Source organism: Acomys minous (genome assembly GCF_964271855.1).
Source record: "Acomys minous genome assembly, chromosome: 12".
In the NCBI taxonomy this organism is placed as follows: Eukaryota; Metazoa; Chordata; class Mammalia; order Rodentia; family Muridae; genus Acomys; species Acomys minous.
In genome coordinates this window covers 1,738,902-1,852,369 of record NC_140493.1, presented here as the reverse complement: position 1 = coordinate 1,852,369, position 113,468 = coordinate 1,738,902, and the positions used below count along the sequence as shown (strand labels likewise).

The 113,468-nt window shown below is 53.4% G+C and overlaps 5 protein-coding genes and 3 long non-coding RNA genes across 8 annotated transcripts in view; 1 reads left to right on the top strand and 7 right to left on the bottom strand.

Moving 5' to 3' along the window:
* Positions 1–16,001: 16,001 nt before the first annotated feature.
* KRT71 (keratin 71) lies at positions 16,002–24,705 on the bottom strand. Its single transcript, XM_084749629.1, has 9 exons — positions 24,186–24,705; positions 21,580–21,794; positions 20,547–20,607; positions 20,030–20,125; positions 19,553–19,717; positions 19,270–19,395; positions 18,556–18,776; positions 17,578–17,612; positions 16,002–16,714 (listed from the first exon to the last, which is right to left on the bottom strand). Exons 1-9 carry the CDS (start codon positions 24,627–24,629, stop codon positions 16,503–16,505), a joined length of 1,575 nt encoding a protein of 524 aa, XP_084605755.1. The 5' UTR covers positions 24,630–24,705; the 3' UTR covers positions 16,002–16,502.
* Positions 24,706–33,061: 8,356 nt separating this feature from the next.
* LOC311579764 (keratin, type II cytoskeletal 74-like) lies at positions 33,062–37,810 on the bottom strand (the record flags this gene model as incomplete). The annotated part of the gene is made up of 4 exons (XM_084750610.1): positions 33,062–33,759; positions 34,390–34,609; positions 36,813–36,992; positions 37,619–37,810. The coding sequence occupies 4 exons, from the start codon at positions 37,808–37,810 to the stop codon at positions 33,515–33,517; spliced, it is 837 nt and encodes a 278-aa protein (XP_084606736.1). The 3' UTR covers positions 33,062–33,514.
* Positions 37,811–40,198: 2,388 nt separating this feature from the next.
* LOC311579299 lies at positions 40,199–45,683 on the bottom strand. The gene is made up of 3 exons (XR_014773111.1): positions 44,588–45,683; positions 41,965–42,092; positions 40,199–41,249 (listed from the first exon to the last, which is right to left on the bottom strand). It is a non-coding gene; the product is annotated as an uncharacterized lncRNA (long non-coding RNA).
* Positions 45,684–61,760: 16,077 nt separating this feature from the next.
* LOC311579259 (keratin, type II cytoskeletal 72) lies at positions 61,761–72,211 on the bottom strand. Its single transcript, XM_084749630.1, has 9 exons — positions 71,681–72,211; positions 70,302–70,516; positions 66,992–67,052; positions 66,520–66,615; positions 65,838–66,002; positions 65,197–65,322; positions 63,522–63,742; positions 62,985–63,019; positions 61,761–62,301 (listed from the first exon to the last, which is right to left on the bottom strand). Exons 1-9 carry the CDS (start codon positions 72,140–72,142, stop codon positions 62,111–62,113), a joined length of 1,572 nt encoding a protein of 523 aa, XP_084605756.1. The 5' UTR covers positions 72,143–72,211; the 3' UTR covers positions 61,761–62,110.
* A 5,493-nt stretch (positions 72,212–77,704) lies between these two features.
* Positions 77,705–87,222, bottom strand: LOC311579255 (keratin, type II cytoskeletal 73). Its single transcript, XM_084749626.1, has 9 exons — positions 86,691–87,222; positions 85,360–85,574; positions 84,520–84,580; positions 83,979–84,074; positions 83,402–83,566; positions 81,299–81,424; positions 80,781–81,001; positions 79,596–79,630; positions 77,705–78,907 (listed from the first exon to the last, which is right to left on the bottom strand). Exons 1-9 carry the CDS (start codon positions 87,135–87,137, stop codon positions 78,648–78,650), a joined length of 1,626 nt encoding a protein of 541 aa, XP_084605752.1. The 5' UTR covers positions 87,138–87,222; the 3' UTR covers positions 77,705–78,647.
* Positions 87,223–89,831: 2,609 nt separating this feature from the next.
* On the top strand, positions 89,832–94,579 carry LOC311579296. The gene is made up of 3 exons (XR_014773109.1): positions 89,832–89,866; positions 90,422–90,594; positions 94,245–94,579. It is a non-coding gene; the product is annotated as an uncharacterized lncRNA (long non-coding RNA).
* Positions 94,580–98,043: 3,464 nt separating this feature from the next.
* On the bottom strand, positions 98,044–105,464 carry LOC311579292 (keratin, type II cytoskeletal 2 epidermal-like). Its single transcript, XM_084749726.1, has 9 exons — positions 104,756–105,464; positions 103,599–103,813; positions 103,242–103,302; positions 102,386–102,481; positions 101,597–101,761; positions 101,236–101,361; positions 100,255–100,475; positions 99,060–99,094; positions 98,044–98,971 (listed from the first exon to the last, which is right to left on the bottom strand). Exons 1-9 carry the CDS (start codon positions 105,377–105,379, stop codon positions 98,466–98,468), a joined length of 2,049 nt encoding a protein of 682 aa, XP_084605852.1. The 5' UTR covers positions 105,380–105,464; the 3' UTR covers positions 98,044–98,465.
* Positions 105,465–109,910: 4,446 nt separating this feature from the next.
* The window catches only part of LOC311579300, a 16,779-nt gene continuing 13,221 nt past the window's right edge, over positions 109,911–113,468 (bottom strand). The window contains exon 3 of the long non-coding RNA XR_014773112.1: positions 109,911–110,103. This is a non-coding gene — a long non-coding RNA (uncharacterized lncRNA). The remainder of the gene's footprint in view (positions 110,104–113,468) is intronic.

Below are 113,468 nucleotides of genomic sequence, written 5' to 3'. Positions count from 1 at the left end.
AATCCAAAGTCTTTTGCAATCCAAAGTCTCTCAACTGTGGGCTCCAGTAAAATGCTTTCTTACTTCAAGAGGGGAAAATCAGGGCATAGTCACAGTCAAAGCAAAGCAAAATCAAACTCCAACTGTCCAATGTGTAGGATCTTCTGGGCTCCTCCAGAGGGCGGGGTCACTTGTCCAGCTCCGCCCTCTGCAGTGCACACAGCTTGTCTTCAGGCTCTGGCTGGTTCCACTCCTTGGCTGCTGCGGTCCTTGCAGTCATCTCAGAGTTACTGGCATCTCCAAAACTGCTGGGACTTCTTTCTGCGGCAACTGGGCTGGCTTTCAACTGCAGCCTCTCATAGATTCTCTCCCTGGTGCCAAGCCTCAAGCATGACCCCTTCAGTCCTGGGCCTTCAACTGTCACTGAGGCTGCACCTTCACCAGCGGCCTCCCCTGGCCTCTCACACTGCCCAGCCTCAGCTGATCTCCATGACCCCTTCATGCCTTCAAACCCCAGCACCGTCTGGGTGACTCTGACACAGTACCAAGTCCGGCTGCCAACACAAGAGACCTACCACCTTTGCCGCCTCTGAAACACAGCGTCTCTGTGCTCTCAGGAAACACTTCCAGAAGATCTTACCTCAGTGATACTGGTCTACCTCCTCTTCCTCCTCCCCTGCCTCTTCCTCCTCCTCCTCCTTCTCCTCCTCCTCTTCTTCCTCCTCTTTTCCTCTTCTTCCTCTTCTTCCTCCTCCTCCTTCTCCTCCTCTTCTTCCTCCTCCTCCTTTTGCTCCTCTTCCTCCTCCTCCTTTTGCTCCTCCTCCTCCCCCTCCTCTTCCTCCTTTGCTGTTTTTCAACACAGGGTTTCTCTGCTCATAGCCTTGGCTGTCCTGGACTCTCTTTGCAGACCAGTCTGGCTGGTCTCTTCTCAATCACTGCTAACTTCTTAGCGCCGTCCAACCCACATCAATTGTCCTAGTCACGTTACGGTTTCACTTCTGTGCTGCTGGTCTTCTGTTCCTCATAGCTGCTGTTCAGATCCAGCTGACCAGAAGGACAGAATCTCAATTCAAAACAGCAAATGGCCGTGACGGAGTCTTTAAATTTCCCTCTGAAGCCTCACAAACCAGGCCTCCATCTTCTGCACTGTTCTTATCTCCCAAGCTCCACGCTCCCCCCCCTCAAAAAAAAAACCCATGATGGTCCAAGACTTAATGGCTTTTCTAGACCTGAGTTCCAAAGACCTTCTGCAATCCTCCCAAAACATGATCAGGCTTGTTACAGCAACACCCCACTCCTGGTACCAACTCGTCTCAGTTAGGGTTTCTATTGCTGCGACAAAACACCAGGACCAAAGAGTAGGTTGGGGAGGAAAGGATTTGTTTGACTCATACCTCCATATTGCTATTCATCACTGAAAAAAGTCAGGGTAGTAACTCAAACACGGCAGGAACCTAAAGGCAGGAGCTGATGCCGAGGCCATGAAGGAGCGCTGCTAACTGGCTTGCTCTTCGTGGCTTGCTCAGACTGCTTTCTTTTAGAGCCCAGGACCACCAGCCCAGGGACGACATTGCCCACAGTGGGCGGGGCCCTCCCTCATTGATCACTAATAGAGAAAATGTCTTACAGCTGCATCTCATGGAGGCATTTTCTCAACTGAGGCTCCTTCCTCTCTGATGACTCTAGTTTGTGTCAAGTGGACACAAAACCAGCCAGCACAGCTGGGGACCAGGCTGAATGAAAAGATGGAAGAGGAGGCAGCACATCCTCTGTGAACTCGACCCTTGACTCCTCTTTTTGGTGTTATTGATGTTTGTGGGTACCAGATGCTCTGGATACAGACTTGGCCTGTGTCTGTCCAGAGAGGCCTGCAGGCCTTCAGTCTGGAGCCAGGCCACATCGTTGCCTTCTCTTCCTTGCCGGAGGCTCCCTGCTTCTTGGACTGAGAAGCTGTTTCTTGCCCTGGATTGTCCCACTTGCAGATAGCCATTGTAGGACTGTGCAGTCACTGATTACACAAGCCATTCAATTAAGCCTTCTAATAATTTCATGTGTGTGCCTGTGCACATGTCTGCCTGTGCATGTAGATGCCTATACATATGTGTGCATACATGTGTATGTATGCCTGTGTGTGTGCATGCATGTGCATGCCTGTGCGTGTGTGTGGGGGGGCATGTCATCGTTGTGGTCCTCTGGAGAAGGAATACAGCCAGTGGCATGGATATCCATGCAAAGAATAGGTCAGAGAATCTTGATTGATTTGATTTCAGGGGAGAAAATGCACCCTGGTGATCGACTGACGTCAGCAGGGGGACACTGATGCCCAGCACTGAGGCCATGGGTATTGGTTCCCTTCGGAGAATCACTTCCTGCCCATGTGGGTGGAAGGGCTGCCTGGTAATGACTGCAGGTGACAACCACTTTACTGCTGCCATTTTCCCTACTGTCTAGACCTCACGGACCCTCTGACACTAGGGAAGAGCAGCTAAATTCAGCTCCCAGGAATCACCACACCAGACACCATGTCCCCCCCCAGTGCCAGGGCAGCGCAGATCATAGAAGACAAGACAAGGTGGGTGGCCACCACTCACAAATGTCTGGGTCCCCTGGGCCCTGAAGACCCAGTCACACCCCCACCCTAGGGCTACAACCCCTCTGTATTAATGTTAGAAATGCAGTCTATGCTGAGGGGAAGATGTCATCCCGCCTTTCCCCTCCCCCATGTCTCCTTCCACATCCCCCTAACCCCAGCTCTCCCGGATCAAAACATGAGAAGTCCCAGATACCTTCTCTGGCAGGCGGGTGACATATAATGTGATGATTATGAGACAGGCGCCTCTCTGTAACCCTGACTTCCCATGATCCTCCAGTAGCTCGGGTCATTGGAAAGCGCTATGCCTCTGTTGTGCTTTGCGGTGCATTGGAGGAAAAACAACAGCCACATTTATGTAACGCTGGCTGCCAGGCGGGGTGCTGGGTCCATGAGCCCCTCAAGCTCAGGAGGCGGGCCTCTTGCTATTGCTATTCCACAAATCGAAAACTGAGGTTCAGCGACGGCAAATAGCTGGCAAGTGACGCCCCCTCTCTGTGGGCTCATGCGAGCCCTCATCATCGTCACCATGGACATGACCGCGGTATGGTTGTGAAGACAGTGGCTTGGCAGAGACTCGGCCAGCCTATGAGGGCAGTAAGCACCGAGGGCCATCCATGTCCCTAAGCAGTTACTGTACCCCAGCCTTGACGGCAACCTCTGAGTGAAATAAGGGGGCGGCTCTGAGGAGCCCTCTCCTCTTTTTGACTTCCAGAGACTAGGGAGGGGCATCTGGGATGCTGGGTCAGGATTCCAGGAGGTAGACATAGTCTTTCACTGCCTCCCTCGGGGCTAAGCTTAAGGTCAGCTGCGGCCTCAGATGGGCCAGACTACACGTGGCCTCAGAGAGATTGGCTTCTTCCCCGCGTGAGGAAACAACAGCCACATTTATGCAGCCCTGACAGCCATTCTCCTCACAGAGAAATCAGTGCTGGTTCGTCCAGGGATGTCCAGAGGTCCTGGCTTCCTTCAGGCCCTTTGACAATAATGGCTGTTGAGTCATGACTAGGTACCTGGCACTGTGCTAAGACTCACACACTTTCCTTGTTCTCTCAGATTTATTGTCCAGAGCTAATAGCACGTCTTGATTTATCATCTCTTACGCCTCGGCCACGGGAAGGGTTAGACTTATGTAAGCTCGTGCTGCTGTGTGATGTCAAGATAAGAACAGAAATTCACCAAGAAGAGACTTGATACCCTATGAGCATATACAGGGGGAGGAGGTCCCCCTCAGTCACAGCCATAGGGGAGGGGAGTAAGGGGAAAATGGGAGGGAGGGAAGAGTGGGAGGATACAAGGGATTGGATAGCAATTGAGATGTAATATGAATAAATTAATAAAATATATTTGAAAATAAAAAGAACAGAAATTGAGGCAGAGCTGACGCTGGGGGAGGCTTGAATAGCCCCACGCCACCGACGCAGCGGCAGCAGCAGCAGCGTAACATCAAAGCCCCCTGGGATACACATTCCACCTGAGGAAAAGCAGTGTGTTCCTCTGAGGACCGGTTTAGAGGCACAGCTAGCTGCCTTGCAGACACCTGTTCCTGAGCAGATGGCCTCTTCTAAGGCCAACTCATAACCCAGGAAAAGATCCTGAGGGGAACCACGGGGGGGGGGGGGGCAACAACACTGTTGCGATGCCCCCTGCAAGATGGCGTGCCCCAGCTTTTTAATCTATGAGGCCTCAGTGCTAGCCTCTGACCTGTCAGGATTCCCAGGCCGGTGTGTGCCAAGGAGGGAACAGATGCTCCATTCACATGACCTTCCCCACCCCCACCTTGCCCTGTGTCTCTGACACTCTACCCGCCTGGGAATACCAACCGGTTTCAGAGTTGCTCAGGAAGGGGGCTCACCCCACCCATGGCGCCCTCGCCCTCCAGTCTGCCCCGAAAGGATAGGACTAGAAAGACAGGGCCTCAAAGAGATTGGCTTCTTCCCCGGGTGAGGAAACAACGGGCACATTTACATAGCACTGACCGGTGCCTTGCAGACAGAAGCCAGCCTTGCCAGCCCTCTTGGGGAGTCTTCCACCTCCAGCTGACCTGGGCATCCCAAGGGCTGGGCCCCCTCGCTTTGGCATCAGCCGTAACCTTGCAGATTGGCACAGTGCCCTCAGCAGACAACAGTAACACGTTGTGGTCTGCAAGGGGAGTGCTCAGACACAACATGGATCCATTGTTATCTGTCTGTAGAGTGATCTCACACTGGCCCTCTTCTCTTCTCAGCCCCTGGGGCAAAGGCGCTCTGCTCTGCTTTGCTCGGGAGCTTGTGGTAGCTACTTCATCTTATTTTCAACTGGGCACCCCTTCCTCACTGTCTTTTTTGCTCCCTTTGGGTAGCTATTGGGGGCTATTGTCACCCGCCAGGCTCCCCGTCCCCCGCCTAGAAATGGCTGGCACCCAACCCCTTAAGCCTGAGAATACATTAGCTTCCATGGCAAAAATGCTGAGTGGAATTAAGGCTGATACTCCATTGGCCTTTAAGGAGAGAGACTTCCTCTAACTTATCTGGGTGGGCGTTGTCATCCTTTGGGTCCCCGAATGTGGAGAGGGGAAACAGAAGAGGTTAGAGCGATGGTCTGTGGGAAGAGCACAGTGTGCTGGCGCTGGTTCTAGAGAAGACAGACAGGACGGAGACTCCCCGCTGACACACGTGTGCAGCCAACAGAAGCTGGAAGGGCCAGAGAGCAAGTGTCAACCTTGCCGCTGCTTTGATTTTAGCCCAGCAACACTGACTCCAAACTCAGGCCTCTAGATCTGTGGTATAATAGAATTATGAAGCCTTATCACTGAGGCTGTGGCAAACTGTTAAAACAACAGCAACAACAGCAGCAGGGCCTTCTCTAGCCTGATTTAGTATCAGCCCTGAGAGTCAAGTCTAACCCCTCCTCCCTAGGGCTGTTTCCACCCAGCTCAGAGGTCTCCTCCCTGCCTCTAACTACCAGCCCCTCCTCATCCTGAAGTCTGACCCTCACTTCTCCCCTCCAGAAAGATGCCCTCTTTACCTCCAGAGTCCCCACTTTGCCCCTCTATGTCTCCTGGGACTCCCAGGCTGCCTGGCATCTCAGTGCATTGAGGCTGGGCCGATGGTTTCAGATTAAGAGCTCCCGAGTCAACCAGTCTCCTGCCAACTTTCCCTCCAGACGCCTCCATTTCCATAAGATGAGAGTCGGGGTGAACACTCAGAAAAAGGGCTACCCTTTGCTACCAGCTGATGGGAGTGAGCTAACCAGCCCAGGCCTCTCCATCCTGGGCTCTTGCCTTTTGTGGAGGGTCCAGCCTGATCTCACCTTGTTTGCTTCTCTCTTATGTTTCCAGGAGATTGGTCCCTTAGCACCACAGCGGCCATGTGCCCTAGCCAACCGAATTTGCCCTTCACTGTCTGCTTGCTTCCGGTTCTCCTTCGTCACCTTTTCTACAGATTCTCAGGCTCGTGAGGGCAAGCAAGGCAAGAGTTCTGTTTGCAGGGAAGAGCCTCATGAGGGCAACTGTCCACCCTGGAGTGCAACGTGACCAGTATCTCTCACCCTAAAGACTGGGCTGATAGAGGAGCCCTGATTCCTGTGGAGAGCGCTAGGAACCACACTAGTCACCAGGGCTCACCATGAAAAGGGCGGGCCCTATCCGTCCACCAAGGCCCCTGTGGCTTTCCCCACTGGCAGGGCACAGGGAGCACTCTGTGTGTTCATGGCTGCTGGAGGAGAGAAGCAAGCTCCACCCAGCCCGCATCCTCGGGGGGTGGGGGGGTGGGGGGGGTGGGGGGGGGGCGGGGTGTTTCCATGTCTCTGTCCTCTCCAGAGCCCCAGGAAAATAAGTACGGCTAGTCAGAGGTCTGCCATGGGGGACAGTGAACGACACCTCAAAGACACGAGTGCTAACATCAGGATCGGGTTCAGATCACTTGTTTCCCCAGGGATGAGAAGCCTGACATGGCTGGGGTGAGCCCTACACCCCCAAGTCTCCGATGAGCTAAGGGAAGGAAGAGCTGCTACCTGACCTCATGCATCCTGCTTGCAGACTGGTGAGCTCTCCCCTCAGGCGCATAGCTGTCGCCCCATGAGGCCTCGACTACCAAGCTCAGACCTGAGCGTGCATCTGAGGGTCACCACTTTCCAAGCTCAGACCTGAGCATGCATCTGAAGGTCACCACTTTCCAAGCTCAGACCTGAGCGTGCATCTGAAGGTCACCGCTTTCCAAGCTCAGACCTGAGCGTGCATCTGAAGGTCACCACCTTCCCTGTGCCTGTGCTGGGCAGTGGCATCCACCTTACAGGGAACCTGCTCCCTACCCATCTACACAACTACTTGGGTGCCTCATTTTGAGTGAGACCGGTCCTCTTCTAAGACCCACTGCCAGGCCATGCATGTTCTGTGGAAGCTACAAGGAGGAAAAGCACGTCTGTCCTTCTCCCTGTGACAAATATTTCCCACATTAGGGGACAGGTCTTAGCCATCTCCATCTTTGAGGACATGGCTCTGCTCCTAAGAATCCCGAACTGGCTCCAAGCTATGGCTGCCTTCTCACAGCCCTCAGAGCTAGCTGTGACTTGGCAGCCACCCACATCTGCGCTGGGTTCGCTGACCCCTCTGGCCTGTGCCCCTGTGGCCCCTCTCCTTAAAGTAATATGGCTCTTTAAGTAATTCCCAAACTGCCGGGCACAGTGGTATAACACCTGTAATCCAAGCACTGGGAGAGGCAGAGGCAGGCAGACCTCTGTGAGTTCGAAGCCAACCTGGTCTACAATGTGAGTGCAGGGCATCCAGGGATACACAGAGGAACCCTGTCTCTAAAACAAAACAAAACAAAACAAAACAAAAGTCCCCAAACTGTAATCACTTGAGGGCCTCTCTCTACCAAGAGTTGGCCCATGTCTGCAAACCACCTTTACAATCACTGTCTTAACTGTCTTTTATAATGGCTTGTCTGTTTATTCGGTGTCACTGTTTTATAATGTATCTTTGTTATCTAATAAATTACATTTTTCCCTCTAATGGATGTGAAAATACTGCATGCAAAGCAGGCTGTGACATATGGCCAGAAATAATCATAGGGTGCACAGTGATGCACCAGCCCACACAGGAAATGCTGCCTTACCAGGCCCTCACTCTCCTCTTCCATCCCCGTCTCCTTTTGAGCTCAGTCTGGACGGGGCCTGGGAGCAAAAGGATGTTCCCACCCTTTGTCTGCCTGGTGAAGCTGAGCCCCGCTCCTCACTGTCAGGTCTTAGGCTTCTTCTCCCACCAAATCGGGAGTGCCCCCTCTCTAGCACTCTGGAGAGGGTGACCAGGCTGACTTAGGAACGTCAGCTGAGATGGGCAGGTACACCTGCCTCACCGTCAGGGAGGTGGCTGCCGGGCCTCTGTAATTACACAACCGAGTGTCTGAAAACCACAAATGAGCACTTAGCAAGGTGAATAACAGTCCTTGGAGGTGAGAGGGCGAGTGTGGAGAATGCCAGCCTCTGACCTGTCCAAACAGCCGGCTGCAGAAGGTTCAGCAGAGGCCCCAGTCAGGGAGGAGGAAGGAGGGAGCTACAGAACCCAGGCAGCACCTACTTAGAGACGGAACCACTCTTACGAGGCACCAGGCGTCTGCTTCTCCTGAGTCCTGGGGCCTTGCGTGGCCTCGACTGTCTCCAGCATCTCCTGACGCCCCCACCACAGGACCGTATCCAGCCTCACTCCAGCCCTCCCCTCTTTGCTGGCTCAGGGCAAAGTCCTCGGTTTCTCTGGTTACTCCTAGGGCCCTCACAGCCCCAGCCTTGGTTCTGTATTCTCAGGTGCCAGACATGAGACCCAAGACAGAGGCAAGGTGACCTCTGGCCTGTCTTCCCAGCATGCACCACAGTGAGTGGGGGGAGGGTACAGGGAAGAACAGCTGCTGGCCACCGCTGTGGCTGGCCACACTAAGCATGTGTCAGGGCGTCTCTAGACCTAAATTCTTTAATTATACAAGATGAGATGTCAATAAGGTTGTGAAGTTCAAGCAGGAAATCGCTCCAGGAACCTAGCTCACCGTCGGACACAGGGGAATTCCTCGTAAGGCATAGAAGCTGGCACTATTCTCCTTCAGCATTCATTGCCCCCTCAGCTCTCCCAGCACCTCTCCCGTGCCCCCCCCTTTGCCTGAGCAATTCTGCTGTTCTCTGATGCCCAGTACTTGGTCCAAGTGCTTGGGAGTCCCGAGCCTGTCCTGAGGCAGCAGACTCTCACTCTGGAGATCACCTAAGCCATATCCTTCACACACACACACACACACACACACACACACACACACACACACACACACCCGCCACCTTTCTAGAGCAGCTCAATTAACTACATCCCCCTCCCATCACAGAAGATCCCCCAGCCTGTGCTTAGGCCCGTGAAGACCTCTTGCACAAGTCCCCACTGAGCAGCTCCAGGTGAAGGTTAGCGCTATGTGAGTGTGTTGAAGACAAAGCGGGGGGGGGGGGGGGGGGGGGAGGGGAGGGCCAGATGAGAAGAGGGCAGACTAGGCCCTGGGGCGTGGTGGGGGGTGGGGGCATGGGGTGAGGGGTGCCTCTGCACTGCTGCATGCAGATCTGCAACTTCAAGCCTGGGTCTAGGGGACTCAGGGCCCCTCCTCGGCCACTAACCTGGAGGTCTTTAAGAGGCAGAACTTTTGTCTCAAGTCAAGAGGAGCCCAGAGCAGCAAGTGGATTCATGGTTTTAGGGGTTTCAGCCTGTGACTTTTGGAGCCATGACAAGACAGTGAAGCATCCAAAATAGCGGAGAAAAAGGAGCAAGGTCCCCAGAGGCACACCCCAGTGACCTTAAATCTCCCCAATAGCTCGGGCTAACAGCCACATCTCTAATCTGTGGGTCTTTGAGAGGCACCGAGACCTAAACTCTAACTACAACATGAAGTATTTCTCTAAGACATGAAAGAATCGAAATTTAAAATATGAAGTAGAGTCTCCACAGAACGTCCATCCGTCCATCAATAGAATGTTCACTGTAAGATCAAGGCACCCTATGCCGGGACTCTGCCTGCATCACGGGTCACTGTCGGCAAGGTGCTAAGCTCACCAGCATCCTTCACTAACCAGCACACTTGTCTCTAGCCCCCTGCTCCCTGCTCAGGCCATTCCCCAGGCCCTCCTCTCTGTGGCTGTGGGAAATGGTCCCTCCTCAGCCTTCCCTTCCCAGGCCTGGGAAACCTCAAAGCCCCTGGAAGCACCTCCCATCCCCTCCTGACTTTGTTCCACCCGGCTCAGCACATGTGCAATTCACCTGCCCTGGCTCCAATCCCAGTTTCTAGACGCCTGTCCCCCACAGGCAATCACGGTGGCTATGTTGTTCCACGGGCCCTAGCTCTGGCGGCCTGCTTTTGCCCTTTGCTGGTGACTGCTGGCATACCTGCTCCTGGGACTGTCAGACAATGGCTTGGCTTCCAGCTTGCCTGCCTGCCATTCCTGAGAGCATCAAAGATAGAAAAAAAAATCAGGCTAGAGGGGAGCTAAGCCACAGAGAGAGAAATCTGTTAAAGACACAACTATGTAGGTTTCTCAGACCCTGCATTCATCCGGCGACAGCTCTGCCCTAGACACCACCAGGCTGTGTCCCTCTGGACAAACAGGTCTCAATGACCAAGAATACAGCCAGCATTCCTGCCAGCCCTGCTTTGGGAGCAAGCTGGTTTAGGTGGTGATTCTGGGGGTGTTGGGATGAGGGCAGAGTCAGGGAGGAAGGAGGGTGTGTTTCTCTGTGGAGGCAGAAGGAAGATGGAGGAGGAAGAGATGGTCTCTGAGCTCCAAGCCGGCCCCTGGAGTCAAATATACAAGTCTGGGGTGTAAGATCAAGAAGAGAGGAAGCAAGCCCCCCCACCCCCAAATTGCAGCTTTCTTGAATAGCTTTCCTTGTATCTAATGACGACAATGATGAGTGATGTTTACCGCGCTCTTACTGTGGGCCTGGCTTTCTGTGTCTCCATCACAGCAGCAACCGATAAAAGGCAGCCGTGGCTGTTATTGCCGCTACTTTTGTTAACCTTGTCCTTCATACTATGGCAGAGGAGGAAGCGGACACAGTAGATAGTGCCAACGGGCTTGGTGAGGGTCCAGAGCCGCGGCCCTCCCACGCTGCCTCTTCCCCTACCCTACCTTCCCTCTTTACAACTTCCCAGCCGTTGCGCAGTTGACAACACAGCCCTGTCACCAGCGTATAGGGGACCCCGAGGCACGGGCCTGGTGCCGCACATGCTAAGGCAGCGCACACACTTGGCCATTTTACACCTGAGGAAGTCAAGTGTCGGGGCTGTGGCGTGCCGATAACGTTAGCTCCCTTTAACGCACATGAGAGAAAGCGAAGCAACATTCTTCCCGGAGTAGCTCTCATGTGTCCCTTTTTTAAAAGTGATTGCAGTTTGGGTCCCATTTTAGCAGTGTAAAAGGCCAGCTGCCTCTGGACAGGACATCTGTCTGCATTGCCTGGAGCCCCCTGGGACGTCCCACCCCCGACACTCCCTGCACACCTGGTCAGCCTGGGGAAGTGGCTCAGGTGCATCTGTGCTACCCAGAGGCAGTGAAGGATGCGATGTTCAAAGGATGTTGACCCAGGTGCCTTCCAGTCAACTGGGAAGAGCCCCTTTGTTACCCTTGATCTGGGATTAAGGAGCTCTTAGGACCTCTTGACTTATCTGGGTGTGCACAAGGGACAGCTTGGTCTTTGTGGCTTCAGAGGGTGTGATGCCCCAACTAACCCTTTCATAAACCTGCCTCAGCCAGTGTGGGGCTGGGGGGGGGGCTCTTCCCATCTTCCCCGCCCCCCACTGTGTGCTCAGGTAAAGGATGAAACAGACCCTCCTAACACCCACCCTCTCTCCCCCCCCCAAATCCAGCATCAGGGAAGCCCCAGGCATGATTCATCCACCTTTTAATTGTTTGGGGGATTTTCTATGACAACCCAGAGGCCCTCTCTGTGGATTTGGCTGGCTCCCAAGACCTTCAAAGTCTTCAAGGGGAAAAAAAAAGGTCTTGGCCCAGTAAGAGCAGCACTTTCTTCCATCTCAAGGATGGGATTGCACTCGGATCATTGTTCTCACGGAGTGGAACAATCCATGCTTCAGCGTGGCTATGACGGCCTCTCTCGCTGTCGTCCACTGGTGCAGACTGGAGGACACAGAAACAGCTCAGGCAGGAACCTGGCCTTGAGTAAGTCATCTCTCCTTGAGCTCTGGCTAGGAGAATGTGATGCCGAACAACAAATCCCAGAGGAAGGGCTAAAGCCGAGAGCTCCTGGGGAGAGGCGGGCTTCTATTGGCATTGTGAATAAGCATAGATACCGTGTGCGCTCTGTGTGGCCGGAGAGTGGAGGCCAGACACAATGTAGAGCGAAGTCAAGCATCTGAAACATAAGAATTCTGGACCTCAAGGAGAGGGGAAATGTCCTTCTTGAAGAGGCAGTCACTGAGGTGGTAGCTGGACGTTGGTGGGACAGACTGGCCTCTGCACTTCAGTCTTGAAGCATCCGTTCACACACTAGGAAATTTCCTCCTTCCTGGATCCTTGCTTTTTGGTCTTGGTGCTTCTCCCCTGGGAATTCATGGCAAACTGCCACCGTTGCTCCTCCAAGTCACCACACACACTCACAAACACTCACACACACACATACACAGACACACTCTCGCACACACTCACACACACATACACAGACACAGACACACACTCACTCACACTCATACATACATACACACACTCTCACACACACTCACACACACAGACACAGACACACACTCACGCATACTCACACTCACACACACATACACAGACACAGACACACACCTACTCACATTCATACATACATACACACACTCACACACACTCACACACATACACACTCACACACACATACATACACAGACACACACACACATACACACACATACATACACACACACACACACACACACACACACACACACACACACACCAGCCACACTCGCCAGCCCCCCTCCTATACTCTACCCACCCCTCCCTTCATTTCCTTAGCTTTGCTTAGGCCAATACTGCCTCTGCTGCCCTGGCCACTCCTGACCAAGGTAACAGAAGAATTGACATCAGATTTTGGCCTAAGAACCTTACCACTGTAGCAGGGTGTGGGAGAGGGTGACCTAGAGTGGCCATGTCCTCAGCTTATGGCTTCAGTAGGAAAGCCCAGGGAAAGGGGCCCCAAGCTCAGGGTCTGGTACCCAGAGGCATCAGAACTCCACTCATGGAAAACACCAGAAGTTCTCACAGAGAATGGGCAGGGGAGCCCATGGGGCATCGGGAAGGAGTGGGAAAGAGTGGCATCTGGGTGGGCAGAGCGCTGGCTCCCGTCCTGGGTGGCAGGGTGGTGTCTGGAAAAGAGTGTGGGCTGTGAAGACAGAGCTCACTGTGTCTCGACTCTGTCATCCTGGCTTTAGGACATCTGCACCTCAGGACACCCACCTGGAGGGATGACACAGGTGCTGTCGCCAGTCTACAGAGAGTGGCCCATGGGAGTCGCAGGCACTAGCTTCTATGCCAGGCTGGCACTTCTGGGCCTGGCCCACAGGGAGTGGCTGTGGGAAAAAGGCTTCACGAATGGAATAGGGCAGCAGTGGCCATGGCAGGTGTGTGCTATGGGGACCCGTCTCTTTACCCTTCAGAGATGGCCTGACTATGTCCCAGCCATCGTGACCAGAGTAGCTCTTGGTAACATGAGCTGGGATGCTGTGCCTGGCCTGCCCGGCTATGGGGTGCCCTCCACTTGGGCACCTCCAGGCTGGCTAGCTACCAGTTATCACAGTGACAGCTTGGAGTTGGAGCTCTGTGGGGAGGGAATTGGGCCCACCGCTGTGGTGGGTGCACAGGGTATGCCAAGCACATGCTGTGAGGACAAAGGGGAAGACAGTTGAGCCTCTGGTCGACGAGGCTGGAAAGGAGACTGCAAAGGGCCAGCAAGGTGGGGTAAGGAGAAGGCCAGGGTTCCCTGAAGCAAGCTTGATGAGCTGTTACCATTTGCCCTTGAAGATAGGGCTCTGCAGTGAACCAAGTAGTGCTCCTGTAGTCATGGCAACCACAGCCCTCTACTTCTTAGTCTCCTTAGCGTTGACCAAGCCCACTGACCCCCCTTTGTCTCTGTTTGTACAAGCCACCACAGTAGAGATCTCCAGCTGCAAACAAGGCTGTCTCTGTCCCTCAGCATCTCTGTCACCCCTGGTGGTTGGCCTGAGTGGTATCTCAGGTCCTCTGGGTGGCGTCTGAGGTGACTGTTTTGCCACCAAGGCAACTGGTTATGCATCAGGAGAGGTCTACGGCATCATCTCTCACATCCTGCCTCCCTCTCACCCCCACCCCGACCCCATCCCAAGAGCAGTCTAAGCCTGGCTCTTCTGAGTGTGTGCACACCGCCTCGCCTCCCGCAGGACCCCTGCCTCTGCTGTCAATTCCTCTACCTCCCTCCATCCTGAGGCCAGTGTGAGATCAAGCTGCTCGCCATCTTCTGCCCAATTTTCTTTCTCTTGTTTCCCTCTCCCTTTCTTTGTCTTCCTTCCTTCTTTTTGTTCATTTTTCTTTTTCTTTTTCATGCTATGTAGCTTAGGCTGGTCTCAAGCTCCTGGTCCTTTTCCACTTCAGCCTTCCCAGATCTTTGATTAGCTGTTCTGTGCGTGTGCGTGTGCGTGTGCGTGTGCGTGTGTGTGTGTGTGTGTGTGTGTGTGTGGTGTTGGGGTGTGTGTGTATATGTGGACACCAGAAGTCAACATCAGGTGTCTTCCTAAATCTCCACTAATTTTTAAAGTCTCTAACTCAGTGGTTCTCAACCTTCCTCACGCTGCAGCCCTTTGATACAGTTCCTCATGTGGCACTGACCTCCAACCAAAAACTTATTTTGTTGCTATTTCATAACTGTGATTTTGCTACTGTTGTGAATGATACTATAAATACCTGATGTAATCTGACCTCCAAGGGGGGTCACAACCCACCACAGCTGCCAACAGAGCCTGAAGCTGCTATACAGACACTGCATAGACATCTTCACCTCAAATTGTCCACCAAGTCCCAGCGGGGCTGGTACCCAGCCAAGCAGTCCCTCCCGTGCTGGGGCTTGCTGCCGGCCTCCCCGCTGTATCCTGCTCAGTCTCAGTGGCTCTAAAAGCAGAAACCAGGATAACTCTGTTCACTCAGAAAGCTCCCATGAGCCCTGGGGCACAAAGAGAGAAAGGGGGGGAGGCTCTTTACTCTCCTCAGATCCAAGTGGTAAATTAACCATGCCCAGAGAAGCTCTTCCCACTCTAAATCTGAGGCGTGTTAGAGGCTCTGGACTGGAAACCTCTTATACTATCTCATTTTGTTCCTTAATGTGGTAGAGAAACAAAAACAGCAGAGAATGGCAGGGTGTGTTACACACACACACACACACACACACACACACACACACACACACACACACACCACTCGTCTTGCCAGCCAAGAAATCTGGCTTGAAGGCTGCCTCTTATACCAAGGGACTTTTAAGACTGGCTTCGCTGCCTTGCCCCAAGCCATAGTAGCTACTTTGAACATTGTACCAGCTGCCCAACCCACTCAGCCCTTCCCCCAACCCCCAGCTCTCTCCTCCCACCTGCCACGCCCCCTTCTCCATCCCAGCCCCATTCCTTTAATCTTCTGTACAACCAACTCCCTGCCTGGCCCCAAACAGCACCATTAGTGTTGTTATCTCACAATCAAATGTTACCTGCTGACTTCACAGACTCTGGCTTTCCACGGCCCACAAGCATCCTGCCCCTCATCGGCCTCCATGCCTTCTCTAGCCAGACAGTTGGCCTAGAGAGTCTGTCTGTCCACCCTCCGTGCTCCATACAAGGCGAGACAGAGAGTCATGACATCAGGAGTGTGTCCTAGCAGGTGGCAACTACCCAGCCTCACCACAGTTTACTCCGCTCAGTCTAGCCCCCAGTCCAGGGACTTGCTGCCTGCTCTGTCTTGGCACAACAGTGGCCCAGGGTGTGGGCTTCTCACCAGCTCCGCTCTCCCAGGAGGCTTAGTGCCGTGAGGAGCAGGGCAGCCCCAGATACCTGCCTGCCTGCCAAGAAAGACCCCAGAGGAGGGTCAGAGTTCCTGCCAGGACACAGCCGAGATGCCTGTTAACAGCCACAGACTGGCAGCCACAGAGACATCCTTACCACGCTTCTGCCCCCAGTCCTCCTCCTCCTTCCAGCCTGCTCTCTCTATTCCCACCCCGGCAGCCTCAGGCAGAAGCCCTCCTACTGCAGAGCACACTGATACTTTGTTTCTGCTCCACAGAGAAAACTGTTACCTACTTGACCCACAATGACAGCACACAGTGGCGCACTTGTGTGTGACTAATTGTGCCGTGTGTGTGGTGTACACCGGTGAGCGTTTGCCTTCTGCTCACTCTGAACACTCGGAGGCTCAGCCATCGTTGGATTGCACTGTTTATTGAGGATGCAACGGGGAGAGTTTTAAAGAAGACAGAGAAGCCAAGGGGGTCCCCTTTTCTCCGGTTCTGGGTGCAAGAAAGTGAAGTCGGGGGGGTCCCTTTATTTTGGGGGGTCCCACTCCAAATGAGGCTGTGTCAGGGCATGGGGTGTTATTCTTCCTCTGGGGTACCACCAGCTCCTGTCATAGGCAGGAGCTGGGACAAAAAAATTCAGGTTGAGACTCGAGGAGCCAGGCAGTACGGTGAGGATGAAAGCGAAGGCTATGGAGGGACAGGCTGAGCCTGCGCTGGAGCTGGGAACCCCCTGGAGTCTATTAGAAGTGCACCCCACACTGTAGCCCACTAGGCTCAGAACACTGGAGGGAGAAGGAGGTTGGCAGAGCACAAATCCAGGGGCCCAGGAGTGGAACAAGAGAGTAGTAGGAGGGGGGACAGTAGGTTGGGGGCAGGGTTCCTGAGGGAGGGAGGCACAGAGAGCCCTCTCTACCGGCCACCTTTCTTGGAGGGGGTGCTCAGGCTGGAGCCCTTCGTTAGGGCATCTTTGTAGTCGCTGGCACTGCCTCGGCTCCTGCTCTCCCCGCCGCGGACGCTGCACACTCCGGAAATGCAGCTAGTGCTATTGGCCACGTAGCCGCCACTGACCGTGCTGGGCCGGAAGCCGTAGCCTCCGCTGCCACTGGTGCTGCTGATAATGGCTGCGGAGAAAGAGCTAGACTCAGACCAGACCAACTCAGGCAGAGCTAGGGAGAGGCCTCTCCTTCCCCTGCCCCCCACCCCAAAAAAATAAGACAGGGCTCTGTGAGAACCTGACCAGAGTCACTTCCTCACCCTGGAGAGAATGTCCCAAAGACACCTTCTCCGTGCTCCCCACATATAAACTTACTCGGTTTACACCCACTGTGGCTGAATCTTGCTGCACTGATGCTCAATCTGTCTCCCTCAACCAGGTACCTGTGAGCCTACGTGCCTACCACTGGCACCTACCACTGTCCCTCCTTTTTGTGGCTCCACTAAATCTTCTGCCTCCAACCGCTTCCTCCTGCTGGCTCCCCATGGATGACAATCCAAGACTCCAGATCCAATCCTGCCAGCTCAAAGTGCTCCTCCTGGAGTCTCTTCACCCCACCTCCACCCCCAGTCCAAATCCCCAGTCCAGACCTGACTGTCACTTGCCAACCCAGTCTCAAAAGCCTGAGATAGACTCCCACACACATCATTTTTTTATAAGTCACCTCTTATTTCCTCATCTCCTGTGGCAGAGGCTATCCCTCACACCTACCCCCCCATCTCCCGTGGCAGAGGCTATCCCTTGCTGCCATCCCCCATCTCCTGTGGCAGAGGCTATCCCTTGCTGCCATTCCCCTAGGAGGCAGAAGGATGAATCGAAAAGCTCCTGGGGTAACTGGAAGTTGGGAGACCTGCTCTGTATCCACTCTCCAGCTTTGTGACCTCAGCTTTTTCCTTCCTGTTTCCCAGAGCCCTCATCTACATGCACAGGGTGTGACTGGGGCCCTTCCAGTATGCAACGCCTATGACTCGGGTGCCCACAGGTACTTACAGATGCTGACTGGAGATGGGTACTCCCCTGACATCCTGTCAAAGAGAAAAGTAAAGTTAGAAGGCGTGTCCCACAGCTTCTTCCGAGCCACTGCCCCCACCAGCCTGAGTTGGGCACCTGTGGAAACACCAGGGCTGCTTCAGCTCAGAGCCTGAGACACTTTGGAGGCCACCCCTGAGCATTTGGTGGGGGGTGGGGGTGTAGCAGGCAACACACTGCACCAAACAATAGTTTTGAAAAGGTGCATGTGTGAGGACTGTATTGTCCACTCCAGTGCCCCGCCATGGTGAGCTTTCTCCCTGGTACAGCGGGATGCTGGATTGGCTAGCCTAGCACACCTCCAGTGCACCTGGGCAGTAAGGAGGCAGGAACGGGGAAGTCTAATAGAGGAATGGGGTTCAGGAAAGAAGGGAAATGTGAGGCTCCCAGACACTTTGGGGAGGTTGTAAGGGCTGAACGTATTGATTCTTGTAGCTCGCCACAGCAGCACCTAGGATGGAGTGAGCATTCGGCATCCATGGGTATGAGGCTGCCATATATATATATATGTGTGCTATATATATATATATATATATATATATATATATATATATATATATATATATCTTTTTGAGACAGTTTTATGTAGCCTTGAACTCAGTCCAGGGTGACCTTGAACCTCTTATCCCACTGAGATCCCACCGCACAAAAGCTGGGACATCAGGAATGCACTGCCATGTCCAGTTGTACATGATTCTGATAGTTAAACCCAGGGCTTCGGACATGCTAAGCAAGCACCCTATTGACTGAGCCGCATCTCCAGCCCAGCTGATACTCTCTGTTTGTTCCAAGACAGGGTCTCTCTGTGTAGCTCTGACTGCCTTGGACTCACTTTGTAGACCAGGCTGGCCTCGAACTCACTGAGATCCTCCTGCCTCTGCCTCCCGAGTGCTGGGATTACAGCTGACACTCTTACTTGCCCAAGCTCACTCCGCTCACCTGCACTCCTCGCTCTCCAGCAGCTTCCTGTAGGTGGCGATCTCCATGTCCAGGGCCAGCTTCAGGCTCATGAGCTCCTGGTACTCGCGCAGCATCCTGGCCAGCTCCTCCTTGGCCTGGTGCAGGGCGCCCTCCAGCTCATCCAGCTTGGCCCGGGCATCCTTGAGGGCACTGTCTCCTCGCTGCTCAGCGTCAGCGATGGCTGTTTCCAGGTTGGAAGCCTAAGCACAGAACTCAAGAAGTTAGGAAACTGCAGGAGGCCTGCCTGGGCACTAGCTGCAGCCGAGTCCCTCAGGTTCAGAAGATCCAGAAGCAAACACCCACTTCACTGGAGTACAGTCTGGGGGAGGACAACCTGGGGGACCATAGCCTGGGGGAGGGCAGCCTGGGAGAACATGACCTGGGAGAGGACGACCTGGAGGAGCACAGCCTGGGGGAGGACAGCCTGGGGGAGCACAACCTAGGGGAGGACAACCTGGGGAGGAGGTCTAGCCTCTAAGCCCGGGCAGGCTTCTTGAGAGAGAAGAGTATACCCAAGGGAAGGCACTTGGAGTGAGTAGTAAAGGAAGTGCCCCAGAGACGTCCAAGTGCTGTAGACAGTGACATCACTGCTATCTTCTCTTGTTGGAGACATCTGGGAAGCTAAGGCCCTCAACAAACTCACGTGCCCTCCACCGGGCTCGCTGCCCTTGGCCACGAGCCAGGGCCCCTCACCTGCTTCTTGGCATTCTCAATCTCTGAGCGGAGCCTCTGGATGAACCGGGTGAGCTCGGTGATCTCATTTTTGGTGTTTTTGAGGTCATCCCCGTGTCGGCCAGCTGCCAGCTGCAGCTCCTGGAACTGGAAAGCCAGAAGCACAGAGATGGGTAAGTGTGACAGGATGGCGTCTGTGAGGTGCCTGCATCCCCGAAGGAAGGGTTGTGGCAGAGGGACAGGCCAACCTTCACATCACTGTGTCACCCCTCCTGACACCCCTGGCCCGGTCTCAGCTTCTCACCTTGGTCTGGTACAGAGCCTCAGCCTCGGCCTTGCTCTTCAGGGCGATCTCCTCGTACTGGGCGCGCACCTCATCGATGATGCCGTCCAGGTCCAGGTTCCTGTTGTTGTCCATGGACAGGATGACGGACATGTCGCTGATGTGGGACTGGATCTGAGCCATCTCCTGCAGGGACCATGGACAAGGGAGCATATCAACTTGGACCACTGTCAAGTTCTAGTGATACTACCTAGGGCCCGGAACACAAGATTGCTAGCTCCGTGTGCAAAGGAAATACTACCTTGCTGGGCCCTAGGCGGATTCTGATGGCGTGGAACAAGGCTTCGGGGATGGAGAGGGGCTCTCGGGAATAGCGGGTGAGGTGCATGGCCGACCTAGGGACCTTCCAGATAGCTGGGGCGTCTGTGACTCTCCTAGGCCCTAGACTAGAGTTTTAGCCACCGGCCACCCTGAAGAGTTAAGTGCCAAGAGACTTACGGCCTCGAAGAGACACTTGAAGAACTTGATGTCCTGGTCCATGGAGTCCACCTTGGCCTGCAGCTCCACCTTGTTGGCATAAGCCGCATCCACATCCTGAAAGAAGACCCCAGGGACCCACAGTCACCTCAGGTGCCATCCAGAAGGTGACACTAGGCCCAGCCCAGCTTGCCTGGCTGGAGGAAGGAGACATTGTCTTCTCCTGTGTGGCTCATGAGGAAGGCAGTGGAGGCAGCTGACGGCACAGCCGCCACCGCCCATCAGGAGAACCTATTCTGTGAGGAGGAAACGCAGTGGCCCCTCAAAGAGAGATTCCCAGCCAGGCTGCTGTGACAGCCACCTCTACCGCATCTGTGCCAAGTCCCACGGCTGCAGGGAGCCCCTCACCACTCTCTGTTCGTTCCTCCCCCTGGACATCGTGGTCCCCCCAGTCTTCCCACTGTTATTTCTGTATCGTCTCACTCAGGGACTAAGGCCAAGCACACGGACCCTGGCCTCAGAGCTGCCCTCCCCTCACCTTCTTTAGCAGCACGAATTCATTCTCTGCAGCCGTTCGCCGGTTGATCTCCTCCTCGTACCTGTGGAAAGGTCAGGGGTCACCGCTTACATCCTTCACCGTGAGCCCTGACGTACCCAGGGGAGACCCTGAGTGCACAGAAGAATGCCAGCCCGTGGGGGCACAGACAGCTAACTGAGGGGCCCCGCCAAGCAAGGAAAGCTTCCTGGGGGAGAGGGTGGTGGCCCAGCCTGGGAGAAGATCCGTCTTGGGGGACGAGGAGGGAGTGTGTGGAGTGAATGGCTCCTGGGGAGCCTAGAGGGATGCAGGAAGCAAGCTGCTTTGCCCTAAATGTGGGCAGTGCCGCCGGTTACCAGGCAGCCCACGCACTTCCCAGCATAGATTGTCTGAGAATGTGACCCACACCAGAGCTGCCCAGCTACTCGGACACTTGTCCCCGGTGTCACTCTACGGGTGGTGGATCAGGAAGCCTATTTGTACTGGCTGGTTGACACAAGCTAGAGTCACCAGAAAGGAAGGAGCCTCCATTGACAAAATGTCTCCATGGGATCCAGCTGTAAGACATTGTCTCAATTAGTGACCAATGAAGGAGGGCCCAGCCCACTGTGGGTGGTGCCATCCCTGGGCTGGTGGTCCTGGGTTCTATAAGAAAGCAGGCTGAGCAAGCCAGTGAAGGCAAGGCAGAAAACAGCAACCCTCCAGGGCCTCTGCATCAGCTCCTGCCTCCAGGTTCCTGCCCTGCATGAGTTCCTGTCCCGACTTCCTCCAGTGATGACCATCGATTTGGAAGTGTACACCAAATAAGCCCCTTCCTCCCTAACTTGCTTTTTGGTCATAGTGTTTTGTCTCAGGAATAGAAACCCTAAGACGGATTAACTAACAACTAAGACAATAGTCCAGGTTTTTGTCGTGGTGAGTCTACTTGGTATGGCCTAGAATATCACTCTCCACCTCCAAAACTTTGAAGTCAAAATGTTAAGGCCTTCAGAGGGACAGGGCTCTCTGTCCTGTGACCGGCTCGCTCCTCACTTACTTCTTCTTGTAGTCCTCCACCACATCCCGCACGTTCCTCAGCTCGGAATCCAGCCTCACTCTGTCCCCAGACAGCGTCTCCAGCTGCTTCCGCATGTTGCTGATGTAGCCCTCCAGGATGGGCTCCAGGTTGTTCTTGCAGTTGTTCAGGTCCAGCTGCTGCAGCAGCTCCCACTTGGTCTCCAGCACCTGGTTCTGCTGCTCCAGGAAGCGGACCTGGAACCCAAAACCACAGCCACCTGGAACCCAGACCCACAGCCACCTGGAACCCAGACCCACAGCCACCTGGAACCTGAGCCCACAACCACCTGAACCCAAACCGACAGCCACCTGGAACCCAAACCCACAACCACCTGGAACCTGAGCCAACAGCCACCTGGAACCCAAAACCACAGCCACCTGGAACCCAGACCCACAGCCACCTGGAACCTGAGCCCACAGCCACCTGGAACCTGAGCCCACAGCCACCTGGGACCCAACCCAGCTGCTGTTGAGCCCATGGAATTCATCATACTTGTCATGAAAGGCCGTTTTGCTCAGCACTGGGCTCCATCTTTCCCTTTACCCCTCTACAGCTATAACAGGCAGTGGCAAATGCTTAACCATGGTCAGCAGAGCAGAAGCTGAGGCTTGAGGGAGCTTCGCTCCTTTCTAAGGTCTAAACGTTTAGCCAAGGGCAAAGCTCAGAACTAAACCCAGACAATCGTCCCTCCACTGAGGGAATCCAATCAGCCAGGGCCCGCTGTGGCGGACTGAGTATGGTAGGAGCACACCAGGGCCAGGCTGGGCGCATCTGTCTGGAAGGCCGCCTGCTCTGAAGATGTCAGAGTGCAGTAACACTAGAGCCAAGAGCGTGTTTCCAGGTTCCCACACTGCCCCCTCTTCCCAGTCTCCCTTCTGCACGCAGCTCTCAGAGCCACCCACTCACAAAGCCAGATGCACACAGACAGAGCCGGACCCGCAACAGCCCATCAGAGGTCACTGGCCACTCCCCTTCTCCCATCTGGCTATGGGGAGCACAGTTTTTAAAATTTTGGCTTCTTTCTCCATGTCTGTGAGCGAGCACAGGCACATTTAGGCAAGGCTGTGTTCACAGGACGCAGGAATACCGTGGGGCATTCTGCATTGAGATGAGACTATGCACTGAACTGCTGGTCTCTAACATGGCAGCCAGCACTTGGCTTGGCTTAACCAATCCAGGCTTCTTCCTGAGCTGAGCGTTAACCACACAACAGACACTACAGTACCCAGCATGCCATGAAAAATAGCCAGGTCACCGATAGGACTGGACATCTCCTCCCCACCAGAGATTGAGAGGTCACGATGCTCCTTGGGACCAAAGCTCCTCAGAGGCTGACCAGGCTCTGGGTCTCTTTCCTGGTCCCCAAGAAGACCACCCTCATCCTGCTTGTTTTTCTCTGGACTTGCCCCTCTGGAAAGCTGGCCAGCCCACCAAGGGGGTAGGACACTCCCACGCCCAGACCCAAATCCTCAGAGCACCTCAATGGCCTAGAAGTGACCAGCTTTGAGGACAGGAAACTGCAGCCCCAGCCTTGGCCCCTGAGACTGGGCAGAGGGTGGGTGCCCCACCACCACCAGGGGAAGACAAGCCCTATGGGGCAGGGTCTGCTCTTGTGACCACAAGGCCCAGGGCTGTGGCGCTTGACTGTCATGGAGCCAACATATCCTTCCCATGTCTGGCCCTAGGCCTGGAGACAGGAGATTGGGGCTGAGCCGTCACCATGCCTGTCCTGCAAATGGCTGTAGGAGTGGCACCCGTGGCCATTGTGGTTTTGATGACCCATAAGCTGGGGGAAGCTGTCTCTCACAGACCGCAGGCAGCACCCTGACTGAGCAGGAGGTTCCCACGAGGTCTGAGGCCCCTCAGCTTCCCAGAACCGTTCCCCAGCAACAACAGCTACCATTTCGGAGAGGACTTAAGTCTGAGCCAGGCATCTCGCATGAGTTTCCTTTTCTAAACTAACTTAAGCCGCAGAGGAAGGTCTTGCCTTCCACGCTGGAGGGAAGGACATAACCTCCCAGATGAAACTGTGATTTCCCCGCAAAGCTTGCCAGGTCTGACTCCAGCATACCTCTACCCCTACCTAGCAAGAGAGCCCTTGCCCACTAAGCAATCACCCACAGTGGAGACATCCTTTAGCCCAAGGGGCCTGGGGTAACTGAGCAGCCATTCATGCTCTGATCCACAGGTCAGGTGAGACTGGGGTACAAGGTCAGCATGCCTGAGAGGGCGACAGGCTTTCTGTACCCTGGGGCTGAGGTTCTTCCCAGCCTTCACTGTGCACAGCCTGTGTGACCACAAGGCTTAACAAAGGTACCAGGTCTCCATGGCAAGGCCTGTATCCCTTACCCAGAGTTCCCCGTGAGTAGCCCTGAAAGCCTGCTCCTGCAGAAGCTACCACTACCTTGCCGGTGTTTTCCCTCCGCACAACAGAGAATCTTTTACAAGATGTTGAAGAGACAGAGTGTGTACCAGTCATGAGTGCAGTAGGTGTACCCAACTTCAATGCCTCTTGAGGGATTGAAGAAAACCTACCCCAAAAAGAGAAGAACTGTTCCCAGGTTCCCCTGTCCTGGCAGACCCACCTTGTCGATGAAGGAGGCGAACTTGTTGTTCAGAGCCTTGATCTGCTCCCGCTCCTGTGCGCGCACTTTCTGGATCTCGGGGTCCAGCTCCACATTGAGAGGAGCCAGGAGGCTCTCATTGACTGTGACCTGGTGGATACCTCCAGGTGGGCACACAGTAGGGCACACGGGCCCCAGGGCGACACTGCCAAAGATGCTGCCGGCAAAGCCACTGGCCCGGTTCCGGCCAAATCCAAAACCTCCGTTCTTTCCGCTGCCACTGGCCATGTTCAGAGTGATGCTTCGGGCGCCTCCCAAGCTGTAGAGACTCCGACTGCTGAAGCCTCCACCGAGCCCTTTGCCACCTGCCCGGTAGGAGGAGGAACTGCCTCCCGCTAGCACGGCTGAGCAGCCGCTGAAGCCCCTGTTGCCAGCTCCGGACTTGCAGGTGAATTGGCGGCTCATGTTGCTGGTGGAGTTGGAGTACAGGTACCAGAGGAAAGGCAAATCCCACGAAGGTTGTACTGGCTGTGGCTAGGACCAGCAGGTGCCTTTATATACGCTTGGCATTGGGCTTGCAGATGGGCAGTGGAGAGGTTAATTCGTGGGTTTGGCTTGCCTAGGAGCAAGAAGTCATTTTCTCTGTGCTGAGCCAGAGATCGGCCCTCCCCACCTCTGAAACAACATGAAACTGTCAAATTGCTGGGCTTGCAAACTTTGCTCAGGTAATTTGGGTCTTATCTAATTAACCCGCTGTTATAAGGTAATTTGCCCCGGGCCACAGCCTTCCCCAGGGGATATCACTGGCACTGTACTCTCTCTCAGATTCGTCTCTGCGGTTGGCTCTCTGGCAGGGGCTCAGAAGGTAGGGATGGTGTAGACATTTTGGACAGAGCAGGCCACTGAGTAGTATCCAAGGACTCCACCACCTCTGTCCTGTGGCAGACATAAGCCATAGAGAGAAGTGGTCCTCTCTGTTGGGGGACGAGGGTGACAGGGACCCTATCTTTAGCATGAGACCTGAGCAGCCCTGACCACAGTAGCAATGGGCTCATGACAACCATGTGCTTGTTACACTTTCTGGAGAGCTGGAAAGTGCCCCCATTGTACCCTTCGAGCCCCATAGTAAAAGCCTCATGACCATTGCAGAAAACACAAAGGCAAGAAGAGCATGGAGTTTGGTGGGGACTCCAGTGGCAGTGGGTAGAGAGGACAGACAGGGCTGACATGGTCTGGGGAGTTCAAAGGCACCACAGGCACTCGGTTTCGTCGCGTCCCTCCCTCCTACTGTGTGCATCTGCTAGCGAGGCCGGGAATCAGTAGACAGCCATGAGCCCTAACTACAGCTACTACTGCCCAGGACTGAGAATTGAGGAGTCGAGCCTAGCTGGGGCGATTCCTCGAAGTCCAGACTTCACAATGCTAAGGTCAGAAAGCCCTCAGCGGAGTACAGCTGTGCACCGTTCCGGTTGTTTTGCTCTGTGCCCCTAGAGGCTCTGTCCACGGTCCCCTCTATCCTGGGTCAGTGGCTCCCATGATGAGCCTGTCCCCTCGATGGCTCACTCTGCTCAGCCCGTGTCACCTCAGCCTTGGAGACTGGCCTCCCTCAAAAGTCCCTGCCGAGGCCTCTTCCCCTGTTTTCCTTTTCATTCCCTCCTGCCATCTTGTCATCATTGCTGACATCAAAACAGCATCATAGCTCACTTCCTTCCACTACCATCTTTTCTCCCTGTGTTGCCTCCATCCTCCACCCACCTCCCACCGTGGCAGCCCCCTGCCCCACCCCAGCCATCTTTTATTCTCTCATGGGTCTTCCTGGACCACTGCAGCTGGGGTACGAGCTCTGCTCTCTTCCCTCAGTCTTGGGCATGCTCTTGGATCACGGTACGACACTGACTATGGAAGGAACTTCCTCAGTGTCCCTGTGAAGGATACACCATGAATCATCTTAGCATCCTTCTGTGAGGATAAAACCCCCTCTCCCTTCCTGCCTCCTCTGTCCTCTTCCTTAGCCTCCACTGAGTCCCCACAAGTATGTCTGTGTGATGCTAAAGGTCTTCCCAGTCCCCATCAATGGCTTTGCCGGCTACACGGTGCCCTGAACATACATGGCGGCACCCCTGCTCAGCCAGCAGAATCCTTCATCCTCTGTTCCTACCCTCTCACTGTTCCTCGCTTCTCCCTGTCTGTCCATCTCATCCTCTGGCCTCGTGCCTAGGGTCCATGAGCTAGTGATGCCTCCTTCTCTGGGCCCCTTGCAGCCCAGGACCAGGCCCCTCCTAAAAGGTGGCCCCTTGCTGGTAAACATGGTCAACAGCAGAGACCCTGGGAAGCCCAGTACTCCCTTTGGCCTTTCTGGTCTCAGCTTCTCCCAGGGGGAATGGAACAATAGACATTAACGCAGGCGTGGCAAGGAGTGCACGTGCTGTTCCACAGGAAGTGCTCCCTAAGGCCTGAAACGCTCTCAATGTCCAATAACTAGTGTGTCGGTGGCCGAAGAGCCAGAGGCTCAGCCTGCCTTCCCTCCTTCCTCTCCAGGGTTGTGTCTTCATCAGCACATTCCCACACAGTGGCATCAGCTGCTGAGGACAGACAGGGAAGGGATGGTGACCTACAAGCCCGAGGCTCTCCCAGACCACTGCCGATCCCAGAAAATTGACCATTACAAATAGCACTAATAATAAAACTCAGTGGGGAGCACTTTCTGGGTATTATGTCGCATTTGGTGTTGGTTGCACTTGTCAAATATTTGTTGGGCGCACAGCCAACTTCTGATGGGACTGCTCCAAAGCATCCCTCATGGTCCAAAGCATCCCACATCTGAAGAGCTTATTCTCAGTGTCCCTGCAAAGGCAAGGGTCCCTGAAAGAGCTCACTGGATTATTACTAAGCCATTTACACAGTGGCGACGGCGTGAATCAGTTAATCAGATACTGGCCATTAGGAGTGAAACGCCCAGTGTTGTTGATGAGGATGATAACAGAGGAGGAAGCAGCAGAGTTCTGGACCACCCACAGGAAGGGTGGGCCCCGCATCAGGCACCTGGATGCTTGCAGTTTGCTGGAGGGCAAAGGGAGGGAGTAAAGAAAACCAGAACGGAGCCCCAGTTCACCAAGGGTACAAAGGATCTGGAGAGTTGATATATAGAGAACTGGGAGTGGCAAAAGGCAGACCCCTGCCTTTGGGAACCACACAGCCTGACGGTGGAAACCTTTCCCCGCTTGCGCCCGTGCAAGTGGAGGCTGTCTGTGAGAGAACTGCCTCATGGGTGATGCTCAGGCATCCATGCATGTCTTAGGGCCACAGCATTGCTCACCCATAATATGGCGAGAACTGTGAGGTCATAAAATGAAACCCTGAAGATACTGGGAAGGTCCTGATCTGGAGACGGCGAAGGAAAAGGCTTCAACCGACCAACTTCATCTGTGTAGCTCTGGGTTTTACTGTTCAGTTCTTTAGCTTTGTTTACATGAGTAAATTGTGGCAAAGACCGTGGTGACGCATTTGTTTGCGTCCCGTGGCTTGGGTTGGTGTGTCGGCTGTCCCTTTCCGGAAGTCTTGGGCCAATAAGCATCTTGAGAGGCAATCGCTGAGGGAGACTTGAGTCTGTGAGTTAGAGAGTCTCGGGGTTAGAAGAGGAATGAACAAAGAGGCAACACTTGGGAGACTAAATCACACAGGCTGCCTGCAGGACAGGCTTGGAGTCCAATCCTTTAAGGGAGGGAGGAAGGGCTGAGCTGATGGCTCTAAGAAGTCTTGAGAGCAGCCCAGCATGGTGAGACATGGGTCACTTGAGGAAAAGGCCCACTAGGCTAAAGTGGCCATAGGAAGAGGGTGACCTTGGGTAGAGGAGCTCCAGTTCAGGGAGCCACTGAAGGCCACTGAGGCCCGAGGGAGCCTAAACAGCACACGCCTGTGGAGCAGAATCTCTTCCTGTGTGGGTAGGATTGGGAATGGGAGAGGCTAGAGGCACCAGGAGAGGGGCAGGTGGATCTCCGAGCAAAGTAATTATCTCCAAAATTAGAGAAAATGAGCTGGGCTATTTGGATGACATCAGCTGAGGTCCTTCCAGCCCTCCTCGGGGGTGAGTGTGTGTTGTCAGTGGATCCCTAAAAGTGGTCTCCTTGCATGCTTGCATGTGCTCAGGTATTCAGGGCCCTCAGCCTGATTCAGCCGGACTGACTGTAGTCCCCTGGGGACTTGGCCACAATCAGACCACTCGAGGGTGGGAGAGGTGTTCAGCAGGTTTGCTACATAAATGCCAAAAGGTGAGCTCACCCCAGGGAGAGGGGTGTAAAGGGCAGCTCTGCCCCCACCCAGCCTCATTGTGAGAGGTGTCATTTGGGCCAGCGCTGTCCCCTGCTGCCTCCATTAACTCTCTGGCCAGGACACTTCCTTTGAGAACAGTTGGCCACCTCCTCTTTTACCCTACTCCACGTCTCTGACATAGTGCGTGGACGTGGGGCTCTGAGGAACCATGTCATAGTCTCACCTGGGCCGCTCATCACCTGCATAACAGTGGGTAGGGCCTCTCTCTGCCTTCCTATGTCCCCGAGGACAAGGACACCAACACCTGGTCCACCCATTCCCCAAGGTGGAATGGAAGATGCCTTGTAAATAATAATAATGTAGGTGACCATGACTGTGCTGGCTAGCACTTAGTCAGGGTTCAGCCAGCCAGCCGGGGTTCCAAGCTCCTCACTTATGTTAATTCGTCTCATCCTCACAACAGCCCTGAAGGCCGCCACTATTATTATCCCCACTTGTTAAGTGAGAGATTAATACCCAAGGAAATTGGGCAACCTCCTCGAGGCTGCACGGCAGATGAGCTGCTGCACCCTGCCTTGGCTGCTGGTAGAGTGGCTGCAGCCTTGTGACCTGGGCCTCTCATAGCCTGGCTTTCTGTACCATGGACTCCTGGAGCGGATGCTTGGCCTCCAGGCACATGGACCCAGCTCTCACCTCCCAGAGCCTCCTGTTCAATCTCTTCTGTCTTTCTAACTCGTGAGCCACAGTGGTAAACACCATGCTGTTTGGATCCTGCCCATCCCGTGTCTCGGTGTTCCTATCTGTAACCCCAATTGCCTCATTTTGTGTGTTTTCAATGGATTCTTGCTCAATAATAGCCCTAGGAGAGGAGGCAGCAACTGCAGCTGGTGACAGGGCGAGGTGATCATTCTTTCATCCAACATCCCTGAGACCGTGAAAGCAGGAGCGTGCCTGAGAGGATGTCCCTTCCCAAGTGACTCACTCAGCACCCATCAGGCTACCTCTCCTTGCCAGGCATGTGCCACACACGGGGACAAAGGAAGGCAGCCTGCCTCAGAGGACGGCCCAGCCCAGTAAGGCTGCTCTCTTCCGCTGAGTCCTGAACAGAGAGAAGGTTCCAGTAGTGGATGGATTTTGTGCTCCGATTGGTTAGTTGCTGCGAGGGTTGAGAATTTCAGGAAGACTGGACCTTGAGTACCTGCTCTCGGAGGCTGGGAAGGTAGCTCAGTGGACAAGGTGCTCGCCGTGCAACTGATCCTGAGCACCTGTGTAAAAACCAGGCCCGGTGGGACGTGCCTGCAACCCGAGCACTGGGAGGTAGATACAGGATGATCCTAGGGGCTTGCTGGCCAGTCCAACCAAATCTAACTGACAAACTCCAGGTTCAAGGAGAGGCCATAGACAGATGATACATAGATGGAGGGAGAGAGAGAGACAGAGAGAGAGAGAGAGAGAGAGAGAGAGAGAGAGAGAGACAGACAGACAGACAGACAGACAGACAGACAGACAGATAGAGTGGAGAGCAATAGACAGATACCTGAAGTTGAACTGTGGCCTACCTATACACACAATCACACAGACACACCTGTGAACTTGGACACAATCACACACACACAAAGTCTGGTCCAAGCTCCAGGGCAGAGGCCACAGTTCCTGCTAATGAGAGGAATCTTGTGGTTTGTCAGCTTCCACCAATTGATCAGGGCGAACACGGGTAGTTCACCATTCGTCAGGGCGAACGTGGGCAGTTCACCATTCGTCAGGGCGAACGCGGGTAGCCAGTTAGATAAACAGGCACTCAGGTGAGAAAACCTAAAAGTCACCCCATCTACCTGTAGCCAGTGTGTCCCGGGTATTAGCCTCTTGGCCGCGCGTGACTAGCTTGCCCTGCCCTGGGCCAGTTGAATAGAGGGCATGTTGTCCCTGAGTCCTGCTAGCCCTGGGCAGTCTCCCTGTCCACGACAGACTGCCATTTGGTGAATTGTGGAAGGACAGTTTCTCTGTCTCTTTAACACTCCCGCGTTCATTTGGAAGTTTTATTGAAATGAAAATTTTAGAACATAAAACCAGCCATTTCGGTGAGCAATTAAGTGACATTTCTATGTCCCCAATGATATAGATAACTATCTCTGTCTAGTTTTAGAACATTTCATCACCCCCAAAGAGAGCCCTGCATCGATCGCCAGCCACCTGCCATTCCCCCTGTTTCTGCCTATTTGAATTTCCTGATCTGGACACTTACTATGAACGGATCATGCAATAGGGCAATCAATTCTTCTTTTTATTTTTCTTTTCTTTTTTTCTTCTTTTATTTAGCATGATTTTTTCCAGGAGTGGATCACTGTGTAACGGACAGTGCTAGAGTGTTTCTTTTCATGGATTAAAAAAAAAAAAAAAGAAAAGTACATACTGTGCCTCAGTCTTAGCCATTCATTCCCGGCTGGATGTTTGGATGTTTTGGATAGTCCTGCTCTGAGCTTCTGCTGTTGGAATACCTGATTTCAGTTCCCACTCTCTGGGAGTGGACTTACTGGCACATGACCATCCTTGTATTTATTTTATTATTTAGTATGTATGAATGTTTGCCCTGTGTGTATGAATGCATGCCACACGCATGCCTGGTGCCTACTGAGGTCACAAGAGGATATGGGGTCCCCTGGAACAGGAGTACAGATGGCTGTGGGCCACCGTGTGGGGGGCTAGGAATCGAACCTGGGTCTTCTGCAAGAGTCACAAGGGCTCTTCTCTGCTGAGCCAACTCTGCAATCCCACCAGGACCACACAAAGATTCTACGTACCCTCTGTGCCAGGCCTCGTGTCACACGCCCTTAAACCCAGTTCTTAGGGGGCAGAAGCAGCTGGATCTCTAAGAGCTTGAGGCCAGCCTGGTCTACATAAAGAGTTCCAGGCTAGCCAGGGCTGCGTACTGAGACCCTGTCTCAAAACAAAAACCAAAAGCACGAAAAGTTTCAGCTTCTCTGCATCCTCACCAGTATGCTATTTCCTCATAGATTAATACGTTTTAATATTATAATTGCCTTATAAAGTGTAAGTTGTGGGTTTGTCCCTGCCCTCTTCTCATAAACTCTAATTATGCTGAGCATGTTTTCATGTGCTCGTGGGCTGTATGAAAATCCATTAAAGTCCTTTGCACGCTTCTCTTTGTTTTTAATCACTTTTAATTGTGAGGAGGGTTGTGCATGTGACTGCAGATGCACAAAGAGGCCAGAGGTGTTGGGCCCCCAGAGCTGGAATCACAGGCAGCTGTGAACCACCTGATGTGGGTGCTGGAAATCAGATTTGGAAGAGACATGTGTGCTCTTAACTGCTGAGCCATCTCTCTAGCCCCTTTGCACCTTTCTTTGCTAGGCTGACCTTGTCCTGTTGAGTCGTAAGAGTTCCTTTCGTAATCTGAATGCTAGGCCCTCACTAGAGAAATGATTTGCAAATATCTTTTCTCCTTCTGCAGGTTGCCTTTCCCCTTAATTTCTTGCCCCCTCCTCGGGTTTTTGTTGCTTGAGAGAGGGCCTTACTGTGCACTGTAAGGTGGCCTCGAACTCACAGTCCCCCTGCATCAGCCTCTCAGATGCACAGGTAGTGGCACACACCATATGCCTGCTCTCCCCCGCTTTCTTGCTAGTGTGAATTGTGTAGCAGCGTCCTGTGCCTTCAAGTGCTCCCTCCTGAAGGGAGGATGGAGACTTGGACTCTTGAAATATACCAGACTCAGAAAGCACAGAAAATTCCAGCAGCCACCCCACCCCCACCCACTGCCAAAGTTATATAACAGTAGTAAGCAATCGCTGATCCTGTGGGGCTGACTGCAGCTGGGCAGGCAGCTGCAGAGACACGCCTTTCCTGGTTCGTCACCTCAGCTGGCATGGGCTTCTGGTGACACAGCTGCCTTTGGGTTAGCCATGCTCCTGGATGTAACTCCACCTCTGTACTCCTGTTGGTAGCCCCTGTAAACCCACGGGTTCACTAAACCAGACCTGGAGGGAATGGCCTCTGTGGTCTGTCATCAGTGCCCTGTGTGGAGTGAGACGTTTGTTTACACCTCCCCAGGAAAAGACCTTTAACTAGCCTTAAAGCCTTACCACAGTGCTGGCCACAGTGGTTCACACCTGCAATGCCTATGCTGGAAGAAGGAAGAGCGCCATGAGTTCAAGGCCAGCCTGAGCTACAGAGGCCAGCCTGGGCTACAGAGGCCAGCCTGGGCTACAGAGGCCAGTCTGGGCTACAGAGGCTAACCTGGGCTACAGAGGCCAGCCTGGGCTACAGAGGCCAGCCTGGGCTGCAGAGGCCAGCCTGGGCTACAGAGGCTAACCTGGGCTACAGAGGCCAGTCTGGGCTACAGAGGCCAGCCTGGGCTACAGAGGCTAGTCTGGGCTACAGAGGCCAACCTGGGCTACAGAGGCCAGCCTGAGCTACAGAGGCTAACCTGGGCTACAGAGGCCATCCTGGGCTACAGAGGTCTTATCTCAAACAAGACAACACAAAATAAAACAAAGCATCCTCTTTTAATTCTTTCTAAAGTTTCGTGAATCCCAACCGCTTATCTCTTTTGTCTCATCCACTCCTGATCGCGGAGTTATACAGACGTGCCCTTTTGTTTTCCTCTAGGAGTTATACAGACGTGCCCTTTTGTTTTCCTCTAGGAGTTCTGGGGCTTTAAACTGTTCTGTGTGTGCGCTGCACACATCTGACTCGTTTCTGCAGACACTCGAGACACAAGGGCGCTGCTTTGAGTGTTTTACTCCTCCCAGCAGACTGAAGTGACTTCCTGAGCAGTCCCCTGGGTTGGCCTCCAGCCACCCAACAGGGCCGTGCACGTGGGCAGGTGGGTCACGCTGTCTTTAGACAGTGGGACACTTGGCGAGATCGACAGGCTGACAGATGTGCGCCTCTGACGTTGCTCAAAGGCACTTTACTGCACAGACAGCAGACATTTGGAGTCCTTCAGTCTCCTGCTCTTGAGCCTCCACTCTTGGTCTGGCTGTCTCGGGGCGGGGGGGGGGGCGGGGGAGGATGCCAGGCCCCTCCAGCTGTATTGCCGGCCACAATGTCAGCGCCCACGGAGCTCAGATGATAACCATAGGACCCATAACTGCTGGTGATGACAGCTGAGGAAGAAGAGCCAAGAGTAGGTGACGACTACGGTAGCCTCCAGCTCTGCAGGAGGCAATATGCATAGGCAGTGCAGGGAACGGGGCCTCGTCACGTGCAGAGCGCGTGATGGGGACCAAGGAGGAGAGGTATGACACCTGACGTCTGGGATAGCCTGGGAAAGTGGCCATGCCCAAGCCTTTCTCTAGACAGCAGTACCCTGGGGAATGGACAACAGAAAAGAGAAGGGTGTGGATTTTAATCGCTTTTTTCCTAAGGGGCAAAGGGTGGGAAATGTTGCCGACTGTCACAGGACAGTCAGAAACTTCTAGAGGAGGTGTGACCGTGGTTGGCGGTAACATCACTGTACCCCAGGGTCCCCGGCTTCCCCAACCCATCTCTAGGATCCTCACAGACACTCACAGCGTACCGGCTCTAGCCAGACATCCTGCAATACAGAGAGGTAAAGGATAAGACCACTCGGGAGGCTGAGTCAGGAGGATCACTGTGAGTTGGCAGCTGGACTACAGAGAGTGACCATGTCTCATCCTTTTAGCAACACATGAAGATGCGCATCTCTGTCCTATAGGTGAGAAAACAGGGACATGGCATGGTCTACTGGGACCATATTGCTGGTGTGGGGCAATGCGTCTGTCCCCACTGCTCCCTTTGTATCGCCACAGTTACCTGTGCAAATGGCTGGTCTCTGACATCCCCCTGAGGGAAGCAACCACAGCTGCCCCTCTCATGGTGTGACCCGCACTGTGGTTCTGACCTTCCTGCTCTCAGATGTCCCCTCAGCCAGAGAAACCATGGCTGTTTCTCTGTGGCATTGCCCTCCAGCCCTCACCTGCTCTCCTCACCCTCCAGCAGTTTGTGGTAGGGCGATCTCCATGTCCCAGTGACGGCTTCAGGCTCATGAGCACCTGGTACTCGCGCAGCATCCTGGCCAGCTCCTCCTTGGCCTGGTGCAAGGCACCCTCCAGCTCACCCAGCTGGGCCGGGGCATCCTTGAGGGCACAGTCCCCTCGCTGCTCGGCATCGGCAATGGCCGTCTCCAGATTGGAGCACTGAGGGAATAAAGAACAGAGGCTGTCAGAAGATAAAATATGATCTAGATCATATCGGTGTGGTCGCTAATATTACTAACTTGATAGAATCATCTAGGAGTCAAGGCTCTAGTCGTGCCTATGAGGGACTGTCTTGATTAGGTTGGTCCGAACAGGAAGACCCACCCACCCAAACAGGAAGACCCACCCACCCAAACAGGAAGACCCACCCATCCTAAGCGTGGGCAGTACCTTTCCCTAGGCTTAGGTGCTGGACATCCTGTAGAAGAAGAAAGCTGAGTTCAAGTGTTCATCATTTGCCTCTTACTAACTGCAGGTGCAACTCGACAGCCTGCCATCATGGACTACGCTCTCCCACAGCAAGCCAAAGTAAGCCAAGACAGCGGTGAAGGAGCACAGCAGCCTTGTTACACAGTGGGACCCAAGGGGCAGGAAGGAGCTGCAGAGCCAGCGCTTTCATTGCAGACGAATGTTTAGAGCTGTGGGCTGGGAGACAGCTGAGAAGGTAAAAGTCATACTGCCCGAGCTTGAGAGTCTGAGTCCAGCGCCCTAGAACACATGTACAAGCTAGATTTGGCCCTGTACCCACTGATAACCCTAGTGCTGGGGGTAGGGGCGCTGTGTGAGAAGGGAGGACCACCAAGACTTGCTGCGGCCAACTTAGTGACAGCTAGGCATGACAGATCAGGCCCCCGTGGTCCTCCTCTGACCTCCCCACGCATACAGGTGTGTGTGTACATACACCTGTGTACATATACTACACATGTGCATGCAGCACACTCATGCATATACACACACACATCTTTTTCAAAAGTAAGGAAAATAAGGCATTATAATGGGCCCCTTGGGAGCTGATACAAGCTTGGGGAGCAGGAAGAAACTTTGACGATGCCAATGTTGCCTGAAGCCTAAAGTCAAGGCCATCGTGGGTGCAGGATCCAGCCCACCCGACCCAGGAGAATCACTTCTGAGATGCCAGCCGCACTGCCCACGAGGTCAGATAGTGTGCCTAGGCACTGTCACACTCAGGTTTCGGCTGCAGGTCACCTCCCTTTGCACCTGTTAGCACCAGGCGGAGTGTGGCTGCGACTGCCCCACACTCTGCAGGGAGCTCTGTCTAGGCTTCCCGCATGCTTTCACGCATGACCTGGACAGGCAAGGCAGCCTTCCCTTAAAGTCCCCTGGAGGGGGAGACCTGGTGGCACTCAGAGGAAGGACAGCAGGTTACCAAGAAGAGACTTGATACCCTATGAACATATACAGGGGGAGGTAATCCCCCTCAGGAACAGTCATAGGGGAGGGGGATAAGGGGAAAATGGGAGGGAGGGAAGAATGGGAGGATACAAGGGATGGGATAACCATTGAGATGTAACAAGAATAAATTAATAAAGGAGAAAAAAATAAAATAAAATAAAATAAAATAGCCTAATGTATAACTACGGGCCTGGATGCTAGACGCTGAGGAAGCCTCCGGGGCTGCTGTAACTTCAAGGAATAACAGGAAGCCGTTTCTGATGGAGTCTGTAAGCCAGCCTACGGTAGATTCTTACACATGTCCCTGTGCCCTGCCACTCCATGTCACATGAGACTCTTTATAACAATCCATTACAAACAGTGTTGACATGGTTCCTCAGAGGGTCCCCTGAAAGGAACATGCACACACAGACACACACACACACAGACACACACACACACACACACACACACAGAGAGAGAGAGAGAGAGAGAGAGAGAGAGAGAGAGAGAGAGCATTTAGAAATTGCTGTCTTTAGGAGAGTCTAGTACAAATAAAAGGGCCCAGTGTCACAGGTGTGGGAGGATCCAGGGGACTTCGTTCACTGCTGCACTCTTCCCCCAGGCCCCAGTATCAGGACAGGAGTACAGGGTGGGCCGCGGGGGCAGAGGACCTCTGCCTTATCCCATGCACCCAAACACTTGGGAGAAAGAGGCCCAAGATCTGGTCTGGCGGGGGGGGGGGGGGACACAAAACTCATGAGATACAGAAAAAATAAATGACCACAAGGCTACCTGGAGCACTTGAGCTGTGACCATGCCTTATTCAGGAGGAGCTGAGGGAGGAGCAAGGGGCTGCTCCTTTCCTGCCCTGCTGTCTAATCTGCACACTGAGTGACCAGAAAGGTGGTGCCTTGGATGAGGGGCTGTGGTGGTCCCTGGGCCTCTCCAGCCAGGGAGGGAGACTTGCCTCAAATACAGAGGTGGAGCTGTGCCTCTTGCTCTTCCGTGGTTTGCTGCCCACCTGTTTCCTCACATTAGCAATGTCAAAGCAGATCCTCTGGATGAGCCGGCTCAGCTCCAAGGCCTTGTTCCTGGAGTGTTTCAGGTTGTCCCCACGGCAGTCGGCCACCAGCTGCAGCTCCTGGGTCTAGTGTCCCGGAGGCAGGAAGATGGTGACGAGACAAAGGCAAGGCCTATCCCAGGAAGCTCGAGGTGAGGCTTGTGGTGAGGCCGGAACCCAGGTGCCCTTGCAGCTCTGACCAAGAAACCCCGCTAACCCCTTCGTTCAGGGGGAACCTGCGTGGCCCACTCTCCCTGCTGGCTTGTTTCCTGTGCTGAGTCTTTTCCAGAGTAGACAAGACAGATGTACTTCCCACTCGTTAAGCGCTGTCGGGTGCGATGATTCTGCCCCCTCTTAGCTCATCATCTTGTACTCAGAGACATCTTCTAGAGGCCCAGTGTGGCATCTGTGAGTGGGGCCTACCCTGTGCTTCTGGGGTTCACTCTCTCCCACAGGACTCTCCGAGGCACAGGTCAGAGGGAAAGAAGTCCAGAAAGTGCAGAGGTTACACACAGGACTCAGGTGTGATTGGAGGACTAGTGGCTCCTTACCTGTGTCCAGCACAGATGAGGGACCCACCCAGCCCCACCTGACCCCTGCCCAGCCCCACCCCACCCCTAGCCAGCCCCTGTCACATCCATCCATCCATATTGCCCAGGGAACAGGAGAATTGCTCCTGCTACCGCATCATTGTGTCTTCCTGTAAGGCTCACCTTGTCGATGAAGGAGGCAAACTTGTTCAGAGCCTTGATCTGCTCCTGCTCCTGGGAGCACACCTTCTGGATCTCGGGGTCCAACTCCACACTGAGGGGAGCCAGGAGGCTCTTGTTGACAGTGACCTGGTAGATGCCCGCAGACAGACACACAGATGGACAAGTGTGCTCCAGGGCCACGCTGTCAAGCATGCTGTTGGCAAAGCTGCTGGCTCAACCCCCTCCGTACCAAAGCCAGGCCAAAAGCTGTGCCCTGTGGCCCGAGCACTGCCACCGGCCACATTGAAGGAAATACGCCAATCCCCTCCCAGACTGTAGAGGCCCCTGTTGCTGAAGCCAGCCCCAGCCCCGTGGCCAGCTGCCCAGCAAGAAGCCACACTGCCCATGGGTTTCCTTGGCAGCACTGCAGAAAGCACACTGAAGTTGCCCTTGTCACTGCTGGACTGGGTTCACTTGGCAGCTCATGGCAGAGCAGACAGCCTGACTGGTCTGGAGAAACACAGTAGCACAATTCCGGGGCACAAGAGGGCTGCCTGCTTTTATCCCCACTGAGCCCAGGATGCCGGAAAGGGGCGTCTTCTCCTCTGTCTCCTTCCCCTGCTGAAGGACTGAGGCACCTTGCAGAGCATGGCTCTCCAAGCCTTTGAGCAACAAAGCCCTTCTGAAATATGAAAGTGAAATATGCTGCCCTTGCACGCTGCAGTGGTCTAATTTGGAGTTTTATCTGCTCCCTAATTAGGGACCTGCAGAGTTTTCCCCTACAGCCATCTCTTAGTTGTACTTTTCCAGCGTTGCCCACGTCTTGCTTATCTACCAACAGGGCACAGGGTAGATGCCGGCCCTCTTCCAAGGAGGGGGCTTCTGAACACTCTAGGCTCCTCCTCTAAAGAACACGTTTTCTGTCACCTGGGGTCCTTAAGGAACACGGTGCTGAGAAAGGAGATGGCCCTGCCCTCACAGTCCATGGAGTGACCATGTGGGTTACGCTAAGAGTCACAGCTGTCGATCAGTAAATAGTCCCCCAAAGACAGGGTAGAAATGGGAGCCGGTATCAGTCTGACTAGTGCATGAGCACTGTGCTAGCTTCTTGTGTCAGGTGGGGAGTGCCTGGCTTACGGTGACGCCAAAGATGCACTTCCATCAGCGAGAACCTTCCCCCACAGCTGCCACTGCATCCGCTGGGATTTTTCCTTCGTGGCTGAGGTTGTCGGTCCTGAGAGTGCAGGCAGGACTGGGCAGCAGCTGACCTAGCTCTGTGTAGAACACACACTGGCTAAAGTTAGTCCAAAGTAAGGACTGGGCCCCCTGGGGTTCCCTGATCACTTCTGGGAGCTGCTCCACTTTAGGGTAGCAGACATGAGCCCTGGGAGACAGGGAGGCCTGGTGGAACGGGATCTTCTTGAAGTATCTTAAAACAAAGTCTCTGTCAGCTGCCCCAGTGCGGAGGCCTGTCCACTACCTGTGAGTACACCGGGGAGGTTTGACAGGCTCTGATCAGGAAAGGGTGGTCGAGCATCTCTCAGGGATGCCGCATCTTAGCATCCCTCACAGAGCCCGGCCCGAGGCACAGGGACAGACATGGTGGCTTTGCCTGTGATTTCCCAAGCCAGAACACAAAGGTGACAGAGTTTAACCTTGCTTCCTTTCTGGTGTGGACATGTCAATAAACCATGTCAGGTCCTTGGCCAGGAATGAACGAGGTATGTCCCTGGACTAGAAAGCAGATTCTACGCCTCGAACTGAGGCCCAGGGTGAAATCCTGGAGTAAGTGTGGAGCCCTGTGAACAGTGACCTAAGATGTACTGAGGAAAAGTGGCTGGTTGTGATGGGGTCCTTAGGGACTCATAAGTGTAGCAGTGCTCTTCATAGGAGCTGGCGTAGACTCGCAAGGGCCAGGAAGACCTCCCGTAGCGGCAGAAGCGATGGCGTCAAGAGGAAGACCAGCTGCTGTCTTGGTTGTGACAAAAAAGGAAGAGTCAAGGTGTGTGGCTCACTCTGTATGCACGAGGCGTTGTGCCAAGTGCTACACAGCGGCGCACGAACTTTAATTGTTTTAAAGACATGTGTCTCTCTGTCTATGTAGCCGACATAGATCAGAAACTCCCCAAGTGCTAGACTCGCAGGCAGGCCTGCGCTGCCACACCTGACAGTGGAAAGCTGACTTAACCCGTGCCCTGCTGCTCACAGTGGGGAAACAGAGCTTTAGAGACATTAAGTGACTGGCCAGGGTCGCTCAGCTACTAAGTCCGAGATGGTTCAGAAGTTCTGGTGTGTCCAAGGGCAAAGCCCGTTTCTACAACTGCTGTGTCCTGTGACTGAGATGACAGAGGCAAAGACACGGAGATTTCTGCTGTCTGAGGCAGAGACTCTTATGAGACAAGTGCGGCGTGCGGGACAAGGGAGGCTGCAATGGAGCCAGGCCTCACGTGGGGTTGGGGGTGCGTGTTAGTCAAGGTTAGATGCCGTTCCAATGCTCAGAGAAAACGTCGGCAAAGTGGTGATGAGTTCGTAGACAGAAGAAGAAGGTCCGCCTTCAAGTCAGAGGCCATTTGGAAATTTTAAAGATTTATTTACTTTATGTATATAACTGATCTTATCTGCTTGTACACCTGCAGGCCAGAAGAAAGCACCAGATTCCAGTATAGATGGTTGTGAGCCACCATGTGGTTGCTGGGAATTGAACTCAGGACCTCTGGAAGAGCAGACAGTGCTCTAAACCACTGAGCCATCTCTCCAGCCCCGGAAATTTTAGATCCCACAGTGCCGGCCTCTCATCACCACCACCCAAAAGGAAAATAAGCCTGGCTCCAATTGAGATTCCTAGGATGGGTTTGCCCGTCCACTGCCTGGCAGAGCGGGAGCCCAGTCTAGTAGGAGAGTTAGACGTCTTAGTGGGGCCCTCCCTCAAAAATGGAGCATTGGTAAATAGTGCACTCTGGAGAAGACATGGGGTACACAGAAGCCAGGTTCTAGGTGTCGATGAATGTGTGTCAACAGGGTGCACACTTGTGCATCACACCCTCTCTCCAGTGAGGGGTCGGGAAGGACAGGAGCAGACCAGCGTCTCCTGGATATGGCAGTTGGACTGGTGCATTCCACTGCACTCAGGAACTCGCGGCAGCTGGGGTTCCCGCCACAAAGTCAAGTCTGCCAACATTCTAGCTTAGGGTGGGAAGGGGTCCTGAGCACCAACGCCTGAGAGCTGTGGGTAATTGAGTTTCTGAGGCCTGTCCAGAGATATTCCATTTTCCTCAAGGGTGTGGCGATCACTTGTTAATTAAAAATAAAATGGAGTTGGTTGTTATAAAAAAAATAATATGACATTAAGTTGCAGGGCAGGGGTGAGAAGGTAGATCAGGGAGGGGTTAAGTGTGAATATTATCAAAACACACGATATGAAATTCTCAAGGAAGGAAAGAGAGCTGTAGGTTGAGTGAAGCAGCAGGCTGTGGCAAGCGAGGAAGGAGCCCTGGCGCCCGGGAGCCCTCGTGGTCATTCTCAAAGAATTCCTGAGGGGCCTGCCTGGGGTGGTCAGCAAGCGTGTCACGACAGGCGATGGCTGTGGTGACGGTGAAGGAAGAGGCAGCGGCGGCATGGTTGATCCTCTTTGGGCCCTTGGCTCCTTCCTTGCCTGGGATAAGCAGAGCTTGGTTGTTACCACCGTCGTTGTTGTTGTGCATTTGTGAGTATGTGTCTCCAGGAAAGACAGCGTTTGTCTGAGTGGGGGCAGGTGCCTTCCTGATTCCTAAGAGTCGGGAGCAGGGATTGCCTGAGGAGTTCCTCTAGCCCAACCCTGCACCGCCTTGGCTGTCCTTCAGTTACTCATGGCGTCGTCCACACCCCTCCGTATGTTCATTAGAGTAATGAGTATCTGGAGCCCGGAGAGACTGATTCAGCCGGTGGGTGTGGGGCTGAGACCCCACTGTGTGTGCACTGTGCGCTACACTCAAGAGCTAACCAAGCGGGAGGCACAGAGATACTGGATGGAGTGTGTTCTGTAATGGAGTTTTATGTCTGTCTACCTGTGCCAATGACTGACTCAGACAGAGTGTGTCTTCCCTGGAGACCACACACACACACACACACACACACACACACACACACACACACACACACACACACACCAACGCCAATGACAATGACAACTAGGATCTATTTGTCCCAAACAGGGAAAGAGCTAACGCCCTAAAGTGAGATTCCATCAAACTGGTGTTCTGGGGTCACTTATGGGAATGCAGGTAATCTGTAGGCTCTGGTACCACTGCAAAGCACCCCAGCACAGCCCTTTGTTTCCTCTTATGTAGCAGCTTCTGGAATGCAGGGGAGAAAAGAGACCAGGGAATCACCTCATGAATGCATCACAAGGGTCTTGTGCCGTGGGGTTTTGTGACCATCCCTCTCCCTCTGAGATGATCTCCTGAGGGTTCCTGCGGCTTGTCGCAGTTGCTCTGCCTCACGATGGCCGAGGTCATGCCTAACTGGGAGGAAGTCGTGCACTGTTCAATGCTATCATTGAAATTTGGGTTCTTTGAGTAATTACTTGCAAGCATGCTTTACCAGCAGAACAGAGGTTGGCTTTTCTGCTGCGGGGTGGGATTGGAAGGCCAGGCAGGCCAGGCGGCTGCAGGGAGCAGGCTGTAAGCAACTCCCTTCTCCCTGCAGGCAGTGTGGAGTCACACAAGAGTCTCCAGGGGGCAACCTCATAAGGCCCGAACTATAAGTGGGCTCTGCATTGCCTGAGAGCCTCAGGGGGTTCAGAGATTCTGGAAAGTCCCAGAGTCCACTGCGTTCTGGTTTGTCACCATCTTGACACAGAATAGTCTGGGAAAGCAAAAAAAAATCCAGCCCTGCAAAGCACATCACACACAGGAAAATAGGAAGAGGAATAGCAAGTAGGGGCATGGTCACAGCGCCCAACAGTGAGGCTGAGGTCATGTCTGCCTGCTTCGCAGAGGACAACGGAGGCCATGTTTCTCTAACCCTTTGCTCTGCTGACTGCCCCAAGGCCCAAGACAGCCATCCCTTGGCAGATTCTGTAGTTCAAGGCCGTTTGTGGAGAGAGGAAGAAACTCGAAGGATTCCGAGCTAACCGGACGATGAAGCAGTGGGAGAGAGTCTGGTGCTGAGCGTCCTGCTTAGCCTTGCCAGAGGGGACTCAGTGCTGAACCCAAACCCTCTGCCTAACCTCGACATGGAGGTCCTGGTCTCTCCGCTCTCGGCGCATAGTCAGGCAGCTGCCTCAACAACAGGGCATCTTTTCTCGCACCATCTCTGCTCCCTCTCCAAGCTCATCCCCTTCCCGACATGAACTTCTTTGGCTGTTGTAGGCTCTGGTCCCACCTGCAGAGGATCCTGCACCAGATCCGGGGCCCTGGAGTCACGTGGTAAGTCAGAGTGGGGGGAGGAAGGGGGACGGTGAGTGGGAACCCTGTTAATAAGAAGCAGGAGGAGAAAGCGGGTACGAGAGACCAGCCACGGCCGCCAGGACTGTCTCAACTGTTTTGTAGGGCAAAGCCTACTTAGACAGCCCAAGCATCAGGCCTATCTCCCGGGAGGCGCTCACTGTTGCTCACAGGAACATCTCCGCTCCCTTGCAGAGGATGTGTGTGTAGGAAGGTGCCTTCCCCACACTTCCCCCGAGGGTGCTATGGAACACTCTGTGAGGTGGGCAGTAAGAAGGGAATGGCCACTGCTCCACCTCCTTGGTGCACTTTTTGTTTGTTTGGTTGGTTTTTATTTTTGTTTTTGTTTTTGTAAGCAGAGGCCTACTGCACTCACACGGCAATGGTGGCCGATGTGACCACGTGACTTGTCACCATGTCTGTAACAGGATGTGCGTCCCAGCTCACTAGGGCTCCGGCCCAGGAACCTTGCCCCTCTTCAGATCCTATGGACTCATTTTAACTTCTGCAAATCCTCTCTGGGTCCCCCTGGGTCCCCACATGTGCCCCCCCCCCTCCCGCAAAGCTCGTCTCTCCCTTCCTGTATCTCCCGCTCCTGCGTCCCAGGCCATCACTGCCTGACAGACCCCTTCACTACAGACCAAGCACCCTCAGCTCTCTTTCTCTGCTCTCCTTTAAAAGAAAAGCTCTGTGAGGCCTGTGCAACCCCGCCCACCACCTGCCCACAGCCGTCACAGGCATTTCCCTCCGAGCTCACACGCTCTCAGGTATGTCCAGGCAAGTGCAGTCTTGCTCTGCAAAAGATGAAATTTCTTCCCCTCACTTGTTCCAAAATACCATGGGGTGGGGTGGGGGAACCATTCAAGTCCATCTGTCTCTTTGTCCCAGAAAGAGACAGCCTCTTCTTGGAGATGTGTATAAGACATTCTCTGACCCTGGCCTTCTCCACAGCATGATTCTTTAAAAAATAAAGATAGAAAGAAAGAAAGAAAGAAAGAAAGAAAGAAAGGAAGGAAGGAAGGAAGGGCGGGCTGGGGAGGGATAGAAGGCCTTAATCTTTTGATCCTGACTGGGAAACTGATGCCTGACCCACCTCTTCCCTCCACATTTGCAGAGTAAACAAGCCTGGCTCTGCTGTGGGCTGTAATTAAGCCAAGTCGCTGCTAATGACGAGCTTTCTGTCTCCCACCATCCCTGTCCAAACAGGAAGGAGGAGTCCTGCCCCGGCTCTTCCCCAGGGAGACGCTGGAGTGGTGGGCCAGGCCTGCCGGCACAGGGGTAGAGGGGAAGGCCAGCCCCGTCTCTAGGTCAGCGTTATAACTGAGCCTGCCAGACCCTGGAGTTAGGATTGGAGGGGGCTGGGGGGCTGGGGGTGGATATCCCTGGGTACAGCCAAGGTACCGGGCCCCCAGATAACGCAAGACCAGGTGAGAATGGAGAGGAAAAGACACAATTAAGCTATCATAGAAAAGCTAAGGGTGTTGGCAGAGAGAGTCTGAAAAAGCCAAGACTGAAGCAATGGGCTGCAGACCAAGGCAAGGCAAGCCCTTGGAGTTCATGAACATACGCGGCCCAGCCAGGAACAGGAGGGACAGGTCGTCTGCTGACTTCAGGAAACGTCCTGTCCAAGCGCCATCCACACTTAAACTGACTGGTCATAGAATTAGACACTGGAGCAAGTATTGCTTAGGCCCCACAAGATGCTGGCACCTGGAGCCTGGGGTGACAACGCCAACTCCTCCCACTGTAGCTGCAAAGTCTTCCCACCCGTCCTGCGGAAGTGGCGGAAGTGGCGGGGGAGGCTAACAGCAGGGACCAAGTCTTCATTTCCCTGGTGGTCAGGGGTCCCAGAAAGGCAAGTGGAGTTCTGTGGCTGGCTGCAGGCCGTGATGCCCGCTGGCAGATCAGCAGGAGGCTTGTGAAATCAGTCAGGAGCTATCAGAGCTGAGAGGGCACAAGGAGCCTGGGAGTAAGAGCCGGTGAACTTCAGGACTGCAGCACACTGGTTTTCCAGTTAATGAAGAGGAACGGGGGTTGGGGTGGGGGAACAAGCCGAGGACAGTGGGTGGAGGAGTCAGCAGCCATGGGAAAGAGCCTCCTGGCGGCTGAGGAGAACACAGTAGGACGGGAATGGAGCAGGCCGTGAAGCTAGCCTGGGCAGGCACACCTCGGCGAAACATGGAGCAGTCACTTGCCTTACGGCTCCTTGATCCAGTACTTTGAGCATCTTAATTCATTTCGCTCTCAGGTGATTCCTTTCGCTTCCGCCCCCACTGTGAAAATGAGGAAGCAAACAGAAAGCAGGCAGACCTTGTCACTGAGAAGTAGCAAAATAACCAAAGCCAGCACCAAATGCACCGCTGTTTGGCTGCAGTGTGTCCTTGCACGGTACACACACACACACACACACACACACACACACACACACACGCTGCTGCCGCCCCTCTCTGCCTGGGACATTGGCTACAATGTGTCCTTACACACACACACACACACACACACACACACACACACACACACACACACTGCTGCCCTTCTCAGCCTGGGACATTGGCTACAATGTGTCCTTACACACACACACACACACACACACACACACACACACACACACACACACACACACAGGCTGCTGCCCCTCTCAGCCCAGGACATTGTTGTTCAGGTCCTGGATTGGCTTCGTGCGGCCCTTGGTGCTTCATCTGTGGTTCTAGGCAGAAGGATCTGGAGCCGCAGAGATCTAAAAGCCTTGTGGGGATGCGTGGTGGGAGGAAGTCCGATGGAAGGTCTGGGCCACAGTCCTCCTAAGGGAGCATCACAGCAACACCGGGGCAGGAGAGACCGGAAGGACCCTGTGGTGGTGCTGGGAGTAGCTGCCAAATAGGAGTCTAGAGGCTGCAAAATAATTGTCCTCCATGCAGCCGCCAGCCTGCAGGAGTCCTGGGGGACCTACAGAGTCTTTACAAAGCTCCCCATCTCCCACGATGCATAGCCTCCCACATCCTCCTCCAGGAAGCCTTCCAGGATTGCCGGTGTGCAGCCCTGCAGAGCACTGGCTATGTCTTGTCTGTCTGCTTTGAGAGACAGAGTTATTCAAAGGCTTCTCTTGTAGCCAGGGCTGGAGCTGGCACCGCACACAGTGCCAGTGGGGCTTGGAGGGGGGAGTGTTGCTGAGTGACAGACCTCCCACACTTCCAGGACCTCTGACACAGCACCAAGGTTCTCAGCCACCTGATGAAAAGCTGTGTGAAGGAACACCCAGCTTCTACAGGTGAGGAGGTTAGGAAAGGGGGCTGCCTCCCTTCTCCTTCCATGAGAGAAGAGAAGGAGGAAGGGAGGCAGGACACGGGTCCTGGCAACTCAGAGTTTGGGGCCCGTCTAGGCAAGCCAGGGAAGCAAGCAACACCTCCTCCTCCAGAGGGCCTGATCCAGGGTTCAGGGCCACAGCAGGTGCAGTACCAGGAGCTGCTGGCAGAGGGCAGTGTGTGCACACATTAGCCGTCCTGGAAGGGTTTGCACCTGGGAACGCACTTAAGGAGACAGATTCAATGTCCCACAGTACAGCTCCACTAGCTGCTGCTGCCGCCCGACTCCTGGAGTCTAAGCCAATCAATCCATACCCTACAACACACACACACACACACACACACACACACACACACACACACACACACACACAGACACACACACACACACACATACACACGGAGGGAGGGAGGGAGACAGACAGACAGAGACAGAGGCAGAGGCAGAGGCAGAGACAGAGAGAGACAGAGACTCAAATCAATATAGACACAGACTCAAATCAATATAGTCCTGTGGGCAGGATGCGGTGCTGTATACCCGGACTCCCACTCTGGGTGCAGAGACAGGAAGATCATTGCAAGTCGAAGGCCAGCCTGGGCTACATGGGATGTCCCAAGGTAGACAGTGGCCCTCAATGAGACTCTTCCTAAATGAAGTTGCTAACCAGCAAGAGCCTGCAAACAGGCTGTTCAGGCCTGCATACAGGTCAGCAAACAGCAACCTGTATGACTCGGTCCCATAGGTGGAAAGCAAGGCTGAAAAATTCCTGTCAGTTGGTGATCCTCCCTTTCTCAAAGCACTGGGGAAGACACGAGTGTTCAAGGTAAGGCTGGAGTACACAAGGATACAGCACTGCCAAATGTTTAAAAGGCTGTAGCACACACACTCGAAGGCAGTAACGATACCTGACAAGAAGACAAACGGCTCTTACTGGTGCCTGCACTGCTGCACTGTGTGCTTAGTCATCATCCATCTTAGAGTGTGATGCTCTGTTCGCCCACTTTGGTGCCCCAGCAGCAGCTGTGTACAACTCATGTCTAGTGCATCTCTTTAGGGGTTGAGCTGTACTGTCCAGGTGAGCGTGAACACACTCTGGTGTTGGCGCAGCGACACGATTTACCCAGCAACACTTTTCTCTGTCACGTGTCTCCATTACACAATGCACAGGTGCAACCACAACAGCAGCGAGGTGTCAGAACTGGGAGCACAGACTCCAGACGCTCTCATGACCTCAGTACCCACCTCTGTTCCTCCTCCGCATGTGCCCTGACCCCCTGTGTGCCACTGAACCTCCCTCCCCCAAGTCCCAATACCCCCAGAGCAAAACAGGCAATGTGACCATGGCGCTGTCACTATTAGCAATGACACACATGAGCTATCAGGAGAATTAGCCATGCTGCCAGGTAGAAACTGCCCCAGAGGGGCTGAGATGAGTTGCTGGTGTACAGAAGCGAAAGGCTAGCTGATGTTAAGCCCATTTTACAAGGGCACGATTTTGTGCTGGGCCACAACTAGCAATTAAAAGAGCCAAAATTCAAAGCCAGAATGCCAGGTTCAGAGGGGCCACTAGCTTGGAGGTCTTTGCTTTGCCTCTTTCCCAAGGATCAGTTTAGCATTTGATGGTATCAAAAGGACCCAGTTTGAATATTAAATTATGTAAACCGTACATGTGTGGATATATAAAAGCACAAACTTATTAACCCAGTGGTTTCTCACTTGTGTTGCCGAGGCATTGAGATTACCTTGAAAGAGATCTTACTCCCCAGAGAAGGGGACTCCACTCAGTAGCACATTCTTGAAGAAAATGTATCCTGGGGTTGAGCCACACTCGAGGACCCTGGGACAAGTGGGTGCTGAGGTACACACTCGAGGACCCTGGGACAAGTGGGTGCTGAGGTAATGGAGGAGGCACAAGCATGAACTGCTAGGACAGACTTTGGGGTGCCAAGGCTCTACAGACACCCGCCTAGGCCCTGCTGCTCCCCAGCACCATGAGCAGACCCTTCACCCTCTGAGTTGCAGCTTGCTCGCCTGAAGAGCTGGTGTGGGGAGATGCTGGGCCGGCAGCTAGAATGTTGCTTCTCTTTCCATGCTAGGTGGTTCCATGGGTCCTGCTGGAGGAACCGCACACCGCAGGCGAGTGGGAGGGGATGGTATTCCAGCCTGGCTGCCAAGGATGAGCAAGCCGCCGATGGATAGGCCCCTGGTGTGAATAGCCTGGCCTGCTAGGGGATAGGCTGATGGGTCAAGGAAGCCTGGCACACGGGAAAAGACAGGCCACAGGCATCTTGAATGCCACCCTTCACCAAGGCTCATTCCTGAAGGATGGGCCTGCCCTTGATGAGAACTGTGCTCAAATCCGTTGGCTGGCCATCAGAGGAAACCAGCATTGTCGCAGAAACACATGTGCCTACAAAGGCCACCCGGGTCGTTCATCTTCCTGTGCCATGTGATTCTTCTTCATAGACGTTAACGCTACTGGATGTCATGTTACGTACAGCTGTGTTAGCTCCTGGGTTTTCCTGCACTCGGTAGACCGAGCCCCACAGGTCTCCGCCAATGCTGTTTGTTTTGGCGTCTCCATTACCCAGGCAATGGCTCACTCCATACTTGCTTCATAAGCCGCCACAGTTTTACACACACAACAGGAGCAAATACAGCCAGAGGATTCCATATACACAGGCTTCCCGCTTGTGCGAGAAGGAAAGGGAAGTGGGGTCACTGTGAGGGAGGAATGGAAAGTGGGGTCACTGTAGGGGAGAAAGGGAAAGTGGGGTCACTGTAGGGGAGGAAAGGAAAGTGGGGTCACTGTAGGGGAGAAAGGGAAAGTGGGGTCACTGTAGGGAAGGAAAGGAAAGTGGGGTCACTGTAGGGGAGGAAAGGAAAGTGGGGTCACTGTAGGGGAGGAAAGGAAAGTGGGGTCACTGTAGGGGAGGAAAGGAAAGTGGGGTCACTGTAAAGGAGGAAAGGAAAGTGGGGTCACTGTAGGGGAGGAAAGGAAAGTGGGGTCACTGTAGGGGGGGAAAGGAAAGTGGGGTCACTGTAGGGGAAGAAAGGAAAGTGGGGTCACTGTAGGGAAAGAAAGGAAAGTGGGGTCACTGTAGGGGAAGAAAGGAAAGTGGGGTCACTGTAGGGGAAGAAAGGAAAGTGGGGTCACTGTAGGGGAAGAAAGGAAAGTGGGGTCACTGTAGGGGGGGAAAGGAAAGTGGGGTCACTGTAGGGGAAGAAAGGAAAGTGGGGTCACTGTAGGGGAAGGAGAGGAAAGTGGGGTCACTGTAAGGAAGGAAAGGAAAGTGGGGTCACTGTAGGGGAAGAAAGGAAAGTGGGGTCACTGTAGGGGAAGGAGAGGAAAGTGGGGTCACTGTAAGGAAGGAAAGGAAAGTGGGGTCACTGTAGGGGAAGAAAGGAAAGTGGGGTCACTGTAGGGGAGGAAAGGAAAGTGGGGTCACTGTAGGGGAGGAAAGGAAAGTGGGGTCACTGTAGGGGAGGAAAGGAAAGTGGGGTCACTGTAGGGGAAGAAAGGAAAGTGGGGTCACTGTAGGGGAGGAAAGGAAAGTGGGGTCACTGTAGGGAAGGAAAGGAAAGTGGGGTCACTGTAGGGGAAGAAAGGAAAGTGGGGTCACTGTAGGGGAGGAAAGGAAAGTGGGGTCACTGTAGGGAAGGAAAGGAAAGTGGGGTCACTGTAGGGGAGGAAAGGAAAGTGGGGTCACTGTAGGGAAGGAAAGGAAAGTGGGGTCACTGTAGGGGAGGAAAGGAAAGTGGGGTCACTGTAGGGGAGGAAAGGAAAGTGGGGTCACTGTAGGGAGGAAAGGGAAGTGGGGTCACTGTAGGGGAGGAAAGGAAAGTGGGGTCACTGTAGGGGAGGAAAGGGAAGTGGGGTCACTGTAGGGGAAGAAAGGAAAGTGGGGTCACTGTAGGGAAGGAAAGGAAAGTGGGGTCACTGTAGGGAAGGAAAGGAAAGTGGGGTCACTGTAGGGGAGGAAAGGAAAGTGGGGTCACTGTAGGGGAGGAAAGGAAAGTGGGGTCACTGTAGGGGAGGAAAGGAAAGTGGGGTCACTGTAGGGAGGAAAGGAAAGTGGGGTCACTGTAGGGAAGGAAAGGAAAGTGGGGTCACTGTAGGGGAGGAAAGGAAAGTGGGGTCACTGTAGGGAGGAAAGGAAAGTGGGGTCACTGTAGGGGAGGAAAGGAAAGTGGGGTCACTGTAGGGGAGGAAAGGAAAGTGGGGTCACTGTAGGGGAGGAAAGGAAAGTGGGGTCACTGTAGGGGGGGAAAGGAAAGTGGGGTCACTGTAGGGGAGGAAAGGAAAGTGGGGTCACTGTAGGGGGGAAAGGAAAGTGGGGTCACTGTAGGGGAAGAAAGGAAAGTGGGGTCACTGTAGGGGAAGAAAGGAAAGTGGGGTCACTGTAGGGGAAGAAAGGAAAGTGGGGTCACTGTAGGGGAAGAAAGGAAAGTGGGGTCACTGTAGGGGAAGGAGAGGAAAGTGGGGTCACTGTAAGGAAGGAAAGGAAAGTGGGGTCACTGTAGGGGAGGAAAGGAAAGTGGGGTCACTGTAGGGGAGGAAAGGAAAGTGGGGTCACTGTAAAGGAGGAAAGGAAAGTGGGGTCACTGTAGGGGAGGAAAGGAAAGTGGGGTCACTGTAGGGGGGGAAAGGAAAGTGGGGTCACTGTAGGGGAAGAAAGGAAAGTGGGGTCACTGTAGGGGAAGAAAGGAAAGTGGGGTCACTGTAGGGGAAGAAAGGAAAGTGGGGTCACTGTAGGGGAGGAAAGGAAAGTGGGGTCACTGTAGGGGAGGAAAGGAAAGTGGGGTCACTGTAGGGAGGAAAGGAAAGTGGGGTCACTGTAGGGGAGGAAAGGAAAGTGGGGTCACTGTAGGGGAGGAAAGGAAAGTGGGGTCACTGTAGGGGAAGAAAGGAAAGTGGGGTCACTGTAGGGGAAGAAAGGAAAGTGGGGTCACTGTAGGGGAGGAAAGGAAAGTGGGGTCACTGTAGGGAAGAAAGGAAAGTGGGGTCACTGTAGGGGAAGAAAGGAAAGTGGGGTCACTGTAGGGGAGGAAAGGAAAGTGGGGTCACTGTAGGGGAGGAAAGGAAAGTGGGGTCACTGTAGGGGAAGAAAGGAAAGTGGGGTCACTGTAGGGGAAGAAAGGAAAGTGGGGTCACTGTAGGGGAGGAAAGGAAAGTGGGGTCACTGTAGGGGAGGAAAGGAAAGTGGGGTCACTGTAGGGGAAGAAAGGAAAGTGGGGTCACTGTAGGGGAAGAAAGGAAAGTGGGGTCACTGTAGGGGAGGAAAGGAAAGTGGGGTCACTGTAGGGGAGGAAAGGAAAGTGGGGTCACTGTAGGGGAGGAAAGGAAAGTGGGGTCACTGTAGGGGGGAAAGGAAAGTGGGGTCACTGTAGGGAAAGAAAGGAAAGTGGGGTCACTGTAGGGGGGGAAAGGAAAGTGGGGTCACTGTAGGGGAAGAAAGGAAAGTGGGGTCACTGTAGGGGAAGAAAGGAAAGTGGGGTCACTGTAGGGGAAGAAAGGAAAGTGGGGTCACTGTAGGGGAAGAAAGGAAAGTGGGGTCACTGTAGGGGAAGGAGAGGAAAGTGGGGTCACTGTAAGGAAGGAAAGGAAAGTGGGGTCACTGTAGGGGAAGAAAGGAAAGTGGGGTCACTGTAGGGGAGGAAAGGAAAGTGGGGTCACTGTAGGGGAGGAAAGGAAAGTGGGGTCACTGTAGGGGAGGAAAGGAAAGTGGGGTCACTGTAGGGGAGGAAAGGAAAGTGGGGTCACTGTAGGGGAGGAAAGGAAAGTGGGGTCACTGTAGGGGAAGAAAGGAAAGTGGGGTCACTGTAGGGGAGGAAAGGAAAGTGGGGTCACTGTAGGGGAGGAAAGGAAAGTGGGGTCACTGTAGGGGAAGAAAGGAAAGTGGGGTCACTGTAGGGGAAGAAAGGAAAGTGGGGTCACTGTAGGGGAGGAAAGGAAAGTGGGGTCACTGTAGGGGAGGAAAGGAAAGTGGGGTCACTGTAGGGGAAGAAAGGAAAGTGGGGTCACTGTAGGGGAAGAAAGGAAAGTGGGGTCACTGTAGGGGAGGAAAGGAAAGTGGGGTCACTGTAGGGAAGGAAAGGAAAGTGGGGTCACTGTAGGGAAGGAAAGGAAAGTGGGGTCACTGTAGGGGAGGAAAGGAAAGTGGGGTCACTGTAGGGGAGGAAAGGAAAGTGGGGTCACTGTAGGGGAGGAAAGGAAAGTGGGGTCACTGTAGGGGAGGAAAGGAAAGTGGGGTCACTGTAGGGGAGGAAAGGAAAGTGGGGTCACTGTAGGGGAGGAAAGGAAAGTGGGGTCACTGTAGGGGAGGAAAGGAAAGTGGGGTCACTGTAGGGGAGGAAAGGGAAGTGGGGTCACTGTAGGGGAGGAAAGGAAAGTGGGGTCACTGTAGGGGAAGAAAGGAAAGTGGGGTCACTGTAGGGGAGGAAAGGAAAGTGGGGTCACTGTAGGGAAGGAAAGGAAAGTGGGGTCACTGTAGGGAAGAAAGGAAAGTGGGGTCACTGTAGGGGAAGAAAGGAAAGTGGGGTCACTGTAGGGGAGGAAAGGAAAGTGGGGTCACTGTAGGGAAGGAAAGGAAAGTGGGGTCACTGTAGGGAAGAAAGGAAAGTGGGGTCACTGTAGGGGAGGAAAGGGAAGTGGGGTCACTGTAGGGAAGGAAAGGAAAGTGGGGTCACTGTAGGGGAGGAAAGGAAAGTGGGGTCACTGTAGGGGAGGAAAGGAAAGTGGGGTCACTGTAGGGGAGGAAAGGAAAGTGGGGTCACTGTAGGGAAGGAAAGGAAAGTGGGGTCACTGTAGGGAAGGAAAGGAAAGTGGGGTCACTGTAGGGGAGGAAAGGAAAGTGGGGTCACTGTAGGGGAGGAAAGGAAAGTGGGGTCACTGTAGGGGAGGAAAGGGAAGTGGGGTCACTGTAGGGGAGGAAAGGAAAGTGGGGTCACTGTAGGGGGGGAAAGGAAAGTGGGGTCACTGTAGGGGAGGAAAGGAAAGTGGGGTCACTGTAGGGAAGAAAGGAAAGTGGGGTCACTGTAGGGGAAGAAAGGAAAGTGGGGTCACTATAGGGGAGGAAAGGAAAGTGGGGTCACTGTAGGGGAGGAAAGGAAAGTGGGGTCACTGTAGGGAAGGAAAGGAAAGTGGGGTCACTGTAGGGGAGGAAAGGAAAGTGGGGTCACTGTAGGGGAGGAAAGGAAAGTGGGGTCACTGTAGGGGAGGAAAGGAAAGTGGGGTCACTGTAGGGGAAGAAAGGAAAGTGGGGTCACTGTAGGGGAGGAAAGGAAAGTGGGGTCACTGTAGGGGAAGAAAGGAAAGTGGGGTCACTGTAGGGGAGGAAAGGAAAGTGGGGTCACTGTAGGGAAGGAAAGGAAAGTGGGGTCACTGTAGGGAAGGAAAGGAAAGTGGGGTCACTGTAGGGGAGGAAAGGAAAGTGGGGTCACCTTAGGGGAAGAAAGGAAAGTGGGGTCACTGTAGGGGAAGAAAGGAAAGTGGGGTCACTATAGGGGAGGAAAGGAAAGTGGGGTCACTGTAGGGAAGGAAAGGAAAGTGGGGTCACTGTAGGGGAGGAAAGGAAAGTGGGGTCACTGTAGGGGAGGAAAGGAAAGTGGGGTCACTGTAGGGGAGGAAAGGAAAGTGGGGTCACTGTAGGGGAAGAAAGGAAAGTGGGGTCACTGTAGGGGAGGAAAGGAAAGTGGGGTCACTGTAGGGAAGGAAAGGAAAGTGGGGTCACTGTAGGGGAAGAAAGGAAAGTGGGGTCACTGTAAGGAAGGAAAGGAAAGTGGGGTCACTGTAGGGAAGGAAAGGAAAGTGGGGTCACTGTAGGGAAGAAAGGAAAGTGGGGTCACTGTAGGGGAAGAAAGGAAAGTGGGGTCACTGTAGGGGAAGAAAGGAAAGTGGGGTCACTGTAGGGGAGGAAAGGAAAGTGGGGTCACTGTAGGGGAAGAAAGGAAAGTGGGGTCACTGTAAGGAAGGAAAGGAAAGTGGGGTCACTGTAGGGAAGGAAAGGAAAGTGGGGTCACTGTAGGGGAAGAAAGGAAAGTGGGGTCACTGTAGGGAAGGAAAGGAAAGTGGGGTCACTGTAGGGGAGGAAAGGAAAGTGGGGTCACTGTAGGGGAGGAAAGGAAAGTGGGGTCACTGTAGGGGAGGAAAGGAAAGTGGGGTCACTGTAGGGGAAGAAAGGAAAGTGGGGTCACTGTAGGGGAAGAAAGGAAAGTGGGGTCACTGTAGGGAAGGAAAGGAAAGTGGGGTCACTGTAGGGGAGGAAAGGAAAGTGGGGTCACTGTAGGGGAGGAAAGGAAAGTGGGGTCACTGTAGGGAAGGAAAGGAAAGTGGGGTCACTGTAGGGGAGGAAAGGAAAGTGGGGTCACTGTAGGGGAGGAAAGGAAAGTGGGGTCACTGTAGGGAAGGAAAGGAAAGTGGGGTCACTGTAGGGGAGGAAAGGAAAGTGGGGTCACTGTAGGGAAGAAAGGAAAGTGGGGTCACTGTAGGGGAAGAAAGGAAAGTGGGGTCACTGTAGGGGAGGAAAGGAAAGTGGGGTCACTGTAGGGAAGGAAAGGAAAGTGGGGTCACTGTAGGGGAGGAAAGGAAAGTGGGGTCACTGTAGGGAAGGAAAGGAAAGTGGGGTCACTGTAGGGAGGAAAGGAAAGTGGGGTCACTGTAGGGAAGGAAAGGAAAGTGGGGTCACTGTAGGGGAGGAAAGGAAAGTGGGGTCACTGTAGGGAGGAAAGGAAAGTGGGGTCACTGTAGGGGAAGAAAGGAAAGTGGGGTCACTGTAGGGGAGGAAAGGAAAGTGGGGTCACTGTAGGGGAGGAAAGGAAAGTGGGGTCACTGTAGGGAAGGAAAGGAAAGTGGGGTCACTGTAGGGTAAGAAAGGAAAGTGGGGTCACTGTAGGGGTGGAAAGGAAAGTGGGGTCACTGTAGGGGAGGAAAGGAAAGTGGGGTCACTGTAGGGAAGGAAAGGAAAGTGGGGTCACTGTAGGGGAGGAAAGGAAAGTGGGGTCACTGTAGGGAAGAAAGGAAAGTGGGGTCACTGTAGGGGAAGAAAGGAAAGTGGGGTCACTGTAGGGGAGGAAAGGAAAGTGGGGTCACTGTAGGGAAGAAAGGAAAGTGGGGTCACTGTAGGGGAGGAAAGGAAAGTGGGGTCACTGTAGGGGAGGAAAGGAAAGTGGGGTCACTGTAGGGGAGGAAAGGAAAGTGGGGTCACTGTAGGGGAGGAAAGGAAAGTGGGGTCACTGTAGGGAAGAAAGGGAAAGTGGGGTCACTGTAGGGGAAGAAAGGAAAGTGGGGTCACTGTAGGGGAGGAAAGGAAAGTGGGGTCACTGTAGGGAAGAAAGGAAAGTGGGGTCACTGTAGGGAAGAAAGGGAAAGTGGGGTCACTGTAGGGGAAGAAAGGAAAGTGGGGTCACTGTAGGGGAGGAAAGGAAAGTGGGGTCACTGTAGGGAAGAAAGGAAAGTGGGGTCACTGTAGGGAAGGAAAGGAAAGTGGGGTCACTGTAGGGGAGGAAAGGAAAGTGGGGTCACTGTAGGGGAGGAAAGGAAAGTGGGGTCACTGTAGGGGAAGAAAGGAAAGTGGGGTCACTGTAGGGGAGGAAAGGAAAGTGGGGTCACTGTAGGGAAGGAAAGGAAAGTGGGGTCACTGTAGGGAAGGAAAGGAAAGTGGGGTCACTGTAGGGGAAGAAAGGAAAGTGGGGTCACTGTAGGGGAGGAAAGGAAAGTGGGGTCACTGTAGGGGAGGAAAGGAAAGTGGGGTCACTGTAGGGAAGGAAAGGAAAGTGGGGTCACTGTAGGGGAGGAAAGGAAAGTGGGGTCACTGTAGGGAAGAAAGGAAAGTGGGGTCACTGTAGGGGAGGAAAGGAAAGTGGGGTCACTGTAGGGAAGGAAAGGAAAGTGGGGTCACTGTAGGGAAGGAAAGGAAAGTGGGGTCACTGTAGGGTAAGAAAGGAAAGTGGGGTCACTGTAGGGGAGGAAAGGAAAGTGGGGTCACTGTAGGGGAGGAAAGGAAAGTGGGGTCACTGTAGGGAAGGAAAGGAAAGTGGGGTCACTGTAGGGGAGGAAAGGAAAGTGGGGTCACTGTAGGGAAGAAAGGAAAGTGGGGTCACTGTAGGGGAAGAAAGGAAAGTGGGGTCACTGTAGGGAAGAAAGGAAAGTGGGGTCACTGTAGGGGAGGAAAGGAAAGTGGGGTCACTGTAGGGAAGGAAAGGAAAGTGGGGTCACTGTAGGGAAGGAAAGGAAAGTGGGGTCACTGTAGGGAAGAAAGGAAAGTGGGGTCACTGTAGGGGAGGAAAGGAAAGTGGGGTCACTGTAGGGGAGGAAAGGAAAGTGGGGTCACTGTAGGGAAGGAAAGGAAAGTGGGGTCACTGTAGGGAAGGAAAGGAAAGTGGGGTCACTGTAGGGGAAGAAAGGAAAGTGGGGTCACTGTAGGGGAGGAAAGGAAAGTGGGGTCACTGTAGGGGAGGAAAGGAAAGTGGGGTCACTGTAGGGGAGGAAAGGAAAGTGGGGTCACTGTAGGGAAGGAAAGGAAAGTGGGGTCACTGTAGGGGAGGAAAGGAAGTGGGGTCACTGTAGGGGAGGAAAGGAAAGTGGGGTCACTGCAGGGAAGAAAGGAAAGTGGGGTCACTGTAGGGAAGGAAAGGAAAGTGGGGTCACTGTAGGGGAGGAAAGGAAAGTGGGGTCACTGCAGGGAAGAAAGGAAAGTGGGGTCACTGTAGGAAAGGAAAGGAAAGTGGGGTCACTGTAGGGGAGGAAAGGAAAGTGGGGTCACTGTAGGGGAAGAAAGGAAAGTGGGGTCACTGTAGGGGAGGAAAGGAAAGTGGGGTCACTGTAGGGAGAAAGGGAAAGTGGGGTCACTGTAGGGTAAGAAAGGAAAGTGGGGTCACTGTAGGGGAGGAAAGGAAAGTGGGGTCACTGCAGGGAAGAAAGGAAAGTGGGGTCACTGTAGGGAAGGAAAGGAAAGTGGGGTCACTATAGGGGAGGAAAGGAAAGTGGGGTCACTGTAGGGGAGGAAAGGAAAGTGGGGTCACTGTAGGGGAGGAAAGGAAAGTGGGGTCACTGTAGGGGAGGAAAGGAAAGTGGGGTCACTGCAGGGAAGAAAGGAAAGTGGGGTCACTGTAGGGGAGGAAAGGAAAGTGGGGTCACTGTAGGGGAGGAAAGGAAAGTGGGGTCACTGTAGGGGAGGAAAGGAAAGTGGGGTCACTGCAGGGAAGAAAGGAAAGTGGGGTCACTGTAGGGAAGGAAAGGAAAGTGGGGTCACTGTAGGGGAGGAAAGGAAAGTGGGGTCACTGTAGGGGAGGAAAGGAAAGTGGGGTCACTGTAGGGGAGGAAAGGAAAGTGGGGTCACTGTAGGGGAAGGAAAGGAAAGTGGGGTCACTGTAGGGGAGGAAAGGAAAGTGGGGTCACTGCAGGGAAGAAAGGAAAGTGGGGTCACTGTAGGGGAGGAAAGGAAAGTGGGGTCACTGTAGGGAAGAAAGGAAAGTGGGGTCACTGTAGGGAGGAAAGGAAAGTGGGGTCACTGTAGGGGAGGAAAGGAAAGTGGGGTCACTGTAGGGGAGGAAAGGAAAGTGGGGTCACTGTAGGGGAGGAAAGGAAAGTGGGGTCACTGTAGGGGAGGAAAGGAAAGTGGGGTCACTGTAGGGGAAGGAGAGGAAAGTGGGGTCACTGTAGGGGAAAGGAAAGTGGGGTCACTGTAGGGGAAGGAAAGGAAAGTGGGGTCACTGTAGGGAAGAAAGGAAAGTGGGGTCACTGTAGGGGGAAAGGAAAGTGGGGTCACTGTAGGGGGGGAAAGGAAAGTGGGGTCACTGTAGGGGGAAGAAAGGAAAGTGGGGTCACTGTAGGGGAAGGAAAGTGGGGTCACTGTAGGGGGAAGAAAGGAAAGTGGGGTCACTGTAGGGGAAGGAAAGTGGGGTCACTGTAGGGGGGGAAAGGAAAGTGGGGTCACTGTAGGGGGAAGAAAGGAAAGTGGGGTCACTGTAGGGGAGGAAAGGAAAGTGGGGTCACTGTAGGGGAAGAAAGGAAAGTGGGGTCACTGTAGGGGAGGAAAGGAAAGTGGGGTCACTGTAGGGAAGGAAAGGAAAGTGGGGTCACTGTAGGGGGAAGAAAGGAAAGTGGGTTCACTGTAGGGGAAGGAGAGGAAAGTGGGGTCACTGTAGGGGAGGAAAGGAAAGTGGGGTCACTGTAGGGGGAAGAAAGGAAAGTGGGGTCACTGTAGGGGAAGGAGAGGAAAGTGGGGTCACTGTAGGGGAGGAAAGGAAAGTGGGGTCACTGTAGGGAAGGAAAGGAAAGTGGGGTCACTGTAGGGGAGGAAAGGAAAGTGGGGTCACTGTAGGGGAGGAAAGGAAAGTGGGGTCACTGTAGGGGAGGAAAGGAAAGTGGGGTCACTGTAGGGGAGGAAAGGAAAGTGGGGTCACTGCAGGGAAGAAAGGAAAGTGGGGTCACTGTAGGGGAGGAAAGGAAAGTGGGGTCACTGTAGGGGAGGAAAGGAAAGTGGGGTCACTGTAGGGGAGGAAAGGAAAGTGGGGTCACTGCAGGGAAGAAAGGAAAGTGGGGTCACTGTAGGGAAGGAAAGGAAAGTGGGGTCACTGTAGGGGAGGAAAGGAAAGTGGGGTCACTGTAGGGGAGGAAAGGAAAGTGGGGTCACTGTAGGGGAAGGAAAGGAAAGTGGGGTCACTGTAGGGGAGGAAAGGAAAGTGGGGTCACTGCAGGGAAGAAAGGAAAGTGGGGTCACTGTAGGGGAGGAAAGGAAAGTGGGGTCACTGTAGGGAAGAAAGGAAAGTGGGGTCACTGTAGGGGAGGAAAGGAAAGTGGGGTCACTGTAGGGGAGGAAAGGAAAGTGGGGTCACTGTAGGGGAGGAAAGGAAAGTGGGGTCACTGTAGGGGAGGAAAGGAAAGTGGGGTCACTGTAGGGGAGGAAAGGAAAGTGGGGTCACTGTAGGGGAAGGAGAGGAAAGTGGGGTCACTGTAGGGGGAAAGGAAAGTGGGGTCACTGTAGGGGAAGGAAAGGAAAGTGGGGTCACTGTAGGGAAGAAAGGAAAGTGGGGTCACTGTAGGGGGAAAGGAAAGTGGGGTCACTGTAGGGGGGGAAAGGAAAGTGGGGTCACTGTAGGGGGAAGAAAGGAAAGTGGGGTCACTGTAGGGGAAGGAAAGTGGGGTCACTGTAGGGGGAAGAAAGGAAAGTGGGGTCACTGTAGGGGAAGGAAAGTGGGGTCACTGTAGGGGGGAAAGGAAAGTGGGGTCACTGTAGGGGGAAGAAAGGAAAGTGGGGTCACTGTAGGGGAGGAAAGGAAAGTGGGGTCACTGTAGGGGAAGAAAGGAAAGTGGGGTCACTGTAGGGGAGGAAAGGAAAGTGGGGTCACTGTAGGGAAGGAAAGGAAAGTGGGGTCACTGTAGGGGAGGAAAGGAAAGTGGGGTCACTGTAGGGGGAAGAAAGGAAAGTGGGTTCACTGTAGGGGAAGGAGAGGAAAGTGGGGTCACTGTAGGGGAGGAAAGGAAAGTGGGGTCACTGTAGGGGGAAGAAAGGAAAGTGGGGTCACTGTAGGGGAAGGAGAGGAAAGTGGGGTCACTGTAGGGGAGGAAAGGAAAGTGGGGTCACTGTAGGGAAGGAAAGGAAAGTGGGGTCACTGTAGGGGAGGAAAGGAAAGTGGGGTCACTGTAGGGGAGGAAAGGAAAGTGGGGTCACTGTAGGGGAGGAAAGGAAAGTGGGGTCACTGTAGGGGAGGAAAGGAAAGTGGGGTCACTGTAGGGGAGGAAAGGAAAGTGGGGTCACTGTAGGGGAGGAAAGGAAAGTGGGGTCACTGTAGGGAAGGAAAGGAAAGTGGGGTCACTGTAGGGGAGGAAAGGAAAGTGGGGTCACTGTAGGGAAGAAAGGAAAGTGGGGTCACTGTAGGGGAGGAAAGGGAAGTGGGGTCACTGTAGGGGGAAGAAAGAAAGTGGGGTCACTGTAGGGGAGGAAAGGAAAGTGGGGTCACTGTAAGGAAGGAGAGGAAAGTGGGGTCACTGTAGGGGAGGAAAGGAAAGTGGGGTCACTGTAGGGGAGGAAAGGGAAGTGGGGTCACTGTAGGGGGAAGAAAGGAAAGTGGGGTCACTGTAGGGGAGGAAAGGAAAGTGGGGTCACTGTAGGGAAGGAGAGGAAAGTGGGGTCACTGTAGGGGAGGAAAGGAAAGTGGGGTCACTGTAAGGAAGGAGAGGAAAGTGGGGTCACTGTAGGGGAGGAAAGGAAAGTGGGGTCACTGTAGGGAAGGAGAGGAAAGTGGGGTCACTGTAGGGGAGGAAAGGAAAGTGGGGTCACTGTAGGGAAGAAAGGAAAGTGGGGTCACTGTAAGGGAAGGAAAGGAAAGTGGGGTCACTGTAGGGGAGGAAAGGAAAGTGGGGCCACTGTAGGGAAGGAAAGGGAAGTAGGGTCACTGTACAGGGAAGAAAGGAAATTGGGGGACTGTAGGGGGAGCAAAGGAGACCCTGAAGACTCCAGGCAGAGCATGGGGGTCTCCGGGACCTGAGGGAACCTGAGTCACAAGCCTCATGGGGCTCCAACCTCTGGTGGTCCTGTGTCTCCACAGGGGTGGGTGGTGTCACCCATGTCACATGGGACTGTATGGGAAGCATCAAGCCCTCCCTCAGCTGTCACCTGGTGCCCTCCTGCCTGAGACCAGATGATAAGGAGCATGTGTGACCAATGGCCCAGAGTCCAGCAAGAGTCAGACCCCCAAAAGTTAAGCCAATGTGAAGGTTGACATTTGAGCGACACAGACCATGTGGCCAAAGGAACATGTTTGTCCCCACCAAATTCAAGTGGAAATTTGATTCCCAGTGGGATCTTTGGACTCTGATGGAGTCGTGGAGACACTGCCCCATGACTGAATCCATGACTCTCTCTAGAGCCTGACAGCTTCCCTCGCTCACCCTTGAACACACATGCACCCCATCCCCCCGTCTGCATCTTCACCATGCTGTGACCCAGCACCAGGCCATCACCTGAAGATGGAGAGAGGTGCTGATACCCTGCTCTCAGACCTCCAGAACCGTGAGCCAAAGCAAGCCCTGATCCTTATAAGTTACCGGCTAAATACTTGACAGAAACACCATTGAGGAGGAGGAGGAGGTTTATTTTAGCTTATGGGTTGAGAGTGTTGATGTCCATCAGGCTTGCTCATGATCGTGGACTGTGTGGCAGAGAGACTCCTCAGGTGGTATCTGAACAAGAATTACAGAGCATAGGCTGCTGCCCTGGACAGGTATAACCTTCAAGGGCCACTCCCAGTGACTTCCCTCCACCAACCAGGCCCCATCTCCTAAAGGCTCCACAGACCCCCCAAATAATGCCCCAAGCTGGGGGCCCAATGGCTCACAACATGAGCTTGTGGGGTAACATTCCCAGTTCAAACCATAATTGTGATCTCAAGTGTTCTGTTACGGCGACGTGGAACAGACTTAGGACAGCGGTGTTGTCGATCAATCTTTTATTGCAGGAGAAGCAGAGACCCAGACAGAGTCCCTGTCAGAGGACGAGAGGGAAGGCTAGAGGAAGACACTAACAGAGGGGCTGGCAGTGGCCTCAGGGAAATAGCCTGTGCTTCAAGTGAGTGGGAGAGAGGTCCCTGAGAGAGCACAGGACTGACTGACAGGACTCCCTGCACCAGACTGTTCCCTGCGCTGAGGAAAACAGGGCTGGGAAGTTGGTTCAGATTCCAGTGATAGAGAAAACACTGCCTGGCTTAGAAAGGGACTGGAGGAAAGAAATCAGGAGGAGACCGGGGCCCACGGCCTCCTGCTCACAGCGCCGCCACCACCTGTCTGTCATCTGGACGTCTTCTTGGTTACACAGCTGCTGCCTGAGGCTTTGGCAGGGGGATCCTTGAGCTCGCTGCCACAGCTGCCCTTGGTCTTCACCTCCAGAGCCAGAGGTCTGTAGTTGTAACCGCTGGAGGCGCCAAAGCCCACGCTGAAGCCAGCACCTCCTGGTACTGCACTGGTACTGCTAATGACAGCTGGGAGAGGGGACCCAGCCCCAGTCAGTCTCCACCGTGGTCGGAGCCCTTCGTGGGTACTATGGCCACTCTGTTAACTTGTCCTTGTTCCTCTCTGTCCCCCCCCCCCCGTGTCTGTCTGTCTGTCTGTCTGTCTGTCTATTTCTCTCTGTCTGTCTCTCTGTGTGTGTCTCTCTGTCTCTCTGTCTGTCTCTCTCTTTCTCTCTCTCTCTCTCTCTCTCTCTCTCTCTCTCTCTCTCTCTCTCTCCCTCCCCCCCTTTCTCTCAGTTAACTAAGATATCTTTGTTGACACCACTCACGCCTGTGGCTTCACTTTACCTGTACTTAACCTCAACCATTCAACTTCTTTTCCTACGTGATTTGGGTCTGTGTATCAGTATAGAGCTTTGAACACCTCCCAGGGAAGCTGTGGGAGCAGCCACACTGCCTTGGCCTCCGCAGGATGCATGTTGCCACAGTGTGAGCTGCTGGGAACCGCAGGGCTACTTTTCTGTCACATGTCAACATATTATTATCTTCCAGCCATTGCTTCCCTTGGTGACTGAAGCCAGACCCTCTTTCTGTCTTTAACTCCCTCCTCACTCCCGCTCTCCCTGTGATCCCAACTTCTCTGCGGCCTGGACAGAGCTACTTAGACTCCTGATAGGATAACCAAGCACAGACCAACACATGTGGGTACTTACAAATGCTCACAGAATTTGGGTATTCACCAGCCATCCTACAGAGAGAGAGAACAGGTGAGTCAGCCATGAACAGCCAATCCTCCGTCCACTCAGGGAGCCACCTCCAAGATTAAGCCTTTCCCATCAGCCCCACCCCCACCCCAGCCTCCCTCCCTCCCTCCCTTTCCAGAACGACTCTGCTGTAGGCTCCTGGGACCACCTGCTACACAGAAGTACCCCGTTACTCTCCAGATGACAGAAAGAATGATACCACGTCCTCGCTGAGCCTCTGTCCTTTCCACAGCGACCTTGAACTTGCATGGCTCTGGGAGGCTATCTTGCCTCTCCCCCATCTAGAACCTGAAGCGCCTAATAGCGGTAGCACCGACTCTTGCTCTCCCACGGCCCCTTTTTTGCTGTCTAATTTATGTCTCCCCTACCACAATCACATTTGTTGTGCGGTTTCACGTCAGTAGAACCCCGACAGAGCCAAGCTGTCTTTGGCCTTCCTGTTGAAACAGGGAGAAAACTCCCCCCAGACAAGGATGCTGCTGGCACCTGCTCTCCTCGCCCTCCAGCAGCTTCCTGTAGGTGGCGATCTCCATGTCCAGGGCCAGCTTGACGTTCATGAGCTCCTGGTGATCACACAGCATCCTGGCCAGCTCCTCCTTGGCCTGCTGCAGGGCTCCCTCCAGCTGGTCCAGCTTGGCCCGGGCATCCTTGAGGGCGCAGTCACCTCGCTGCTCGGCGTCGGCGATGGCCGTCTCCAGGTTGGAGCACTGAGGGACAAGCAGACTCGGCACTTAGGGTCTGAAATCCTGCTCGGCCCTCCTCTCCCGGTGGTCACTGGTAACAAATGCTTTGGGTCCAGCTTGGACATCACTGGAGGTGAATCTGTCCTTCCCCTGACTCCAGGCACCATCCGCCCCACCCCCTCTACCACCGCCACCACCCCTGCTCATGCCTCGGCCTCTAAAGGTAGACCTCCCCACCTGAGAGGAGACAGGAAGCACATAGAGAACACAGGCCACCTGGGTATGTGCCCCTGGCCGGCCCTGCCCACTTGATTAGAAGCCACCAGCTGCCAGGTGCTGAAGACAGCCCGGCATGAAAGTCCCCCTGTGGCAAGAGTTCGGCAGTTCTACCCAGCAGCGCAGGCTGTCTCGGGAGGGCCCATAAACCTGAGGGAAGGGGGAGACATCAGCTACTAAGTTCCTCTTAGTGGAATATCTGTCTCTTAAGTCCCCCACGCCTTCAGTCCACCCCACCCATCCCGCAGAGAATCATACTCAGGGCCAAGATAGTGTTTCAAGGGTGCATTTGAGTGGCTGGCGGGCTTTTTTTGGGGGTGAGGGGACCAGAGCCTGCAGGAGACTCTCATGACCCAGCTGCCTGACCATGGAAGTTCATGGCTGAAACTCAGGACCAGGGAGGTCTAGTCATGCAGGAGAGGGACATGAATTTGGTCAGTTGTCCCCTGCTCTTTGGCTGACCGAGTCACACAGGGTAGACTTGGGAGTGCCAAATGGTTGGCATTGGAAAGACTGAGATCTGAGCCCTCTTCCAAACATCACAAACACCGAGAGGCTCGGGTGTGACGGGTGGGTTGCAGGTGTGATGGGTGGGTTGCTTCTTTGGCGGAAGAGATGAAAAGGGTTGACAAGCCCTTCGGCTGGGAGTCTCAGAATAACATGTTCCCTGCAGAGGCATCTTCCCTGAGAGCCAGAACACACTGGCATCCTGATCTAAAAGTCACCTTCGGTAATACCACTCACTTTCAGAAAACCCGTTGTCTCTCGATGGCTTTAGAATCACAGGTGTGGCACCAGTGAGTTTCTGGTAGAATGCTCCCAGAGGGAAGCATGCTGGGAATAGCTCCCGCCCTGCAGCACCACGAGGAAGCCCGCAGCCAGGCTGGTGCTCGCCTGTTCCATCTAAAGCTGGCCGCTGGTCTCACCTCTTCCATCAGTGGTGAAACCTGGGAGTGGCTTCCCAGGCCTCCTGCCCTACCTGAGGTGTCCTCGGTTGGTTCCCAGCCATCCTTGCCTGTTGCTTCTGCTAAGCAGGACCTTCTGCTCTCCCTCTGCCTTTCATCCTGGGACGAGCCGCCTCCGACCCAGGTGGGCGCTGACTGAGCCCGCTCACAGCCTGCCCCGCTGCACGGCGCCGCCTCCGACCCAGGTGGGCACTGACTGAGCCCGCTCACGGCCCCGCCCCGCTGCATGGCGCCCACCTGCTTCTTCATGTTCCCTATCTCCGAGTGGATCCTCTGGATCAGCCTGTTGATCTCTGTGATCTCGGACTTGGTGAGCTTGAGGTCGTCCCCATGCTGGCCCGCTGTGGCCTGCAGCTCCTGGATCTGTGGTCGGATCAGAAGAGAGCAGCGTGGTGGTTAAGGACTTACCCACTTAGGAGCGCTCAGCACGGGGTGGGGTGCTCAGTATGAAGTGGGGTGCTCAGTACTGGGTGGTGTGCTCAGCATGAGGTGGGGGTTCAGCATGGGATGGGGTGCTCAGTATAAAGTCGGGTGCTCAGCATGAGGTGGGATGCTTAGCACAAAGTGGCATGTTCAGCACAAAGTGGGGTGCGGATTACTCACACACCTATGAGGGTTGTGGCTGGCATGTCCTCAGATGTCAGAGCCATGGTAAGGGAAGGGTTAAACCATGTTTGTCTCTAAGGAATGCTAAGACTGACATCCCTGGACCACAGGGAGGCATTTCTTTGAGGTTCAACCCCAAAACAAAAAGACTCTCAACTAAGTCCATGCACACATTCAGGTCCACATGTGCACACACACATACACACAGTCTGTGTGCGCATACACGCGCAGTGGCTGTGCCCGGAGCCCTCTGCACACCGCACCGGGCTCACCTTACACTGGTACATGTTCTCAGCCTCCGTCTTGCTCTTCATGGCGATCTCCTCATACTGGGCGCGCACCTCATGGAGGATGCTGTCCAGGTCCAGCTGCCGGTTGTTGTCCATGGACAGCACAACGGACGTATCGCTGATGTGCGACTGCATCTGAGCAGTCTCCTGGTGGTCAGTGGAGGAACGGAACCTGTTAGGGGCCCCCCGTGAGGACACCGCTTCTCCTGACCCTCCCTGAGCAGATCTCTGCCCCTCCTCATCTGGGAGTGAGACTCGAACTTCAGTCCCAAGCGATGGTGCCATGTTTGCTCTCCACTGTACTAGGATCCCTCCTACCCGGCTCCAAAGCCAGAAATGCTAGTCATGTCAAGACTCCAGGTGCCTCAAGAGAGTCGCCCGCCAGCTTTCCCTTCCCAGACCTCCTCTCTCCAGAGACCTCCCCTGGAGGCTCAGGCAGGGTGTTCGCACGCCACCCTCTGCTCCCCAAAAGCTCCTTCGCATGTTGTTTCTCATGCCTGAAGGACGGACATCATGAGAGAGTCTCCATCACGGTCTCCCCAAAGTCCGTCCCCACGCCCAGCCCTCAGTGTGACTTCTGTGCGTGTCAGCCGCACCCGAACAAAGGGCTTTTTCCTTCCAGGCCTTCGGAACAGCTCTGGAGAGAGGCCGGCCAAGTCCTTACCCCTTCATAGAGAGCCTTGAAGAAGTTGATGTCATCTGTCAGGGCGTCCACCTTGGCCTGGAGCTCCACCTTGTTCATGTAGGCAGCATCCACATCCTGGGGCACATGTGACGGTCAGCGTACCCTCCCTCCCCTGCCCACCCTGCCCACCCTGCCCTCCTTGCCACTAATTATTCATTCCCTTCACCCCATGCTTCAAGAATGGCTGAGTCCCGAGGCAGACGCTAATCTGCGTGAGTGCAATGGCCGCAGCAGAAATACCCTGGGTCGAAGGGTGAATGCTAAGTTTGCAGGTTCTAGAACCAGTGTGCATCCCGGGGGAGGGGTTGAGCAGAAGCACCCCCACCCCGAGAAGTCAGAATCCCAAGGAAGTGAGTGGCCCGAGGGACTCTCCCCTCACCCTATGCACATCGCTGTGACAGATGGTTGGGAGCACTAACCTCCTTGGGACCCCAACCACGCCCACCCTTACCTTCTTCAGGACCACAAACTCGTTCTCAGCGGCGGTGCGCCTGTTAATCTCCACCTCGTACCTGTCAGAGAACACACACAGCACTGTAATTGGGACAGTTCGGTTCTGCAGACTTCCACTGTGTGCTAAGGCGTCACCTCTTCATCCCAGGTGCCCAGTGCCCATCCCAGGGCACACAGCCTCCTCGAGGAGGAACGCTGTTTCAAAGAGCATTTTTTCCCTAGCTCCTTAATCCAGATACAGTCTGCCCAGAGGTGACTTGCCTGAAACAGCATTGTGATGGGGACATGCGGGATCCACTGCACTGCCCTTTCAAAAGTGACCTCCTCCATGTTACACCAGAAAGGTCCCCCCCATCCCACTGACGTGATGTGATGGCCCAGGGCACCAAACAGATGCTCTACTGTCACTTGGAAGCTATTTTATGCCAGACTTCCATTTCAGGTGAAGCAAGGTCTTAGGGGGTGTTTGCATGAGACTGGGAGTGTTCCGTGTGGCAACACTGTAGATTGGCAAAGGAGTATTATTGACTGTTTGTTTAAGGAGCTCAAAATGGTAAAATTTTGTTATGCATACTTTACTGCATTAAAGGGGGAGCCTAATGCTGGGAAATAGTTCCCTCTGTATGCTTAAACATAAGCAACACTTTTCAGATCTTTATGCGTCCCTAACATACATGGCTGACAGCTCCTCCACCCTGAAAGTGTGAGTGAAACAGAATCTCTGTGAGTTATTGAAGGTAACTGGGGGCTGTAGCCCAGAGGTAGAGCATTCGCCTAGAATACAGAGGACGCTGGGCTTGATCCCTAATATCACTAAAGAAACAAACAAATAAAGTAAATATGCCTGGGAGGTTTCCTGACACTGCCCTGTTTTTCTGGTGATGATGAAAAACACAAAGAAAACAGTTCATATGATTTATCCCAGATTTTGTGTGTAGCTGAATGTTAATTTCAGCTTCACTATAGGCTAGTTTTATCATCTTGGCCAAACACACACACACACACACACACACACACACACACACACACACACACACACACACACACACCACATTCAAGATCAGGACAACAGAATAGACTTCATAGAATACCAAAACATATTTTTTCCGCTTCGGCAGCTAACTGAAAGCTTTCAGACAGCATTATGTGATAAAATGTCCATCCTTACTCTTGTCTTTGACTAATCTTATAAATATTTAATGTCTGCTGCCCCGTGATAAAAATTAAAGCATGGGGCTGGAAAGATGGCTCAGAGGTCAAGAGCACTGACTGCTCTTCCAGAGGTCCTGAGTTCAATTCCCAGCACCCACATGGTGGCTCACAACCATCTGTAATGTGATCTGGTGCCCCCTTCTGGCCCACAGCCATACATGCAGACAGAGCACTGTATACATAATAATAAATAAATCTTAAAAAAAAAAAAAAGGTTAAAGTGTATGTTAGCTGCCAGATTGATTAGATTTTAGTATTTTATATATTTTTATTTCATAAGATACATAGAAAATGTTTGGCCAAGATGACGGTCAGAAGCGATGACAATTGGTTACAAATGGTTTTTCATTATTTACTTCTAAGGCGGCACATTCATTACACATCTGCACCTGCTTACAGGTGATAATTTTGAATAACCATAATAAATGTGAGTGGTAATATTTTTTTTCTCACTGCAGCATGCCAAAGAACATGGTAAATGTTTCATTGTTTTCTTATTTCCCATAACAGCTTTGTCTTTCTTTCTTTCTTTCTTTCTTTCTTTCTTTCTTTCTTTTTTTATTTTTATTTTTTACTTTTTGGCAAGGTCTCACTGTGTGCTCCTAGCTGTCCTTGAACTCACTTTGAACTCACTGTGTAGACCAGTATGGCCTCACAGAGATCTTCCTATACCGCTGCCTCCCCAGGGGTGGAATTAGAGGTGTGTGCCACCATGCCCAGCTCTACAACAGCTCTGAGTTTCTGTTATTCTCTGACGTCTGGTCTGTTGTCCTGATTGTATGTGAGGCAAAGAAAAAAAATAGTGTTCTTGACCAAGGTCACAACACACGCTTCGTGCTGAACTTTGAGCCACCGGCACACTACCACCACCGTTTGCGGATTTTCCTCTCAGAAGCTCTTCCAGGTGTTGATCCAGCCAGCGGCGGGCAGCGTTAGGTGTCACAGGCTCAGTACCAGTGCTGTGGCGCCAAGGGACTGACTGAAGGGCTCCCCTGAAGCCACTTAGTGCACAGTTCAGGGATCTTTGCCCTGTGGGGTTCACCCCGGACCCCTTCTGAACACAATGCTCACTCATCCCCATTTGAGTTCCATTGATCTCAGTTCTCCTGTTCTTGCTGCAACTGTTTAAGCCTGTGCCCACAGTCTCTCTGTGGCCATGGCAACGGCATCTCCGTTAGGGTCTCGATGCCGAGCTCAGGCCAAGCTTCTGGCAGTGGGGACTGTAGAACGGGGTGGTCAGGCCCTCGGATGTGGACCAAGAGGACTATGCCAGCTCTGACCATTGCCACTCCTTGGAATGGTGGCAGCCAGCACCTGTCCCTATAAACTTGGTCCCTAGAAGGAAACTTTCCAAATGTCGGGTTCCTGTCCTGCCCTCACTCTCTCAACCTGGTCTCAAAGGCATTCTCTCCTTAGAGGTGGGATTCCTTCCCCCAGGTACGTATACTTCAAGTCCTTCAAGCTTTGAATTTTGTTTGTTTGTTTGTTTGTTTGTTTATTGTTTTTCAAGACAGGGTTTCTCTGTGTAGCCCTGGCTGTCCTAGACCTTGTAGACCAGGCTGGCCTTGAATTCACAGAGATCCACCTGCCTCTGCCTCCCGAGTGCTGGGATTAAAAGTGTGCGCCACCACAGCCTGGCTAAATGTGTAGCCCAGGCTGGCCTCAAACGCGTGATCCTCCTGCCTCTGCCTCCTTCAGCAAATCCACCACTGCCCGGCTCCCAAGCTTTAAATTTTATTTTGCTTAGTTTTAAATTTTGTTCCAGAGTTAGTGAGGTGCCTCTCTTATGGGGAACTGCCACAGAAAACCTTGCTTACGAGAAATCACAAAGCCATTTGGACTAAACACACAAGTCTCAGGCAGTGCTCTCTGCCTGAATCTTCCATTTCCAGGACTAGAAACTGAACAGATTTCCTGGGCAACTCAGGGGAGCATTCTGGGTAGACCTACCATCTTCCTAACCCCTCCCCATCTAGGTGTCTCTTCTGAGAGATATGAGGGAAATATCAGAGGTCTCAACAAAGGCACTAAGGCACAGGTGCCAGCTTGGCATGGAGCCAACTGCAGCCAGTCTCCTCCAGGGTGCCCCTGCTCACCTCTTCTTGCAGTCCTCCACCACTTCCCGCATGTTCCTCAGCTCGGAGTCCAGCCTCACCCTGTCCCCGGACAGGATCTCCAGCTGCTTCTGCAGATTGCTGATGTAGCTCTCGTGGATGGGCTCCAGGCTCCTCCTGCAGTTGCTCTGGTCCAGCTGCTGCAGCAGCTCCCATTTGGTCTCCAGAACTTGGTTCTGCTGCTCCAGGAAGCGGACCTGGAACCCAAAACCACAGCCACCTGGAACCCAAAGGCTGTCATGACCCACAATTCCCCCGTGTTATTGCCTCTCGAGAGTGAGACAGAAGGAAATAAAGGATTATCTGAGGGTCACGTGGAATCTGGGAGTTCAAGGGAAGAAGACACAGTCTAAAGAAATGCATGAGCCAAGCTTGAACAACGGTGGCTTGAACTCTTGTAAGTTGCCATGTGATCGGGTCAGAACTGGAGAGTGAGGGGGGATTTGGGGCAATCTGGGGGCAGTGCTCTCCTTCTCTTGGAGCATAGATGCTGTTGGCTGTTAGATACTATTGGGTAGATAATATTGGTTATTAGATCCTATCCAGTTTGTTCAAAATTATTTCTCAAATGTTTCAGGACTCCTCCCACTCCTGGCCCCCTGCAGCTCGCCAGCCTTTCTCTCCTATCTGCCTCTGAAGGTAGGGACGGAAGGAAACGTACCTGAGTAGAGCAGAGCTAAGCAGAGAGCAGCACACTGACTGGTCTGTCAACGTGGGCTTATTCCTCATTATTCTAGGCCCTGATCCCTTCATGTAAAAGCCAGAATAACAGCACCAGAGGCACTGGGGCAGCCCAGGAAGGCAGCTGTGTCTTCAACAATGCCGGCTGTTGCTATTATGGCCCTAACTCCCTCATGGTCAAGGTCTTATGGGGTCTAAGTGAGAAAAACCCTCATCTTGTCCTTCTCCGGGTCACTGGGGTCCCTGCCACTGACACGCCAAAGACACCTTCCAGTTCACCCACTGCTGAACACCTTGGTATGTATGCCTTCCCTGCAAATGTCCCTAAGCTTGCCTTGAATTTTTCTGGTACTTTTCTCTCCTTTCTTCTGGAAAACCACCTTTTACTTCCGTGCCTTTGTCCCTCTAGCGCCCCTGTTCCGAATGAGGGGTCCTCGTCTTCTGTTCTATAACATGGAAAGCCCCCACGCTGCGGCCTTCAGCTCCATCCATCCCAAAGCCTTGTCCCACAATGAAGGATGAGGTTCCCCTTAACCGAGTGTCAGGCACTTGTTCTAAGCACACTGAGCCCTTGGTCCCAGTGACTCCTCGCTGGGTATGAGGTATATCACTGAATCCCCTTGACAGATGCGGAAAAGAATGCCAGCCAACGCAGGGCTAGCAGGTGCCGAGGGACCCACCTTATCGATGAAGGAGGCGAACTTGTTGTTCAGAGCCTTGATCTGCTCCCGCTCCTGTGAGCACACTTTCTGGATCTCAGGGTCCAGCTCCACATTGAGAGGAGCCAGGAGGCTCTTGTTGACGATGACCTGGGGGATGCCACCCGGCGGGCACACAGATGGGCACGTGGGCCCCAGCCCCGCGCTGCCGAAGACGGTGCCCACGAAGCCCCCGGGACGCCCACCGTGGCTCGCCCCTCCGTGGCCTAGCCCGAAGCCACCGCCGCTCCGTCCCGCAGAACTCAACGCCAGCCGCCGGCCGCCCCCGAGGCAGAACAGGCTCCTGCTGCCGAACGCTGCGCCCTTGACCCCGGCCCGGACGGAGGAGTGGCTGCCGCTGAGCCGGCCTGAGAGGACCGCGGAGCATCCGCTGAAGCCCAGGCGCTCGGCAGCTCCGGGATAGAGGGTCAGCTGGCGGCTCATGGCTGGCGGCGGGCGAGGACGGCAGGGAGGCAGGCAGGCAGGCCTTGGGGCACAGATGCAGCTGCACTCCTGCTCGCCCCTTAAATAGTCCTGCTTGGCCTGGCAGGACGGAGTCACTAGGGCCGGGAGCGGTCCGAGGGGTGGTGGCCGAGGGAGGACGAGACCTCTTGGGTCCTTCATTTAGGAAATTACCATTCATTTGCAAAGATTTATGTCTCTTCCACTTTACCTGTCCACAGATCCCCTATAAAATGTCCCAGAACCCTGAATTTCCTGTGCTCATCTCCTGCATTATAATAATTTCACAGCCTTATCTCCATAGGCTTCCCTCCAATTATGTAGGGTCATCATGACCAAGATCTTCAGTAGAAAACCCCAGAGGGTCTGGCTGGTGGAGGACCCGAGTGGAGGGGAGGGAGAGGGCACCAAGTGGCTCTGCTTCAGAAACTTCCCATAAGACTGACAGCCCAGCCCGAATTAACTCTCCTCTCCCTTATTATCGGGACTCAGAGCCAGCCTTGGTGCCAGGAACACTGGGGGATGACTTTGAAAAGGTGCCTCAGACAGATGGGCCTCTTAGCTATGCCGGGAGGCTAGCTTCCCACTGGGGCGTCCTGAGGTGGTCAGGCACTCCCTGTGGGCGTCTGACATTGCCACCAGCGAGCCCATCAGAGGGCATAATAACAGCCAAGCTGTTTGCCCACACTGTACAGTGTGATGTGGGGATTGGGGGTGGCAAAGATGGTGGTGCCAGGTGAAGATGGACAGATAGGGGAATGTGAGGTGTCCCCCCCCCCCGGGAAGAAGTGGGCTCTCCATGCTGCCAGAGGAGGAGCTGGGGTTTGCTGGGGTCCTTAAACAAACTCCAGGCTGTGCTTTTTAATGTTTTGCTTTTTAAATTTCACCCCATTCAATTTTTGACTGTTTTTCTTTCCACCAACAAGAACAAAAGTTTATGGGTTCTAGCCATTTAGAACAGAGAAGTTTTTAGAAGAAGAAGAGGAAGAAGAAGAAGAAGAAGAAGAAGAAGAAGAAGAAGAAGAAGAAGAAAGAAAGAAAGAAAGAAAGAAAAAAGATGTTTAAAATGAACACTCCTTACAGAACATTGGCTTTCAAAAGTATCCTCCGCAGTCACCCTTTTCTGAAAACTAAGACAGAGACATCTGGCCCCCGTGGCCCAGATCTCTGCTTCCCCAGATAGGGAACAGATAAAAATGGCCTTTTCTTACCTTCCCCCCACCCCAGGGCACCACGACTGCATGAGTCAGGAGCTCCCCACCCTGTCACTGCTTTTATTACAGACATAGAGAGCTACAAGTGACACCTGTGGCTTCAGAGACATCTGATGTGCAGGGATGTGGGCTGATCAAAGGTGGCTAAGGCCCAGGAGAGGGTTTTTCCTGGCACCTGCCTCTGAGAGCAGACTGTTGTGTCACCTGGGGGGGGGGCAAGTTGCCACCTAGAGATTGGTATAACAAGGCGGGGATGTCTCCCTTCAAAACCAGAGATCTACCACAGAAGGTGGACATGCCCACTCTGGAGTGGGACTTGCAAATGTGTTGGTTACGCTGGGTCCCTTTGCCCTGGAACACATGTTCTTGAGAAATTAGTAAATATCATTTGGAAAAGGGTGTTAGGTTGGAGGTTTAAAAATGTTAGGCAGGCCTCTTGTGGAAGTTTGTTAGTCTGTTAACACACTCGGGGTGGGGGCAGGGTGTTCAGGACAGTGAGATAGCTCAAGACAGCGTGACGCTGTGGTGTTGGTGTGTGCTGCTACACACAGAGCTGGTGAGAACGCTTGGTGGGTATAACATCTGCTGTGCATACACGAAGACCAGAGCTTGCATCTCCAGCTACCACAGAAATGCAAGGTGGATGTGATGTGCCACCCACAATCCCAATGTGTGATAGTCAGAGAGAGGGGACCCCCAGAGCAATCTGGCTGTCAGAGGTGTAAACTAAGGTACCCTGTGTGTCGATATATACAGTAGAAAGTGATGGAGAAAAACACCAGCTGTCAACCTCAGGGCTCTATACACACACATACACACATGCAAGAAAACAAACAACAAAGCAATGTCCAGCCCTGGGTGAACTATGGACTCCATTGGCAACCATATCAAATGCACCACTCGTGGGGGTGGGGGCAGGGATAGCAGAGGGGGGCAGCAGGGAGGGGGGGTAGATGATGGGGGAGGCTGTGCCAGTGTGAGGGCAGAGGACATGTGGGAAAGCGCTGTACCTGACACTTTGTGAACCTCAAACTTTCTGTTAAAAAAAAGAAAATTAAACTCAAGCCAGGAATGGTAGTAATGGACACCTTTAATCTCAGCACTTAGGAGGGAGAGGCAGGCAGATCGCTGTGAGTTTGTTGGAGGCCAGCCCGGTTTACAAAGTAAACTTACATATTCGAATTAAAAACATGGCTACTGTATAGATAATTCTCCAAGCTGCAAAAAGCACTTCTTAAAAGTTCTTTTTAAAATTAATTTATTCAAATTACATCTCAATCTCAATTGTTATCCCCTTGCTTGTCTCCTCCTGTTCCCCCTCCTTCCCTCTTTCACCCTATTCTCCTCCCCTAGGTCTGTGACAGAAGGGGACCTCCTCCCCACCACATGGTCACAGCCTATCAAGTCTCATCTTGGTAGCCTTCCTATCCTTTCTCTGAGTGCCACCAGGCCTCCCCACCAAGGGGAAGTGGTCAAATATGGGGCGCCAGAGTTCATGTCAGAGTCAGTCCCCACTCTCCACACAACCGTGGATAATGTCCTGTCCATTGGCTAGATCCGAGTAGGGGTTCAATGTTTACTGCATGTATTGTCCTTGGTTGGTGCAGTAGTTTGAGCAGACGCCCTGGGTCCAGATCTGCCCATCATGATGTTCTTCTTGTAGGTTTCTAGGACCCTCTGGGTCCTTTTATTTCCCCATTCCCCCATACTTCTCTCACCTAGAGTCCCAGTAGGAGGTCCTCCCCTCTGTCCCACTTTGCTGGTAAGTGAAGGCTTTCAGGGGACATCCCTGTTGGGCTGGTGTCCAATTATGAGTGAGTATATACCATGTGAGTCTTTCTGAGTCTGGGTTAACTCACTCAGTAGGACCATTTCTAGTTCCATCTATTTGCCTTTCTTAACAGTCCTTAAACAAAATAAAACAAAAGCTAAATATGTCATGCAGCATCATGTAGCTTATAGTAATGCGCCCAGGGTTATTTTCAAAACCAAAGGGAAGCGTGTCTGCGTGAAGTCTGGAGAGCCAGTGTCTCCCAGCTCTGACCAAAGGCAAGGGAACCGTATCTGAGGCAGCTTGTCCCAGAGACCATCGTTGGATGGTGGCAGGCAGCCCCACTCACCTCCCCGTCTCCCAGCCTTATCTGGGATTCACTGGTGTTTGGAGCCTTGGACTAGCATTGGCCACTGAGAAGTGAGTCCCACCAAAGAGAGCCTCGTCTGGGGTTGATAAAGCAGTTAAGAGCCTGGCTGCCCTTTTTCTTCTATCTTAGTGACATTGGAAGCCGTGCATCCCGGGTACCCTAGCTAAGAAATGCCTAAGATCCCTAGACACCCACTGGAACAGCGCTGAGCCCCCGACAGTGGGTGAGAAATTAGGGCCTTTGTATCAAGTTCACACACTCAGGTTCCGGGGTGTGTCGGCTGAGGCAGTTGGCATCGACTCTCTGTTAAGCACGGAAGCTGGACGGCAGAAATTTCTTTATTCTAGGTTCATGCTTGTCAGATAATCTGGTTTCCCATTGGGTCTTCTTCGCTTCCCTTCTTCATGAAGCATCTTGGAATAACATTCTGCACCCCATAATACTAAGAGCAGCCATTTATGAAGCTTTCTAGGCAACAGGCAGGAAGACAAATGACTTGCAAACACCACCCCATTAAGTTTAACTGCTGTGGCGACTTCATATGGTAACTGCTTTTATTAACCATTTAATGGGTCCTGTCACAGCTGGGGTCCAATCCTCTGTCAGCTGGGGTGTCATTTCTCCCTAGCTCTCAGCAGAGGAGAAGGGCTCTTTCTGATCCCCTGTGGCTGACACTTCTGGCTCCAGGGGCTGCCATGCCTCTCACCTGAGCCCCGTCCTGTTTCAGCAGCCACAGGAAACAAGTTTGCCCGCTCAAGCACCTCTGCTCCAATCTTCACCTCTTCCTGTTGTCCACACACTTAAGAAGCCTCCAGACGTGTGCCTCCTGTGACAGCCTGCCCTCCCTCTCCCTGTGCCTCCTCGCTGCTGCCGGATCCCTCTGGGAGTTCTTTTGTTGTTGTGACCCATCCAGGGTGCAGTTAGTTACCTTTGCTTGTGTTCACACCTCCCTGAGTGACCCCTCCAGGGTGCAGTTAGTTACCTTTGCTGTTGCTCACACCTCCCTGAGTGGCCCCCCAGAGTGCAGTTAGTTACCTTTGCTTGTGTTCACACCTCCCTGAGGTGACCCCTCCAGGGTGCAGTTAGTTACCTTTGCTGTTGCTCACACCTCCCTGAGTGCCCCCTCCCCAGGGTGCAGTTAGTTACCTTTGCTTGTGCTCACACCTCCCTGAGTGACACACACCAGGTTTGTTCGCCCCTGCACCCCATGTGTTCATGCATGTTATAAGCAGATATCTGATCCCAGGCATGCTAGAGGAGCTACAAAGCAATCAGATGACTCCGTAGTTGGCCATGATAGTAGGTACATGTCATTACATGTTTACCCAGATCCACAAAGTGTCAACCATAGACTCTAAACCAACCAACTACCCTTCTTTGCCGGCCTCCAGGAGTTTATTCCTGAGGCCGTTGGAAAAGACAGTTGTGTTACCCTGAAAATGTTTAATCTTCGCTGTCGACCTGACAAGACTTAGAGTCACCGTGGAAACGCGTCACTGGGTGTGTCTTCGAGAGTGTTTCCAGGGAGGTTTGAAAACAGAAGAGAGCAGTGGATGTGGGGCAGACATTTCTGCCTGTTGTTTCCCAGGGACACAGGTAGGGTCCCTGCCACAGTGGGTCCCTCCTTCCCTTCATTGCTCCTTGTCATGGCTGCGTCCACAGCGATCAGGAAAGTATCCGGTACAACCCCTAATCTCCCAAGGGTGGATTTTGCGAATTGCTTTCCCAGTTCCTAGACACCTTTTCAGTAAGTAAATTAAGTCACGCTTTTGAGCCAAAGAGATGGCAAGCTTCTGCTCCCACTTGTGTCGAGCTAGGACGCCTGACCGAATACTCCAGCTAACACCGGAAGCACCATCCTGCTGGTCTGCAGATGAAGAGAAGCTCCCGAGAGGTGAGGGCTTTGCTCAGGATCGCCAATCAGCTGCAGATTCAGAAGTCACAGTTCCTAGCTCTGTTCTTGAAGTCCGTTTTCTCCCTAGACCTACAGGGACCCTGTTCAGATGCCACACATGACCCTCACCTGAATGTACTCTGTTGCCTCTGACAGTATTCCTGCAGCCTGGGGACCTAAGAGACATCTCTGAGCACAGTGTTCTGTAAACAAAGTCCCATGTGTAATTGCGACACACACACACACAAACTCATGTGTGTTCACACACATAAATTCACACGTGCATACGTTCCCATACTTGGCTTAGTACAAATTTTATTAACAGCCACAAGGACTTGGGTCTTTACTTCAAAGAGGCATCTGCCTTTGGGGTTCTTAATCAGAAAACATATCAAGCCCTGTGCTTCTCAGAACTGACCTTCTGTTGCCCCCTCCCCCACCCCGACTAGCTTTAAATCTTGCTGCCAGACACTTGGCTCCTCCTCCTGGTAGCCTGTATGTTGCTTAGCATTGTACACGCTCAGACTGTCGCATGAGGACAACACCTGTTGGGTGTGGACAAGTGAATGCTGGGTATCTGTGCAGGTGGTGCTGGGGTCCATGCAGGTTTGTGGGGACTCTGTGGGATGGAGGGACCTCAGAAGGCGGGTGGCTCCCATTCAGTGACCACTCCTCACACAGAAGGGACGTGGCCTGAAATGAGGGTTTCCTTCAGGAAAGATGTAATCTGGCCTTACATTAGTTTTATAAGTTTATTAGTGGGATACAGGAGCAGAGAGCTGGAGTCTAGGCAGGTCCAGACTGGATGGGCACTCCCCGCCCTCCACCAACAGAGATTATGCCAGATGTAACTGTGACCAAGTGCCTGCTGCAGGCTAAGCCAGTTCCTGCAAGACGGCCCATAGACACACGTCACGTCTCATGGGCATCAGGAGGACCAGGGCCAGCCTAGAGGGACCCTTCATCTGCAAGGGGGCATGCAGGCAAGTCCTCATGAAGTTATGGAAGGCTAGGAGAAGTGGTCCCTTCGCGCTGAGGCAGAAGGATGTGTGGGATAACCTCAACCCTAGAGTCCTGGTGTGGTTAATGAACACAATGGAAGCGGGATTGGAGAGCAAAGAAAAGCAGGAAGCGAGCGACGGTGAACAGAACGGGAGGGTTTCCTGGAAGAGACTCCAGAGAAAACCAAACCTGGCCAGAAATGGGGTGGGGGTGGGGGTGGGGGGGCAGCTGTCAGCTTATCTCATGGTTTTCTTTGTGGGTGAGCCCAAAGCCAAGTTCTTTCCCGAAGCTTCCTTAAATTCACTTGCGCTACCCAGTCTGGTCTTGGTCTCTCCACGGGGACTGCAATTCCCACTACCAGTGACACAGCCTCCAGACAGTATGCCATAGCCCCCACCGACAGAGCTGGGTCGGTAGCCGTAGGTGCCGGTGGCGCCACTGAACCCAAAGCTGGGACCTGTGCCGACTGTCCCAGGCACAGAGCTGCTGATGACCGCTGTGAAAGAATGACAGGGGAGGCGTCAGCGGTTGTCCCTTCTAATATCCGGCCCCCGTGACTCAAACATCTCTCTGCTGACTGGGCTCTTCACGCGGACCCCAAATTTAAGTTTAGTGACGTATACTCAACCCTGAGAAGACCAAGCTTTGAGGAAAACAGCCCAGATGTCACAGGATGCCCATCAGACACCTACTCTTTCTTGGATGAACAAGAGTAGCAAGGTGTCCCTAAAGGACAGGTGTAAGGCGCAAGCATTAGCCATTCCTTACATTTAACCTGACACAACCTTATGTTGTTCCTACTGTGTTTCCGGTGGCTTGAATTGGGGTGCTTGTGCTCAGCCCCTCTCTTTGAAGAGCCAGCATTAGCACTGATCTGAGTCACGTGACCGCATAGGTGTCTCCTCCCAGAGGACAGTGTGGGTGTGGGTGGCAGGAGAGGGCACACAGCTACCGAGTGTCTCATCCCAGCACTGGGGAAGTGGTGAGTGTGCCAAGTCAGGACTGGGGGAAGCCAGCCGCCTTGGTGAGGAAGCAGCTCCTTGTGGTGGAGGAGGCAGGCCGTGGAGCACAGGCCGCTCCACAGAGGGCTCCACAGAGGCCTTGGTGGCAGACACCTACTCCTCCACTCTATGCTTGTTGATTGCCTAGAACCGTGGATGCCCTCAGAGACAGGAAGTACTCACAAATGCTCACAGCATTGGTGTGTTCTCCAGACATCCTGCACAGAAAAACAAAAACAAAAGACACGAGGTCCTTCATCACACTTCGGATCCTGAACTGGCCTCCCCACTCACCAGACAGTGCCTAGAATCACCGACCAGACTAGTTCCCCCACCAACCCCGCCCGCCAACCCTGCCCGCCAACCCCACGAGCTACCCACCAGTCAGAAAGAGTTAATAACCCCTGTCTCAAGGCTTGAGCTTCCAAGTCCCTCTTGCCCTCTCAATCTACCCTCCTAACTACCGAATATGAGGACTGTGCTTTTGGGGTCCCACACTAACAGAGATGTGAGGGCTTTGTTCTTGGGGTCCCACACTAACAGAGATGTGAGGCCTGCGCTCTTGGGGTCCCACACTAACACCACTGCCAGGGCCCCTCTCTGCCTTTGGTGTTTCTCTTGAGCCCATTGCTTGACTGCTAGGGAGCTGAGGCCTGAGCAAGCAGAGGTGAGGGAACACAGACAACTCAGGTGGCAATGAACAAAGTGCCAGTGTGACTTTAAGCCAGTCCTGGGATTTCCAAATGCCAATGATCTGTGTCTTGTCCCTCCAACTCACTGGACTTTGTGCAGCCTACATTGTCATAGAGTATTTTTAACTGACTGCCTTTTATGGGGGGAGGGGGACCGCATTTCTCTTAAAAGAAGGTTTTATGTCTCTATGGATAAAACTGGAACTACAAAACCGAATAAGAAAAGAAATGCCACTAAAAAAAATAAATACAGTGAAAACAAAGTGAGTTAGTCGGGGGAGGTACACTGTCCCTCCACGAACACAAGTCATTTGAGAGAGCCAGCGAGTACTTGAAGCTGGCAACACTTAAGCTGAGACTCTGAAGGGCCGAAGGAGAGTTTAAAGGACCCTGCTGTCACACTGTGTGCCAGGAAATCATTCTGGAATCTGTTTGTGGTTAAACTGAAAAGCATCTATGGCCAGGGAGCTGGGTCTGGGGAGGATGGCAAAGGCTCTCCCAGCCCCCCTGCTGCTCTCACCTGCACTCCTCACCCTCCAGCCCCCCTGCTGCCCCTCACCTGCACTCCTCGCCCTCCAGCCCCCCTGCTGCCCCTCACCTGCACTCCTCGCCCTCCAGCCCCCCTGCTGCCCCTCACCTGTGCTTCTTGCCCTCCAGCCCCCCTGCTGCCCCTCACCTGCACTCCTCGCCCTCCAGTAGCTTCCTGTAGGTGGCAATCTCGATATCCAGGGCCAGCTTCACACTCATGAGCTCCTGGTACTCGCGCATCATCCTGGCCAGCTCCTCCTTGGCCTGGTGCAGGGCGCCCTCCAGCTCATCCAGCTTGGCCCGAGCATCCTTGAGGGCACAGTCACCTCGCTGTTCAGCGTCAGCGATGGCCGTCTCCAGGTTGGAGCACTGAGGGGCAGGAGGTGGTATCCTCGGTGAGTTCTGAGGCACCCAGGTACCACTGTGTTCCCTAATCGTGGGTGGGCCCTGCTCTGTCCTCCTACACTTCCTGGGTTGTATCTGGCAGTGAGGACTTTTACTTGGCCCCAGGGAAGTCTTGTAGCTTTGGTAGGGAGCCCTATCAGGGTTCTAGACTTCAGATGGGAACAAAGCAGGGAAGAAGTTTCTAGGAGAGAGTGTAAAGAAGAGACAGGCCAGGAAGGCGCTGAGCCTCTCCGCCTTCCCCTGGGGGCCTTGCCCACTCACCTGCTTCTTCACACTCTCGATCTCCGACCGCAGCCTCTGGATGAGCCGGGTCAGCTCGGAGATCTCACTCCTCGTGTGCTTGAGGTCATCCCCGTGTCGGCCAGCTGCCTGCTGCAGCTCCTGGAACTGCCAGGTGGCAAGCAACGGAGCGAACATATGACATGAGAGTTGTCTAAGCCTAGTCTAGCGCAGACACGGCCGCCTTCGCTTAGGGCTGTGAGGCAGAGGAGAGGGATGCTCCTTCATAGCCTCTTCCCGTTCAGCCATCTGCCCCTGGATTTTTTTTTTTCCGTTTCCCTTAAGCCTGGCTGACTTTCCTGAGAGTTAGATTTGGCCACAGGACTTTTGGAAGTCCCACTTTCGGCATCTCTGTGAGATGGACTCCTCCCCCTGCCCCCCCCCACACACACACTATGCACCTCCCTGCCTGTAGCCCTTGGAGGTCTGGACGAAATTCAAACTCCTGCCACGGCATCTAGGTGCTTCTTTCTCATTGGCCCTGCCATCGTGTGTCTGCTTCCCAGCTTTGACAAATAGCCCTTTAATGTCCCCTCTCGATGACCCTCACATGTTCCCACGCCTCTGAGGGAATAATAAGCTTTTCTGGCCCCCAGAACCCTTCCTGCTCCCCCCCCCCCGCACGCTCCCCCACTTCCTTAAGTAGCTGTAGCTCAGCCAGGTCAGGAGGCACTCTGTCACCCTCTGATTAGGTATAGATTCTGTTCCCATGAGCCTGCACTCCCGAAGTCAGACATGCTAGACTTTCACAACATGCTCTGTGCCTTCCCCGGTGGGTGGATGTTTTGTTTTACTTCTGAATTCTCAGTGCATAGCGTAGTGCCTCTCTGGTACTCAAGGAGAAGATCAGATGACTGAGTGAGGAGCCAATCGGCTGTGTTCCCTCCCCTCCCCCTTCTCTCAGCCAGCTGGGGTGAGCACAGGTCGCATGAGTTGTCTTGTTGGACTTGGCAGGAGGTTGGCCTTAGCACCGGGTCTCAGTCACCCCCTGCCCTTGGGTTGCCTACTGAACAGTCAACAGAGGGCACCCCAAGTTCAACCTCATGGTCTTTAGGACTTCAGGGTGGAGTTTTGCCTGGCCCCATCCCTGTCTGTCTTAAGCACCCCAGCAGGTGCCCCCAGCAGCACAGCCATGTCCCTTATGTACTAAACACCCTTGGCAAGCTCCCTGCAGCCGCGGGGCCCACTTATCCATCTTTAAATGGTGACGGTGAAGGCTGGCCTCACCACACTGTGGCCAGCACCCAGTCAGGGCTCCCTCAGCCCCTGGTGAAGAGTGGGTGCTGATAACCCACAGAAAATGGTGGGTAGTCACAGCTGCAAGGCACACCCAACTCTTCTACAAAGGACTGAGGAGGTGACAGCCTGGATCCTGACAGCCCACAGGGTTATGTCGCACACACAGCCGTTCTCAACCCTGACTCTTGAGAATAAACGGAGAGGGAGCTGGGACCGGGTGGCACTCCAAGCCCAGGCCTGTGTGGCCCCTTAGGCCCTGACGGCTAACCCTTCCCCAACAGGCTAAACCTCTCCATCCCAGGCTGCGAAGGAGAGATAAGGTCGGCCAGGGGTGATTTCCCCAGGGAAAGAGCCCAGTGAACAGCAAGGAACAATTAGAAAGTTACCATCAGGATCAGAGAGACCAGGTTATCTAAGAGTCGCCTCACACCCATGCCCTTCAGGAGAACTAAGATGTGAAGGATAAAAAACGCCCTCTTCTTCCTGAGAGATAAACTTGAACCCCCGAGGAGACCTGTGATTTACCATGATGACAGAGCTGGCTACTGCCCCTACCTACCCTCCCCCAGCGCACGTCAGAGCTCTCTTCCTCCAGAAAGTGAGTCCTGACCAACCCCACCTACTCCTGTGTTAGGATGCTTCGTCTGCATCTTTGCAGGCCGCACCCTGAAACGACTGCCATAGGTCTAAGGGGCAGACCACGTACAGAGCTGCACCTTCCCCCGTCTTGGTCAGTGTCATATTACCAACAAGCTGGGGGCTGCGGTGAGTCATGGAACAGAGAAAAGGAGACCAAGCCAGATCCCCCTTACACGTGCCTCTGGACAGGTGTACAGTCAACCGCACCTTGGTCTGGTACACCGTCTCCGCCTCGGCCTTGCTCTTCAGGGCGATGTCCTCATACTGAGCGCGGACTTCAGCGATGATGCTGTCCAGGTCCAGGCTGCGGTTGTTGTCCATGGAGAGGACCACAGACGTGTCACTTATGTGGGACTGCATCTGGGACAGCTCCTGGGAGGCGAGGAGGGCGGCAAGTGCGTGTGAACCAGGGAAAGGTGACTAAATAATGACCTTATCCCAGCAGGATGACCCCGGGCCACCCCAAACCAGCACAAGTAGTATTCCCTGGAGAGCAAGTTCTCTGTAAAACAGAACCAAGGATCCAATACCATGGTGTCAGACTGCCCAGTACATGTGAAGCCAACCGAGAAGAAAACCCATATATTCGTCCCAAGATGGGACAGGAGAAAGGAAAGCGAAGGAAAATAGCCTGCCTAGCTGTCTATCAGCTTGTCTTTGAACTACAAAGCCCTCTGCTCCCAAAGGCTGGAGGGCTGCAGGGCTCTTAAACTGACTGATAAGTAGCTAGCTTGTCATCACAAGGCCTTCCTGAGTGCAAAGCTAGAGCGAGCGTAAGCCTTACCCCCTCGTACAGACACTTGAGGAACTTGATTTCTCCATCCAGGGCCTCCACCTTGGCCTGCAGCTCCACCTTGCTCATGTACGCCGCATCCACGTCCTAAGGAGAATCCAGACACCTGCCACTGATCACTCTCTCTCTCTCAGGAGCCCCATCCTGAGGCTAACTGTCCCAGGAAGGGACCCAAGACCCCAAGGGTTTGACTTCAGCCCAGACTCAATGTGAAGACTTGATCCCATTCCCCCAAGGCAGGGTACAGAGCCTGTTTCTCCCCACCTTCCCTGAGGCAGCCACAGTGATTGGTCAGAGATGAGTTAGAAGGGGGCTTGACCCTTCCCAGAGTCCTTTGCAGTTCCGGGCATAAGCTGGGACTAATTATCCATGGCTGGACTCCTGTGTGGCATGATCTGTGCTAGGCACTCTCCAGTGTCCACGATGGGCACACCCGACCCCAGGCCCTTTCTGGGGTGCACAGGCCTCATTCTCTCCTCTTCTCTTACCCCTGCTCCCACCATGAGGGACTGAGGCCAGGTGCCCTCCTTACCTTCTTAAGCACCACAAATTCATTCTCAGCAGTTGTACGCTTGTTTATTTCTTCCTCATATCTGCAGGGGACGATGCATCAGTGAGTGGGGCGGGGGCAGGGCAGTGTCTGTGTGTGTGTTCTCCCTGGGGAGTACAGGATGTCTGAATTGTGGGTCTTTAAGCAGGTGTTTTCTGCTGTCTGAACACAGTGCGATTGTTTGGCTGATTGGTCAATGGAGGGACCTGGGCCTGGTGGCTGGAGGGTTTGGGTCTCGGGTTCTTCTGATGCCTGTGGGATGAGTCAAGTTTTTCTCCTCTTTTTTCTTGGTGTCCAAGTAACAGGAAAGGGGACCTTGCCAGCAGAAACAGTGCTGCCTGCCTGACATGCTTACCAACGATGCTGCTCAACCCGAGACAGGAGTCCAGGAAGCTAGAACTACCCCTGCCCAGGTCAAGAAAGAATGTGCCTCAGATGGGTTGCCAGGACCCAATGAAAATGAGAGGAGAAGCCCCGTGGGACCTCCACCTCCTGCTCTGTGGGGTTTCCTTGGAACTTAGGACAACCCACCATGGGTGAGATTAGGAACAAGAGTCCTGTGTTGAGCACACACAGCGGCTCCCTAGTAGGGCTTTAGCACATGAATAAGTCGTCCGTCAAGGCATCCCTGGCACTGCCCAGCAGGCTGAATACCCATGGTCCAGCCTGATTGATTATGCCCATGAAGGCTCTCATCCTGCCAGGCCATCCCAAATGACTTGTTCTACCCAAGTTCTGTCCCCCTGAGGCCACAGGCAAAAGTCTCAGGACCTGTGTAGAAAGCCCCGGGAATCAGCTATCCCACATAGCGTCCCCGCTCACCTCTTCTTGTAGTCCTCCACCACATCCCGCATGCCCCTCAGCTCAGAGTCCAGCCTCACTCTGTCCCCAGACAGTGCGTCCAGCTGTTTCTGCAGGCTGCTGACGTGAGCCTCATAAAGAGGCTCCAGGTTCTTCCTGCAGTTGTTCAGGTCCAGCTGCTGCAGCAGCTCCCACTTGGTCTCCAGCACCTGGTTCTGCTGCTCCAGGAAGCGGACCTGGAACCCAAAACCACAGCCACCTGGAACCCAAAACCACAGCCACCTGGAACCCAAGCCCGCAACCACCTAGAACCCAAAACCACAGCCACCTGGAACCTGAGCCCACAGCCACCTGGACCCCAAACCCACAGCCACCTGGAACCCAAACCCACAGCTACTTGGACCCCAAACCCACAACCACCTGGAACCTGAGCCCACAGCCACCTGGACCCCAAACCCACAGCCACCTGAGCTCACTCCACAATCAATAGGGGAGAGAGGATGGGAGATGTTCTTTCCAGAGGAAAAGGATGGGCTTGATCTGCTATGTGACCTTCAAAGCTAAGCTCTGGGAAAACAAAATGCCGCCCAAGTACCTCCCGCCCAGGAATCCATGGTCTAGCTCTGGAGAAGGCAGCCCTAGTTGTCAGGAGGGGCTCAATATGCGGTTCCCTCCGACCTATCACAGTGTTGGCTGTTTGTCTCCCCGACCCAATCTAAAACTGCTACGTCTATACTGACAGGCTGTGGGAATGCCAGTCTGTAGCGAGGTCTTAGGTGTGAACTTGACTGCTGGCTTCCTACTAGTCAGGGCCTGGTGGTCTAGTCTGTGTTTTGGCCAGCTTCCTCCCTCCACATCCGTGGCCTCTCCCAGCCTACCTGGAAGCCACAGTGCTCAACAGGGCTGGGACTTTGAGCTCTCTGGGTTTTCACAGTCAGAAAGTTTTCATTGCTGGAGACCCGCCTACCTACTTCTTGCTGCTCAGACTTCTCTATGCGTCAACATTCCTAGAGGCTCATTGAAATGCAGACTGTATGGGGCCCTGGCATTCTACACCTCCTGAGGCCACAGGGCCTCCCCTCTGCCTGCCTTCTAAGTCTCACTGGCTGTGCCCTGCTGCTTCTCTACCAAGAGGCCACCTGCTCTGCCTCCAAACGAAGCTCTTTGCATGCCTTTGGATCTGTCCCTCAGCTCTGCTGTCAACGGTATTGTCGGCTACCTCTCTGCTCTGTCCTGTGCTGTGTCTGTATCCTGGGAAGGGGTCTCACCATCCTGTCTCCAGACAGGGCGCCCCCCTGGGGGGCAGTGAAGGTGGACGTAGAAAGGACATACTTAACCATCAGCAGACCCACCTTGTCGATGAAGGAGGCGAACTTGTTGTTCAGAGCCTTGATCTGCTCCCGCTCCTGTGTGCGCACCTTCTGGATCTCGGGGTTCAGCTCCACATTGAGGGGAGCCAGGAGGCTCTTGTTGACAGTGACCTGGTGGATGCCTCCAGGAGGGCACAGGGATGTATTCGAAGGCCCAAGAGCCCCGCTGCCAAACATGCTGCCAGCAAAGCCACTGGTCCTATTCCTCCCAAGCCCGTATCCCCCCGTGCGCCCGCTGCCACTGGCCACATTGAGGGAGATGCTGCGGGCGCCCCTCAGGCTATAGAGACTCCGACTGCTGAAGCCTCCACCGAGCCCTTTGCCACCTGCCCTGTAGGAGGACGAGCTGCCTCCCGCCAGCACGGCTGAGCAGCCGCTGAAGCCCCTGCTGCCAGTGGCTCCGGGCTTGCAGGTGAACTGGCGACTCATCGTGGAGGAGCCACAGAGCAGGGGGGCAATGAGATGCACAGCTTCACGAAGAGACTGGCGGTTCACCAGCTTGTGGGCTTGGCCTTCACCCTTTATAGAGCACAAGAGAACAGCTGCTCTAATTGGTGGGTTTAATTTGCCTGGGAGGGAGAAATCATTTTCTCCTATCAAAAATCAGAGATGCGGGGTTACTTGAAAACCCCCAAAGTGCTGGGCTTGCGAGTCCTCTGCGTGTAATTGAGTCTTATCTTATTAGCACGGGGTAATTAGCGGGCCCATGTATCCCCAGAAAGATCTTGTCTAGGAAGCTTGTCATGGTCCCAGCTGTCCTTCTCCAGAGGGGGGTGTAGGCGTGCTGAAGGAGACGTCTAATTGACGGTGTCGCCTATGAGAAATCTCCCACCTGTGCCAGCATCAGATCATCTGCTTCAGGGACCCTGGCTTCATGTGGTTAAGGCCTGCCTTCCCAAGACTGCTGGAGACAGTTCTCATGGCTGACTCGCCAGGGACGCAGGACGGGAATCCAAACCCAGGCTCCACCCTCTCTCCGGTGGTGAACCTCCTGTGGTGCCTCCAGGTAGGTCCCTTGACGCCCTGCATCTGCCAGGTGTGCCCATCTACTTCACCTGCGTGCCCGGCTTCCACCTTAGTCCTGCGGCTTTAAAGGGATGGTCACCGCCACCACCACTGCCACCGTTTGTGCCGGTTGACACCGGAGCAAACTGTTGCAGTGTGGAGAGCCCCTGGCACATAGCTCCCTCCATCCACTTCCACCATCCTGCCGAGGATGGTGACAGCCTACGTTTTGTAAGTGGAAACACAGAGGCTTAGAAAGTTGACAGCTTCGCTGCTCTGGCAAACGTTTAATAAAGCCTTTCTCTGTGAGAATCCCAGAGGATGAACATCGCCTCAGGAAACACAGGCCTCTGTGGCGAGGACTCCTTTCTTGGTCTTCTGACTCCACATTCAGAGACACACGGGCCTGAGCATTTGCCCACCCTGACAGGCAGCCTGCCAGCGGCTGCCTCCTCCCTCAGCGCATGCATCCACTCTGTCACTTAGCAAACTTCTAAGGCTGAACGCTCAGGTGTGATGCTAGGTCCTGGACTCCTGAATTAAGGAGACCTAACTTGGCTCAGGATTCTGGGCGGTGATGCTAGTAACTTCTTCGCTAGCTGCAAGCCTTCCACCAGCTGATTGCTATACACGCCATCAAGTGCCCCTGACGTGCCTGTGCCAAGCAAACTCAGCCTTCCTCTCCTCTTCACACAAAGCAGCCCTTTGGGAACATGGGACAATGCCAGTGACAATCCTTTTTGTCTTTTCTCACTGACCATGATGGCTCTCGTTCTCCCAAGCTCCCTGGTGAGGGATGGATGCCAACAGTGTCCTGATGTAGATGCTGAGCACCACACCTGGTGGACTCCTTCTGGCAAGCCTTCCCCCAAACCTTCTCAGTCACTCGTCTCTCAGCAGGGATGGAAACAGTACTCAGGCATAGCTAGTGTTAGAATGTTTTTTTTTTTTAATTTATTGGGGTTTTTTTGTTTTGTTTTGTTTTTGTTTGGTTTTGGTTTTTCGAGACAGGGTTTCTCTGTGTAGCCCTGGCTGTCCTGGACTCTCTTTGTAGACCAGGCTGGCCTCGAACGCACAGCGATCCATCTGCCTCTGCCTCCCAAGTGCTGGGATTAAAGGCATGTGCCACCATGCCCGGCCAGTGTTAGTATTTTTTAAACCGCCAGAAAGAATGAATGTCACAAGCAGCTTTGTTATATAAATGTGGAAGAGTGGAGGCAGAGCAGACAGACGGACAGCCTTTTAAAGAGGACAGGGCAGGACCTACCCTACCCACAGACAGCCTCCTCTTGCTGACTTTGTGGAACAGCACAATGTGCTGACCCACTGGTCCTCATCCTGTGGGTCGCGACCCCTTCAGGGGCCGCATATCAGATGTGTGTGTGTTATGATTCATACCAGTAGCAAAACTGGAGTTAAGAAGTAGCAACGAAATGATTTTGTAGTCGGGGGTCCCACAACGTGATGAACTGTGCCAAAGGGCTGCAGCATTAGAAAAGGTGAGAGCCATTGTGCTGGACCCTAGGCCGCTGTGCTGGACCCTAGGCCGCTGTGCTGGACCCTACTTCAAACTACACTCTGCCACCTGCGTGGCCCCTGGGGCGTGTTTGCTCCCACTGTGTGCTCTCTTCACCCCTAGAGGTGAACACACATGTGTTAAGCTGAAGCCACCAGGAGCGAGGAGGCGCATAGCAGTGCTACAGAACCCAAGGACCCAAAGGAAGAGGTCACATGGGTCACGGGAACTGCCCCTGGCTCATGGGGTTGTGTTGACCACACTTGCACGACATGACACGTATGCATGTCTGCATATGCATGAATGTGTGGCTGTGTGACAAAGTCAGATAGTGTCGGATGTAGGGCCATCCAAGGCTTTCTCAGAGGCTCCGACGAAACGGACAAAGGTGTACTGGATGGTTTTACGTCAATCTGATGCAAGCCAAAGTCATCTGAGGTGAGGGAACCTCAGCTGAGAGAGTGCCTTCATAATATCAGGCTCTAATCAGGCTGTAATCAGGCCTGTAGGGCATTTTCTCAATTAGTGATTGATGGGGGAGTGCCCAGCCCACTGTGGGCGGGGCCATCCCATCCCTGGGCTGGTGGTCCTGGGTTCTATAAGAAAGCAGGCTGAGCAAGCCATGAGGAGCAAGCCTGTAAGCAGCACCCCTCCGCCCCCCCACGGCCTGACCTATATCTTCCTGCCCTGTTAGAGTTCCTGTCCTGACTTCCTTCAATGGTATGGTATGGAATGCCAAACAAAATTAACCCTTTCCTCCCCGAGTTGCTTTTGGTCATGCTGCCTCATCACAGCAGTAGTAACCCAAACTAAGACAAAAAAAAAAAAAAAAAAAAAAAAAGAATGCTGATTCTGTGTTCTGTGTCCTTGTCCCTGGAGCTGAGTTGGCAAGCTCCAGTCTGGAGCTGGGACAAAGCCTTGAAGGAGTTAAGGGTTTGGTTCCTGGGAACCCGGCTCCCGCTCCTCACCAGGCGAGGGCTGTGGTTCTCAGTCCTAAGGCAGTTGTGTCTGAGGTGCCCTGTGTTCCCTTTGCCAGTGTTGCTTGGTTTTCGCTTTCTGCCGACCTTGGCACACATTCCCCTGCCACAGTCCGCCAGGCGCTGTGCTTCTTAATAAACTTGCTTGACATAAGCTGGAAGCTCACGTGAGACCTCCTGGTCCCAGCTTCCGTCTTCCATATTTTCTCATCCAGGCCCTCCCCTCGACCTCTCAAGCTTGGGACCTTTATTCCTGTGGGTTCAATTGAAGATAGTTCTGAGCTGTTGAAGCTGTGACGTGCTTGGATGCAGAGGTGTTGAAAGCAAGCTGAGACTGAGCTGGACGGACTGGACCCTTCCTGCTGGCTGGCTTTCACAGTAATGAAAGGTACTGGTGTAGACTGCTAGGGAAAAGTGTCACCAACAGTCCTGCTCAGCTTTGAACCCTGAGTGCTACTGTACCAAGCAAGATGTACCCACAATGAAATAGCAGACATGACTGCTGACTGTTGTGGGTGCAGCCAGCTGCTTTCTGTTCGGATTTAAGGCCTGGGCACAAGAGGGAACTCACATCCAGTTCTAGAAATCAGGATAAAAGAGAGAGTGAAGGGATCACAAGTCCCCCGTGGAAAAGCCATGGTTATTGTTAAATGGATGTCTTACACCTGTGAGATTACTAGCTAAGCATCAGGTTTATACCCACAGCTTGGTGCTGCTGTCAGCCTGGATTGATTGTAGAAGGAAACTTAGTTTTGCAGCGGGCGGCACACTACAGACACACTGTTCAAGCTCTTGATGATCATTGGTTGTTTCTGTAGCATAACAGTTCAATCAGCAGCCATAGAGGGAAGAAGGTAATCAAAGCTCCATTACCCTCTCTGAAGCCCAGAGAGCGTTGTGAAAGAGAGGGAGGAAAGATTCAGGCAGTAGCCAAGCATGGTAGCTCACACCTTTAACCTCAGCTCTTAGGAGGCAAAGGCAGGTGAATCTCTGATTTCCAGGCCAGCTGGGGCTACATGCGAGGCCATGCCCCAAAAGTAAGGAAAAGAAAGGAAGGACTCAGGAAGTAAAGGAAGATTCTAAAATTTACAGGACTCAGACTTTCCTTTCCCGGGGTGATAGAAGCAGAAACACATTAAAAGCTCAGCCCCAGTGGACGTGAGAATCCTGCTGGCCTAGCAAGAGTGCCAAGTGACCCTGTTTGTAGCCTATGGTAACAGAAGTCATGGAACTCTGCTATTTGAAGAAATATCAGGTGCCACAGCCAGCGTAGCCATGGGTATCACAAGGACATGGGAGAAGAGTCATGGAAGAAAGAGAACCCAGAGCTCTGTGCTTGCCTCTAGAGTGAACAATTTTTATTTTTCCCACCGTTGTTTAGCTAGACGCTAGAGAAAGAGAGCTGCGAGCCTGGGATCACATCTGGATCAGGGTTTGTGCTTGAGAAAGGAGCTGCAGGCTTTCACCCCGACAGACCATCTGAGCCCCAACAGTCAAGTATGTGTGGGTGACCTATGGCTTACAACAATGACACTTCAGCTCCAAGTGTTTTATTTATTTGGTTTGGTTTTCCAAGGCAGGGTCTCTCTGTGTAGCCCTGGCTGTCCTGGACTCGCCTTGTGGACCAGGCTGGCCTGGAACTCACAGCGAAGATCCACCTGCCTCTGCCTTCCAAGTGCTAGGAATGAAGGCGTGCGCCACCACATCTGGCCAAGTGATTTTTTTTTAATGAGGCTGAAGCATCATTTCTCTAAGCCACAGGAGAGGGGAGCCCTCTTACTTTAGGGGTATAGCCACTGACAGGTTGACTGTGACCCAGTAAATAACTCCACATCCATGTTCATGCAAGCAAGCCTAGTTAAATTCAGTGGGATGTAATAAGCAAACCAACAAACAAACAATAAAAGTATTTAAAAGGCCAGAGGAGATGACTCTGTGGGCTAAGGCACTTGGTTCCAAGACTGAGGACCTGAGTTTAATCCCCAGGGACCACATGGTATGAGAGAACTGACTTAAAAAATTGTCCTCTAACCTCTACACACCCACACATACAAAAACACACAATACATAGGTAGGTAGATAGATAGATAGATAGATAGATAGATAGATAGATTGGAGCGATAACTCAGAGGTTAAGATTGCAGAGGACTCAGGTCAATTCCCAGCTCACAATAATCTGTTACTCCAATTCCCAAGGACCTAACTTCTTCTGCACTTCAGAAGCACAAGTCTTGCACATGACACATGTGTATACATGCAGGCAAAATACTCACACACATAGGATAAATACATCCTAAAATTATAAAAGTAAATGCAATAAAACTTTCAAAGAATTTTTTTAAAAATCATATAATAAGCAGGCATTGCTGTGTGTAATACAATATCAGTCAAGCCTCACAAAGCTTCATAGTATAGTGTGGGAAGGTGAGACAGCCCTTAAGAACACAGCTGAAGCCGGGCGTGGTGGCGCACACCTTTAATCCCAGCACTTGGGAGGCAGAGGCAGGCAGATCTGCTGTGAGTTGAAGGTCAGCCTGGTCTACAAAGTGAGTCCAGAATAGCCAAGGCTACACAGAGAAACCTTGTCTTAAAAAAACAAAACAAAGCTGGGCATGGTGGCGCACGCCTTTAATCCCAGCACTCGGGAGGCAGAGGCAGGCAGATCGCTGTGAGTTCGAGGCCAGCCTGGTCTACAAAGTGAGTCCAGGACAGCCAGGCTAACACAGAGAAACCCTGTCTCAAAAAACCAAAAACAAACAAACAAACAAACAAAACAAAACAAAACAACAAACAAAAAGAACACAGCATGGGGGGGGGGCAAAGAAGATGGCTCTGTCAGGAAAGCGCTTGCAGGAGTTTGCCCGGAGTTCAGGTAGAAAGCCCCATGTGGTAACGTATGTTTATAATCCCAGCTATGACCAGATGGGCGGTAGAGACGTGTGAAGCCTTGGAGCCTAGACTACTTGTCAAATTCCAGACCAATGAAAGACCCCATCATCACAAAAGTGGGAGGAATCTGAGAAGTGACATTTGGGGAACCCCATTGACCTTCATATGTTCAGGAGCACATGCACACACATGCACACGCATGCACACACAGGCACACACAGAGAAGTGGGAGATATGACAAGGCTGACCAAGAACATTAACTCTTTGGGTCACTCAGCAGCCGTTTGTCCAGCTGCCTGGGTGGAATTCTGGGCTAGGGATTTTCTTACCCACCAGCCACATGGGCCAGGAAAGTGCAGGCTTTGTCTCTACTCCCCAATCCTTCTCTTGCCCCCCACAGCCCCCTCCCACCTCAACCCCCAACCCCCAACCCATCCCCAAGACTGCAGACCTGGCAGCAACCGCCTTGGATAATGCATGCACCTGCCAGGGCTCAGCACACCCTCTACGAGCTAGCCTTCCATGGACGCAGACAGAGCGGAGCTATCCTAAATCCGAGTTAGAGTTCCCTGCTCAGCCAGACTCTGTACGAAGAAGCCCCAGCCCCAGGGATGCCTCTGACTTGGCCACTGGAAGAGATACAGACAGTTGGGAAGACAGACAAGGGTAGCGGACCCGAGGAGAGGAGCAACCTCATGGCCGTGGTGTCCAGTTGCAGCCCTACACTTCCTAGCTCTGCGACTGTGAGGTTCATCCACCTCAGTTTTTATCATCTGTCAAATGGGCCAGTGATGATGACTGTTCTGGCTACATAAACAGGGGTATTGTTTAATAAAACTTTCAGGGGATGGGAATAGTGTTAGCTTTTAAGCATTTTTAGTTTACTTATGTATATGGGTATTTTGTCTGCATGTCTGTCTATGTGTGTGTGTGCATACCTGACGCTTGTGGAGACCAGAATAGGGCATCTGACACGCCCCCCAACCCCCCGCAAAGACTAGAGTTACAGATGGAGCTGACAAGTGGGAGCTAGGAATCAAACCAGAGTCCTCTGGGAGAGCAGCCATCACTCCCGCCCTGTAAGTGTTAACCTTTGCAGTTGACATTTTACAAAGGTAAATGTTTGTCTGTGTCCTTCCCCATCCACAGTAGCATCAGCAGCCCACAGAGCTCCATCAGATCGTTATGTTCTAGAACCTTCCCTGTCCACAGCAGCATCAGCAGCCCACAGAGCTCCATCAGGTCATTATGTTCCAGAACCTTCCCCATCCACAGCAGCATCAGCAGCCCACAGAGCTCCATCAGATCATTATATTCTAGAACCTTCCATCAGGTTTTTGACAAAAGAAAATATTTCTTAATCCTCACCACAGCACTGGGAGGTGGTTATTGCTAATAGCCTTATTTTTTAGAAGTGGAAACTAAGGTTCAGGAGATTAAGTGCTTTTTCCAAAATGATGTAACTAGCTAAGTGCCAGAAGCAGGATTTGAACCGTGGCCTATGGGTTCCATGCTCAACGCACATGTGTAGACTTGAACCGAGGACTAGATCCCTAAGTGCCCAGGGAGTCACAGATTGAGTGCCCTGTGTGGAGTTGTTGAGGGTTTTCAGGCAGCACCTCCCACTGTTTATTTTAATGGGAAGTAATAAAATATTTGGAAAGCACCGACTTGTAGATATCGCCACCATTTGTGTGAATCAGCATAACACAGAGATGCTAGTCGACACCAGTCATGTTCTCGGGGGCTTTGTATATACGTAGTCACGGCATGTGTGCATAAAACCATCTTGTTTCCTCTTTCCAACCTGTATGTTTTATAATCCCTCTACTTTCAGGAACCCCAATATAACACTAAATAAGGCCAGTCCCCGTCCCCAATCCTCTAGGAAAAGCAATAAGACTTTCAGCCTGTCTCTGTCTCTCTCTTGTGTGTGTGTGTGTGTGTGTGTGTGTGTGTGTGTGTGTGTGTGTGTGTGTGTGTGTGATCTGCCTCCTGTGACTGTGGCCATTTTACAATCCAAGTCTGATGGGGAGATAGCAAGCTGAAGAAAGCAGTTCAAATTCAAAAGCTGAGTCCAGAGTCCACCTGCCAGAGAATTTTCCAGCAAATCCCTGCCACCTTGCTGGTTCACAGTGCGCTGTCTGTTTGATTTCCTAGTGAGTGTTCAACATTATAAATATTACTGAACAAGTGGTTTTGCATTTGTTGCAGTGGCCACATGTGGTTTTCTTCTATAATATGACAATACAGCAAATACAGTTTTGTTTTTCAGTTCTGTAGAGGGAACCAAGTAATTGATTCTTGATTTTGGCCAGCTTTTCATTTCTGGGATAAGCCTCCCATAGCACGGTGGCCTGCTGTAGTATCATTTTTATGTACCCCTAAGTCAGATTTGCTCAAACCTTCTTGAGAATTTTGGAATCTCTGTTTTTGGGGAATGTGAACACGTTTCTCACAATACCTTGGTGTGGTTCCATGAAACTAGATGCACGGTTTGGGTTTTTCTGTCTTCTGGAAGAGTCTGTGTAGAACTGGTATCATTTCTGTCATTAATCCCGCAGTGCCTGGATTGGAAGCCACTTCATCTGTGAAACCCTCCCAGTCTCACACCACTCTATAGTAATAACAGTAAGGGGCACGCACTGCACATCGTGAGGGCACGGGCCCTACGTAGTAAGAAGACATTGTACATTTTCATTGTGTTTATCTTTCTAGCAGCCCTGGAAGGAGACACGATTTTTTTTTAATTGTTTTATAAATGTGTCAACTCAGACTTAGAGTTGTTAAGTTATTAAAATGTGTCAGAGGTCTTATATTCTCTCATCCAATTCTTACTTCTTTTTTTTTTTATTTTTTAAATAAGTGCCTCCTGAATTTCAAAGTGCTAGAAAATGAGGCGGCCACAGAGTCGGGAATGCAGTTCTTGTGCCACAGCCTTGGCACACCTGGAGCTTGGTAGTCAGGCCGATTCCCAGGGTCCTCCCAAACCCTCACCATGGGAACTCCGGGGAGCTGCAACTACGGGTGTGTGTTTTATTTATTTATTTATTTTAAGATTTATTTATTATTATGTATACAGTGCTCTGCCTGCATGTACACCTGCAGGCCAGAAGAGGGCACCAGATCTCATTACAGATGGTTGTGACCCACCCTGTGGTTGCTGGGAATTGAACTCAGGTCCTCTGGAAGAGCAATCAGTGCCCTTAACCTCTGAGCCAACTCTCCAGCCTGAGTGTGTGTATTTTAAATAACCACCCAACGGCTTCAACGCACACACACCCGGGCCTGGAGGAGCCACTGCTCTAACTGCGTCCCACTTTGCATGAAGAGCTGTTTGTAAACTTCCCATCCATCTCTGTCTGGACCGTGAGCTTCCTGAAGGATGCTCAGCCTTTCTCTCCTGGTGGCGAGACACCGCCCCTCACCTCAGTCACGGTGTGAGACATTTAGCTATAAGTAGAATAAAAAGAATGTGGAGCGTCCCATGCTCAGACAGGTCTTAAGCCGCCTCCTCGTCGACTGTGGGTCCTAAACCATTATCTCTGGGGAAGTGGGGGTCACACAGTCTATGTTCTCCTGACTATGTTCGTCAGCTCTCAGTCTGACACCCTGAAAAGATCCAGAAATAAAGCCTGGGAGGAGGGGGGAAAAAAGATCTCCTGATGTCACCGAGTACCTCATCCGCACTGTGAGGCCTTCCCCATGTCACACACTGGAGTGTGTGACTCCAGGGAGCCTCCAGGAGAAAACTGGGGAGCGGGGGACACATTTGTAAAGGGAATCAAACTAAAGACTTAGCTGAGTTTTCATGGGACACCATGGACAGAGAAAATGAGGGACTAGGTGTCCTGAAAACCTCGCGGCATCACCGCGCAAATAAGCCTCTGTCCTTGTCCTCTGTGGCAATGGAACCTTGCCTGGACGCCTCTACCTTCAAAGCCCAGAACCTGGCAAATCAGTCTTTGAGCTTAGTGGAAGTAGGATTCGGGAGTGGCGTGTAGGAACCGTGACTAGATTCTAGACCGGTCCGCTCTACCCAGGAGGGAACAGAGAATCCCTCTGCAATGCTTGCCTCTTGCCTGGTCATAGCCTCTGAAAGCCTCAAGCCGTATCTGTCTGTGTCACCACTGAAGGCCGAGCTGGCTGTTGGGAGACCAGTGTGGAGGCAGCTGGAGGGAGAGGGCTGAGACGCGCAGGTCACTGCTGGAATCAGAGGAACCTGCCGCCCACTATGCCTGACTTCTCTCTACCCTTCAAAGGCCCCCAGCCCTGGAAACCCTTAAACAGAGCATGAACGTGGAAGAGCACTGTTCTCTTTTACCTAAAGTGGAAGTTCAAAGTCCCTGGAGGCTGGAGCGCCCTTGCTGCTCTCTGTGTCTGGACAGCTCGTTCCTGCTTGTGATTGCCTTCATGGTTATATCTCCAGTGTGCCGTGAAACCACCAACCCGCAGAGACTTTCCTCAGCTAACAGAGAAGGTAACTTCAGAGCAAAGCTGGAGAGGGCACTCTGTGGGAAACGGTTCTCGGGAGCAGCAAGCGCTTCTGCCAACGCCTTTAATCCCAGCACTCGGGAGGCAGAGGCAGGTGGATTGTTGTGAGTTTGAGGCCAAGCTGGTCTACAAAGTGAGTCCAGGACAGCCAAGGCTACACAAAGAAACCTTGTCTCAAAAAAATTCTTTTCTATAAATTCCCAGCTTCCACCTGGCAAGGTCACAGTCACCAATCTGGCACATCCATCCTGAGAGTGTTGCACGAACCCTGGCTCCAGGGCCATCCCCTGCCTCCTCCTACCACAGGAGAACCTTCTGCATTCCCCCAGAAGGTTTCTTCTTCCTTGAAGGCCCATCCCTTCTCCAGGAGCCCCACTTTCATCACTCCAAGATGCCCTTCATCTGTGGACCCCACTTCTACCAAAACTTGACACCCAATAGACAGTACACAGTGTCAATTGCAAATGAAGTTTATTACGCAGACACCCAGACCGTAGCACTCAGAGAGCAGAGTCCATTTGAGAGGCTATGTACACAGAAGCATAGTTCCCCACACCACTGTTGGGGGGATGGAACAGGAAGGCTAGCCGCCCCCCCACCCCCGGCTCCTCAGCAGAGCACCATCTGGGAAGAGCAGCCAGGTAGGCAATGCAAGGAGGAGTGACTTGGACGCAGCTTGAAGGCTTGGATAACACAGATTCTTTCCAGAACACAGCGTCTCTGACTCTAGTTGTTTAGGGCAGATCTTTCATCACCCCCTCCCAGAAAAAAACAAATGCTATCAGAGGTGGGTTACAAATATTGGGGCTACTCTGAGTTAGAGATGCAGAGATACAGCTGACATTCTGGAATCAAAGAGTAGGGAGGGGACCATCTCTATCTATAGGAGAAGGTCACCCCGGAGCCGCAACCTTCCCCTGACCCAGAACCTCCCCTCTCAGAGCTGGAGCCTCCCCTGGAGCCTCCTCCAGATCTGGAGTCTCCTCCAGAGCTGTATTCTCCTCCTCCAGATCCAACCCTGGAGCCTCCTCCAGAGCTGTAGCCTCCTGCTCCGGATCCATCCCTGGAGCTTCCTCCGGATCTGGAGCCTCCTCCAGAGCTGTAGCCTCCTCCTCCAGATCTGGAGCCTCCTCCAGAGGTGTAGCCTCCTCCTCTGGATCCTCCCCTGGAGCCTCCTCCAGATCTGGAGCCGCCTCCAGAGCTGTATCCTCCACCTCCTCCAGATCCGTATCCAGATCCTCCTCTGGAGCCTGAGCCCCTCCCTCCAGAACCATAGGAGCTTCCTCCTCCTCCGTAAGATCCTCTTCCTCCTGAACTTTGACCTCCAGAGCCAAAGCCAGCCTTAGATGCCACAGAGGAGGAAATGGTGCTGCTTGTCACGGCTGTGGGAGAGATGGTGTTAACACAGGGGTTCTGACCACCTCTACCCCCCACTGCCCCATACGTACAGAAAAATGCCCCTCTACATACACACAGACACGTTGTCGCTGAAGTCTCCAGCCATCCTGTCAGGGAGAGAAAGGAAAGGATATGTGATGGGCATCCGGACAGGGTGGATGACTGAAGTTGCTCTGCAGCTCCCACCTACGCTGACAGATGATGGACGGCCGCAGAGGTGGTGACGGATCCCCCAACACCGGTCTATAGCCTCCTGAGGTCTTGCTCTAATCCAGAAACTTGCACTGTAGATCCAGAATGGCTGGACAGCCAGGTCACTTCCGACTGCCTACCTCACTTTGCACTTACAACCACCTCAGGGAATCTGCTATCCGGAATCCATGCCACGCCCAACATTTCAAAACAAGGCTGCACTGCAAACTTTCTGCAGGAGGAACCGCAGCCCTGTGGAACTAACTGCCTTCCCCTCCTGGCCTCCCAGCCTCCTGCTCCCCCCACCAAAGCCTACACTGTCCCAGCCCAGATCCCAGCGCCTGGCAGCTCCTTTGTCACACTGGCTGCTGACACCCAGGGCTTTCCCCCTTCCAGGAATGTCAGCCACTTTGCGTCCCTAAGGACACAGGAAGCAAAGGACTCCTCCTTAAAGTTGTCAAGTGACTCTGTTTGTCACTCTAGAGCCCTCTGACACATTTGATACAGCTCCCTGCTCTGGGTCAAACTGCGCAGAAGGAAGCTACTCACCCTAACGACCTGGAGAGACCCTGTCAGCCTGTGTTCACGTCATTTTATTCTCTCTCTCCCTCTCTCTCTCTCTCTCTCTCTCTCTCTCTCTCTCTCTCTCCCTCTCCCTCTCTCTCTCTCTCTCTCTCTCTCTCTCTCTCCTCCTCCTTCAATTGTGTAGCCTTCTCTGTCCTGGACTCGCTTTGTAGACCAAGCTGGCCTTGAACTCACAGTGATCCACCTGCTTCTGCCTCCCAGGTGCTGGGATTACAGGTGTGTGCTTATTTTCTCTTTTTAATGACCAGGACATCTAGATGATTGCCTAGTTTAGTGTCTGCTAATAGGGCCCTGCTCGCCATTCTGTCCTGGTAAGAGAACAGCGCCACAGTTCTTGTTCTGAGTGTTAGCTTGGAGAAGCATGTGGACGCCAGCCTCACTAGTCAGACGCTGCTGCTGCCGGCCCTCAGCTTTCTGTCCCTTCACCCCTGCTCTGGCTCCCAGAGAAAGGAGAGTGTAGACCACGGCACCCTCCCTGGCGGGCCCTCACCTGCACTCCTCTCCTTCCAGCAGCTTCCTGTAGGTGGCGATCTCCACATCCAGGGCCAGCTTGACGTTCATGAGCTCCTGGTAGTCCCGCAGCAGCCGGGCCAGGTTCTCTCGGGATTGCTGCAAGGCCTCTTCCAGGTCGGTGAGCTTGTTCCTGGCATCCTTGAGGGCGTGCTCCCCACGCTGCTCCGCCTCTGCAATGGAGTCCTGTACACCCTTGCACTGTGAGGACAAAAGAGAAGGCCTCTGTTTGTACAGTGGGGTCATCCTGCTGGAGGAGATGAAGGGTGGGACACTCGGTGTGGGTGGCCGGAATCACCGGCCCTCGGAGTCCCAGCCACGCCCCTCCCCGTATGGAGTTAGCAGGTGTTTCAGACAACTGTGCTAAGACCTGTGGCTGCTGTCCTGAGCTATCTTCCTTTCACATCCCTTTGCCTGGACCCGTAGGCTTCCGCTGCCATGCCCTCGACCCTCCCAACACTGGAACGCATCGACTGCCCTCTCTAGATGTGAAAGGTGGCGCTCCATCCTCTACAACTTCTGCTACCTTCTCAGCAGACTCTGAGGCCAATGGCCAGCTTGGGCCAGCCCACTCACTGCCCCTCTTTGAACAGAGTCACCACAGCTGGAGTCGAGGGCCTGTGCCATGCGGGAGCAGGAAGCTGTGTCTACAATCACAGCAAGCCAAGTCGAGCCAGATTTTTGCTTTATCTGCCATCGCTCCCTTTAAGTCAAGCAGTGCTTTCCCGTCGCTGATACGCACTTCAGAACATTTCTTGAACTACTCTAAACATCTAAGAGCGTTGATCTGGAGGAAACTGGGACTGGTGCAAACTAAATGTCTGTCTCCCTTTCCTTCCCTTACACTCAGAGAGAGGGGTGGGGAGGAGATGGGGCAGGGGGAGAGATGAGGGGGAATGGAGAGAGAGAGAGACAGAGAGAGAGAGAGACAGAGAGAGAGACGGTGAGCATCAAGCCTCACCTGCTTCTTCACGTGCGCTATCTCCCCCTGCAGCCTCTGGATGGTGCGGTTCAGCTCGCTGATCTCCATCTTGATCTCTTTCAGGCTGTCCCCATGTTTCACAGCAGTGACCTGGAGCTCTTCGTACTGATGAGGGGAAAGCGAGAGTTCACAGGGAAGTCTATGTGTGGAAGGAAGGCTTAGCCTGAGCTGACGAAGGCTGGTGACAGGCCAGGAGTGCTCAACCGACCGGAATGTGATGGCTGCACTCACGGCAGGTAAGAAACCGTCTCGCACAGCCCAGGCCTCTAGCGCCCTTCTCTGTGCTGCCTCGCTGGACAGACACTCCGAAGCTCAGCCCGTGCCTCCCTCTCTGCCTTGCCTTGCTGTGGTACAGCTCATCTGTCTCAGCCTTGCTCTTATGGGCGATGATCTCGTACTGACTCTGAACGTCAGCGATGATGCTGTCCAAGTCAAGGTTCCGGTTGTTGTCCATGGAGAGGATGACATTGGTGTCAGTGACGTTCTGTTGTAGCTGGGACAGCTCCTACAACACACAGACTGGTCAGCCATAATGTTCTGCCCACAGCCACAGACAGTGGCAGGCCTCCCTGCCCTGGCACTGAGGAAACGTAGACTCTCAGACTAAGCGTGCCCTGGGTGGGGAAAGTGGTATCGCCACAGGGCTGTCCTGGGGATGGCGATGATGGCAGCTGGTCTTCGTGAGCATGCTCATAAAATGCCTTCCACCATGCCTGTGGGCCCCAGAGAGAAACTGGTCCATAGCAGATGCCTTAAAGTGCCCTTCCTATCTCAGAAATGCGCTGGGGAACAAGCAGGAGGCATAGTGCGTTTTAACAGTATAGTGGGCGTGAGGCAGTTCTCTCCAAGTGGAGCAGGGCATGCAGGGGACGGAGGAGACGGAAGTCCACCTGGTGTTGCCACACCTCCTGTGACATCAGAAGGACCCATCTCTCTCCCCCACTGACTCTGAACTAGGCAAGCACCTCAGAGCACTCTAAGGCTGCAGGTCATGGAAGCCAGCCAGTCAGCCAGTCAGCCAGTCAGCCAGTCAGCCAGCCCCTGTTACAGCGGACCTCAGCACTGCAAAGGGTTTTTCTTTAGTGGGAACGGTGGGAAGTAAGGGGCTCTCGGGGACAGTATCCCTTACCATATCATAGAGTGTTCTCAGGAAGTCAGTTTCCTGCGTCAGTATGTCCACCTTGGCCTGCAGCTCTGTCTTGTCCATGTAGGAACTGTCCACATCCTACAGAGAAAGATACATGCCACCATGAATGCTGCCCCCCACCCCCAGTGAGTCCCAGTTTCTCTCTGATGCCTCCACCCAGTCCCTGCCAGGTAGCTGCCCTCTGGCAACCTGGGCACTTCCAGAGGAGCTGCGTCCCCCATGGAGCCTCACTTAGCACAGAAGCCATCAGGCTCCCTGTAAGGAGCTCCATGCCAAGACCCACTGCGCGCACACACCGGCACCATGGGAAAAGCAGTGGGCCAAGCATTGCACTAGTCGCCCCCCTGCTTGGGGCATGACAAGTTTCCCTAGCAGGGGAGATGGCTCCTCTGTCCTTTCACAGCCGACATGCCGCCCGTCCTGCCTGCCCATCCAGACTCTCCTGGATTTACCTGGATTACGCTCCAACACTCTTGCAGGCCCTAGGCTAACACTTTGTAGCTTTCTAGTTCAAACCTGTATGGGCATACTTCCTCAGTATGCAGGCGTTCTAAAGAGCCCCATTCTGCCTCTGATTTTTGGAAGAATAAAGTCTTGGTATTTTTTTTTTTTCGTGACAGTCTTTAAGTGGGTTGTTGGTGAGAGACGCTCTCCCAAATACAGTAAGAAAATTGGAAAATCGCCTATGAAGTTGGAACACAGAGGCTCCTGACGTGCCCCACCCTGTCTGTCCCTGGCCATGTGCGCGCTCCCAGTGGTTTTCTGGCCATCTCTCTAGACACGGAGCTGTAGCGCAGTCCTGCTCCTCCCCCGCCTGCCGGGCTAGTCCCTCGCTCACCTTTTTAATTGTCACGAAATCGTTCTCGGCAGATGTGCGTTTGTTGATTTCGTCCTCATACCTGTGGAGCCCCCAAACGGCAACGGCAGTTAGAGCAATTCTGCTTGGCCAACTTTTTTTCCTTTCCCCTCTTTCCTGGAAGATTAGACCCTCTTTGAACACCTAGATTTAAACTAGCCCAAGATGGAGGCCACTTTCTACAAATTAACTCAAGCGCGTGTGAGCTCCAAACCCCTGCCTTCTTTGCAACCGGGGAAGAGGCGCCTCCGCCCCACCCTGGCGCGCCTGGTTGGTGAGCAGGTGGATGGTGGCCTCAGTCAGAATCCATCTCCACTCAGGGTCTCCTCCGTCACCTACTTCTTCTTAAAGTCTTCCACAAGGTCCTGCATGTTGCTCAGCTCTGAGTCCTGCGCGCTCCGTTCTGTGGAGAGCCCGTCCACTTGTTTCTTGAGCATGCTAATGTACGCCTGGAAGATGGGGTCCAGGTTGGTGGTGCGGGTGCCCACGTCCAGCTGCTGCAGCAGCTCCCACTTGGTCTGCAGCACCTGGTTCTGCTGCTCCAGGAAGCGCACCTGCAGGGGTCAGAGGACGCAGACACAAGGTCAGGGGTCACTCTCACCCCAGGAGTCACAATGCTTCACCCTCACCATGGAGAAGGGGGGGAGAGGAGGAGGGGAGGGGGTGGGAAGCACCAGGCAGAGCTTCTAAGCACCCCCACCCTCACCCCCACCCCCGACGTCAAACAGGGAACATTCTATAGACCTCTGCCGCTGCATCTGTACGGCTGCACCCTCAGAACTTCATGCTCACTGTTTGGGTCACAGCTCCTCCCCAGATTCACGGCATTTTCCCTCCCCCTGCCTCCCCCCCCCCCTTAGCACTCTGCCAAAGGCCTATAAATTCTGGAGAAAAAAGAAAGAAAGAAAACGGGCTGTCCCTGCTGTCCCAGCAGCAGATTGCACCAAACAGATGACTCCCGGGGACAGGAGGAACTTCTCCTCCTGAGTTTTAAGAGCCCTGTAAATTCATGTCTAATTGAAGCCAGAGGAACGAAGACAGCAACACCCCAAGGTGACACCAATAAAGACTTTACGGGCCACCAAAGTGAGACTGGTTCTGACTTGGAATTTCAATCATCTGCAAACATGTTTCACGCACAGGTTCCTGGGATTGATTAGACTCATAACACTTGTGAGAGGCAGAAGCCTCCCTTTCTCACTATTCCTTTTGAGTCCTGCTGTCACCAGGCCTGAGCTGCTGGGTTATTATTTGCCTATTTCAGCTCTTTTAAGACATTGGGATTTTCAACAAATAGTATGTATTTAGACTGTAAAAAAAATGTAGTCCACAAGACAATCAAACCCCCTGTTTGGAATTTGCAAAGGCCCCTGGCTATGGTGGCCTCATCAACCACTCCTGAGGGAAAGTCCGTCGTCTCCTCTTCAGCTGGCACCACAGGTGCAGCATCTCAGCTCAGCATCTTGTTACAGAGGGCGGCGCCCTCTCCCGCTCACCTTGTCGATGAAGGAGGCAAATTTGTTGTTGAGGGTTTTGATCTGCTCCCGCTCCTGAGACTTCACGTTCTGGATCTCTGGGTCTACTTTGACATCAAGAGGCTGCAAGAGGCTCTGGTTGACAGACACTTCGTGGATGCCTCCACCAGGGAATCCTCCTGGGCCCCCAAAACCTCCAAAGCCACTGCCACCTCCAAAGCGGCCTCCACCAAAGCCGCCTCCACTGAATCCACTGCCTCCGAAGCCGCTGCCGCCTCCAAAACCACTGCCACCTCCAAAGCCGCTGCCACCTCCAAATGCTCTGCCACCTCCAAATGCTCTGCCTCCTCCGAAGCCGCTGCCACCTCTGCCGCCAAATCCACCACCACCGCCGTAGCCAGCCACGCTAGAAGAGATGCTCTTGTACCCTCCAAGGCCAACAAGACTCCGACTGCCAAAGCCTCCTCCTCCTGCTTTGTCACCGCCATGGCGGCTCACGCAGGAGAAACTGGTGGTTGACCTCCGGCTCCCTCCGGAGACCACAGCTGAACCGCTACTGAAGCCCCTGAATCCAGCGCCTCCTCCACCTCCACCGACTCCTCCGACTCCTCCCCTTCGGGACTTGCAGGAGATTTGGCAACTCATGATGTTTTCTTCCTCAGCAAGGAGAGTTGAAGGTTCCTGAGCAGATCCGAGGCTGGAGACTGAGCTGTGCTTTCGGGAGACTCACAGGGTCCCCTTATATACCTGCCAGCTAGGTGTTGGCCAGCTTGGGCGTGGGCCCACTTATGCACGGGCTTGGTCTGCCTGGGAGCTATTCTTGGCGAGTGATTATCAGTCTAATGGCCATTAAAGCACCTACCAATCAGCTCCATTCCAGAACCTGCTTTGATTGCGGACGGCTCCTGATTATCTGTACATCTGTCACGCAATTTGATTTTTGTAAAATCATCAAAAGAGGAGATTAGGATTTGAGTTTCTCAACCTGAAAAAAAAATTGTCGCACAGAATGCTGCTCCCTGCTCTGGACCAACCCACGGAAAGCCGGCCCCCACCCAGGCCCGTGCGGGCTTCCCAACCCACGGGAAGCCAGCCCCCACCCAGGCCCGGGTGGGCTCCCCAACCCACGGGAAGCTGGCCCCACCCAGGCCCGTGCGGGCTCCCCACCTAGCTCTCCCTCCAGCTTCCCAGCTCTCTTGCTTCCCTGAGTCGGTGTTGGAGGAGTTGGGGGGGAGAGGTAGTCACTACCCTGCATACCACGAGTGTGGTGGAGCCACCAGAGAGAAGGTTCCAGAGAGAAGCTGGCCTTTGATGCTGCGCCTCTGCAGCCATCTATCAGAACACCTCAGCCCCTCTCTTCCCAAGCCACACCAAATAGACACATGACTGAGCACTAGGGATGGGGAGATTTTTTTTCCCCTGTCACCGGAAACTTTTATGACCATGAACTTTGTCGCTTTCTGCATGAAAGCAGAGGGATGGAGGGCAAAGGGATGAGCTCCGTCCTCAAGTCCGTGGTGGCTTAAGGCGCACGCAGAAGTGTTGCTTTGAGGTCCAAATGTGGACCAAGGGTGACTCAGAAACCATGTAATGCCTTTTAATTCTGAAGGCCATAAGAAGGTACTCATCCACACCAAATTCTGGCAGGTTCCCCTGTCTATATGGCTCTGCACAGAAGACAAATGCTGTACAGAAACAGCCAACTCAAAGCCAGAAGTTCCAGATTCAAAAACTCAACTTTGCCCTTTATTGGCCGTGTGACCTTGGATTAAACTTTTCGACTTTGTTGCCTTAGCTCTGGAGTAGGATGTCCTGATAGCCAAGGTGCTGTGGATGTTGAATGACATTATTGTCTTTTTCTTCCAACTTCAGCGTGCTAGCCTCTCCTCTAATGGCCTAGGTCGCACTTTCATTGTGTTTGAGAGAAATGGCAGCGGATAACTCACGCTGTTCTTCAAGCCTCGGTTGCTCTGTTTCCTCACCTACAAAAAGTGAGAGAAAGAGGAAGAAAAGGGGGATAAGGAAGGAGAGGAGGAGGAAAAGAAGAAAGATGGGAGGAAGAAAAGGAAGGAAGAGGAAGAGAGATGATAAAGAAGAGATGGTCATGATGATGATGGTGGTGGTGGTAGTGATGATGATGGTGATGATGATGGTGGTGATGATGATGATGGTGATGATGATGGTGGTGATGATGATGGTGGTGATGATGATGATGATGATGAGAAGAAGAGGAAGAGGAGGAGGAGAACAAAACAAAGAGAAGAAGGCATGTACAAGACACAGTTGCTAGTTGAGAGCCGAAACTCAGAGAATTTTCTTTACCCTCTCCCCTTCCCCTCCTCAGCTCTGTGTGGTAGCTACAGAGCATGGATGGGGACAGAGATAAGGAGTGGGGTAACTCTGAGCTATTTGATTTGCAGTACAAGAATGCTGAACAAGGTAAACCAAGGGCCTCCTCGATTTTTTCCCCCAAGCCAGCTTATGTAATTACAATCATGCAAATAAACTATGAAGCTAAAAGCTTTAGAGTCTCAATCCAAAGCCAACTGCGTCATTATCTGTGTGTGTGTCTGAGCAACGCCCTCATTGTCCGTGATTCTGCTGTGACTCTGCTGAGGCTATGCCAGCCTCAGAGGGGTCCTAGCCCCCAAGCGAGGACAAGGAGCAAACATTTAGCGAGCGTTTGCTGCAGCTCTCAGTCAACATGAACATTTTAATTTTGCCCTCACCACTCTCCCAGCTCCGTCCTCTGAGCACCTGCCCTTTTTAGGCCCTGTCTCTGGTGTGAGAAAATCCAGTTGAAGAAGAAAGCCCTCTGATTAGAATTAATGGAACTTGGATATTTTATTTCTATGTGGGTTTTTAAAATTGCACCTTTTCAAAAAGTAACTTCAATGTACTTAAAAAAAAATAATGTGTAGTGTATTCTTTGAGGGGGCTGAAATGGGACTTAAGAGTCTTGGTCTGGCTGTGGTTTTGATGTTTACGTCCATGGGAACCTTTATCCAAAATCCCCACTGGGCCACAAGGCCACAAGGCCACACCCTACTGCTGGAGAGGATGGCTCCTGTCTCAGAGGAGAACAGGAATCCTGTGGAAAGGAACCCCTTCCTCTCTCCCTTCTCGGCATCGAGCTGCCAGCAAGCCCAGACACCTGACTCCTCTCACAGGTTTGCAGAAGCCTGTCTGCAGGCCAGCAGGACAGAATGCTGCTGAGCCCAAGTAGAGGAGAAATGAAATCTTAACCAGGGTGTGGGTGCTGACGGCAGGAAGAAATCTCCCACTCTACTGCCCCTTAGCAACGTGCCCTTGCCCTTGACAGCCTCCTCAGAGCAACCTTCCTTACGTTGTTGTAATGAACTTGTCCCTCGACTTCTACAGAGAAAGCCAAGGTCATATTCATCTTTACCAGAATCTTCCGACTCCAAGAGTATTCGGCTGAGGAATAAGCCTGTGACCGACTCATTTCTAGGATTTGGTTTGGTACCTGGCCCTGGTGCAGGACTACAGTGATGGCCTTGCCTGAACCTTCACAGAGTCCCCTGTAGTTGCTGGCAATCCCACTGTGGGAGTGGAATCAGGTTTCCCTGTCACTCTAGCAGGATCCCCTCTTGGTGTCCCACTTTCCTGAAGTGTGTGCGTTAGCTGAACAGAGAGCCCAGACTCTCAGGACAGAAGATAGCTGTCTGGGTTTTTAAAGCACAAGTAAAACAAACCACAGCCCCCCCCCCCTCCTCCAGGCCCTGTGTGCCCAGGGTGGCACCAGTCCCGTCCCATGGTAGTGGCCAGCAAGCCTGTGCTTTCCATCGGAGCACCAACATCCCGCTCCGAAAACACCAGCGCAGAGCCAGTGGCTCCAAGGAAAGGTGGGACAGCCTGGCAGGTCCCCAGCAGGAGCCACTTGCTCAACTTTTCCCTCCAGGCCCTTTCTTTGTAAACAATTATGCCAGGCTGCTTAAGCACTCCCAGCCCCTGACCCAGTTCCCGGTCCCAGCGCCAGGCTCCCCCTCCTGTCTTACCTAACCTGTTCTTTTTCAGTGGTTTGGGCTTTCGGCTGGTTTCTATTCACCCCCTTTTTCTGAAATAAAAACATGAGGCTGTTGGTTTTAAAGGGTCTTGGCCAAGCTGCCTGTTACTGGAAAAGGTTAGCTGGCAGTTCTCATATGCCTCACTCTGCAGGACAGTCCTAGATTGAGGACATGCTGGGACACACATGCCAGGCTCCTGGAGACGGTAGGGGTGTGCAAGCATCAGAAGCAGAGGGACAAGGAAGACAGGGACAAGCCCAGTGACCGGCAGGTACTTTGGAACACACGTATGTGGAACGCACGTATGTGGACCACAGTAGTTGGTGAAGAGCAATCGAATAAATGAAGAGAGGTCCCAGCACAGAACCTGGCTTATACCAGCTTATCGCCTGGCAGGGCATGAATGCCCCGTAACCCAGGCTAGCCTGTAACCCAGGCTAGCCCTCGAACTCAGGATCCTCCTGTTTTAGGCTCCCAAGTGTGAGAATCATATAGACACGTCCTGCTGTGCCCAGCTTCTGACCCAGAATACTGCAAGCTATGCATCGTGGGTTTATTCTCTGTGTGGTGGAATGGCCGGCATTGACTCAGTTTCTCGTGCAGGCATCTTAAAGGGTCTTGGAGACCTGTGCCCTGCTCACTAACATGCTACAACATGACTACATGTGTGCTCCTATGCCTCCGTTCACACTGAGAGAACTACACAGGGCCACCCACCGACAGGCAGCTCTGCTGTTCCAGCCCCAGCTCTCCTCCCAGCCGTACAGTGTCTCCCGGACCGCGTTCTCTCTCTGCTGCCAGATCTGTGTGCTGGCTTTTGTCTGTCCCCTACAGAACCACTGAAACCTGAAAGAACCAGGCTGTTGCTTCTCCCAGGCGTCATCACTGCCTTCCTCGTGGCTTCCTCATGGTTCAGAGACCCCATGGACCTCTTTCTCACCCAGCCCCTCAAAGGTGGGGAGCCCCCTAATCCTACACGGTAGTACCACCACTGAGGTCATTATCCACATCCAGCCTCGCCTCCAGCACCACTGGGAGGAACCCTTCCTGTCAGAATTTCTGTCTTGCCTCCATGCGGGTGACGGTAGGCGGAGGCTGGCGGGGCCGTGATGGCCTCTCTCAGAAAAATGAGTCAAATTGTGCTTTAGAGCAGCTTTTATTTCAAAAGCCTAAATCCAAGTGATTCCTGCTGCCCAGTGTAGCAATAAACTTTTTAGAAGCCCACTCAGTGACAGCGCAGGCGTCATCCCGGGCTAGTCATTTGCTGTAAGGGTTTGCGGAAGAGCTTTTCTGGTTCTTCACATAGAAAACAACGGATCTTGTACATTCTTCTTTTAAAACCTTTTAAATACAAAATGACAACAACGAGAAAACCCCGTAAATGAGACCGTTGCTAATTGAGTGATTAAAATAGAGCTACTTCAGTCATTAACCTGGATGTATTAAATTTATGACCTGAATTACATTTTTTATGAGCTTTAGGCACACTTCACAGCCCATTGCATGTTCAGAGAGGTATGTTCGCCTCTGCTTAGCAGACTTTTACAAGGAAAGCGGTGTGATAACACAGGAAGAGTGTATGTACAAGGAAAGGCCAAGTGCTTGTACCTTGGCACCCCGGCTCACTCAACCCTGTCCATGGCCTGTGGCCTGAAGAAGTCGGTGATGCTCAGGGAGACCCCTTCGATAAGGCAGGCATAGAAGAGCTGCCTTTTGCTCGAGGCCCTGAGTCCCCTGGCTCGGGACCACTGTGGGCCCGACCCCTAGCCGTCCTGAGCTTCCGGTTTCTCCTCTGTGAAATGTAGCTACCGGAGGACACAGGGTTCAGATGCCAACATCGCTTCAGGACCGATCAGAGCTCAGCCCTTCCAGAGAGCTCTGGGGGAGCCTGGCAACGGTGTGCAGAGCCAGCCCCGACTCCGCGGGTTCCCAGGCAGGAAGGAAGCAGCCTGGTGCCACCAGCTGGGAACTGCTCCTGTGGCCTGGGGGGTTGGGATCTGAAGGGCAGCTGTAAGCTCGTGGGGATGGTCATGCCTGATGGACCCACACAGAGCTGTCTCTTTGAAACTCCTTTGCCTCCAAAATGGAGCTCAGGCCCAGCTCTGCTGCCCTGGCTGTCTTCTCTTCTCTCAAAATCCTCCTCCTCCAGGGCACCAGGGCGGGCTGGTGACTTCACCTCCTCTTCTGGGGTACCACACTCATCATGCAGTGTCGAATCCTTTAAAGGTCAGAGTCTCTAGGACTGTCTGATTATCCCCGGGGCCCGCGCCTCCCTCAGACGCCTGCCTTGTTTGGGTCTGTATGCCTCTATGCCGTGTCTCCCACACCAAGGGAGACCCAAAAATGCAGATGTCACGAGGCGTCTGGACAGACTCCTCACCGCAGAAGGCTTGTCTCCTGCCTGCCATTCCCCGTCACGCAGTGAATTTGCCTCTCTGGTAAGAAAAATTATAATGTCAGAATTTTATGATGAAGATGTTTTAGCAGGCTTGTCCAGGCAAATCCGTGAAGCCAGATCATTGCCAACACACATTATCGTTGCCCTACTTGGTGGGGATGCTGGGAAGCAGAAAGGAGGGCCCAGTTTCACAGAGCCGTCTCCCCAAGCTCCTCCCTCTCCACAGCAGAGACAGCTTCTTGAGGTACTGTCCCCAGGAGCAGAGGCAGCTGGTGGGACCTGAAAGTCTCCTCACTGGTTTGGTACTTCCTTCTTGTGTGTGTGTGTGTGTGTGTGTGTGTGTGTGTGTGTGTGTGTGTGTGTGTGTGTGTGTGTGTGTGCGCGCGCGCGAGCACGCAAATGCATGCATGGGTGTATGGGTGTGGGTGTATGCATGCATGCGTGTGCATGGGTATGGGTGTGTGCATGCATGTATGTGTGTATGTGCGTGCATGCATGCATGGGTGTATGAGTGTGTGTGTGTGTGTGTGTGTGTGTGTGTGTGTGTGTGTGTGTACTTTTTTTACTCTCATTTTTACTCTACTAACAACCCCAGGAGAAGAGAATCATGAGGGTGGAAAATGGGCTCGGGAGAGTTTCTCCAAGGACATCTCGTGGTGGTGTTTGGCACAGGGATTCCCAGCACCTCTGTGAACCCCAGATGGTACAGTGTGTTCCCCTTCCTGACTTCCTCTCCCCATGCCCGCTCCACTCCACATCTGTGCTGGCAGCCCTGATAGCTGCTAATGCGCCGTGGTCTGGTCCATCACAGCTTTGCCTCATTCCTCCTTCTCTCACGGAGGAGAGGTAGAGGGTTCTCAGGCAGCAAGAGCCCCTGCCTGGACTCTGGGCATTCAGTGCAAACCTGCATGATGACCCGGCAGCATTTTCCTCCCTGGGAAGGAATCTCACATGTTCACAGGCCACATGACCCGAATCTTTCAGCTTCTGTCCTGAGCTGCCCTCACCTCCCTGTGTTTCTCAACAGCTGCCCCAGACCGCAGCTTTCAGAACCCACTGCAGCGCCCAGTCAGCATCTGGATTGGCTGCCTCTTCCTAGGCCACTGCTCCCAAGCACATACCAGGACGCGTGTAGAAAGAACTTAGCTGTGTCTGGACTCTCTTTGGTTTCGGCTCACACCTCAGAGGGTGGGGAAGGTGGGTGGACCAGCACAGAGTAGGAGGGGCTGCAGGGAGTGTTAGGCCACAGGACTAGGTTAGAGGAGGAGAAATGCAAATTGTGAGTTCAGATGTGAGCCAGGAGAGTGGACCCCCGGCTTTCTGGTGCCTCCGGAGTCCACATGCCACAAACTGGAAGAGACAGGGGATCTTGCCATCCTTTCTCTCCATGAGAGCACCATCTACCTCCTGTTGGGTGTGTGTGTGTGTGTGTGTGTGTGTGTGTGTGTGTGTGTGTGTGTGTGTGTGTTGGCGTCAGCGGGGAAACTACCTCAGTACTTTTTAAGGATGGTGTTTGACAGGCCTTGTCCTGTTGACTTTGAAAACACAGTGTTGGCCTGAGCCCGGTGACAGTCTGCAGACAAGGAGTTAACAAAAGAGATCGTGGCCTGCCTTACCACCCCCCCCCCAAGCCCTGCTTTGGGTGCAGTAGGAATTGAGGCATAAAAGCTGGGTTGCCACCACATCACAGGGACTCCCCAGCATCCCTGAGAGGAGATCATGACAGTGAGGGAAGACTGGAAGACAGAGCTCCCAGCCCTGAACGCTAGGGCTTTCCAGAAGACATGGAGGGTGGGTGGACTAGATGGATGAAGGTTACCTGGGAGGACCAGACACGAGCTCCTGGGAAACAGAGAGCCAGCGCCCACCCACTGCCAACGGGCGAGCACATCTGCCAGCTCCTCCCTCACGTTCGCTCTCTTACTCACCACGCACCCTCCCGGGTTCTCCCTTCACATCTGTCCTCCCTGGGTGAGCCCTGAGACCCTGAGCCCAGCTCCTACCAGCCCAGCCCCTGGCGTGGCCCCACAGTACTGCTGCCGGCCCAGCACCATGGCCCTCCGTGCGGTCTGAACCCATGCCAGATCACAAAGCATCACACTACATCAGGCAGTCGGCCTCGAAAAGCACATTTCGCCTTTGTCCCAAACGTTGGCCCCTGTCTGCCACCCAAGGGTGGGCAGCCATGTTCCCCACTTCCCCTCAGACCTGGGGAAGGAGTGTTGTCAGGAGTGGAAATGGCTTCTCCTTGTTGCTTGGGGTTTTTTTTGGGGGGGGGGGGGAAGGGTTGGGTTTTTTGTTTGTTTCT

Excerpts from the sequence above, each read along its gene's own strand:
- KRT71 (XM_084749629.1), bottom strand. The coding sequence starts at position 24,629 with ATGAGCCGCCAATTCACCTGCAAGTCCGGAGCTGGCAACAGGGGCTTC. Across the intron at positions 21,795-24,185 it reads TCGCCTCCTTCATCGACAAG|GTCCGCTTCCTGGAGCAGCA; the intron begins GTGGGTCTGCCA and ends TTTGGGTTCCAG. Across the intron at positions 20,608-21,579 it reads GTGGAGGACTACAAGAAGAA|GTACGAGGAGGAGATCAACC; the intron begins GTAAGTGAGGAG and ends ACCTTTCCACAG.
- LOC311579259 (XM_084749630.1), bottom strand. The coding sequence starts at position 72,142 with ATGAGCCGCCAGCTGACCCTCTATCCCGGAGCTGCCGAGCGCCTGGGC. Across the intron at positions 66,003-66,519 it reads TCAAGGCTCTCTATGAAGGG|GAGACTGCTCAGATGCAGTC; the intron begins GTAAGGACTTGG and ends ACTGACCACCAG. Across the intron at positions 63,020-63,521 it reads CTGGAGGGCGAGGAGAGCAG|GATGGCTGGTGAATACCCAA; the intron begins GTGCCAGCAGCA and ends CTCTCTCTGTAG.
- LOC311579255 (XM_084749626.1), bottom strand. The coding sequence starts at position 87,137 with ATGAGTCGCCAGTTCACCTGCAAGCCCGGAGCCACTGGCAGCAGGGGC. Across the intron at positions 84,075-84,519 it reads AATTTGTGGTGCTTAAGAAG|GACGTGGATGCGGCGTACAT; the intron begins GTAAGGAGGGCA and ends GATTCTCCTTAG. Across the intron at positions 79,631-80,780 it reads CTGGAGGGCGAGGAGTGCAG|GATGTCTGGAGAACACACCA; the intron begins GTGAGGGGCAGC and ends TTTTCTGTGCAG.
- LOC311579292 (XM_084749726.1), bottom strand. The coding sequence starts at position 105,379 with ATGAGTTGCCAAATCTCCTGCAAGTCCCGAAGGGGAGGAGTCGGAGGA. Across the intron at positions 103,814-104,755 it reads TTGCCTCCTTCATCGACAAG|GTGCGCTTCCTGGAGCAGCA; the intron begins GTGAGCGGGAGA and ends TGACCCCTGCAG. Across the intron at positions 98,972-99,059 it reads CAGCGACAACGTGTCTGTGT|CCGTGACAAGCAGCACCATT; the intron begins GTATGTAGAGGG and ends TCTCTCCCACAG.